At 44.8% G+C, this 141,053-nt stretch overlaps 10 protein-coding genes, 2 long non-coding RNA genes and 1 pseudogene across 18 annotated transcripts; 4 read left to right on the forward strand and 9 right to left on the reverse strand.

Moving 5' to 3' along the window:
• Positions 1-13,128: 13,128 nt before the first annotated feature.
• Positions 13,129-17,855, forward strand: LOC133912101 (phosphatidylinositol 4-phosphate 5-kinase 2-like). The gene is made up of 8 exons (XM_062354681.1): positions 13,129-13,936; positions 14,020-14,187; positions 14,288-14,453; positions 14,788-14,898; positions 15,009-15,202; positions 15,288-15,418; positions 15,536-15,638; positions 16,325-17,855. Exons 1-8 carry the CDS (start codon positions 13,506-13,508, stop codon positions 16,629-16,631), a joined length of 1,611 nt encoding a protein of 536 aa, XP_062210665.1. The 5' UTR covers positions 13,129-13,505; the 3' UTR covers positions 16,632-17,855.
• Positions 17,856-18,643: 788 nt separating this feature from the next.
• Positions 18,644-20,502, reverse strand: LOC133910493 (bZIP transcription factor 29-like; annotated as a pseudogene).
• Positions 20,503-32,160: 11,658 nt separating this feature from the next.
• Positions 32,161-37,668, forward strand: LOC133912103 (partner of Y14 and mago-like). 2 transcript variants are annotated; one of them, XM_062354685.1, is made up of 5 exons: positions 32,161-32,504; positions 32,618-32,734; positions 34,719-34,970; positions 35,459-35,517; positions 37,093-37,221. In XM_062354685.1, the coding sequence occupies exons 1-4, from the start codon at positions 32,325-32,327 to the stop codon at positions 35,489-35,491; spliced, it is 582 nt and encodes a 193-aa protein (XP_062210669.1). In that variant the 5' UTR covers positions 32,161-32,324; the 3' UTR covers positions 35,492-35,517; positions 37,093-37,221. The 2 variants fall into 2 exon arrangements, with proteins under 2 accessions (XP_062210669.1, XP_062210668.1); XM_062354684.1 differs by lacking the exon at positions 35,459-35,517 and having other exon boundaries at positions 32,163-32,504; positions 37,093-37,668.
• Positions 37,669-38,095: 427 nt separating this feature from the next.
• On the reverse strand, positions 38,096-43,117 carry LOC133912102 (mitogen-activated protein kinase kinase kinase 1-like). Of its 2 annotated transcripts, none has more exons than XM_062354682.1 (9): positions 41,891-43,117; positions 41,092-41,176; positions 40,722-40,784; positions 40,472-40,629; positions 40,126-40,201; positions 39,944-40,003; positions 39,208-39,315; positions 38,813-39,070; positions 38,096-38,533 (listed from the first exon to the last, which is right to left on the reverse strand). In XM_062354682.1, exons 1-8 carry the CDS (start codon positions 42,907-42,909, stop codon positions 38,849-38,851), a joined length of 1,791 nt encoding a protein of 596 aa, XP_062210666.1. In that variant the 5' UTR covers positions 42,910-43,117; the 3' UTR covers positions 38,096-38,533; positions 38,813-38,848. The 2 variants fall into 2 exon arrangements, with proteins under 2 accessions (XP_062210666.1, XP_062210667.1); XM_062354683.1 differs by having other exon boundaries at positions 40,472-40,625; positions 40,718-40,784.
• Positions 43,118-49,164: 6,047 nt separating this feature from the next.
• LOC133910494 (uncharacterized mitochondrial protein AtMg00810-like) lies at positions 49,165-49,874 on the reverse strand. Its single transcript, XM_062352874.1, has 2 exons — positions 49,495-49,874; positions 49,165-49,411 (listed from the first exon to the last, which is right to left on the reverse strand). Exons 1-2 carry the CDS (start codon positions 49,872-49,874, stop codon positions 49,165-49,167), a joined length of 627 nt encoding a protein of 208 aa, XP_062208858.1.
• A 7,572-nt stretch (positions 49,875-57,446) lies between these two features.
• On the reverse strand, positions 57,447-57,876 carry LOC133910972 (uncharacterized). The gene is made up of 2 exons (XR_009908568.1): positions 57,818-57,876; positions 57,447-57,662 (listed from the first exon to the last, which is right to left on the reverse strand). It is a non-coding gene; the product is annotated as an uncharacterized LOC133910972 (long non-coding RNA).
• Positions 57,877-58,295: 419 nt separating this feature from the next.
• LOC133910973 (uncharacterized) lies at positions 58,296-60,143 on the reverse strand. Its single transcript, XR_009908569.1, has 5 exons — positions 59,729-60,143; positions 59,301-59,533; positions 59,075-59,211; positions 58,626-58,724; positions 58,296-58,400 (listed from the first exon to the last, which is right to left on the reverse strand). It is a non-coding gene; the product is annotated as an uncharacterized LOC133910973 (long non-coding RNA).
• Positions 60,144-64,438: 4,295 nt separating this feature from the next.
• LOC133912104 (uncharacterized) lies at positions 64,439-85,621 on the reverse strand. Of its 3 annotated transcripts, XM_062354687.1 has the most exons (20): positions 85,219-85,621; positions 79,608-79,671; positions 79,342-79,440; positions 78,426-78,625; positions 77,665-77,832; positions 77,297-77,554; positions 77,080-77,195; positions 75,826-75,883; positions 75,469-75,654; positions 74,677-74,736; positions 73,843-73,925; positions 72,972-73,285; positions 72,765-72,856; positions 72,531-72,660; positions 70,545-71,716; positions 70,175-70,461; positions 69,154-69,321; positions 64,967-65,072; positions 64,695-64,881; positions 64,439-64,517 (listed from the first exon to the last, which is right to left on the reverse strand). In XM_062354687.1, exons 1-19 carry the CDS (start codon positions 85,528-85,530, stop codon positions 64,873-64,875), a joined length of 3,882 nt encoding a protein of 1,293 aa, XP_062210671.1. In that variant the 5' UTR covers positions 85,531-85,621; the 3' UTR covers positions 64,439-64,517; positions 64,695-64,872. The 3 variants fall into 3 exon arrangements, with proteins under 3 accessions (XP_062210671.1, XP_062210672.1, XP_062210670.1); XM_062354688.1 differs by having other exon boundaries at positions 64,695-65,072; positions 78,540-78,625; XM_062354686.1 differs by having other exon boundaries at positions 64,695-65,072.
• A 9,218-nt stretch (positions 85,622-94,839) lies between these two features.
• LOC133912106 (eukaryotic translation initiation factor NCBP-like) lies at positions 94,840-98,334 on the reverse strand. The gene is made up of 6 exons (XM_062354689.1): positions 98,095-98,334; positions 97,795-97,887; positions 97,608-97,712; positions 97,405-97,482; positions 95,232-95,351; positions 94,840-95,153 (listed from the first exon to the last, which is right to left on the reverse strand). Exons 1-6 carry the CDS (start codon positions 98,263-98,265, stop codon positions 95,022-95,024), a joined length of 699 nt encoding a protein of 232 aa, XP_062210673.1. The 5' UTR covers positions 98,266-98,334; the 3' UTR covers positions 94,840-95,021.
• Positions 98,335-100,669: 2,335 nt separating this feature from the next.
• Positions 100,670-103,878, forward strand: LOC133912107 (uncharacterized). 2 transcript variants are annotated; one of them, XR_009908759.1, is made up of 3 exons: positions 100,670-101,620; positions 101,756-101,903; positions 103,768-103,878. XR_009908759.1 is itself a non-coding variant. In XM_062354690.1 (2 exons), exons 1-2 carry the CDS (start codon positions 100,967-100,969, stop codon positions 101,840-101,842), a joined length of 741 nt encoding a protein of 246 aa, XP_062210674.1. In that variant the 5' UTR covers positions 100,671-100,966; the 3' UTR covers positions 101,843-102,079. The 2 variants fall into 2 exon arrangements, 1 of the variants encoding a protein (XP_062210674.1); XM_062354690.1 differs by lacking the exon at positions 103,768-103,878 and having other exon boundaries at positions 100,671-101,620; positions 101,756-102,079.
• Positions 103,879-107,714: 3,836 nt separating this feature from the next.
• On the reverse strand, positions 107,715-110,390 carry LOC133910974 (G-type lectin S-receptor-like serine/threonine-protein kinase At2g19130). Its single transcript, XM_062353211.1, has one exon. The coding sequence runs from the start codon at positions 110,338-110,340 to the stop codon at positions 107,971-107,973; it is 2,370 nt and encodes a 789-aa protein (XP_062209195.1). The 5' UTR covers positions 110,341-110,390; the 3' UTR covers positions 107,715-107,970.
• Positions 110,391-112,026: 1,636 nt separating this feature from the next.
• LOC133912108 (vacuolar protein sorting-associated protein 9A-like) lies at positions 112,027-118,051 on the forward strand. 2 transcript variants are annotated; one of them, XM_062354692.1, is made up of 5 exons: positions 112,027-112,350; positions 113,240-113,387; positions 114,919-115,089; positions 115,436-115,615; positions 116,787-118,051. In XM_062354692.1, exons 1-5 carry the CDS (start codon positions 112,238-112,240, stop codon positions 117,651-117,653), a joined length of 1,479 nt encoding a protein of 492 aa, XP_062210676.1. In that variant the 5' UTR covers positions 112,027-112,237; the 3' UTR covers positions 117,654-118,051. The 2 variants fall into 2 exon arrangements, with proteins under 2 accessions (XP_062210676.1, XP_062210677.1); XM_062354693.1 differs by lacking the exon at positions 112,027-112,350 and having other exon boundaries at positions 113,254-113,382.
• Positions 118,052-119,330: 1,279 nt separating this feature from the next.
• LOC133910975 (ethylene-responsive transcription factor ERF014-like) lies at positions 119,331-120,310 on the reverse strand. The gene has a single exon (XM_062353212.1). It carries the CDS (start codon positions 120,257-120,259, stop codon positions 119,549-119,551), a length of 711 nt encoding a protein of 236 aa, XP_062209196.1. The 5' UTR covers positions 120,260-120,310; the 3' UTR covers positions 119,331-119,548.
• Positions 120,311-141,053: the final 20,743 nt, after the last annotated feature.

The raw sequence follows: 141,053 nt of genomic DNA on the forward strand, positions 1-141,053 counted from the left end.
GGATCATCTAATGGTACTTGATGCCATGCAGGTTTGATTTAAAATCAACATGATGATTGTCACTTGGAAAACATCATTATGTTAAATGTTGTGTGAAATGTCGCTTAGAAAATGAAATCGAACCAAGTGTTGTGTGATGCTTATCATTTTTCCTTTATTAAGGTAGATCATATTAAGTGAACATACATGGAGCAAAAGATTTAGCTTATAATGGTTTGTGTGTTTACTTGTGCATATGAGCTAGAAATGTGTATGTTGGATCATTGAATTGAAGTGCATCTCTAGATCTCTATAATTGTTATTTCTACTACTGAATGTATCGTTTTTTCTGTTATGTACAGAGTTTAGTAAACCTTTATACTGCCTCAGTCTCTTGAGTCATTTCCTATGATGTAATATTCATTTTCTATTGAGATATGAATATTTTCTTTGTTGTTGACCAGTAACTCTGTGTTCATATTTTCCCCTTAGTTGGTTGCTGTTTATCACCCTAATGTCTGAAGCGAGTCTCACTACTCCGCAAATTGTGGTTGTATTACATAGAAAACAAAGATGTGTATTTTTCTTCTGTTACACATTTTATATTAGATTATTGTTTATAACCCTTTTGTCAAGTCTTATGACATGTTCCATTGCATTAGTTCTCCTGAATTCTTAATGTATTTTATCATGGTGGGTTTAATTGGGATATTTTGGCATCATAGAAACAGAACAAAAATGGTCATGGTTTGCATTTGTCACCGGTTTATCTGTTGATTGCTATGCTCCATCAAAGGTTGTTGATTTGCTTCACTTTCAATAGTACTTGATAATGCATATCTTATTAGATCATGATAAAATTTAGAATTGGTGTGACGTTACTTCATCTGTTTACTCTATGTTAAAACCTTATATGGTTTGTAGAATAGTCGTATACCAAAAGAAGATTCAATTAGCAAATTTTTAGTTTGGTATGCAAAGCAAAGGCCTTAAATGTGCTGGAAAAAAATGATTTCTAGTTCCAAATATTTTAGTATATGCACCATTTTGTAATCTATGATGAAGTTGCATTTCCATTTCCTCTGTTTTCAGCTTCAAAACTTCATAGTGGAGCTGTCCTTGTTGCAAACCTTCTTCCTTCAATCATTTGTCAACAAGACTGCATTGCTCAATTCATAATGCCAATAATTATGTAGGATTGATATCAGTCTGTACATCATGTGTATGTTGCATTTTGTCTATTCTCACTTTTGTGAATGATTTTATTGTTGGTGTTGCTATATTTAGTGGTTGTGTTGTTCTTTTTTTTGTTACTAATGGCTATTACAGTGAGACATCTCTTGCTTTGTAGTCGTGCATTTCAGAGATTTGTTGTGAAGACCATCAGGACTCTAAAGAATATTTTGTCTAAAGGCACCATTCACAGCCATTCATGATAAAAGAATGTAAATCCCTTAACTAAAATTTGTAAATGATGAGTATGTTGTGATGTGATACTGACTTCAATTTTATTGCACATTATATTTGATAATGGGTTTAAGTGGGATGAAGTATTTGATCTGCAAAGAAAGCAATTGATTAGTTCACTTACACATCTCATATCTAAAAAAGAAACATATGATTACCTTCTATCTCTACTCTGCTATTTTTTTTAATCTCTTGTAATTTTGAGTAATCACGTCAATATGTGTTCAACCGAATTTAACATTATGTTGTATATTTTAGTATTCATTGTACTTGGATTTGGCTTGTGTTGAAATTGTACTTGTGTTCTGCTTAATTACCTGCTTTCATTTACCTTTGAAAAGGTGGTGTTGTTCTGAAAGACTTAAAACTAAAGGTCGAAGCACTGAATTCTCTCCGCAATGCAGTAAGAGTGAAGGCTAATCATAATGTTAAAGGTACATTTCTTGATGTACCATACCCAATTGTGGTATTTTTAAGTCATATTATCTAACATTCTTTAAACATTTTTTTGCAATATTGTAGCATCTCTTTGGTCTGTTCATGCTAAACTACATAGAGTATTGGACATGAGATATACTATATGATAGTGTGACTCAAGTATTTTTAGATTGATCATAAAGGTTTTGTGGCATGTTTAAATAATTATATTATATTCAGCTGAAAGACTAATTTTTATTATAATTTTGTAGCGTGATATGACAAATTTCAGACAAAAAATAGCAACAATTTTGTTGAACTCGAAACTAAACACGAGGAAATAACGTTCAAATTTTGAACATGACGGCGAAGAAGAAAAAAGTTCATATGATGTTGTGATGGTAGATAGTCCTGCCAAGCGTGGCAATTTTTTGAAGAGAACATATCAACCGTTACTATATGTTCTTCCCATTGCCATCACGCCGACAAATGCATCTTAGTTAGTAGGCGAGATTTGCAAATTTATCGTGTCTTTAGACAATGCTAAGACTTTGGAGTATGTCTATCTAATTCTATATAATATATATTGTTTATATACATTGTTCTTATTTGTTATTGCACCTAATGCAATATATTGTTTATAGGAAAGAATGGATTCGGAGCACTAATTCTCAACCGATTAGCTTAAGCCTAAAAAAGGTCAAGGAAATAATAGATGTGCAAAAATATAAGACATATGATTGTTTCAACATGGACGTGAGGATGTATGTATGCGATGGGATCAACCTGTTAAAGGACACTCAATATCACTATATGAATCTTCATTTCTAGGTACAATATAATATATTTATGTAGTCATCATGTTTGCACAGAATTTTATGAGCTCTCTTATTATCACAATTGGTGTCTAACTTTGGATGAGAGTCATCGCATAGAAGGAAGCTTGATATTCTGTTGTTGGCAACAATGTTTGATACGTGGTCTGAGATGGAGTACGATATTTCACAATGCAAGTTAGTATGTTTTATTTTGTTGTTCGTTTGTGTCGTGGTTTAGTTTTTTCTAATGATAGTGACTATTGTTTGCAGATTCTATTGCCGATATGTCACCACAGGTATTTCATGCTATTTGCATATGATATGGTGGCTAGAAGTGTATCGGTATTGGGCCCACTGGCTATACTGGATTGGTTTAAAGGAAATGAATCCATAATGCACTACCAGTTGAAAACTCCCAAAATTTTCAATAAACTAAATCTAGCTCTGGAAGTAGCAAACCCAAAGTGGATTCACAACATATGCGATTGGTATCGTATAGTATCAATTTATGTTTCAAAGACAAAAGATTGATAAATTTCTTAGAACATCGATCCAATCAATTAGATTGTCCACGTAGATGTAACAATTTATTCTTCTGTAAGTTTGAGCTTTTTTTTGTTATTAACTTCATGCGGAACGGTCCACAACTATAACCACCGATTTGTATTGTGAGTGTTCTCAACGGCATTATGGTTTACATTAAGTAATTGGTTATCTGATTATGCACTTTTTTGACAATTACAATGATATATAATGCACTTACAGGATGTGCACGAACTAAGAAAGAAGTTCTCGATTGACCTACTAAAATACAATAAGAATAAATTTAAAGACAACATCCCTTAAGTTGTACGAGAATTTATTAAACGCATCAGATAGTGCATGGTTTGGAATGAGATATTATTTGTGCTATTATTTTTGTTTATTACTATTGTACTATTTATTTTTCTTTTTTACATATTTTTTTGCTCATGACTTCAATTATGTAAAATTAATAGGTGGTTATAAACTTCTACACTGTAGTTTGCTTAAATAATATAGTAGGTGAATGTAAACTTCTACATCATAGTTTACTTAAATAATATAATAGGTCCACAACGGCTCACAATGATTTGAAGTCACCGTGAGTTCAAATCGTCTGAAGTCAGGGGATCCCAATTCGGAGGATTGAGGTTGAGGCAAGAAGTATGGCCATCTCGTTGATAGGGATATCTGGAGAAGTAACGAATTAATTAGATGATCATGTTGAGAAAATCAACACTTTTATGTTTAATTTAATCTATAAATAAATCATGAACTCGAACAGATAAACTAGCAGGAGCATATATATGCATATTTTGGACATATATGTAACAACGTTGCACAAATATATTTATAATATACTATAAGGACAGCTGAAAACATATCATGAGAGACATTAGGAAATAACATATGCGATTGCCGTGAGTGTATCGATCTTCTACAGAGGGAGAAACAGTAGGTAGAGATTGACCTCCCTTTGCCTTCAATTGCAGTATTCATTTATTTGATGATGGTCTTCCTTATTTATATTACATGCTTTATTTCTATTGCGATGAGCGAGTAGTTTAATTAGGGATAGGGGCGCTTAGCCGTCATGTAGTGCACTATTGTAGATCGGAAGTAATATTAACATAGCCATTTTTTATGCAAATCCTTTTTATTTGTCTCTCACCCTTTTTAGGCTTGCTTGGCTGCAAATATGAGGATCAGGTATACATAGGGAGGCAACGACTGTTTGGATGACCAAGTTGTAGATTGGACTCCATGATAAGGACTATACTTGCCTGCAAAAAAAAAAGTTTCACAGGGGATCGATAATACAGCCATGACACACAAAGTGTTGTTTCATAATTCGTCCCGTAATAGATGTGACGGTATCGTGTGCACTCAAAGGTGATCATTCTTATCCAATGTCACACATAAGAGACCACTGGATATAAAGAGATTAGTGTTTTCCAACTAAATGACAACTATATTTAATTCTTACAGTTGATTTTTATTTTATTTATTCACTAACATGTAGATCAACTTCCAATCTACGCAACCAACTAGCTACATGGTTCCGACATGTCCTTGACCCTATTTAATCATTTTTGGCATTCTAGTTAACTTTAGCACCATTTACTTCTCACATTTAATAGTAGATTTATTATTTAGAGTTTTCTATTTACAAGTATTTAATTTCCTCTACATTACAAAAAACATTAAGTAATTGCAAGTTTAGATTACAATGCAAGGTTGGTAAACCAACCACCTCCCTAAAAGATTGATATTTAAACATAGGGTCACTCTAGGGATTTCGTACTGCAATTCTTCGAAATGACACTAGGAGAACAACCAACCCTCTCCCTGGGAGGTGGTTGGTAGACTACAATGCAAGGTTGGTAAACCAACCACCTCCCTATGTGATTGATATTTAAACTTAGGGTCACTCTAGAGATTTCATATTGCACATTCTTTGAAATGATATTAGGAGAACAACCGCGTATAACAAGGACACGTCACAAAGCAAGCAACACGTTTGCTGGCACTGTTGCCAGGGAGGCAAGCATCATCATACAAAGTTTGCATTTTTTTTCCCTAGTATTTTGTTTTATTTATTTTCTATATTTTATTTTCTACATTTTTTCTTTTTTGAGGGGGTCAATAATGAAAAACTAACAACATTGTTTGGTAGTTTAGATTTAGATCCCTTTAATCAAGTTTTTTTAAAAAGAAGAGATACAAGTTAGCTAAATTGGAAGATGTTAATCATAAGCTTAGCTCTTTAACTAGTCCACCAAATGCCACACAGAGGTTGCTGATAGCTCATCCGACGATCACCACACAGAAGATTAGTGCAACAAAATCAATTTGCGGTAGTCCCAATGAAGATTCTATACTTTATGTGCAATCTTTCTCTGAGTTATGTGAAATGATGAAGTAAGAAGGCGTAGATTCTAGTATTATTAAATTAAAGCTTTTCTCTTTTCCCTTCGTGGAAAAGCAAAAGAATGATTAAATAATTTACCCATTGGTAGCATCACATCTTAGGCAATTTGCACATCTAAGTATTTTTTTATCAAAGTATTACCCTCTAGATAAGATCTCTTATTTACATAATCAAACTGTTTCTTTTAAACAAAGCGATGGTGAAAGTCTTAGCGCTGCTTGGGAGGAATTTAATGAAACTCTCAGTAATTGTCCCAATCATGAGTTAAATTGGATTATTCTTCATACTTCTTACAATGCTATTAACTGAGATTTTAGGACACACCTAAATGTTGCAGCCAGAGGAACATTAATGAACAAGACAATCAATGACACGTAACTACTACTTAAAGACATTTTAGAAATTTACTTTCAATGGCACAATGAGAGGGCGTCAAGATTAAAGAAAGTGAATATGATGGAGGGATTTAATCTTGAAGATAAGATTGACAAGCTTTTTGATTTAATGCAATTTAACAACAACCACACTCAAGTGAATTCGATCAGTGAGATCATCGATGCTAACTTCATACGAGGTAACGCTTCTTACAATCCAAATTAGCGTAACCATCCAAATTTACCGTATGGTAATTCTAATAACAATTGACATGTGGTTAGGCCGCAAGGTAATATGTATCCTCAAAATAATAAAAATTCCATAGTCCATGCTAAAACAATTCGTAGCTTCTCAAACGGAACAAAATGAATTCTTTATCGATAATGTTAAGGAGTATGATATGGCTATCTCCAACATGTCTAGCAAGATAAACAATTTATTTGTTAATATCATTAATTTTGAGAACATGATTAAAGCCATAGAAAGCCATGTCATGAAGATCGCGAAAGGATAAACAAGAATCCTTAGCCATTTTACAGGTAAACTAGAGTCAAACCCGGTAGAACAAGTTAAGATGTTGAGGGTTCCAAGCAACAGTAAGCCCATTGAGGTAGAGGATATTAAAAAACAATATGCTGAAGTTTTGGACAAATCGGTTAATGAATTAGTTCAAATTATGCAAACAAGTCTCCCCCATATTGAAGGTTCCTCTAACTCTTTATCAAAACCTTGATCTTGGTCTTTTGCAACCATCATAATTACATGTAGAATTTGCTAATGCTTCCTACTCTAGAGTAGTAGGAATTAAAGAATATGTTGTTTTCATGATAAAGGAATCTCCCATCCTGTTGATTTTATTGTACTTGATATACCGAGGATGCTAGCATTCCCATTATTCTCGGAATACATTTTCTTAGAATTGTACGTTGTTTAATCAATATGCAAGAAGGGAACATTAAGTTCAACTTACCAGGAAGAGCATTTGTTTTACATTTCCCAAGAAAGAAGAAGGTCAAGGAAGAAACAGTTGAACTAAGAATGAGAGATTTTGGAGGGACCGTTGTCACGATCTCTCATTTTCTAGGTATCGATTGACGGATTACCTAAGTCAAGCTAATGACTTAAACCAAAAGCGCTTATTGGGAGCCAACCCAAGCAATAAAGGTTTATTTACTTTCCATTAATTTTATAGTTCAATAAATTTTTGAAGTGGTCAAACACTCAATTTATGATTTTAGAGATAAAGATTTAATGTTTAATTAGAAATGCATTTAGGAGAATTTTTGCTCAAATTTTTCCTATAGAATGTATACTATATTTTTGGACCACTAACATCTACAGAAAAAGATAAAGTCAAAAAAAAATTATCACAAACCGAGACCCTATAGTGAGTAGGGTCGACAACGATGCACCGTCTAAGAGTAGCTTGGAGCTACTACTGAGGAGGTTGCGATTGAGGTTGAGGCTGAAGAGGCTACCACTGGAAAATGAAGCCACCAAGCTTAACTAAAATTAATATTTTTGCAAAGTTAAAGGTAAATTAAAAAAGAACACATAACCTACTATGGAGCCATGACATGCCATCGGGGTCAGAGACTGACCCCGACACCCCTATGCTAAAACCCATGTACCCCTTTTGTGTTCATAGCTATGACCCCCCATGTAAAAATGAACATGACCCCAGCAGCTCGGCCCATCCACTAATGCACATGCTAGCAGACAACAAACTAAGGCCAAATCACAAAATCATAAGGCCATTTCGTTGAAGCTAGCAGCCCGTGAAGCCACAACTCGCCCTTTGATCAGTAGCCCAATTACAACATGAAATCTATTAAAGCAGTAGCTCACAAAATGTGATTACTCTGGTCTCTTGATTGCTCCATCCGCATGTTGCTCATTTTCCCCTTCATCGGTCTTGGCTTCTCACGTTCAACAATTAGCATCTAGGGAGTGACCGGCGAGGTCTCTGCTCTCAAGCGCCCAAGGTTATGTACCTAAGCCCTAATTCCGCACTGAAAATTCCATTCATTTATTATCACATTGAGTCATTGATTCATATTGATCTCCATCCACCCATTAGCCCGCTTGGTTCTTAAGTCTAAAATCTTAGGCTTTTGATTTTTTTTAGTTGCATGGTTAGGAGCTGAGGAGGATCCTTCCTCTATTCTTCTTACACCATGCTTGCATATATGGTATATACTCTTACTATAGACTCTAGCGTTTAATTTTGTTCAATAATTTTATAGTCCATCAAAGTATGATGGAACGATTATTGAAAAGAAAATTACCTCCAGCTGGTGATACTGAGGATCATGATGGTGGGACTTCAAGAAGAGATAGCGGTGCATCAAACACTAATCATACTACTCATCGTTCTTTGTAGGTCTCATGAAACGAGGTAAATTTGGATGAACTTCCTTATGATCCTGCGGATAGAAGAAGAATATCAAGCTACAAGATGAGATAAGATGAAAGTATTTGATTAGAGGTTCTTTTAGGCCACCACATGGTTTTAAGTATCCACAGAGATTCATAGCGGGTCATCCATGTCTGTTTCAACCTGAATGGTTCACTACATATGACTGGATAGAGTATAGCGAGAAGGTGGATAAGTGCTTTTGTTTATATTGCTACTTGTTTAGAGATTGTGATGGGAGCCAAGGTGGGAACGATGCATTTGCAATAGATGATTGGGATGGCTGGAACTAATCAGATAGGCTTCCAGATCATGTAGGCACTAGATGTGATATTTTTCATAACACGACAGTGAAAAGAAGTAACAATTTGGTGAAGCCTAACCAATCTATTGATGCTGCTCTCAATAAGCAAAGAAATGTCACTAAAGAAGAGTATCTTATTTGATTCAATACTTCAATTAATGCTACTCAATACTTGCTGAATCAAGGTTTAGCTTTTTGCGGTAATGAGGAATCAAAAGAGTAAAAAATAATGAAAATTTTCTATAGTTGATATAGCTTTTGGCAGAGCAAAATGGCAAAATAAAGAAGATTGTTCTAAGGAATGCACCTGGAAATAATCAAATGATGGCTTCAGAAATTCAAAAAGGATATTGCAAATTGTTTTGCTGAGGTAAGAAAGGTTGCTTTATAATTTTGTTTTACAAATGATGTTATCTCTCATAGTCTATTAAAATAATGAATTAATGATGTTTTTTAGATCATAGTGAAATCTATCATTGAAAAAATTGGTGGTGATGTGTTTTGTTTATTGGTAGACGAGTCAGCTGATATTTCTGGCAATGAGCAAATGGTAGTGGTTTTGTAGTATTTCAACAAGTTTAGTTTAATAAAAGAGACTTATTAGTGTTGTTCATGTGAAAGAGACATCAACTTCATGTCTCAAATCTAACATTGATATTCTATTTTGCTAAGCATGGATTGAAATTAAAATAAGTTAAAGGCAAATGTTATAATGGAGCCAGTTATATGAGAGTTGACTTTAATGGTTTGAGAGCTTTAATCTTGAGAGAAAATAGCTCAGCCTACTACATCCATTGTTTTGCTCATCAGCTGCAATTAGTCATTATTGAAGTAGCTTAAAAGAATGATTATGTTAGTGATTTCTTTGACATGGTATCCTTATTGCATACTGTGGCTGGAGCTTCTTGCAAACGGAAGAATATGATTTGAGAAAGTCAACATGAGAGAGTAAGAAAAGCCATAGGCATTGGATAATTGAGTAGTGGAACTGGATTAAATCAAGAGTAGTCCCTTCAAACAGTTGAAGACACTCGTTGGTGTTCTCATTATAAAACTCTTAAGAGCTTAAACGATTTGTTCCCTATTATTATTGAAGTGCTCCAATATGTTTAAAAAAAGGTCCAAATGATGCGAAGAGACGTCATACTTGTGGTATCATAGGCTATCTCAAGGGTTCCGACTTTGTGTTCCACTTGCACTTAATGTTGACATGTAAATTTTTTATCACTATTGTTACAAAGGAAATATCCAAGCAGAAATTTCAGCAAATTAGAGATGATATTTAGGATTCCCTATTGGAGACCATATACTCTTTTTTGTGAAGACATGGCATTCCAAAGTTAGATATGACACACGAGTATATTGATTGGCATAAACCAAGGCAAAAGACTAACTGCACTGACTATTAGCACCATATATATAATTGCTTGAACCCAGTTATTGACTTGCAGCTTACAGAGTTCAATGACAATTTTAATGAGGTAAATTCTAAACTGCTTACCCAGATCGCTGCTTTTAATCCCAAGAATTCTTTTGATCCTTTCAAATTTGAGAGTTTAATGGAGTTGGTTAAGTCATACCCTGATGATTTTAGTTTAACACATCTGAAGGATCTTGGCCAGGGTCATATTTACATTGATAATGTGGGAGCTAATGAAAGATTTGCCAATTTGAATGGTGGATAAAAAAAGCATCTTACTTTTCATTTGGTCTGTCAACTCCCTAATCTAGTACTTGTTCTTTCTATCGCTACAATATCGGTTGAGGGGTATTTTTCAGCAATAAAAATTATGAAACAATACTGTAAAATCATATCAACGATAAATTTATGAATGATTCTATCATATGCTTCATGGAGCAAAAATTTGTAGCTACAATTCCAAATGATGATGTGATAGTTCGCTTTTCAAGAGATGGAAGACCGTAACTGTAAAGTGCAACAATAAGATGTAACCACTATTGTAAAGTTTATTTTGTCACAAAATTTTATTATTAATTTTATCCCTATATTATGTATGGTCTTACATTTGTTAGAAGCTGTAAGTTAGTGCCATGAGTTAGTTGTGACCCAGCAATCATTTTTCCTGAATTCGTCCCAGCTTCTTGCACGTTTTTTGAGAAGTGTCTTAATGCATTGTTAAACCCTCAAAGTTGGCATAACAGTTGGATCTATATAAAATTGTACCATTCTTCCTTGATGAACCGTGATATATTGATCGCCCGTACATTTTCTTTGTACCAACAGTACAGCTCTTGCTCGTCCTGTTACCTGCCTTTAGGTGGGCTTGCCAGCTTCCAATATTAAAGGCTAAGGCTTCTTCACGGAGCTTAGTACGGGCTTCGGTCATATGGGTTGTCCTCAGCCCATGTAAGCTACCGACGCAATCACCAGTTCACCACCGCACCGCTGAGGCCGCGGATTGCCGTCGCTCTCTACGCTACGTTTTCTCCTTCGCTGGGCCATACGGAATTACGAGTCCATGGCGCGAAATCGACTGGGTAGGAAGGCCCATCCAGCCGCAAAACTCGCGTGAAAAACCGTAGAAGGGAAAAGTCTGTCTCACTCAACTATTGCTCAAGTACGTTGCTTCCTCTCCAATCATTTAAATTCGAGTAATTTATATTTTAACTATATTTAATGATAGTTTCGTTTTATATGGTGACAACTCCGGCTGCACTATTGGTAGTGTTTCGATGACGTGGCATAAAAATTTCAAAAAAAACATAAAAACCATAAAAACTTCTAAAAATACTAGAGACAATTCTAAGACCTTCTGCGATTTTTTTCAAAAATAATATCCTTTACATCATATTTCATGGAGAGGAATCTTAGAAAAAAAAGAAAAAATATGCAGCTCATTTATTAACTCACATCAAGAAAAATATTAATATGCAAACACATATTTTTTATGTAGGTGTACCTTAAAAGGATATATAAAATTAGTTTCACTTTATTTAAGTTCCATTATTTTCTACATGATTTTTATAAAGTTTACAAACATAAGTGAACATCTTTACTACTTAAAAATACTTAAAAATACGTAGTGATTCTCGCACCGAGACTGGATGTTATGTCCTCTCCCTAATCCCTCCTCTCCCCATGTGCCAGATAGGTGGGCCTCCCATATCCAAAAAACCCGCCGCTCTCCACTATCCCTAGTCCCCAAATCGCCTCCCCTCGGCCACCCATAGAGTCTAGTCTGATTGTCGCACCTTCTTCCTCCCGGACGCCATTGTCCTACGCCAGTCCCACCGGAGCTCCACTCCACCGCACTTGGTGCTCGTCTCCAGCTCCGTCATCGCTAGGGTTAGGGTTTTGGCAGCCACTCGTCGGAGGGCTTGACCTCACGAGGTTCTTCTCCACTCCGGGTAAGACGCTATCCTCTCCATGATTCGATTCATTTTGCCTGATTTGTCACTTGGTCTTAGATCAAGCATGTAGATTCATAGCTTTGGAGAAAACACACAAATACTATATTGTTGGCCATTGAATATTGTTGTTATAATATAGGCATGGTAGATTGTTTTCAGAATATTCTTGTTCATTACCCATGTTTATTAACTAATGCTCTTAAGTTGATTCATAGTTGTTTATGAAAATTTTACGTCTAAATTTTTAACTATCACCACTATTAAGACGATGACAACATATATTATAGCGTGAAGATATTCAGCTCCCGTTGTAACGTACGGCCACGTAACTAGTGTTAAGACAAAGCATTGTAATTAACTTTGTCATGTCTACAATTATTTTTCCTACACAAATCATCACTTAATTAAACTAATAAAAGTGGTTTCACTAATTTTAGGGGTGCGATAGATTAGTTATGAATTGATCTAGTTGCAACACATTTACTTAATCTTGCACGTTACAATAACTATTTCATAATTTTATGTATTTTTAGAAGATAGATGATCATATAAGAAGACTAAAAAAGTTGATTTAATGATTTTTCGATTAGCAAATAATTAACTATGCATTTAACTAGGTTTAACAAATAATTTTCTCATAGAAAATATATGATTTTTTTCGTGAGTATAAATACTTTTATCATGTAGATCATGTTACAAGAAAACCAACAAAATTTGTTTCACTTGATTTAAAACTCAAAAGAATTAGTTATTTATTTTTTTAAAAACCAACATGTTTACTTTATGTTTATGAGCTTTGTAAAAATTATGAAGAAATTAATAAAACTCTAAATGAAGTGAAGCTAATTTTATAGATGCTCTTTAAGTACACCTATACATAATTTTATATGTATTTGCATGTTAATATTTTTCTTAGCATGGGTTAATAAATGAGATATAAGTTTTTTAAAGTATATTTTTCTTTTTTTTAAAGCTTCCTCTCATTAAATATGATGCGTCGGTTGGAGCTCCTCCTCGGCCACCCACCCGCCGTGGCCGTGCGACCAAGACGACGCCCCAGCCGCGTGCGCCGCTCCCTGCCCCGCCGAGCGGGAGCGCCTTTTAATTTCCGGCTCCGCAGCCGCCAGTATATTGTACTCCTCCCCGTCCCGCCCGCTTGACATCGCGTCCCGTGCCAAAGCCGACGCGCACAAAAGCAACCCAAAGCGAAAGCAAAGCGGCCACCACCTCCCTCCCTCCTCCACCCCACCCGTCACGCCGAAGCCGAGCAGCCATTATTCCTGCTCTCGTCTCGTCAAATCCCCTTCCCTAAAATGAGAAACCTAGTACTACCATAGAAGCCCACGCACCCACCCGTGCTCGAGCGGCACCGGACCACCGAGTGAGGCAGTGAGCCGTGAGCCCATGCCACCGCGCGCCGCGGCCGCCGCCGCCGCCTCGCAGCAGAACGACTGCTGCATCCACGGCATCGGCCCCCGCTGGCGCGGCGTCGGCGATCTCCCCGGCGGGGCGCCCTGCAGCTACCTGCCGCAGCGGAAGCGGCTGTCCGTGGACGGCAAGTGCACGGCGCCGCGGATATGCATCTGGGAGTGCGACGGCGAGGCCGGTGACATCACCTGCGACATCGTCGCCGCACCAATCCGCCGTAGCTGCAGCGCGAGGACAATGCCATGGGCAGCGCCTCAACCGGCCCCGCCGTTCCGGACGATGACGCCGCCGCCACCGCGGCCGAGGCCGCAGAGGGTGGCGGAGGAGATGGGCAAGAGACCCGGGGAGACCATTCTCAAGGGCCACCGGAGCTACAGCCTCATGCTTAATCTGCAGCTTGGCATAAGGTAGCAATGCTCTCGCCGCAGTTACGTTACCTAGTCCTTGGAATAATCCGTGTCTCAGTGTTGGTCTGGTCTTCGTGCCGTAGCTATTCGGTGGGGAAGTCGTCGGCGCTGCCGTTCAGGAAGCTCTCGTCGTCGGACTTCGACCCGCGGGAGAAGGTGTGGACGCGGTTCCCGCCAGAGGGGTCCAAGCTCACGCCGCCGCATCACTCCGTAGATTTCCGGTGGAAGGACTACTGCCCTGCCGTATTCAGGTGCTATATTGCTCTGGTGGTCATGAATTTGGTCATTTGGAGAAGAACTGCGATTGTTTTGTGCGCGTGGATACATTGCCTGACTGCTGAGTGATGCCAGGCACCTGAGGAAGCTGTTCGGGGTGGATCCTGCGGACTACATGCTCGCCATCTGCGGGAACGACACTCTCCGGGAGCTGGCATCCCCGGGCAAGAGCGGGAGCTGCTTCTTCGTTACGCAGGATGATCGGTTCATGATTAAAACCGTGAAGAAGGCCGAAGTGAAGGTCAGTCGTTAGAGATAATGCCTTTGATTTGCTAGACTAAATTCCCTTCATTCATGGAGGCACTTAGTTGTTAGTTCCATTATTCTTCTACTACTTTGGGCATCTTTAACTCTGTGCTTTAATTCCCGAAACAATTTCTGAAAAAACAGCTCTAATAGCAGAAAAGACCTTTCGCGATACCTTTTTTTTTTTGGCGATACCTGCTCTTTTTGTTTTCTGCTTTGGAACTTAGATTTGTTGCCCATCTTTAAATTTAGCTTGTTTATGAGGAAGGGTATACACTAATTTTAGTTGGTGACATAAACATCGGCTTACTCAGTATCTTGGTTAGCAGGTTCTAATTAGGATGCTGCGGAGTTACTATGAACATGTTTATCGATACAAGTCTACTTTATTGACAAGGTTTTATGGCACACATTGCATTAAGCAAGCTGGCTGCCCTAAGGTAAGCAATAGTCTCGTGAAAGATACATAGCTCCTTTAATTCTTTTCTTTGCCATTACATTTCTATACTAATGATCTCGGCAATGACAAGACGACAACCTTGACAAATAGGTCCGGTTCATTATAATGGGCAATTTTTGCTGCTCAGAGTATAAGATCCATAGGCGTTTTGATTTGAAAGGTTCCTCACATGGTCGGACTATCGACAAAGCGGAACAGAAGATTGATGAAACCACAACTCTAAAGGACCTTGATCTTGATTATGCATTCCGATTGCAGAGATTTTGGTACGAGGAGCTTATGAAGTGAGTTGCCCATTAGATTAACTTAAGTTCACTGGCTGCAATATCATGACAACTATGAGATTGATCCCAAGTTCGTATCGCACAGGCAAATACAGATGGACTGCACATTTTTAGAGACACAAGGAATTATGGACTACAGCTTGTTACTAGGAGTTCACTTTCGTAATGATTTCTCAATGCCTAAGATAGGCCTATCCCAGTATATTGGTTTGTCAAGTAAGTAGCATGGATCTCTGTTAGTTTCAACTAATCTGAATTATGGTATGTATGTATTTTGCTCATAAGTTGATAGTCCACCAATTTTTGTCTAACCTTGACGATGTGCCTGATCAGAATCCACTGGTAAAAGAAAATCATTTGAAGGTGGAGGCGATGTTTGTGAGCTTTGCTTTATGGAATCTGGATGCAAGGATAGAGATTTGATTATTGACTCTCGGTAACTTATTACTTTCGTGTTCTCTTTCAATTTCTTTGCAAAGTAATGTAGACTGTTTAGGAATAACGAAAATAACCCTTTATGAACTTGGTCGTAATAAAGCGTGAAACCCAGTGATTGATCAATCTCAGTATTATGAGTATAGAAAATGATAGGTCACCAGAGAAAAAATGTGTTGTATTATTGCCCATATCAGGTGCGGTAGTCCTTCAGAACTTGTCAACTATTCTTTAATATTTCATCCTGGTGAATTTTGGGTGTAGGTGTGTAGGTAGCCACTAGTTGCTTCTATGAGCACATCAGTGAAACTATTTTGATAATTTGGGTAGCATAAATGGAATCGTTGTTTCTCTAACTTGACAGGTAGTTCATACTCCTACTTTAGTTCTAGCTTATGTAATTTAATGTTCAGTTAGGAATCGTTGTTCTCTAACGCTAGTCTCCACTATGGCAAAGTGCTGACTTTTATGTTGTATATTTTCAGTAATGCAATTTAATGTTCTCATCATGATCCTACTTTGTTGCTTCCTTTGTAGCCAACAAACGAGGAGCATCATTTGGTCATGTTTGTTTGTTTAAGTCAAATGTCTATAAAGGAACTATTAAGATACCTTTAGCTATTGCATCTCGTGATCTTGTCGAGTCTTTTCCGTTGGGCTAATCCAACCTCTGCCTGGTCATATCAGGAAACCATTGGTCCAGTTAGGAATGCACATGCCCGCACATGCTGAGCGAAGGTCAAAGAAAATACTAGACAAGTTTCTCCTAAATGAAAGACACTTGTTCATAACCACGCCAAGTGGAGGATCGCGGGATGTCTACCTCTTCTTCGGAATAATTGACATTCTTCAGGACTATGACATAACTAAGAAGCTTGAGCATGCTTACAAGTCCTTCCAAGTCAACCCTGGCTGCATTTCCGCTGTAGACCCAAAGCTATACTCAAGAAGGTTCCAGGACTTCATTCGCAGAGTATTCATCAAAGAACAGTAAGAAAATTGCATAGGGTTAACTGGTGACTGTTCCACACTTCCACTGACTTTTTACATGATGAGATCCATTGGTGAAGTCTTGGGTATGATCGTACCACCGATCCCGAGCGTGCCCTGAAACAGTGGAAATGATGGGCGGTTTACCATATGCACAGTTTTCTGAATAATTGGCGCCATGGAGCTCAGCCGACACGCATGCTAATGTTGAAAGGACGTGAGCTAAACTATAGAGCACCGCCTTTTGGAAGACTTGTAAGATGTAAGTGCCGACTCCATGATTGCGGAGCACATCCCAAACGTCCCTGTTATTTATTCTTTTTGCACTAGCATCTACCAAGAATCTCAAGTGTTTTTGTTTCTTGGGATGCCTGATAAATATGATCTTGGCCGAACGGGGATCAGACATTGTACATGCACATACTGTCGTGTAGTAAAAACACTAGATGGGTTTAGGAACTGGTGCATCTTCTCAAAGTTCAAAAACCAACTGAAATGCAGCTTGCCTTCAGTAAATATGTGCAGCTTGTTTCTTTGCTTGCGGATGAAAACTCTCTTGCCGGACTGTTCGGATGAATTATTGATTGAAGCAACGCCATGTTCATGGTTCAGAGAAAAGAAGCTGTCTTGTAAGCAGTGTTGCCTTCTTTGCAAGCATTTGCAGCTCATCTTTTGCTCGCGCCTACTCTGACCAGAGTGGTGACTGGGGACTGGAGAGAGGTAGTGCCACTTGCGCTACTCCCACTGGCTTTGCGAACTGGAGAAAGATAAAGTGCAAAAGCGGAAGGGAGGGGACATGCATCAAAAGGAGAGAAAGAGAGTGCAGGGAGATGCTGAGACAGATCTGGCCTGCTTCTGTGACTTAAGTCTGTCTAGTGATGAATTTTTCTTCCGTCCTCTCGGCGTTGCATGGCGTTTCCCCGACTTTGCTTTGTCCCACGCCAAGGCCTACTCCATTTCTTCTCCCTCCTGTGCTCAATCTTTTGTCATGCTCTGCTTTGCTTGGATCTACTATAACCGGGCCAGCCTTCAGCATGACTGGGGGAGCAGACCAGGTGATCAGAACTTCTTGAGGTCAGGATGATGCATGCCACTCACGCATGACGCGTCCTATTCTATGTATGGCCAGGCCGTGCTACTAAAGTGGTACTAGTAATACACTCTAGGCAAATAAGTGATTGTTATTTCGCAATTGTAAATGTGTGTTGGTATATACTATACATGTGTTATATTGTCTCTGTCTTCAGTTTTATTGTACCTGTGTTGTGTTTTTTTTTTTTTGTGTGTGTTTTATCAGGCATATCATGTGAAAATGCTTCAGAAGTTGGGAATTTGACCAAATTAAGGTCTTGTTTGTTACAGTTTTTGCTGGTAGATTCTAGAGGATTTTGCAGAAGTTGTGTCAAACAAAAGAATTCTGCAGTAGAGTATCAGTAAGCGGATTCTAAGAATGAATTGTATAATTTGGAGAAGCATAATCTATTTTTCACGTAATTCTTCAGAAAATGGATTGTATATAAGCACAAACCATGCCAAATAGGATCTAAGTTTTGTGGGCCTAATGGTTGGTGGACCAGTGTCAAGAGAGTGCTGGGAGTGGTTATGGTGCGGTCACTAGTCAAAAAGTGTTTAACATGCATATCAAAGGCTCAATCTCTCTTTTACACTTTATTATTTGATTTCCCACGTGTTACAACGTGAGCTAAAAATTTGCACACGATAACATTGTTAACTTCTCTAATAGCTCACCTGGTACGATATGGCACCATAAATAAACAACATAATTCTCATTGGCAAAGTTGAACATATGCAAATTGTAGTCCTGACTGCTCGCCCATCCTTGTCCTTAATCCTTCTACCCAAGCTTCCCTACCGCTGTCACTGTGCAACCAACACTACAAAGAATGATTGTACACTATCTTTTTTAGATGAAAACATTATTTCTTCAACAAAATATCGAAACCCATCTCCACAACTCCCTCCAAAGTCCTAATAAGCTATTTTCCAAACTTAGTATCATTTGATCAGCCAAATAGACAACCACTGCAACAGATTCAAACGCAGAACACAGCTTTTAAATTCTTACGGATAAGATGAAAATGTGAGTTCAAAATTTCAGATATTTGCAAAACACATATTAACAAAACACCACCCATTTAGATCCTTGTATAAACATGGTGAAAAATGATGATACAATATAGAGGTAACTGATTCACAACCCACGTCATCCGAAATTACTCGAATTATCTTGGTCGAAGAATGTATCATGTGCTACTACTAGAGCTGGGACTTGGGCCGGGTTGGGCCAGCCTGACCCGGCCCCCTTTGGACCTCGGGCCATTCGGGCCGTGCTAGGATGGCCCGAGGTGTTGTTCGTGCCGGGTCGGGCTGGCTCGAGTCACCTCCAGCTAGGCCCAGGTCCGGCCCAAAGGCACGACAGGCCTCATCGGGCCGTGTTGGCACGGGCCCGGTACCGTTTTGAACACATAAGATTTCTTGGTCGCTGTTGAGCCCATGTCTATTTGCCAGCTGTTGGATGGTATAACCACTGGGCTCGAGGATAGTGGAGTGGAGTATTGTATCTTTGACTAATATAAATGTTGTTGTACCTGTAAACCATCACGAATTTATCAACTGGTTCTTTCAATGTCACCGTTTTGACAAGGGTTGGACCATGTCCACACACATGTGAGCTTGAACATTGAGGTGACAGGGATTGGACCACCATGTTTGCACACATACGATCACCATCTCTGCACACATATGATCACCATCGTGCATCGGGCTATTTTTGTGCCGGGCCGGCTCAAGCACATCCCATATTTTGTGCTGGGCCGGGCCGCCCATCGTGCCTCATATCAAGTCCTGGTCCAGCCTGTGAATCGTGTCGGGCCGGCCCGACCCATCTATACTCGTGCCGGGTTGTGCTTGGGCTAGACCGGGTCGTGCCGTGCTTGGGCCAGCCCAAAAAACACGACCCAAAGTCCCAGCTCTAGCTACCACCCATTCGGGTTCAGATGATCATGAAAAATATTGGCACAAAATCAATATATTATTATGCCATAAAATCTCCATTAGCTCCACAGAACAAACCTGCAACATTGTCAATTGTGCTGAGAGCGTAGTAGACTCCGTTTGCAATACATGTACCTTATGGTCAAGCTCTTGAATGTACCTCATCTTGCACTCCTTTGACCCCGCTGCAAACTGTCGATTTGCTAGAATCCTGAAAAATTCCACAAGATACAATGCTCGATTCTGGAAAATGGATGAATGTCCCAAACATACAAAAAAAATGCACACCTCTTGACTCTCTAGGGTCCATCAAATCTATCTCCGCAAGACGCTCGTTTGCCATGATCTTCTTCTTGTTAGCCTCAATGAACTCTCCATTTGCAAGCTCCATATCAAACAGTGCCACAACACCTCCTTCCAGGGACTTGCCCCCGTCCTTCCTCTCTACTGGCATGGACTGGCTCTCTGTCGTGTTCCCAGCGCGCGTGCCGCTCGCACGACTGTTTTAGTCATCATGGCGCTCCTCAGAGGAGTTGAGCGGGTCCAGCCCATCCAGGTCCATGTAGGCGTTGATGAGATCGTACAAGGCCACATCGTCGTTGTCCAATCTGCAGCCCTCCATCGCCGTGGCCGCCTCGTGCTTCATCAATGGCGACGGTAAACTAAGCTGCACGAAGCCGAAGGGGATGTCGCTCTGACCGCTGGTGTCTCGCCCTCATCAGTGGCAGCCCGAACGGTGGTGGGTCGGAGTTCAACGACGACAGGGAAGGTAGTATAGCGGGTGCCACACCCAGATTGGCGTACGGAGGCGGCGGGATCGAGTCGAGCGAGAAGAAGAGTGGCTGGGATAGTGAGCGCATGGTGGCCCTCACCTCCGAGGCCCAACATCGCAGGGATCTAGCCGTAGAGGATGGGAAATGCACCTACAGGTGCGCCGGCGGCCGGAGAGACAGCGGTACACAGACACCTATTCGAATCGCCAACTTCAATTTTCTCGATTCAGATAGGAGTAGGGCTTCGCGCGGTAATACCTCACCGGTGTCGTCATTGGGCATGAGAGAGGAGATCGTCTTCACGAGCACGGAGGCCACGCCTGGATAGTGAGGCCCAAGAGGAATGTGGCAGTGCACAGATCGCTACGGCTAGAAGTTGACGCGCTTGACCAACGGAGAGTGAAAAAGGGTGGAGGGGTGGTTCACGGATGGGAGGAAGATCATGGGGATAGAGCGGGATCAGAGGGAGCAATGAGGAGCAGGATGGAAAGCGACCAGATGGAGGTGAGGAACGGGACAAGGGAGTGGGTGTTGGTGCAGGCCCCACCTTTTGGACAAGTGGGAGAGGAGCGGGACCGGGTAAGGGCAGGAGTCTTGGTGCGAAAATCGCTATATATTTTTTAAGTAGTAGAGATAAGTGTTTATTTTCTCTTTTTCAAACGCTCCCACTAGCTGACATAATTGAAACATGAGGGGTTAGGATGCAAGAATCTCCTTGGTTCATGCGAACGTTGAACTATTTCACGTGTAATTCTATGCATTTCAAACTAGTTCTTTGAAGTCAAAAGGAAAATGTTACAAACTACTAAAAGCACACATGAGCCAAATGGTTGACTCAACCTGGATATTCTAAGAGCGATGATGATTCTCACATGTTCAGTCTTTCAAGTGTTACTGCCTAATGCAGTCTATACGGTTGGGATGCAATAGAGTTCATATGTTTGATAGAGGTAGACATATGTCAATGCTGGGAAGAATGACTCCAAACATGTTTAGCGGGTATTCGACTCTAGATTTGCCTAAAAAGCGCATCCAAGTCGAGCCTAAAGATAATATGTTAAAATTGTTAAATTTTGTTTGTTCTAACAATTTAAGGACAATGTTGCATCAATTATATATAAATGTTTTGAGGCTAGTAGGCCAGCCGTTGAGCAAAGTAACATATTACAGGAAACGCTCCAAAATAGAAATAAATTATTAGTAGCTCACTTGCCTACTTTTCTTCGCCAGCAAAGATTGTGACTTCTAGAGGCTACAGTGTTGCAATTGGCTTAACAATGAACAAAAGGAAAAATTTCTAAGAGAGTTTGTAGCGAACATGGTTTTTTTAGTATGTGATTTTATCAATTAATGATAATGTGATTAATGTGAAATGTTTGTCAAGTATATGCTTTAGTATGTCTTATGGATGTAATATATGAAGAAGCCACCAAAGTTGAACTTAAGAAAATTTGAATTTGATGAGTTCAAAGAAAATTACACTTACCGGATGGTCCGATGCTTAAAAAAGATAATACACCGGATAGTAACAAGTATACACGTCAGAGTATTTTGACACAGAAGAAAAGGCTGAAGAACACATCAATAGTCCGGTGTTGATGTGAAATATACGCCAGAACATTTTTCAGAGGTGCATTTCCGTAGCAAGAGAGTTGTACACACAAGATGGTCTGACGATGGAGAGGAGTGTACATCGGAGGCTTCACCGGAGTATTTTTTTTATAAGATTTTCAATGAAGAGAGAAGTTTTACATACTGGATGGTCCAATAATCAGAAGATTATACACAAGGAACAAATGCGTAGTGAAATATGGCACAGTTGGCTCAAGTATACACATCGGGTAGTTCGGTGATGGATTTCAAGGTTACACCGGAACATCCGGTGTTCAAAATAGGTTTGAGTGCATGTCCAACAGCTAGTTTCTACTGTTGTATACACCGGATGGTCCGATGTTTGTATTGCTTTTAACGCCAGATTATCCGATGCTGTCAGTGAATCAGGAACCGGGGGTCCCCGAATCCCGAGGCCAGGCCAGCAATCTGCCACGTGGCGCTATCCCGCGGAGTCTCCTCCGCAAGGTAAAAAAGATTAAGTCCCGGGAGAGGGCGCTTGGGGCCACAGTCAGTGGTCCCCGAGTACCCAAGTTCCCCGATGATATGCGAAGTCTAAGTACCGGGAAGAAAGTGCTCGGGGAGGTATACGGTGGCTCCCGAGCACCCGAGTCCCCCGACGATCAAGAAAGCTAAGTACCGGGAGAAATGTGCCCGGGGCCGCGAGCGGTGGCCCCCTGGGCACCCAAGTATCCCGAGGACCCACTGAAGGAAGTTCCGAGAGAGACTGCTCGGGGGCTGCGTGCAGCAGCCCCCGAGCACTCGGTCCCCCGAGGATCCGTACAGGCGTGCCCGGGAGGGAGTGCTCGGGGAGGTGAACGATACCCACGAACACTCGGTTCCCCGAGGGTGGAGAAAGGGCATTCTCGGGAGAGAGTGCTCGGGGAGGTGAACAGTGACCCCCGAGCACTCGGTTCCCCGACGACTCAGAGAGCCCCTTGACAGTGGCCCCCGAGGGGCCCACTAATGAGGTGTCAGCCAGTCAAAGGCCCAAAGCCGCATTTAAAGAGTGCACGTGTCTTGTCACCCCCAACTGCTCCCGCCACGCTCGGTGTTAGTTCCTGCCACATTCTGGCAGAATGGTGTGGGGTCATTAAATGCATGAGTCACATCCCGTGCAATCTGGCCCGTCTCGGGATAACATCGTAAGGGCCGAGGCGTTCCGTCTACCGCGCTGCTGCGGCAGGAGAACAAGACAGGGCGGGCACGCCGGGCCGCTCTGCGGCTGCCCGGTGGGCCCTCTCCACGGCGCCCGTTGCCAGTGCATTTATGGTGACGGATGACCGGGCGTGGGACGCATTTTTCACCCCCGGTCACTTTGCCCAGAGGTGATGATGACACACTTTCCGTTTATGGTGTCTCGAAACTCATGCCCCCCCTCCCGTTCGGGGCACGCTACTGCCGGCAGGTATTTAAAGCCGCCGACAGCGCGAACAGAAGAGAGGTTTTCTCAAAAAGAAGTTTTTGGAGGCTTTGGAGAAGTTTTCGAAGTAGCGAAGAGAAGAGAAGATCGAGAGCACCCAAAGCCAGCAGATACGCGTAGACCGAATAACAAGGAGCCCCAGGCTCTAAGATAGATAAACATTCTTGTAACCAGCAACATCCTTGAGGGACATCCTCAAGGCATTTATAGTATCCGTACAGGAGTAGTGTGTTACGCCTCCGTGCGGCCCGAACTTGTCTAAACACCAGCGTATTTACTCAGTTCCGCACTAGATCATTCCACCCCCACCGGCCATCGCATTCATACCCATTTATTTCTCTGACGAACATATTCAGGATCATCTCCCCGGCCGAATCTCTAAAAAGGGGTCCCTCAGGATCCCTGCGACAGGAGTTAACCCTCCGACAGTTGGCGCGCCAGGTAGGGGTCAGCAAAGGCGCGACGACGTCGACTATTTGGAAGAGCGCCGGCGGCGTGCCGCCATCCGAGCAGCCCGCTACCAGCAAAACCTGCGGCGCTACCATCAGCGTCACATCCGGGCCCGATCTCTCGAGGTGGGGGATCTAGTTCTCCGACGCGTCCAATTGCGCGAAGGAAGGAATAAACTGTCCCCTATATGGGAAGGCCCCTTTACCGTGATCAGTGTCCCGCGAGAAGGCTCCTTCCGGTTGGCTGCAGAAGATAGGCAGCCGCTCCCCAACGCGTGGAACATCGAGCACCTGCGCAAGTTCTTCCCGTAGATGGCCATGTTTGCAGGCTCAGGTCAACCAGACCGGGGGCTCCCCCCCCCCCCCCGCCCAAGTTGACCGGGGGCTACCACTAACTAGGTAAGTCACCCAACCTTGTAAAAAAAATTGTCAATACAATACATATATCAATGAGCCGTTCCTATGTCAAAATTTCATTTTTCTGGATTCCATATGTTTAATCTGTCTGGTGAGATGCTCGATTGTGCGAGAAAAGTTCGCTCTCTAATTTTCCCCGTTGATAAAAGAATCCCGACCGGTATGCGTGCGGGCAGTTGCCGCTGACTTACGTCTGTCATGGTAGGCTGTGGTGTTCGGTGTCGTGGCAGGCTCCCGGGCATCACTGAGTCCTTGGGGTTCTCGGGTAATCCTATCGCTTGAGTTGCTCGAGTAGTCCGGAGCCTAGGCCCCAAGGGCGGGCTGTCGGTGCTCGGTCTGGTCTGGCATACCCGGGCGCCACCGAACCATAGGATCTCAGGGTTATGCCTCTGCCTGTCTCTGTCCGCCGGTCTGGGTATTCGAGAGGTCTCGGGTCGAAAATGAGAGCAGTCTATAATGAGTACCGCACTAACAGAGCGCACCAAGCAAAGAATTTCTCTATTTTTTTCAAGTCACAGATCGACAATCAAAAGCAAAAGCAGCTCGACCGCGAGGGCCTCAGTGCCCAGGTCGCTACTCGGCCCTAAGGGTCCTCGGGTGTTCCTATTGCTCAGGCATGAGTGGTCGAGATCGCCTGATCCTGGGCCCCCCTTGCGCCCCCCAGTGCTCGGGCGCCCCAGCCGTGGGAACCAAGTTCCCGGGCACCCCGAGCTCGGAGGGCATGCCTCTCCTGGATCGGTTGGCCGAAAAGCTGACAGCTGTCCGGTGAGTGGTTAAATTCACACGAATTTACATTCAGTAATATATTGTTCCCGAGTTGTCCTCGGGGGCCCTCGTACTCTAAGCTGTTCGGCGAGATGGTCTCCTCGCGCACAAAACCCTGCCACGTGTCTGCTTTTTCCTGGAACAACAGAACGGACAGTAGAAAGGTGTATCGTACGTACGACAATGTCTGACCGAAGTCTTTCATGGTGGTCGTGGTGTTCGGTCCGCTTAAAAGGCCCCGGGCACTACCGAGCCTCTGGGGTTCTCAGGTTATCTCACGGCTCGAGCTGCTCGAGCGATCGGGAGCCTAGACCCTGGGGGAGGGCTGTCGGTGCTCGGTCCGGTCCGTCCTAGCCCGGGCACCACCAAACAGTGGGGACTCTTGGTCGCATTCCTGCCCGCACGTGTCTCCAGTCTACTTGCTGAGTGGTCGCAGAGTGGGAAAGTGTTCACTGGTCATGGCGTGCTCCGTGCTGGATCGATCTATCTCCCGAGCAAGGAAGTTCGTGCCTTTGTCTTTTGACTTAGCCGTTGCGGACTCGCGAGGGCCCGGGAGCTGAACGCGCCGAGAAGGCCTCACTGCTCGGACGACGAGTGGTCGGGGCGACTTCGTTCTCGGGGAAGGAAAGGTCGGGCTCGGTCTGACCGAGTACTCCTCGGGGCATCAAGTGAAAAGAATAGAAACTTCATCAAGCACTCAGAAGAATACTGGAGTTGCGATCCCAAAGAAAAGCTTCTATTATATTCACAAAAAAGGACAGCTATTCTGAGGGATCACTCCCATATTTACATCAAGTCAAAGAAAAGGAAAAACTACAAAAGCCTACTCTAAGTCGAAGCCCTCGCCGCTGCTCCCCGGGTCCGGAGTAGGCGGCGCCTCTCACGTGAAGCAGGCCGCCACCTCGGCGGTGGCGCCCCGAACTGTCTCCCGGGTAGCCTCCTCCTCGGCTTCGACCACCCCTTCCCGAGCTGGTTCCAGCTGGAAGTTCGGGTCCCGGCTTCGGTAGCAGGCCAGGACATGCTCGGCCACCGCTTGGGCCAAGCCTCGTCCTTCCCGGGCGGCTAGCTCCTGGACGGTCTGGGGGAGTGCCTCGAGGCGCTGGCTGATTCTCTGGAAGCCAAGGGCGATGTGGCCGATGCCCGTCCCCTTAGCCTCCACGTGGACTCGCCCGAGCCCGGCGACCCTCACGGACCTTTGCGCTTGCCGAAGGATGTCTTCCATCATCAGCTTCACGTTGGCCCGTTCGGTCTTGACGGTCTCGAGCTCCTCCGTCACGCTCCGCAGCCGCTCCTCGAGGCCTTGACCCCTGGCCGCACCAGTCGCGGCGGCCCCGGACGCCTGGGCTTCAGCCTGCTTCACCCGCTCTGCAAGGGCAGAGAGGGCCTGTTCGCGGGCGGTCAGCTCTGACTCCCACTTGGCGGCCCGCTCCTCCCGAGCGGCTGAGGCCAGCATCGTCTCGGCAACCTCCGTCTCCCGGAGGATTAGCAGTTCCTCCCGGGCTTCCAGATCCGCCGTTGTGATGCCGACGTTGGTCTCTCTGATTGCGACGTCCTCCTCCCGGCGCTGGAGTTCGGCGCGGATCTGGTCAACCTCGCCTTTCAGGCGGGCCAAGTCGGCCTAGGAGGCCTCCGTCGTCCTCTCGCGGACCGCCTCCTCCCGCGCCTGCGCCTGCCTCTCCCTGGCGAGTGCCTCGGTAGCCTGCTGCTGCGATGCCTCGGCCAGGCAGGCGGCTTCTTCCCGCTCCCGCGCGGCCTCCGTGCGAATGCCCTCTAGGGCCTTCCGCTCCTCCTCCAGAGCGCGCCGCTCGCTCTCGTTGGTGGCGCACGCCGCGGCGACGTGGGCCTCAAAAAGGCGCCAGCCCGTGACAAGCCGCTCCCTCTCCATGGCAAGGGCGGCACGGTTCGCCTCAAGCTGCGTCATCTCTCCCGCCACGGCCGCCTCCAGCAGCCCGATCACCTCCCGGGCGCTTCCTAGCACGACTGGGAGGGGGTCGGCGGGACAGCTGGGCGACGGCTGGGCGCTGGGTCCCCTGCGAGCCTCCTCCGAGGGGCTCGGGGTCCCCGAAAACTGCCATGCAGGCACCGCCCATGACGAGGTAGTCAGCCCCACGCTCGACGCACTCGGAGCGGACTCAGCCGGCGCCGGTTGCTCGGGCACGGCCGCTGCCACCCGCTCGGGGCTGGGCGGCGCTTGTGGTTCCGTCTCGACCGACGCGCTCAGTGGCTCCGGCTCCACCGGCGCGCTTGGCTCAGGCACGCTCGGTTCGGGGGCTGGAGCCGGCCTCGGTGCCTCCGGCCGTCCTTGGTCTCCGACGGCGCCCATAGGCGGCCTGCAAAAGAAGAACGAGGTTAGTCTCCAAACTCGCTCTGGGCAAGGCATGCTTAGGAAAAAAGGGGGGAAAACTTACACAGATTTTGGTCTTCGGTATTGCCACCTCGATTCTGGGATCATGTACCCCGGGCCCGACGGCGTTGGCCCGGAGTCCTCCCTCCTCCTCTTCCGCGGGGGGCTCTGCGGGGCCGCCGTGCGGTCTCCAGGCTCTAGACCAGGCCCAAGCAGATCAAAGTCTGGTTCCAGAAGTGCAGATGCTGCCCCCGCCGATGGCCCCACGCTGGACGATTGGCCGTCCCGGCCTCCCTCCTCCTCGCCAGGCGATGGCGACGGCGGGGACGTCGGCATAGGAATGAAAGTCCGGAGGCGCTTCCCTCTGTCCCCCAGTGCTGTCGCCGCCCTGCTGACGGCGGCGCCTCCTCCTCCGGCCTGGCGGCTGCTGCCTGTAGCAGCCCCATCGCTGGCCTGTGGCTCGCCGCCTGCGGCGCCCGGGCAACTGGTCTGCGTCGAATCGCCTGTGGCCTCCTCGCCGGCCGCCTCATCCACCCCGGGAATCTGGATAGTCCCGGGGTTCCGGCGCCCCGGCCGGTCAACCAGTCCCTAGGCGTCGAACTCCGGCAGCTTCGCCTGCAGCGCCACCTGGTCAGGGTCGGCGTAGAGCGCTAGCTCCTTCCAGGGGAGCTCCGCCCGGCTCAGGTCATCCACCCCGATCACCACCCGAAGCAGGCCCCTCAACGCCGCCCTATCTAGGTCTCACTCCGCGCCGATCTAGGTCCGGGTGATGTCCTGGGAGCCGGTGTACACCTAGCAGGGTCGGGCCCGCTCCCGCAGTGGCACCAGGCGTCGGTGCAGGTAGTCCGCCACCACCATCACCGAAGTAAGCCCGCCCTGGCGCAGAAAGTCGATGCGCTCGAGGACCGGCGCCATCCGCGCGTCCGCCTGCAACGGCACCTCCCAGGTCGCCTTCTAGGGTTCCGCCGCCATCTCCGGCAGGGTCAAACGGTCGTGGGGGCTGACGTCGACGTAGAACCAGTCGCGCCGCCAGTCCTCGCACTTGCTCTGCAGCACCTGGGGAATGTACTGCTCCTCCAGGCCGTCCCGCAGCCGGAAGTGGCAGCAGCCGACGACGTCCGTGGTGGAGAGGCCCCTCTTCTTCCCGGCTGACCGCAGCACGAAGAAGTGCCGGAAGAGCGCCACCGACGGCGGCACCCCCACGAACATCTCGCAGAGGTGGGCAAAGACCGCCAGGATGACGACGGAGTTGGGGCTGAGGTGCACCAACTGGATCCCGAACGTATCAAGGATCTGGAGGAAGAACGTCGAGAATGGCGGCATCAGCCCGGCCGCCACGAAGGAAGTGAAGAGGACAATGCGCCCTGGACGGTCCGTCACCGGCGTCACCACCGAGGCCCCCCGCTGGCCCTCGGGCACCATCAGCTTCTGCACCTTGTCCGCCGCCTCCTCATTCACAAGGCGGGACTCTGGCAGCACGCTGTCGGGAGTCCTGTCGCGGCGTCTTCCTCCTGCTCTCGACATCTCGTCAGGGTGGGGGATGATTTGGATGGTGGGGGAAGAGGGGTGCTCTGATCACCTAAAGAAAGTCTAGGGCTCAGGAGCGCAAGTAAGGCAAAAGCTTGATCGAAAGATGGCGTAAAGAGGGGGGGTGGTTCGCTCCCCTCCTCCTTTTATACCCTAGGGAAATTCAAACGTCGCCTTCGCGGCGCACTCGACGGGACGGTTTTCTCGACCAGCACAACCGCCAGGCGAATCTCCCTCAGGCCGTGCGGGTGTCAGCAGTTGCTAGGCGTATTTTCCTCGATTTGCGCGGTTGCCACGCGCACCGCCTGCCTCGTTATCACGCGCCGCCCGTCCCGTTATCACACGCCTCGGGAGTCGGTTGGACGCGCGTACGTTCGGCTCCCCATTGGGCCGTACCATAGGCCCGGACCGGAAGGGCCACTATCTGAGAGCTCGCCGCGTGGCGTCCGTACTGGCTTCGGCCTCGTTGACGACGAAGGGCCCATCCGCAGTCTCTGGGCCATCGCCTGTCAATGGGCCCGGGGGCTGCTGTCGGTGAATCAGGAATCGGGGGTCCCCGAATCCCGAGGCCAGTCTAGCAATCCGCCACGTGGTGCTATCCCGCAGAGTCTCCTCCGCAAGGTAAAAAAAGATTAAGTCCCGGGAGAGGGCGCTTGGGGCCACAGTTAGTGGTCCCCGAGTACCCAAGTTTCCCGATGATCTGCGAAGTCTAAGTACCGGGAAGAAAGTGCTCGGGGAGGTATACGGTGGCCCCTGAGCACCTGAGTCCCCCGACGATCAGGAAATCTAAGTACCGGGAGAAATGTGCCCGGGGCCGCGAACGGTGGCACCCTGGGCACCCAAGTATCCCGATGATCCACTGAAGGAAGTTCCGGGAGAGAGTGCTCGGGGGCTGCGTGCAGCAGCCCCCGAGGATCCATACAGGCGTGCTCGGGAGGGAGTGCTCGGGGAGGTGAACGGTACCCCCGAGCACTCGATTCCCCGAGGGTGGAGAAAGGGCATTCTCGGGAGAGAGTGCTCGGGGAGGTGAACAGTGACCCCCGAGCACTCGGTTCCCCGACGACTCAGAGAGCCCCGTGACAGTGGCCCCCGAGGGGCCCACTAATGAGGTGTCAGCCAGTCAAAGGCCCAAAGCCACATTTAAAGAGCGCGCGTGGCCTGTCACCCCCAACTGCTCCCGCCACGCTTGGTATTAGTTCCTGCCACATTCTGGCAGAAGGGCGTGGGGTCATTAAATGCACGGGTCCTATCCCGTGCCATCCGGCTCGTCTCGGGATAACGTCGTAAGGGCCGAGGCGTTCCGTCTGCCGCGCTGCTGCGGCAGGAGAACAAGACAGGGCGGGCACGCTGGGCCGCTATGCGGCTGCCCGGTGGGTCCTCTCCACGGCGCCCGTTGCCAGTGCATTTATGGTGACGGATGACCGGGCGTGGGACGTATTTTCCACCCCCGGTCACTTTGCCCAGAGGTGATGATGACGCACTTTCCGTTTATGGTGTCTCGGAACTCGTGCCCCCCTCCCGTTCGGGGCACGCTACTACCGACGGGTATTTAAAGCCGCCGACAGCGCAGACAAAAGAGAGGTTTTTTCAAAAAGAAGTTTTTGGAGGCTTTGGAGAAGTTTTCGAAGTAGCAAAGAGAAGAGAAGATCGAGAGCACCCAAAGCCAGCAGATACGCGTAGACCGAATAACAAGGAGCCCCAGGCTCTAAGATAGATAAACATTCTTGTAACCAGCAACATCCTTGAGGGACATCCTCAAGGCATTTATAGTATCCATACAGGAGTAGGGTGTTACGTCTCCGTGCGGCCCGAACCTGTCTAAACACCAGCGCATTTACTCAGTTCCGCACTAGATCATTCCACCCCACCGACCATCACATTCATACCCATTTATTTTTCCGGCGAACATATTCAGGATCATCCCCCGGCCGAATCTCTAAAAAGGGGTCTCTTAGGATCCCTGCGACAGGAGTTAACCCTCCGACAGATGCTCTCCATCTTTTTAAGCCGTTGGAGCAACGGTTAGTTTGTGGGTTTGAAGCTATAAATACTTACACTCAGCCATTTAAGTGTGTTATAGTTCAGGAAAGCTCATAGACACTTGAGAAAACATCAAGTCACTATAGTGCTAAAAGTGATCATCCAATGCAATTAAGTATAAGATTAGGGAGTGATTAGTGTTAATAGGCTTAGAGAGAGTTGTTGCTAGCTATTGTTGCCTAGAGAGTGGATCAATGAGTGATCCTACATTGTAGCAAATGGTACGTCGGTACTTTAGAGTCTTGCTGACTCGTAGGCACCGTAAGTCTTGGTAGTTCGTACTTGTTGACCTTCCGACTTGGTGCGAAGCAACAACAAGACTCTTATAGGGACGCGAAGACCCTTTGTCTTGGTAGCTCAAGCTCCTAAATGAAGACAACAATAAATAACCGAAATAGAGGTTTATAGTGAGGTATTACCTTAGTGGCTTGGTGGTTCAACATACTCGTGGCCTAAGTGGCTTAAGTGTCGTGATCGGGTGCTGTCCGGGAGCTATAGTTTAGGTGACTGCTCCAGCATGGACTAGGGGTAACGTTTATAACATGGATACCACATGATAAAAATCCATTATGCCGAGTTTGCTCTCTCTCTGCTATTTTTACGTTTCTGAATTTATATACTTACAATCTACATTTGCATGTTTATCTTGCTATAGTAGTTTGATAGGATTAGCTATAGTAACCCAAGAGCTTGGTTTCCTGTGGCTAAATATGGGAGATGAAGATTTTGATATGGTGACTAGCGTCAAAAATTTTTCACGCAAACCTGCTTTGTAAAAGTTAAATGTTGGGAATCATCTTATTTGATAAAGTCTATTTAATTGTAATAATTGGCTAATTTTGCTCCACATTTACTGACGAACATGCTAGCATGAGCATTAAAATGTGCATTATAAACTTATGTTCTCATCCTACTATGTGTAAATCTAGTTTTTATTTATCATCAAACTAATAGTGCTACCCAATAATACTATCAAATATTTTCCCCCTTCCATCCATACCACCGCCATTTTAAATTTGTTTTATCCGTACCATCAATCACCATGTCGTTCCTTTTTTCTTCTTTTAAATTTAATTCAAGTTGGATCTGCAAGATATAGATAAATTCTCATAAAAGAATTAAGAATACAACAAAACCAATTCAACCACTCGCAGAAAAGGGGGAAAAAAAAAACTCAACTCCGATGGCCCAATCGACTCGATCCCTGGACTCGGGTCTTTGCGCTGACACCTCGACTCCCCTAAACCGCTAAACCCATCGTGTGCCCGCCGTCGCCGCCGCAGCCTTCCTCCTCTCCATCTCCCGCATCCGAATCCCGCACACCTCCCCAGTCATGGCCACCGCCAGCGACGGCGGCGGCGAGCAGCGGCGCCTCCTCTCCATCCCGAAGGAGGGCGAGCGCGTCATCGCGCCGACGCGCCGCCCCGACGGCACGCTCCGCAAGGCCATCCGCATCCGCGCCGGTTACGTGCCCCAGGAGGAGGTCGCCATCTACCAGTCCAAGGGTGCACTCGTGAGTCCTCGCCATCTCCTTTCCTCCCCGAGCTCCCTCGCGTCGTCTCTGTTCGATTTTGCTGTTCTTGTCGAGGTGGTTTGAGGTCGATGCTCGTCTTGTGCTCGGTGCAGATGAGGAAGTCAGGGCCTGACGTGCCGCCAGGGTACGACCCGGCACTCGCACAAGATGCCAAGCCCAAGACGAAGGCAGCCAAGCGGAACGAGCGGCGTAAAGAGAAACGGCAGCAGGTAGGGCTTCCTATCTGGTGCTCGTAGTCGCGAGATTTGGTTGAATTAGATTGTTCATTGGCATGATTCTTGTCTTTGCTTAGTGTCCAGGAGGGAACCGAATAATGGGGACTGAGCATGTGATTGAGAAAGGCATTGACCTTTCCTCGTGTATTAATTAGTCATACTCATTAGTTCGTATGTGCAAAAGATTGCCCTCAAACAATGCTATCATCGTTAAGATATCTAGTTGCCTGCAGCTAGTCTGAGTTGTATTTTAGGAAATGGATGAGCAGCAATAGAATTGGATCAATATCTACGGTAGTTGAACTGTGATACAGACATCATAAATCGCTATCCTCACGGAAAAGAGAAATCAAGACATTTTCTCAGATGGATTATCTAACTGCAATATATTTATTACTTTTCATTGCTTGGGTGTGACCATAGCCAGCATTTAATCCTCCATGTATGATTATGTAAGGTCATCATTGGTGCACTGACCTATTCGAATATCACTCAAATTATACCATGTCCCAAGTTGATGATGAGTGTTATATGCACGTCTTACGCTTGCTGCCAACAACCCTGATGTGCTTGTTATGGAACAAGTTTTAGAGCAACCTTATGGAACTTCTTGGTGTGCGCAATTTGGAATTGACATAACTCATAAGGCTATGCAAAAGTAGCAGAACACAGCAGCTATATCACACTACTTCACAGAAATCTCGCTGTCTGCCCTGCCTGTCATTATATCTGAGCTAAAACTTAGCCGATCGTTTCATCTCAATCATGCGGTAGCACCAATGCTGAATTAGAGATTCATGTGGCAATAGCTTGCATCATTGTTCCTGTGTGTTCACTTTACTGCGGCGCTCAAGCTTATGTTGCTTCAGGGCTCCAGGTATTAGAAGCCATGGGAGCAGCTCTAGTAATCTGATCCAGTCCAGTTATCGACTGTTAGTGTCGCAATACAGGCACCCACCTTGGCAACATTTGTTTTATTGCACTCCTCTAGTCCTGCTTCTTGCTTCCATCATGATCTATCTGTAATCTTGTGTACTGACTTGGGGTAAGAACATAGAGATCTGATGCAGATATGTATGAGTCATGTAGCCTCCCTGATGCCTTTGCTTACAAAATAAGGGTGTTGTGAGAAGTTAAACTGACCTGAACAAAGTGATTTATGGCAACACGGAATTGGTTGACTTGAGGCCCTAAGCCCCTAAGATTTTATGCTTCGTACAAGACATGGAGTTTATTCATCATATGATCATGTTCCTAAATTTATAATGTCCTGTAGTTTCTCCAATTAGATATCAGTGTGTGGTTCTATGAATGTCATATATAAGTTCTGTAGCTTTCTCAAAGTGAGGAAATATTCTCTGGTATAAATGCATCTCCAATATGTCTCAGCAGGGTCATCCCCTACTGTTCCCTCCTACGAGAAATGCATCACCAATAATATTTGATAGAAAAACAAAAGCATCGCTTCTTTGGAATCAGAGTCTTTTTGCTAGCATACATTGGGTTGAAGAAAACACCATATGTGGTTTTCTGGAATTGTCCCGACACATGCACCAGTAGTTCATTACCAAACATATTTAAGTTTGCTTCCTCATGGATTTTTTACTTAGAAATAACAACCCAAACATTAGTTGATTATTGAACATAGCAAGACGGCAACCCAATTGTCCTGATGAAAGCTAGTTTTTTGGTGCGTAATCCTTAAATGTGTTAATGTGAAATGGTTACATGGTTATTTAATGAGCCAACACAATGACTTAAGCTATTCATGCTCTGGCAGCTTTAAGAATGAAGAATAAAAAAAATCATAAGGTAACATGTTTAACTTCTCATAAATTATCTGGTCAACAATTGGGTTAGCATAACACCATATTTCAATTGTTTTGCGCTACTGTAATGATTTGATTTCTTTTATATTGAACACATCTGGTTTATTAGAATGGTTGTATGATGTAATGCTGTACATGTTTATTAACAGGCTAGCTCGACAAATGATAAAGGAAAGAGCTTGGATATAGAGGAGGCTGGTGCTGGAGAAACTGACAAGGTTCTTCCTTCCAAAACTGATAAGCAGAGGGATTCAGTGGACAGTGTTACGAAGCAGATAAGTGGCATTGCTATTTCTGAATCACCTGTTATAGCAACACCCTCCACAAATGCTACTGACAACTCACAACCAGAGTCATCTGCTCCAGACATAGACAAGAAAATTCGAGCACTGAAAAAGAAGGTTCTCCTCTCTCTTTCTCAATGTGCATGCACATTTTTTATGCAAAAAAAAAAAAGTATAGTTAGTCCATTTCCAAACAGATGTTTATACCACTTTCCTGGTTTATCTGGGGCCTGAGCTTGATAGATATTTCTCCAATACCCAGTTGGATTTAACCTTGTTTTTGGTAAACTTCGAGTATGTGTTTTTTTTTTTTCATTTTCAGTATTTTGAAATTTAATAGTGAAATAATGTGCCTTCTTGGAAGGCTAGTTTTACAATCAACCTGAATTGCTGATTACTTTGTTAACGCATTGAGAATTTGGCTCCTATTTGATGAAATTGATTTTGTCCTGACTTTTGGTTTATTCATGCTAATTGCCATGAATCTAATGTTAATATCTACTATTGATTGTTCTTTCTTTCTATTATTTTAGTGCATTTAAGGTTTTTTGTCTGTGAAAGAAATAGAGGATGGGATAATGCTCAGCTTGATTATTCTTGTGCAGTCGAATGGCTTTTATAGATGTACAGAGGGCTAATACTAGGAAGTAATTAGCTATACAAGGTAAGGTATCAATCTTCTCTAAACTAGGAAGGAGATTAATTGCTGCAGCTGTACATTCCATACATACAATCCTAAGCTAGGAAAGGGAGCTCGGCAGGGCTGCTGGGCCTGGTAGGATAGATATTCCAACACCCTCCCGCAGTGTCAACTTGGAGCCTCGCGGATGTTGAGACTGGAGCGAACGTCCTGGAACACCGCGGTAGGCAAACGCTTGGCGAAGATATCCGTGTACTGAAGGGTCGTCGGGACATGTAGAACGCAGACGTCACCGAGGGCCACTCGTTCGCGTACGAAGTGTAGGTCGATTTCCACATGTTTAGTCCGTTGATGCTGTACTGGGTTTGTGGAGAGATATACGACGTTGATGTTGTCTCAGACAGCTTGCGCAACATGGTGAGGACAAGAGTGTCCTCAGACACGTGAGGGCGTCAACGAAGGACTTTAGACACTGGGAGTAGGCAAGGATCGTCTGATCACCTTGAGCAAAGTTGCGGAACTCTGCTTCGAGGGAGAGGACGCGTGCTGTCTTGTTGTCGCGGAACAGTCCCTCCAGACTGGTCCAGACAGCATGCACGGAGGCGCCGAGTACGAGGATGATGGCGAGGATCTCTTCGGAGATGGACACGTAGAGGAGGGAGAGGATAGCGTAGTGTGTCGATTCCAAGTTGGTGATGGCGTCACTGGGTGACGTCTTGGAGTCCCCGCTTGGGTAAGGAGCCATCGAGATGGCTCTTGGTACCGAACTTGCCGACAAGAACTTGAAACAGTTCACGCCAGCGAGAGTAGTTCGGCGGGTGAAGCTCGAGCGAGAAGGGGATGTGTGTGCGCACGTTGATGGTGGAGAGGGCGGAAGCGGTGGGGGAGGCCATGGTGGTGTGCCGTGGATGGCCTGGCTGGCTGCTGTCCTGCAGATGCAGGGAGATGCGCAGAGGGGTGACAGGATCGTAGCTAGTTTGATGCCATGAAAGAAATAGAGGATGAGATAATGCTCAGCTTGATTATTCCTGTGCAGCCGAATGGCTTTTATAGATGTACTAGGAAGTAATTAGCTATACAAGGTAAGATATCAATCTTCTCTAAACTAGGAAGGAGATCAATTGCTGCAGCTGTACATTTCATACATACAATCCCAAGCTAGGAAAGGGAGCTCGGCAGGGCTGCTGGGCCTGGTAGGATAGATATCCCAACAGTCTGTACTTTAAATCTTTGGACCAGCTTAGTAGATTTGGCAGTGTTATTTTGATCTATTAGTACTTAGTCTAAATTCAATTGAATCTTTGATATTCATTTTTTTTCCCTCATGTGCCATTTTCACTTGTTTGGGAATCTTTATATCTTGTAGTCAATTGATTTTGTATATTCTGCCGTGATCTTTTTGGGGAAAAAACTTGCACTGTTTTATTTTTCAGAAAATGACTGATTGGTATTAATTAGTAATTTCTTTAATTTACAAAGTTGATATATGAGTCTGTCATGTGTCTAAGCATGCTGACAGTATCGCTTTAAATCTTAATATTTTAGTAACCAATCTGGATGAGGTTTGACTTGGATGAATTTGTCTCGATTTTTTTACAGATACGCTTAGCTGAAGCACAACTGCAAGGTGATCCCGAAAAATTGAAAGCTGAGACGCTGGAAAAGACGAAAAAGATTGAAGGGTGGCGTGAGGAGCTAAAGCTTTTGGAGGACACGAGGGCTCCTGCGGCTTCCTAGACAAAGTCTAGTTCGGCTCTGATGTAGAATAGAGCCACTGCTACCAAACAATCACCATGGTGTTGTGCTGATCCAAGGTCCGATCAATCACCATAGGCTTCTCCATTACCTGTGGGTTGCTGGAAAAGCAGTCAGTAGATGTGGGATCGCGCGGAACGACGGAAGATTTTTTTTTTCACCACACATTTGTGTCTCATGTTCGCCAGCAAGTTTCAAGATTTATATCGGAAGATCCATTTGTCACAGAGACCACACTGTGAGATAGCTCAGCCGATTATTGTGACAGTGTGGCTGTAACTTTGGTGTATTATGTCAATTCTGGGGATTTCTTGACACTAGATCAGAATTTAGTCCCCTACACACCTAGAATCCATCTCTCTGCGTTACCACCATTATTCGCAGATCCAGTATTCCAGTAATTCATAACTTTTCAGGCCTTGTCATTCCTTGGTTGCAACTGAACTGACAGAAGACTGCCGGACAGTGTCCATGTCTCTTCGTGTGTTCCATCTTCGGCTTTCGCAGGTACCGTCACCATTTATCACGAAATGACCCTTCTCCGGAGGATGAACCAAAGATTCCCTCTTTCGTTTTTTTTCCTTTTCTTTCTTTTGGATAATTACTCACTATTTGTATCGTTGCTAAGGGGCAGAGCTTCACGACAAATGCTGAAGAATCGTGTAGCGGTGAAACAGAGTTTTTCAGGGTTGAATCGTAAACGCTCCAGGTTTTGGCTTTGTACGCACTCATAGGCAGACAGGCAGCCGAGTCAACAAACAACGCGTGAGAAACGAATCCTCTTGCGCTACACCCGACACCGTTACGGTCTCGCAAGCCAAATGGAGAACGGCAGCCAAGCGAAGAATTTTCTTGGGAGTTCCGTGCATTGAAAAGGGAAAGAAAACATCGCCGTACGTCCCGTACAAAATAAAAGTAAACAAGACATGCAATTCCAAGCTAACTACTGTTGACAGTTCCAAAGCCTGAACCTTTTTCTATCTCCATTTTTTTTCTCGAAGCATCTCATGGACCATCACCACATGGAGATGCAGACACATTTACATCGGCTCTGACTCTACAACTCATGCGCTCAAATGCGCATTCGCTGTTCTCTCTCCGGGCAAAAGAATATTAGCCGGCGGCTCAACCACGAGGACATCTTCCCTTCCTTCAAACGCATGTCAAAGAATCAACTAATGAACACAGGAGGTTGACGAGAATGCTGTGGAGCGTTGACAATACTAGCTCCAGGCAAAGAACCCTCCTTTTCAGCCAGCTCCGCATGATTAGCGAGGACTAACATCTGCAGGTCGGATAAGCACAGAAGTCAAAAGTCAGATTAAACACGCGCTTATGGAAGAAACAAGCGGCGCCCTAGTGAGCCACAGCTGAGGAGCTGACGGCATCAAGCCATTCAACATGATATGTGAAATTTCAGTGAGAAAAGATGGCTGTTTTCCAGGGTAGTGCACAAGGTATGAGAAACTGCTGAAAGCAAGATGGTGCTCAATTTCTCACGAGCCAAAAATCCTTTTGCAACTGTAGCATGAACATGAAACAAAAATGTAGAAGGTTAGCTTACCATTCTGCCAATATGCTATAAATGATCCTCAGTCTATCAATTGGCGCCACACATAGATGAATTTGGGCGAGATGTCCTCATAGACCGTATGGACCGCATTGACCTGTTCACGAATGGATGCTCCAACAGTTTGGATGCACAAGGTCTGTCTTCTGGATTGGGTTTTACACACTGGCTTATGAAATCACGAGCGTCCCTTGAAAGAAAACTTGGAATTGCTGGTGGTTCCCCCTTACCAATCCTGTATAAAGCTTGTGTCTGCAGAACAAGTTGCAAGAACGGGTGTAAATACACATTTAGAATTGAGCAATTGTATGTACATGGGCACATTCATATAATTTTAAACAAACACAACAATTCACATTTTCAGAAGCTAGTATTAAATTCTTTCTCACCCATTCCAGATCATGATAGGGAAGTTGACATGTCAACATCTCTAGGACGGTGCAACCAAGACTCCATATGTCAGCTGGAGGTCCATATGTCTTCTTTGGATTGACAACCTGAAAATTTAGATTTTAGTGTGTCCATCTAGAATGATCTTACAGGAGAGATTTGCAGATTTGACACTCTAAACATCTAGTGTCAGCCAATTTGACACCGGGCCCAGTTGCATAGACTCAGGTTAGCCCACATGTCAGCCTCAACGGGCAATTGACACTTCTTTAGAGTGTCAAATCAGCAATTTTCTCATCTTACAGGGTAGGGACAAACCATAATGTTGTTATTTCAATGACCTAATTTAACAAAGAATGTTTGCCAGCAAATAAAGTTCGCACAACAAGCCCAAATCAAGATCAACAAATCATCATTTAGCAACACTGAAATATTAACTCAGCCATTACTCTACCAAGGATCAACTTGATTAGACTGAACTAGATGTTTGATAGATCTGTAATGAGTACTGACAACCATGAAGTAGGGCATTACCGCAAGCAATATTCCAGTACTTTAGGACACGAGTGCAACAAGGCCTAATGCTATCTCTAATATTTCACCAATAGGCAATATCATGAGTCTACTACTTACAATTGATTATTCGAGTCTAGACAAATTATTTAAGGAAAACATAAGATGGACAATCAAATCCAAGCATATTCTAATCTCAAGTCATAGTGTATGGTTGTATACCTCAGGTGCCATCCAATAAGCAGTTCCTTTGCATGATTTAATCTCACTGAATTTGGTAATCTGTAAGAGAATTGATAAAACAATATTGTATCAGAGAAGTATGGTATGGGATAATTAAACTACTATTCATTATTCATAGATCGAACACAAAATTATGCAAATTTTGCAGATTGCAAGCAGACCTCCTTAGCCAGTCCAAAGTCTGCAAGTTTCACAGATCCATTGGCATGCACCAGTATATTTGCACATTTAATGTCTCTGCAGGATGAGATTTCGAGCTACAGTTCAGAACATACATATATATAACAGTATAAGATGCCATATATAATTCTGCAATACTTTTCCAATCAATGTGAAAAAAAATTCAGCTATTGGACATTGCTTAGTAGAGCATATTCATTCAAACTGATGGGCATATAATTGCCCACACCTATCCCTTATCTTTTTCAGTAATCTCATATGATACACCGATGCAGGATGGAGAAAATGGCACCATTATAGGCATATGAGCTAAAATAATCTTATTACCTATGAACAATGTTCCTTTCATGGAGGTAAGTCAACCCATTAAGAATTTGCCTTGTATATGCTGAGACATGGGTGTCTTGCAAGCGGTACTTCTGATACAAAGATGCAAGAGAACCTTGGGTCACTAGTTCAAGGAAGATGTAAAGTTTCGAGTCTTCCTGCAAGAGAGAGTGGATCCAAAATAAAACAATGAATTTCTATGCATACAACATATAGTATTTCAACGAAGTGATGAACTGAAGTTACTTGCTTTGTCTGTTCCATAATACTGTACTATATTCTCATGCTCAAACTGGCTCAGAAGTGCAATTTCCTGAAAAGATGAAAATAGAGGTCACATTTTGCAACACTTCTTTTTCTTTTGAGAAAATGAGGACATAGATGGCCAGCATAATCCTCTAAAGGCTAACAGCGCACAGGTCATGATATCAAATCTAAAAAAATCGACATAAATAACCTTCCAACCAGTGCTTAGCAGAAGTCAAACTCAACCATGAACCAGAATATCAAGGTGACACAAGTTGAGCTAGGTAACAATCAGCTTGCAATTCACAATAACTATGGCAAAACTATCTGTAACATATTATAACTCTCATATAAAAAAACCAATCAAAACTAACCTGCTCAAGCTGAAAAATACACTGCTTTGCGTTGCTCCCTTGGTCAAATAAGCTCACTTCTTTGACAGCAAAGAAGACACCCTCACTGTGAATATGACGCAAAAACATAAGAGACTTGTGATAGGAAAACAATAGAGCAGGCTAATAATGAAGGCAACCATTCCTATTGCACATCGGCATACAGAATAAAGAACAATTGTTTCATCCAGGACAACAAACTCTCACGTTTTGTTCTCAAAGGCTCAAAGCTGAATATCCAAGTTAATATGAGCTATCACTAAGAAACCCAGACAATTCAGAACACTTAAACGAGTAAATATTTATTACTTCAATCAAAGTTCTAAAAAACCAATCAGTTGAGTAAGCAAAGAATTATTTGGTGTTCACCAAGAACTCATGTAGCACAACATTTTGGCACAGCAAAATGACATATCCTCCTGTTCGATTGAGGATTTGGTTTGTGGAACCGGATGGGATTCTGATTTTAGTGGAGTTCCGATTAGCTACAACTGAGGATCATGTTGATTGAGTTGTAGAAGATGAAATCATGTAATAAATTCAATTACTAACTAAATACTAGGTTCTATCTTGCAGTGTCTGTTTCTTCTTAACATCTAAAAATGGAGCCAGTAAGCTCCAATCAGCTATAGAATCAGTTCTGCGAAACTCAGATTAATCAAAGCTTCTAGTTGTAGCCTATGCTAATATATGGACTGACATAGCATGTTAAATTGTTGATCCCAAGCAGAAACTAAGCAAACGGCACAGAAGAACTGAATTTTATCTTTAGAGAACTTACTCGCTGATGCCCTCGTAAACCGTCCCGAACGAGCCACTCCCCAGGAGCATCCCCCTGTTCCATGACCGGATCTTCCTCCTAAACCTCCCGTTGGGTGAGATACCGAACATGGACTCCGTGGTCGTGCTTGACGTCTCGTCATCATTGATCGTCGACAGCGAAGACGTGCCGGTGAATTCCTCGGACGTCTCCCCCAGCCTGAGGTCCTCCAACGTCAACACTACCGCCGCATCCTCGTCCTCCTCCACCGCATCCTGGCGTCCAAACCCACTGCCAAATCTGCTCACCAGGGCGTGCTCTTTCTCATCCGGCGCGAACGACCGCAGGATATCCCACGTGGATCCCGCCCCGAAGACAGCCGGCAGCGCCATCGAGGGCGGTGGTTTGAGCACCGGCGGCGGGCGCACGCCCTTGATTGCTCCCTCACCGGCTGCCCACTTCACGTCCTGATGGGTGGGCTCTTGCGGATCCAGTCGTGCAGGCCGCTCTGGAGCTTCGGTTGGGGCGTCCCTTACCGCCAGTAGCTCAGGGAAGGCGTCCCCAGGCCGGGCCGCCTCCACGGCACCCTCGCGGCGAAGCGGGGAGTCCCGCACACGGGGGTCGGGATTGGGGCGCGCGGAGGAGTCCCGCGAAGGGGAGCTGGAGGCGGAGGCGGAGGAGCGGACGGCCTTGTGCGCTTCCCAGTCGGCGAGCGGGATGGCGAAGTCGTCGGGGCCGGAGAGTCCGAGGCATTGGCAGAGGAGCTGAACGTCTCCGCCCCTGTCGCCGCTGCCGCCGATACGGAAGCTGGTGAGGAGGTCGAGGGAGCAGGCCGCGGACCCGGCGAGCGAGACGGGCCTGGAGGCCGGCGCGTAGGCCGTCGGGGACGGCGGGTAGCTGCAGAAGTTCGTGGCGTCGTAGGCGATGTTCTTGGAAGCGTTGCGGCGGTCGAGCCGGCGGAGGCAGCGCCTGGACGAGCCGGAGCTGCTGCTGCCCGACGGCGACGGCGAGGGGTCCTGCGCGGCGGGGGGCGGGCCCATCGGGGGCGGCCTCAGATCATGGGACGCAGGAGGAGGAGAGAACGCCGGAAGTGAGAGCCGCTTGGCGATGCGAGAGGAAACGGTAAGCGCGCGATTTTTTAGTTAGCTAGCCGCAGCCAAGGCGTCGGGCACGTCTCTGATGGTTGACTCAGGCGCGCGCGGGCGCCAGGGGGCTCCTTTCTGGAATTCTGGGACGGGATCCTCCCACGCAGTGTTTGGTTGGATGTATACCATCCCGTCCAGTACCGATCGGTCATGGGAGGCTATTCGTCTGCATGAATCGATGTATTCAGATTCGAAGAATATTTCTTCAATAGGCCGCATCCGATGGTTAGGCGAATTCGCTTGAACAAGCCGTACAGTCCGACTCGTCCCGTTCGAACAGTACAATCGCTCTACTGAAATTTCCAAAAAATCAAAATAGTGATCCTTTGTTACTAAAAATCGTAAAATTTTATGTATGTGTTTCATAATCTATATGTAATTAATTTTAATTATATTTATCAAAAAATTGTATAGAATTAAAACTAAAAATTATAAAAAAGTACTACTTTTATACTTCTAATAATTATTAGGCCATCAAATAAAATATCAAAATATGAAAAATTCACTAATATTCTTCTTATATGGTGAATTAATTTTAAAATTATTTTTAGCCATAGGTTATATGGTAAAAAAATGTATTCTTCTTTAATATTTTATTTATATGTACTTTATCTTGTTATATAGCCCATCTAACATTAACTCATTCAGATAACCAAATAAAATATTATACTAAGTTGTCATATTTTATACAAACAATTAATAAATTCTCGTATCATCGTATATATCTAACCAAACAAACTATTAGTACCACTCATTTAACATTATCCCGTCCGGCACCATCTCATCTAAGACCATATTATCCCATTTAGTTTTGTTCAATCAATCCAACGCTACCTTAATATAAGCCCAGTGATATAGGTTCGAGCTAGTATGTTAATAAGCGTAGTAGTCGTGCAATACATAACAGGATTCTCATCTCTGGCTGCGGGCGAACGCTGGTGGCTCAATAGCTGATGGATGGGCACTTGGCCAGATACGCAGGCGATGTGTTTAGGGCATCTCCAACCAATCCAAATCGTTAGCTATAAATACTACACGTCGGCATTTAAGGAGGCGAGTGCTAAAAGCTAGCTAATCTTTTTATCATAAACATTTATTACTTCAACTAAGATTCGATTAAATTTTTAAAACTTCATCGTTAATAACTTTAAAATATTTAGTTTGAAAACATAAAAATCTACGTGTAGATTTATCTTGATAAATACTTTTTTACTTTTATATTTTTGTTAAATATTATAATTATATTTTAATAAAAAATAATTATTAAAATTAAATGTTAAAGATCGTGAAAAATAAAAAATATCATGTATTTTTATCAGAAGAAAAACTAACTAAGTAGATAGCCTATAGAGGATTCCAATACGCATGCAATATTTTATAACCCTATTACATATAAATCTATATTAATTTGAAAGAGCGTGTTAGATGGTCCACTTAAAAAAATTGTATATTATGCAACACGTCGGCCGTGCTCAATAGAGTCTCTCTATTGCTGGAGAAGCACTTACAGCGTGGCAGGGAGGTGATGAGCTCAACAACCGATGGCTTGGCACGTGCGTGCGTGTTGTTCTGGCTAGATGCGTGGCTAATCATTCACTGCCGGCATGTCAGTGTAATCCGCATCCCATCTCCTATTATGTGTTTTTCGAGTCCTTTTTCCTGCAAACCTTCACGTATATGCTCTTGCAAACGTCTTACTCCCTCCGTATTTTTTTTATATAACGTCATATTTGTGAGAAGAATGAATTTTAATATATGACGTCGCAGTTACGAGAAAACGCCGTTCATCTTTGCTCCTTTGCAATGCTCCTGCTAAAGACCTGGTGCTCTCCCTCAATGATGGTGCTCTTCCCTGATGGCAACAGCTCTCCTCGAACGGTAGCACTCTCCCTTGACGGCGATAGCTCTCCGTGGGCAGGACCTCTCCTGCCACATCCTTTTCCGTGCCATCCTCGTCGATTCTGTGCCAAGAATCGCTCCCAGACCTTGCGATTTGGGGAGATTCAGTGATGATTTCAAATCTGCGATTTTTCTACTAATCAATTTGGGGACATCCAGTGCTTTGTATACTTTTGAAATTGATTTTTCTATGGTGGAGATGGCTCCTCCATGGGATGCGGCCGAGGCAGCGCCGATGAGGGCAGGCTTGGCCCAGAATGTGGAGCTACGGAGGAGCTTGAGGAGGCGCAGGAGGAGCACATGAAGGTACGCGGCGAGATGGAAGCCGAGGGGGTTCGTGGATGGAGGTGTGAGTCGTGCGGTGGTGGGGCACGGTGGGGTAGAGCGCAGGGCAGCAATGGGGCGCAACAAGATGGAGGCACGAGTCGCGCGAGACAAAATCTTCACAGAAATAGAGAGCAAAAGAGTTAATTCATACTTTTCTTAATTTTATCAAACTTGTCTAAAACATCATATAAAAATATATGAAGGGAGTATATTTCAGCACACGGGTAAGCCGCATGGTATGGAGGAGTACATGGTGTCACGACTCACGACACTCCGAAGCATTTGCGATGAATCAGTCGGTACTCACTACCAGATTGTGGAGCAACTTTGGACGAGCGAGCACGACCAGTGCACGCAACCTGCGGAGATTCACTGACCAGTGACTTGTACTGTACCGCAGGTAATTTTCATGCGGTTCGCTCGATAGGACTAGCTAGACGCGTGCCCTTTTGTGGCCGGTACGTTATCAAGGCAACGTAATCCAACGGTGCCGTAGCCACTCATCCCCCATGTAACAACAGGGACAGCCAGGCAAGTCGTTTTACTTTACCGCCATAGGACCGGCGAGACTTTGGGCTGGCGGGCGTGAGATTACCGTCTCGGCGTGTGAGCGAGCGAGTGCAGCAAAAATCGTTCGCTGCTACCGCCACACGAGTTGCCCTGCAGGAAAGCTACGTGTCGTGCTCCCGCGGCAATCAGTGATGTCACTGCTCTCGCATCGGTGCTTTGTTGTACTAAGTACGTGCTCACTCCATACATGTCGGTTAAAAAAATTTAGTCAAGCTTTAAAACTTTGACTAACAATAATTTAAAAAAAATAGTTTGGAAATCTTATAATCGTATGTGTGGATTTGTTTTTTTAAAACACTTCGCAATATCACAAATCTAATGTATTTTATAAATATATTTTAATAAAAATAATATTCAAAGTTATAGATTAAAGACTATATCGATGGATCGTACAGCCTTCCGTTGTTCATGTTTTGCTTGTACGAATATAGTACTGCCATGCTCTTTGACCACATATATACACAGGAAATTATACATGTTTTCTTTTTCCTGAACAATACATAGAGTCCTTTTGAGTTTTGACCTAGGGATGACCCTTGTTAAGCTTGCATACCAATCAACTGCAAAGTAGGACGGTTGGCGGCCGGTCGACCAGTGCAGCTCATTATTCGCGGCGTAAAGCGCGCACGATCGCAAGAATGCAAGTGATGAAATGAAACTTGGAAGTACCCTGGAAAGGAACGAAGTAGATATGGCGAAGACAAAGCAACTAAGCAAGGCGAGTGCATAGAATGATAGAAAGTTTGAGGACGTCTCTGAGATTTTGAGAGCATTTTCTCCTGTGAGTGCGTAGAAAGTAGAAATGGGCAGGTGTCCCACACTCCCACCGAAATGAGGCGGTCGGGAAAATATAACCTGGAAGCGAACAGAGCACGCACGAACGGAAATAGGAACGAGGGGGGTTCACACGTGCGGTATGTGGAAGAACAGAATTCAATGAAAATAAATTTTATAGCACTCGAGTCTACTAAAGACCCTCACTAATATAATAATACGTATCCACTCAATCAATCTTCTTTTCAAACTAATCGTTATATCACGAGATAAAAGATATGAATAGAATCTCACAAGTATCTTTTTAAATATGATATTATAGAATTTGTTTCTAGATCCAGGTCATCGGGAAAGTTCAAAAGGGACATGCATGGGCGCATGGCACCGTGGCATACCCGGGATTTAAGCAAAAGGGTACTAATTTTCACTCAGGGCCCACCGCTGCAACACACAAAAGAGCAGTCCAACAATGAACCATCGGTAAGGGCGAGGCGCCGGCGAATCGGCAGGGACGCATGGATTGATTTGTGTGGGAGGGAAGCAAGGAATGGGGCTTCTCAGTGCTCACCAGATCGTCGTCCTTCAATCTTTAGGGTTGAGGTAGAGGGGAGCCGGGACGTCGGGGTCGGGCGACAGTCATAGCCTTCATTGCAGGCAGTGCAAACTGGTGACCACGGACGGGGACGGACCCTGTCGAACTAGAGCCTAGAGTCTGGTCGCCTGGAGGAGCTGACTAGCCGAGCACTTAAGCAAGAGTTGCAGGGTGCCGCACGGCATGAACACGTTCTCAAGTCTGCATGTGCACTAGGCTTTGACCTTTTTTTTAACATTCTAAGTTTTAGTATTTTAAAATATAATAAAAAATTATTTTAAAATATCTAATTATTTAAAACAGTATAAAGTCAATAAATATACATTTGAATATATATATATATATACTTGTATGTATATATTTAAATATATTATTTTGACCAAGTATATCAAAATGAGTCAAATTTATTTATGAATTAATTCCTTTAGTAATTCAAATCATATGAATTTTGGTTTATTTGTATTTATGATTCTTTGGATGGAGATTTGAATGTGGATATCTCTCAAATTCAAATATATTTCTTAGATTCAAATCAACAGAAATCCAAATTAAATTCAATTATTTTGAATTCAAAACCTCTCCCAAAAAGTCAGGGCTTAGAATCCAAATTAAAATTCAAATAATCTTATTTGAATTAATACCAAACCAAAATTCCAAATCCAAATGCAAATATCTCTATCTGAATCAACCCTAAATCAAATCCAAAATCTTTTTTATTCTTCTCGGGCCGCCTTCCTTCTCTTTCTCTTCTGCGCAGCCCAATTCCGTGGCCCAGTCTCCCTCTCCCCTCCCCCGAACACGTGGGACGCAACCATTTTCCCTAGCCCATTTCTCCGTGTGTCAGCCCAGGTCACGAGCTCGCCCGGCCCAACGCACACGCGCGCCAGCGCTGCCCACCTCGCTGACGCTTCTCACTCACCGACACGCGGACCCCGCGCCCAGACCCTTCCTCCTCCTCCAGCTCGCGCTGTCCGAGTTCGCACCGCTGTCACCGATTTCTCCTCCCGCAACTAAAGCGGCGGATACTTCTATGCCCCTCTCCGATACTCTCTCCGCGCTTTCGCTCTCTCTCTCTTTCTCTCTCTCTGGTCTCACTGCCACCGCACGAGCAAGTCACCTGACACCACAATTTCGGCGTCCGCCATACGCGTTGGCCGGTGGCCGCACTGCCACCCACGTCGCGCAATTTCTAGTAGCCGCCGCCGTCCTGATCTCCGAGCCGCACGTCTCACCTCCGTCTCTCTCCCTCGCTATAGAGCTCCCAGCCCTCCATCTCTCCCCCCCTGCCCCTGTTGTTGCTGAATGAGGAAACTGAGGTCGAGCTGACGAGAAAGTGCGCGAGAGAGACAAGTGTTTATGCAGTGCTCAACGTTCTCTCTTCCTGTTCTTCTTCCTTTCTATATATCTTGTGTTTACAACTAACTCCAGCTAAGTTTGCGGCGTTAGACCGAGTATGCCGGCTGCGCCATCCCACAGCCACTCACTCCTCTTCCCTACAATGTCACCATGATTGCTTGAGCCGTGCCATCCCACAAAGCAATCCTGGCTGCCTACTTCTACGCAACAGAGAAACGAGGGCGAGGCCAAAGTCATGTACATGCGCACGCTACAAGCCTCTTAACAGAAAATATCAAAACAAGCTAGGAAATATCGCAACGGGATTATAGGCTAACGATTCACCCCCCCCCCTAATCATGTTGCTTTGGCTTTACTTCTTCGACTCCAAGCTTTTGCCTCATCTCGACGAACTTGACATGCTCGAGCCCTTTGGTTAGAATGTCAGCTAACTGAAGATCAGTGCCGACGTGATCCACATCCAACTTCTCTGACTCAATGCACTCACGAATAAAATGGTATCAGACGTCAATATGCTTACTCTGCGCATGATGCACTGGATTTTTGCAGAGCGCGATCGCCGATTTGTTGTCCACGCGAAGCCTGAACTTTGCCGGTTCTCCTCCTCTTATCTCGACGAGCAGGCGACTGAGCTAGAGTCCTTGGCAGGCAGCTACTGCAGCTGCAACATATTCCGCCTCGCACAAAGATAGCGCCACGATCTTCTGCTTCTGCAAGGCCCAGGTGATGACGCTTGAGCCGAGGAAGAACAACGTCCCCGTCGTGCTCTTGCGATCATCGACGTCGCCGGCATGATCACTGTCGCTGTAGCCGATCAACGCCGGTTCTGACAACCTCGCACGGTAGACGCACCCGTAGCCGGATTTCACTGGGGTTCCCCTACCGTCCAGAGAGAGTTGTCGCCAGGTCCTCGAAAGCACCCTGCTGTGAAACCAATGTATATAGCTAGTAGCTTTCATTACTTGCTTGATAACCCGCGCACGTAGGGCAGGATTTGCTTCACCAGCGCCCAATGCTGCACTCCCGGCGCCTCCATGTACCGGCTCACGATCCCCACTGCATATGCGATGTCCGGGCGTGAGTTCACCAAATACCGCAAGCTCCCGATGACGCTGCGGTAATGGGTGGCGTCGACCGCGTCGCCGCCGTTGTGCTTCCCGAGCTTGAGCCTTGTCTCCACCGGCGTGTGGCATGGATTGCAGCTCCCCATGCCTGCGGTCTCGAGAATTTTCTCGGCGTAGCTTCCCTGGCAGAGTGTGATCTTGCCAGGCTCCTGACGCACCTCGATCCCTAGGTAATAGCACAAAGGACCGAGATCGCTCATCTGGAACAGATCATGCATCTATACCTTGAAGACGTCGGTGTCCGCAATGTCGATGCCGGTGATCACCAGGTCGACGATGTAGATGCCGACAAGGAGAAACGAGTCCGCTCCCCTTCTCTTATACAGAGCGTGTTCGAGGGGGCATCTCTCAAAACAGAGCGACACCAAGGAGGCGTCCAACTTGGCGTTCCAGGCGCGGGGCGCTTGGCGGAGCCCGTACAGCGCCTTCCTTAACCTGAGCACCTTGTCCTCGCTACCGGCGTTGATGAAGCCCGTCGGCTGGTGTACGTAGACCTCCTCGGCGAGGTCCCCGTTGAGGAACGCGCTTTTGACGTCCATGTGATGGACTTGCCATCCGCAGTGCGCCGCCAGAGCAAGCAGTAGCCGCACCGTCTCCATGCGAGCCACCAGCGCAAAAACCTCTTCAAAGTCAATGCCCTGACGCTGCACATATCCTTTTGTGACCAAGCGAGCCTTGTGCTTCACCACATTGTCGGCGGGGTCCTTTTTCACTTTGAAGACCCACTTAAGTCCAGTAGCGCGGTGACCGGCAGGGAGCGCGACCATCTCCCATGTCTGGTTGTCGAGGATGGACTCCATCTCCTCCTCCACTGCTTTTCTCCACGATGGCTCCGACAGTGCCGCCTTGACGCTTACGGGCTCCTCGGCGGCGAGGAGACATAGCCCGCTGTACTCAATGGTGCACGGTGGCGCCGCTTCGGTCACCTCGTAGATGTCGCGGTACCTCTGCGGCACGCCTTCTAAGTCGGACGTCCCGCCGGTGGGCGGAGTCACGAAGACAATGCCATCACCCCCCGGCTCCTGCAGACCGGGCATCGGTGTGGCTGGTACAGTGTCATCAGGTGCTATCGCACTGGATGTCACAGCTCGCGTTCCTGCTGTGGCTACGTTGCTCGAGGGAGCGGTGGTCACCGCGTAGGCTGGCGTGATGGCATCAGTGGAGTACACCACCGTGAAAGAGTCGCTGCTCACTGTCATGTCACCGTCGGACTCCCAGTCCCACCGACGATCCTCCTCGAAGGCCACGTCTCTGGTGATATAGAGACGGCGTGTAGTGGGGTTGTAGATGCGGTAGGCCTTCGCTCCGTCCTCGTAGCCGATGAAGACCATCGCCGTGGACCTGTCGTCGAGCTTCTTCACACCGGGCCCGACGTTCTTCACGTGGGCGACACATCCAAACGTGCGCAGGTAGCTCACGTTGGGCTTCCGCTTGTGCCAAGCCTCGTACGGGGTGATGCTGCGCAGGCTGCGCGTCGGTGAGCGACTGAGGATGTGCACTGCCGCCTTGACCGCCTCTGCCCAGAACACGGCCGGCACGGCCATGCTTTTCAGCAGACTCTGGGCCATCTCCACGACGGTTTGGTTCCGCCATTCTACCACCCCATTTTGTTGCAGCGAATAAGGTGCGGTAGTGTGGCGGCAGGCCCCGTGCTTGTTGCAGAAGTCGGCGAACTCGACGGAGTTAAACTCGCCGCCGCGATCTGTCCTGAATGCCTTCATCTTCAGGCCGAGCTCATTCTCCGCGAGGGCTTTCACTTTCTTGAAGAATTTTAGTGCCTCGTCCTTTGACCTGACCACTTCCACCCACATGTATCGACTAGCGTCGTCAACGATGAGGAGGAAGTACTTGTTACCTCCCGGGGTCTCCAGACTGATTGGCCCGCAGAGATCGCCGTGCGTGAGCTCCAGCCGCCCCTCCGCACGATACGTCGTAGCGCGCGGGAACGGCGCTCGGTGCTGCTTCCCAAGAGCGCACCCCTCGCAGAACTACTCGATGCGGTCGATTGCTGGCATGCCGATGACCATGTCCTTGGCGACGAGATTGTGCAGGGCGCGGAAGTGTAGATGCCCATAGCGGGCGTGCCAGCGCCACGCCGCGTCCCCTGCCTGCGCTAGTAGGCAAACCGGCATCGTCAGGCCAAGGGAGACGGAGTAGAGGCGGTTTGGCATCCGTCTCACGTGCGCCAGCACGGTCCGCTGCCGATCGAAGAGGCACATTATGCCTTCCTTGACCACCGTCTTCACGCCAATTTCGTCCAGCTGCCCGATGCTAATGATGTTGCTCCGGAGCCGAGGTATGAAGTACACCTCGGTCAGCACCCTGTGCTCACCGTTCTTGCATACGAACAATACGGATCCCCGACCCTGTATGTCAATCGCCGAGCCATCGCCAAATTTTACCGTACCTGACACGTGCTCGTCGAGGGTTGTGAACATAGATCGCATCCCAGTCATGTGGTTGCTAGCACATGTATCAAGGTACCAGCGATCATCGACGGACGACACCGGGATGACGCGCTCCTCATTCAGGTATACGCGCTCTTCGCCAGCTCCTGCCGCGGCGACAGGAGGTGCTGCCATGGCAGCCATCGTTGCCATTGATGGTGCAGGCGTCGGGTCCAGCGTGGTGGTGACGTCGCCGGCCACCGCTAGCAGGAGAGCGAGCGCGTCCTCTTGTCCTTGCACGAGGTTGTCCTCCTCGCGCCGTTCACGATCGCGTCGCGGCTTGCGGCACTCTTTTGCCAATGGCCCGGGATGCCACAGTTGTGGCATTTGCCCTCTCGACGCAGCGGCTTGCCACGGTTGCCGCCGCCGCTTCCTCCACTTCCGGTCAGCTCGTTCTGGGGCCTCCACTTGCCCCGTCCGCGTGACTTGCCGCCTCCGCCGGATGAGCCCTCGCCACCCTCGCGGCGAGCTTGATACGCCTGCCACTCCTCTTTAGTAAGGAGCAAGCGAGCGCCGCATGCGCCCTCGCCTCCTTCGGCGAAGCGCTCCTCGACGGCGAGCAGCTGACCCGTGAGCTCCTCAATCGAGAGAGTGCTCAGGTCCACGAGCGTCTCGATGGAGATCACCACCTACGCGTACCGAGGCAGTACGAGGCGCAGGAATTTCTTGACGGCGCGCTCGTCGTCGATTTGGTCCCCGAGCACCTGCAGGTCAATGACGAGCCCCGAGAGACGTAGCGCGAAGTCCTCGACTGACTCACCATCTTTGAACGCCAGGTTCTCAAATTCGTGACGCAGCTTCTGCGCCCTAGCCTCCCGCACGCGCTCCACACCCATGCACATCGTACGCATGACGTTCCACGCGTCCCGAGCGTTGTCCTTCGTGGCGATGACGCGCATCATCTCCGGTGGCACTGACCGGAGGATTACTGCCAGCGTGCTCCTGTCCTCTCGCTCGGTGACGGCACCATGCTTGACAGGCTCCCAGATGCCCTGCGCTTGCATGCTCACGCACATCAGGATCGCCCACTCGGTGTAATTCGTCCGAGTGAGCATCGGGTAGGAGGCAGAGCCCGTGGGCTCCTTCACCACCTGCAGCTCCCTGCCTCGCCTTGTCCAGCTCCGCCCACAGCTTATAGGACATGTGTGCGGAGGAGTGCGTGAGCCGCCAGATCGAGATGCAACCGGTGACTTACCGAACTGCGACTTCTCTCCATCATCAACCATGCCGCCAGAACTTGATCAAGGCTCTGATGCCACTTGTTGTTGCCGAATGAGGAAACTGAGGTCGAGCTGATGAGAAAGTGCGCGAGAGAGACAAGTGTTTCTGCAGTGCTCAACGTTCTCTCTTCATGTTCTTCTTCCTTCCTATATATTCTGTGTTTACAACTAACTCCGGCTAAGTTTGCGGCGTTGGACCGAGTATGCCGGCTGCGCCATCCCACAGCCACTCACTCCTCTTCCCTACAATGTCGCCATGATTGCTTGAGGCGTGCCATCCCACGAAGCAATCCTGGCTGCCTACTTCTACGCAACAGAGAAACGAGGGCGAGGCCAAAGTCGTGTACATGCGCACGCTGCAAGCCTCTTAACAGAAAATATCAAAACAAGCTAGGAAATATCGCAACGGGATTATAGGCTAACACCCTCCCCCCCCCCCTCACCATAGCCGTTGCGAGCCGTCGTCCAAGTTGAGCCGCCGCTTCGCTCTGCTCGCCACCGCTGCCGAGCCGTCACCAGGAGCGCGAAGGGACCGCGGAGGAGCATATGGAATCGGGAGAAGCACGGGGCGCGAAACAAGCTCGCCACGCTACCCGCCTCGCCGCCACTTGCATCCCTCACCACCGATCACCATTCGCTGCCCTGAGCTCGATGAGCCTCCCCGTTCCTCACTCCCTACTTCTATGTAGCGGCTAGGGTAGGTAGAGCCCGCCTTCACGCGGCAGCCCTCGGCCAGTGGCCAAGCACACCGTGCCGGTGAGCTTCTCGCCGCCGACATACATCCTCCATCTGCATGAGCTGGCCTTCATGCCAAGGATCCCCAGGCTGTTAGGCCTCTTTTGCTGTGCAGGTGGGACACACGTAGTACAGGGGAGATGCTGCCGTTTTCTGTGCACCGTCGCTCTTCTCCAGTGTCGTTCTGGGCCCGTTCTAAGGCTCGGGCGACGTCGAGGTGCCCCTAGGCGAGTTCCCCAACAGCAAGCCCTAGACGCGCTTAGGCTCACCCTCCCCCTCTCCGGTGAATCATCCGGCGAAGCTTAGCCGTGAATCCCCACCGTCGGCGCACACTTTGCTCCGCTCTACCCAGCTAACAGCGCGTGCTCCTCCCGGGCGCCTGGTTGCGTCGCACCGCCTAGCTAGCCAGGCCAGCACCCGGCTTAGCTGTGGCGGGCAGGCCTCCCTGCGCGACCCAGTGGCCAAGGACACTTTCTCCTTAGGCCGGCCTACCTAACTCAGCCCACTAACCAGTCGAGCCCGATTGGCCAACCTAATGCATTCGGCCCAAGTGTTGTGCAGCCCGGTCCACCCTAGCACTGTACGTTGGGCCCACATCACTATTTAGTGGGCCCACCTATGAATAGTACTATTTCATAATTTTTATTTAATTTTAAGGTAAACTTTTCGGGTGTCGTAATTTCTCTGTTCTGACTCTGACTTTTGCAATTCTTTCATGTAAATTCAAGATATATGATTCTATCATAGTGTGATATTCATTATGGCTCATTTGGTATTTTATTTGGTGTTATTTGATTCTTTTCTAGTATAGGTTGTTATTAATTGTAATCGTGTTTATATAACCAGGAGGATTTCGCGGAGACAGGAGGATTTTGACTTCAACCAAGAGTTAGAAGAAGACTTTAAAGAAGGCAAGTTCTATCTCTTTTATCATGTTGAGCCCACGTTTTTAATAATTTAATTGATCATCTTATAACATGACTTATTATCGCATATGCTATGTATTGCGCTATTTTAACTGTTTTTAGTAGTTAAATCTTACAAACAATTAACATGTCTTAAATGTCATTATTCAGAATGCATATTACACTAAGATCTATCTATCGTTATCTATATTAATGTTGGGCGACGTCTTGATATCAAGCATGCTTAGGATAAAATATATCTATTTGGAGATGTCGCTATGGAATACATCTCTTCCGAGATATCGTTTAATTGTTTAATCAATTCAACTCATATGCTATAAATCTTTGGTGATGTGGAATCCTTGATATGGTGTGAGATATGACATGTGATGTGTAAAATGAGTAAAAACTGTTTTAGCGAGCGCAAGTAGGGTAATCCTCCGGTAGAGGATACTTATAGGGGCTTGAGTTATCTTTATGGTATCCATTGCCAGTTGAAGATGTCTGTCCTGACTGTATAAGTACCAAATCATTGTGTCGTCATACTAAGTCATCCAATGCAACCAGACGTTCTGTACGGGTAGGACTTGAATTTTCTCTCCCGACCGAGCTAGGCATCCTATTAGAAGGGTCAGGTGCTCACCTAGGATCTAAGTGATTATCTGGCGTGTTACTTGGGTGTTGCAGACCAAGCATATTACAAAAGCTTATGAGTATGACATTGGGTACAAGGTCTCAGGTACTTGGTATGTCTTGTAGTAGAGTTTAGCAAGGAAAGATGATTGAAATGTCTTAGTATGATTCGCTTGTTTGCTTGTAACGGTTGGAGACTGAGCATATCGCGCGAGTAGAGTGTACAACCTCTGTATAGTATAAATCTATTTGAATAGTCATATCCACAATCATGGACATGCAAAGAAATGACCTCACTTAGTTAGACTTGGGGAGTGAGTATGTCTTGATGAGTGGGTGTGTGGACTAGATGTTCATGTGATAAGGTTGTTGATTCGATCCGTCAGAAGTTGTGTGGTAACAGAGGTACATCAGACATAATAATAGGGACTGTGGAGTGAGGTAGAGCTCATCCGAGGACAAAAACCCTCTAGATATATCTTGGTATCTTGTTTAGACTGTTTTTAAAGTTAACAGTAGATAATCAATTGAATATTTACATGAAACTGATTTACGCTTAAAAATAAACCATAAAGCCTTGTCCTTGAGATATTCTTTATGTATCTATCAAATATCTTTAAGTAGTATATGATTTGCTGAGTATATTCCGTACTCATTCTTGCTACCATTCAAATGAGGAAGCAGATACCAACTTCGCGGAAGCCGAAGGCGCAGATGAGTAGTAGATTAGTGATCGTGTTCACACCCTAGCTATATGTGGCTTTGGGTAGTTGTTCCACTGTGCTTTTGATGACCGGTATGTCAGGTTTGTAATGTACCGTGTGGTTCGAAGAAGATCTTTTGTACTATGTAACCTTAATATTTTTATGTACGATGTATGACTGTGATGCCATAATTATTATATTATGTGTATCAGCTACTTAATTTAGAGACTGATACAAAAGACATAAGAGATCCTAAGAATATGGTCTTATAAGGTGCTAATTGGGTTTAAGGGAGTGGTATCCCTAAGTGCTTTGGACCGAACCCGTATTAGAGGCCCTAGCATGGGCCGTTAGTCCGACCTTGCATGGTACAACCAAGGTAGCATGTCCAATCAGTTATTCTGTTTGGCAGAATGTTAACTTTGAGATCTATACAAAATTTGAAGTTTGTATAATAAAATAAAATAATTTAAATAACCATTTCAGCCTAAAATAAGAATAAAATATCTAAACTAAATGCATTTAATCTTCTCACATCTCTAATTAAAAAATAGAATTAATAATTATCATTAAAAAAATTGAAGTTAGAGCTCTATCAAATATGGCGTGAGAAGGGTGATATTCTGCCAGCTGGACGCATGGTGCTTCCTTGCACCATGATCTCCTGCAAGGCCTGAACAAGGAGCAGCACTACCGGATTTCGGTACTTTGCCGTGTGCCTAGGGCACACGGCGAAGGCTTAAAAACACTCGGCAAAGTGTTTGCCGAGTGTAACACTCGGCAAATAGCTGTCGGCGTACACAGTGCCGGCAAACAGCTGTTTGCCGAGTGTTTTCTATCGCGCACTCGGCAAACTCTTTGCCGAGAGTTGAATCCGATACTCGGCAAAAAAAAGCGACTAAACGGCAGCAGGGCCGTAACGGCCGGTTTGCCGAGTGTCTAAGTAATACACTCGGCAAACCCTTACTCTTTGCCGAGTGTTTACACTCGGCAAAGAGTTATATATATATATATATATATATATATATATATATATATATATATATATATATATATATATATATATATATATATATATTTCGTTTCCAAAAATCGCTACAATTCAAAACAATATATATATATATCACTGCATTTCATACCATCACATAATAAATTCGAAATTCACTAGACAAGGCAGATACATCACATCCAGATTCAACTTTGACAAATACAACTTCACATTCATGTTTACATAGCACATTCATGTTTACATAGCTTACATAGGACATGATGGGTATCACATTTGAGCACTAGAAAAGGATCATATACAGTACATTCTAGACATTAACAACTGCTACAAGGAGATCTTCCATACATGTAAACCTGAAAAGAAAGGAAACCCAACTGAGTAAAAATTACTTCAAGCAACGAAACATGTGTAAAATAGCATAAGGAAAATGCAGTAAACTACAGATTGACAAGGAGACATAATTTCCTATTGTTCAGTGCCCAAGTTTTGAAAAAAGAACTTGGATTACCTTTGCCAGAAATGTTTGGGCTTTTTTGTGATGCCCTTTCTACATGATTGCAACCAACTTTTCTGATTGTGTAAAAACAAAGGAACAGACAACAGAATGAAAAGTCAGGTTACCACAAGCTTATAGTTAATTAACATCAGAAAACTTATTGCAATGCAATCTGATTGTGTAGAAACAAAGGAACAGCCAACAGCATATATATGTTTGGGAATGGAGAAAAATGGAAGTCAACAACCATAATTACATTGACACCATGCATCTGCAGAAATTGATATTGCATCTAGAAGAAACAGAACCATAATTACAGGATTTAACAGAATTATGTAATCAATCAGAATCAGATTAAGCAAGATTATCAGTATTTGAACTGCATGGTATTATCCTAATTTCCTTTGATGCCACATATTGCAGTCATCAGCTTGCAATATTTAATGAACTTAGTCAAGACAATAGGATTCGGAAAGAATAGTACTTGTCGCAATGGTCAGTTGCTCCCTTCCAGCCATGGTTGCATCGGCGGCCAACTCCTCAAATTCTCTATCCATTTCAGCGATTCCTTGAGGCAGACGGGGACTCATGTTCCCTACAAAACAGACAAGGAATCAAATGTGGAGCCTATGCCTAAAGACATAACCGGATAAAAAAACACACAAACACAGAGATGAAGATCGATCCATGAGCACCTGCAGCCAGTGGCGGACCTAGGGCTTTCAGACAGCCTGGGCGGACTTTTAGAGCAATATTTTATTAATAAAAATATGCTCTAATTAATAAAGTAACATTCAAATATTAAAATTTCGATTTTCACCTTGTGGTATATTTGTGCTTCCTTGAGTTATCTGATTTTCACTGCTTCCGCTAGCGCCACCATTGTTTCTCATAGATTGAACAAGGAATCTCCTCATGTCTGAAAAATTTATAAATCACATTCTGTCACCCATTTAGCATTCACCTAGCTAGAGTATTAATTCTGAAGAATTTGGTGCCGATTGCAGTACATCCTGGCATTTTGCATGGTGAAGGTGATGATTTCACTATTTTTGCAGCATTTTCTTTTACACTTTTCCTGGCTGAGAAAAAGCAGTACCCCTTCCACTAAATTTCAACAATGGCTGACATCTCCTACTTCTACTGAATGAAGATGCCCTTTGGGGTAAATTAAATATTGTCTAACATATTTGCCAAGGTTTTTTGCAATAGTTACCACTTTGAATTGCAATATCTTACAAGTTAGAGCTTTCATGGAGAATGACTTACAGCTCTGAGGTTCCTGCAGGCTGGTGCTCTTTCTCCAACGAAACTAACTTAGCTAAGGATGAAGCTTCTGGATGCCCACAATAGAGTAAGGGTCATCACCAACAACTCATCGTCACGCACATCGCCTGCAAAAAACACTGAGACATCACAAGCTCAGAACAGGCTCTTAGTCTGTGATGTTCTTGAAGAAGGTACGAGCAAATTGGCCATTGATTTACTGACTTACCCCTTTTCCTGGCCAAGTCAATCACACATCCTTCTTGTTCTGCAAACAGTTTCAGGTCTCAACGGACAGTTTCAGAATTTAAGATACCTCTGTCAATGCCATTCAGTCATTGCATCAATTCCGCAAATAGGCAAATAGCTGAGACCTGAGACTCTGAGAGCATGATACAAATAATCTAAGAGTTGCAATTCTTCTATCTTCGTCAGTTATACTAGAGCTTGCAATATATTTTCCTGCAACAAAAGGTGGGATTGAGAGTTGAGACTTTGAGTAACTCTAAATCTCTACTTATACTATGAACATGATATAAAATTAGGGGCTTAGGGCCGAGTTCGGAGTTCATATGATGAGCTATTGAGCTTTGATTTATCTGCTTGTTGATAACTTGATATCTTAGGGACTCTTGGGGGCTGGGGTCACGGCCTCACCTCACGCCTCATGAGCTCACGGAGTCACGGACGGTCACGGCCTCACGGGCAGGCGTTTACTGGAGAAGTGGAGAAGCGAAGCGCGGCGGCCACTCAGCGGATGGGGCTCTTGCCTCGGTGCCTCCTGGATCCAGAACCAGGCGACGGCGAGTCGGCCCCTCGCCTCCTCGGTAGACAGCGGCGGCGGAGATGCAGAGCTGAGACCTGAGAGCACGGGGCGTGAGGTGAGGCAGGGGTGCGACATTGCGGGCTGCCGGATGCAGCGACACCATCCGCTGGACCGCCGCGCTCGGCCGCAGCTCCGCCCGCTCGCCACCTCGCTCGACGGCCGCACCCCTGCTGGAGCACCGCCTCCGTCCTTCGGGGCTCTGCGCCGCGCCGACTAAGGAGCGGCACCCCGCCGCCGCTGTCTGCACCACCTGGTCGGAAGAGAAAGAAAGGCGCGTCCGAGATTGGAAGGGGAACGAATGAATAATGCGCAGCCGGAAAAAAAAAGGCGCGGCCGACGAAAAAAAGGCGCGGTCACGGGAAAAAAATTATTTCATTGTTTGCCGAGTGTTAAAACACGGACACTCGGTAAAAAACTGATTTTTTTAAGAATGTTTTTTTTTTCAAAAGTGTTGTTTAGTTTTTCTTTACTTCTATGTTTTTTCTTTCTTTATTTTATTTGTTTTATGTTTTTTTCTTTTCATCTATTTATTTTTTTGACACCACGGTAAGCTACATGTTGGTGGTCGAGTGTTGCCACCCAGGTGTTTCAAATTTCTTTCCATCTCTTGAGTAAGGTCTAAAAATAGACGCAACAACATGAATATAATTTTTCTACCCATTTTTTTTCCATTACTACATGCACTTGCAGTACAAATTTGACTTATATCCATTAAAAGCCTAGAAATGCACTTAATGAATTAAAAATTGCAAACGGATCCAGAAAAATACCAAATTTTAACATGAAATATGCTATATTATATGTTGAGTGTAGAAAAAGTTTCAAGGTCAAACGATGATTCAATCGTCACTTCGACTTCAAACTTGATCCGTTCCGTTTTGAAACCACGATCCTTTCTCGGAGATGCTTCGGTTTCTAAGCATCGTACGTGACAACTTTTGCAAAACATTCTCAAATTTTTACCATAGCCTCTACGTATCATATCATGACACCATGGCAAGTCTTATATTTTTCAGATTTTGTTTGCTTTTTTTACAATTAAAAAACCAATAAGCTACATGTTGGTGGTCAAGTGTTGCCACCCAGATGTTTCAAATTTCTTTTCATTTCTTGGGTAAGGCCTAAAAATAGACTCAACAACATAAATATGATTTTTCTATCCATTTTTTTTCCATTATTTCATGTACTTGCAATACAAATTTGACTTATATTCATTAAAAACCTAGAAATGCACTTAATGACATAAAAATTGCAAACGGATCCAGAAAAATACCAATTTTTAACATGGAAAGATAGGGGGAAAGAAAAGAAAAGAGAACAAAAGAAAACAAAAAGAAAATAAAAGAGAAAAATATTTTCGTGTCCTAAAAAAATAAAATAAGAAATGTTTGCCGAGTGTCCGTTAGACGACACTCGGCAAAGGAGGGACGTGCCATCAAATTACGACCGGAGGGACACATGGCGTGATGTTTGCCGAGTGCCCGACTTTGCCGAGTGTATTTTGTTGAATTTGCCAAGTGCTATTCTTTGCCGAGTGTATATTCTTTAAATTGCTGAGTGCCTAATTATTTGCCGAGTACTTTCGTGCGGCACTAGGCGTGGGGGGTCGTTTGCCGAGTGCACGATAAAATGCACTCGGCAAAGAATAAAACACTCGGCAAACCTTCAGATTTCGGTAGTGCAGGCGGTGGTAGTTCTACTGTTCCAGGAGGAGCAGCGACCCACCAAAGTTCTTCCAAAAGGCAGCTTTCAGGAGACAACCACGTAAGTATCCCCGCTGTAAGAAAGTGGGTTCCAGCTCATTTATTCGAGGTGAACGCTGACTGGTACGCGGCTCCAGCGATTCCGTGTGTGCAAGATCTATTAAAAAAATATTTAGCTTCGAGATCTGTACAAGATTTTTTTATAATAAAATAAAATAATTTAAATAACTATTTTCAGCCTATAATAATAATAAGATGTCTAAACTAAATGCATTCAATCGGCTCACATCTCTAATTAAAAAAACTAGAATTAATGATGATGATCACAAAAGATTCTTGAAGTTGGAGCTGTATCAAATACTCCTGACGTGAGTAGAGATAGCAACGAGTCTACCCCACCGAATTTTGCTGGAACGAACTTGAACCCGAAACCCGACTTGCTAAACCTGATCCGAACCTGAAATCAAAATCGGGCACAAAACTATCCTCGCCCCTGGCCCTGTCGAGAACCCAAAACCCGACAGAACAACCCGAAACCCGATAGTGGGAGAGCGGCACAGGTGAGCAAGGTGCAGCATGACGGGCGATCAGGGCAAGGCAGGCGCGGGTGCTGGGTGAACGGGGTTTCGGGTGACACCTACAGGTGAAAAAACAGATCCGAGCTCAAACCTGATCCGAGTTGAGACCCCAACCCGACCTGATAGCTTCGCAGAGCTATTTTTTCATCCGAACCTGCTCCTATAAAATCTAAAACCTGCAGAGACTCGACCCGACGTGAGAAATTGCTATCCCTATGCGTGAGAAAAGTGACGTTATACCAGGTGGACGCATGGTGCTTCCTTGCACCATGATCTCCTGCAAGGCCTGAACAAGGAGCAGCGGTGGTAGTTCTACTGTTCCAGGACGAGCAGCGACCCACCAAAGTTCTTCCAAAAGGCAGCTTTCAGGAGACCACGTAAGTATCCCCGCTGTAAGAAAGTGGGTTCCAGCTCATTTATTCGGAGGTGAAAGCTAGAGCGGTACGCGGCTTCAGCGATTCCGTGTGTGCAGTTCTTTCTTGTGTCCCTGCGCCACGTAACCGACCGGCAGAACGACCTGAGGAAGCTGCGCCTCGTGCTTGCCTTGGACTACAGTCCACGAGCTGGGTCCTCGGCCTCGTCGCGATCGGGAGACTCTTCGCTTCAGGGTCTTCCAACGCATGAAACCCAAGGAGCCGCCCCTCAATCCTCCAAAAAATCTTATGTGCCAATAGGCAGAAAAAGAAGAGTGAGCAAAATGAATAAAACCATAGCCTATGTGAAAGAAAAGTAAAGTGTGAGTGCGATAAAGCTTTTACCAATAGTTTGAACCTTATGTTACTCTTTGACTCTCTTTAATACATTTGTTTGTATAAGGAATCCAGAAAATGGATGAGGAAGTTTTTAGTTCATTTATAGCAAACTAAAAGGCAGGGTCAACCATCTGGGACCCTACGCATACTAAGAAGCCCATGAGTTATTTATGCCTGATATATCTGCGTTGTGTTTTTCCAGAGCTGGATCTGCCTACCTCTTAAAAAACATTGAAATTTGACGGTGTTCCGCATGTTTTACAATGATTAACATACTCGGAAATGTGATTTGACGAAAAGGAAACATATCTGGGACAGGGACTGAAGAAAGTCGTTTTGAAGATCATTTAGATGCATTGTTTTTTTGTTTAAAAAAACACATAATAACTAGATGATTCATAATATGCTACTCACCAGGATTTTACTTACCGTTTTGTAAACGGTAACCGAAAATATGCGGTTATCGCGATAATCGCTCGAAATTCGGTTGAAATTTGTATAAAATTTATTTGCTAAAATTTGAAATTAGGAAAAAAAAAAACTAGATTCTACATTCGGTAGCCGGTCGAATCGGACCGATTATCGAGCGATTTTCTTGATTTATCGAGCGATTTTTTCAAATTTTTTTATTATCGGTAACCGTTCAATTTTGTCAGTAACCGCTCAGTTTTCTCGATTTATCCAGCGGTTTTCTCGATTTTCAATGAAATTAAAAAAAAACTCAAAAATTGGCTCAATCTTGTAAAATCAATAACTAATTCATCTGAGTTTCAAATCAAGTGAAACAATTTTTGTTGGTTTTCTTATAATATGATCTACATGCTGAAAGTACTTATACTCATAAAAAAAGTTAAAAATTTTCTATGAGAAAATGGATTTACTAAACCAAGTTAAATACATAGTTTACTCTTTGCTAATCCAAAAATCATAAAACTAATTCTGTTAGTCTTCTTACATGATCATATGTCTTTTAAGAATACATGTACTCATGAATTATTTATTGTAACATGCAAAATTGTGTAAATATATTGTGACTATAATTCATAACGGACCGATCACACCTCCAAAATTAGTGAAATCACTTTTATTAGTTTATATATAATATGCTTTATGTAGGAAAAATAATATTAGACATGAAAAAATAATTACAGTACTGTTTATTAACATATTCACTTTATGCTTGTGAACTTTGTAAAAATTATGGAGAAATTAATAAAACTCTAAATAAAGTGAAATCAATTTTAAAAATCCTACGCAAGAAAAATATATTTGCATGTTAAACTTTTACTTAACATGAATTAATAACTGAGCCGCACGTTTTAACTTTTTTATTTTTTTAAAATTCCTCCTCATAAAATATGATGCAAACAACAATATTTTTGAAAAAAAAAATCACAAAAGATCTTAAAATCATCTCTAGTTTTTTAAGATTTTTTTGAATTTTTTAATTCAAATTCGGTTACCGTTTTGATTTTTAAAACCAGATTAAAACGGTAAGCTCAATAACTGCGAATTTTGACCAGTTAGCGTCGATAAATTGAACCCCAAACATGTAGGCATGGGCCGTGTACATTCGTCAGCTGGAACCTGCTGAGGCGGACCCAGCCCAAAATTATAGGTAGGGCGGAGTCGCCTGCTCCGCCATGAATCAACACCGCTGAGGGTGAAAAACACGGTGCAGAGAGATCAACATAGAGGTCTCGCCGTCGGAAAGGTAGGGCGGCCGCCCTACCTCGCCCTATTGGTCAGTCCGACTATGGGAACCTGGAAGGTCCCACGGTATAAATTAGGACGACAACATCGCCAACAAGCATTTACATTACACGAAGCAATAGTGGAAATGATCGCCTAGCTACACCCATTCTAGTCCGAACCGCACCATTGGGCTCCCCCAGCATGTATTGCGAATATGAAAATTGGGTTATTTTGCCAACCCATTGTCCTACTTCCTCTGATAATGTTAGGGGAAAAATGCTGCCGATCATCATCTGCGCCAGTTTATTAACTTATGGATTGCATGGCGCTTGCTCTATTACCTTCTGGCGTCTGTCACCGAAGCAGCCACTTTCTGCTAATAATAAAACATCCTCAGGAGACAATGAAAGTGCTCCAGAACTCAGGTAATGTCTTGACTGACTAGACCTGGACAAGATTAACAGCACAAAAGCACTAGTGAGCCACTGATAAGGGGTCTCAGTGTAACAATATAGTTTCACAGGTTCCTAGATTAAGTCCTGACAACATTTTCAGCAGATGATGTTGTGTTGCGCGCACCGCCAACAGCTAACTAGAGGGGTAACGGAACACATTATTCATGAACTGGAAACACAGATGTGAGGCAGTAGTGGTGCCATGGATTTGCACCAAAAAACATATTCCCGAATTCGAATCAAAACAAACAGAAAATGGAAATGCAGTGCTAATATTACAAACACATCTTGGGAAGTGGAAGCTATGGACAGGTTAATGATAATAAACTCATACCAAACTAATTAAGTCGTTTCTTTCCTTATAATCCAGGTTCTAAGAGCTGTTCAAGAACTGCAGTAGGTTGCAGTGGCACTATTTACATCTCAACCATTCAATTGTTGTACAACACACCAATTGCACACTACTATTTGATAGGGAGAAGATTGTTGGTTCACTCCAGATATCCAGTTTAGATTTGACGCCATACGAAATGACTGAAACAAAAATTGAATGAAAAGAACTGGCGCAAATATGTTATTGCATAAACAAAGCAAGATACAGTCACATGACTGCTACTTGGAGTAACTTCCTTTTTTCTTTTGTGGCTTGTTTGGATAGGTCATTGGTAGACCCTTTGGATTGGCAGAGAAAGTAGCTCATTTTCCTCATCAATCTGAAGAGATTGGCTTCAATCCCTACCAATCCAAACAAGTCCTTAAAGGGAGGGAGGTTCTAATATGAAATCCGAATATCAGGATTCGTGGGTATTTTAGCAGAGTACGACAGCTGACTTTCAACGATAAGAAAAGATCCCCAACAAAATAATATTTTTCCTGAAATTTGAAAACTTTTCCCCCAAAAAAATTCAAAGTTTAAATAGAATTTGTTTTGTGTGATGAAAAATGTATTTATAAAATATTAGAATAGGTTAAGGAATTTTAGGTTAGATAAATCCTTGTTCCATTTTCTCAATATTATCCAAAATCCCTATATCAATTTCTTTCATTTTATATCTTGTCATCATTTCTCCAAAGCTCTGAAGTTCCTTATCTTTATTTCTTTCTAATTCCTTCCCATACCAAAGATGGCCCAAGTTGTCCTGTCCCTTCTTCCATCTCCAGATCGAGAGGCGGACAAGTACAACGCTATTCACCTTCCCGACTCCATGACTGCTCATTGGAGCTCCCAAAACTGATGAATCCATTGAGCACATATGTCGTTTAATTGCCAAAATTAAATATGTTGTTGTCCTCATTCAATCCCCTCATCAATTTCCTCTTTATTTCCCTCAATTCAAGGTTATAACTGACGCTTTAATTGTCTCTAATGGCCATTACTCCGGCTGCCAGTTACTCCTCGTCGCCCAGCCCCATCTTCCCGTGTAGTTTCGGAGTTCAACAATGCCTCAAATGCAAATCTTGACAATACCAAAGTTATAGGTTTCATCGAGAGCTTCGATTTGCATCTATGGAAGCCCCATTTGGATAATGGATCTAAAAGTTATTGCCCCCGAGATCAGTGCTGCGAAGATAAGGCTGAATTCAAACAGTTTATCTTGTGACGCATTTTTGAAAATCAAGATGGCATTTTCAGAAGTTCCAATGAATACCAAAGTTGTAGATCTTTTCGTGCACTACAAGATAGAGCCCAAAAACGTCCAATTTGGAGTTCTAACGGTGAAGTTATCGTCCTTGAACCTGTGCTGTCAGTTTCATCTTCCTGCACTCGTTCGTTTCGTCTTCCACCATCACCGTCCTTTCACCTCCCCTTATGGCTGTCCCTCTCCCTCCCTACACTATAAAAGGCACCCTCTAGGTAGCTGCAAGCAACACACCTCCTCCCCTACACCGAAAGGCTACCAAAATGCCGCCCCAACACCATCTACCCTAAGTCCGGCGGAGCGCCACCCATGCTCGTTCACTGGTGACCCTCGCGTCGCGTCCTCACTTCCAAAGCATCGAAGCAAGGTAAGACACTACCCATTAGCCTCGTCTCCGCTCCCCGTCCTCCGACGAAGCACCATGCCGAGCCTCTTCGCCAACAACCGCCTAGCTCCGTCGCGCCGGCTCCTCGCTGCACCTGCGACCCGACCGCGCCCGCCTTCGGCTTCACCAAGGCGATGCGCTGCCGAGGCGTCTGCTCCTCGCCGCCCCCAAGTCCTCTGTCATCAACACCGCCGAGGATCCTCTCCACAACCGTGCCCCGCTGGACTACGTTAGTATGCCGTCGCCATCGGTGTCGTCTCGTCTCCGTGAATCCTTCTTCCCCGATCATCGCAGTAAGACGACTACGTTCTGAAGCAGTACGAGGATCTCCAGGAGCAACAGTTCGAGATAACTGAGCAACATCATGAAGGCAAGTGTCCTTGAACATTTTACACCTACTTTTATAAAGTTTTGTTTTACAAATTGCATGCTCGTCAAACATGATATCACATGAATATGGTTTACTAGTTTTCCCTCATTTTCCTTGTAGCCGTAGAATGGTGATCATGGTTTGGGTAGAAAATGCTTAGTGTCGCTTACTCATGGGTAGAATAGGCAAATGATGTTTTGTTTAATAATACATGATGATAACCTTGGTAAAGATGCTTAGACTCATGGAAGTTAGGGTCTGGGCAAGTGTGGCATGATGGATGGCCTGCGGATGTGTTCCAGGCAGATTGTGGGCTTTTTCGGATATTGGTTATCTCCCTGTGTTAGTTGATGACGGTCTTACCCAGACCATATTAAGGACCGGTTCGTGGAGCGACCACCTATGAAAACAGTACAACCACAAGCTTGGTATGGGACGGACCTAGCCGAGTAATTCGCTATCAGTAATTCGCTATCCTCTCAGCATTGTGAAGATCATTTGGTGGTACGAGAATGGAAGGGTGTACTTCCTGCAACCGTAAGGCGCGAGAGGGGGCTTCTGGGATGGAGGGTGTATTCCACTTATGTACGGCGGTGAAACCTCAGCGGATCGACACGTGCTGAGAGAGGCGTTGGAAAGCTTTCCAGTGGATTACTAGAGCACACCTTGGAAGTGTGTAAGAGTCATCTGTCGACCAACGGGTACTCGGCAAAATAGGAAGACACGTCTTGTGGGTAAAGTGTATAAGGGTAAAGTGTATAACCTCTGCAGAGTGAAAACTGAATATTCAGTCGTGCTCACGATTATGAGCGGCATGGACCCCTCACATGATTAGTCGGGTGGTTTCTGATAGTGCTCACGGTTATGAACTGCATGGACCCCTCACATGATTAGTCGGGTGGTTTCTGATGGTTTGGATGATCTTTGGTTGGTTCGGGTGGATCAAAGTGGTGGGAACTATGATTCAACCTTAGGTTTTTGGATAGAGGTGGGTGGAACCTCAAATGAGGAGCAAGGTGGTTGGAACCTTGGCTCAAGTTTTAAAAGATCTTTCACATAGTAAATATGTTGTTTTTATAACTGTTTTACTACTAAAATGACATTTATGCAAACAAACCCCTGAGTTAAGCCATTCTTGGTATTAGCCTCATGTCATACTTTCCCACACTTGCGGAGTACGATATGCACTCACACTTGCTATTTTCAATAATAAATGCTACTCAGTTGGAGAAACTACAAGGAGATCAAGCGTTCCAGGTCGCGTTGCCCCTAGTCGATTGCCTGTGATGTGCCTAGAAAATCCATAAAAGTCATCTTCTGTTCTTCCACTGTTGTCTTGTAAACTCTGGTATTTATTTCAATAAAGTTATTTTGTTCGATATAGAACTGTATATCACTTATATGTCACCACATGTATGATGAAACTGATCCTAATATACATGTGGAATACACCTGATTATTCTTTTGAGAAACCAGACGTGACACCTTTAGTGGTACAAATACACCAAGAAAATTCTTTAGAGCATGGTACATAAAACGGAAATGCTAATGACTAGAATTATCTAAGTTTTAGAATGTCTTGTTTAAGAGACTAAGTAATTTTTTATTTTGATTGGAATTTAATTATGAAATACCATTCTTACAGACAGAATTTACAGAACCGAAAGACAGGGATTACCTTCTTTGCTTGTTTATGGCTTTATTTTCAGAAAGTCGCAAGTTTTCTAATCGGGAGATCTGACTGATTGAAGCCAAATAATCAATCAAAGCAGGGCCTCTCAGTGACTGAGATAGTTTTGAAGGAACAACTGGAAACAGGGTTTCACACAGATGAACATGCCACTCCCTGCACAAAGCATTGGCAATCACTAATCAAGGACATAGTCATGTACTCATGTGACGACTACCATTCTACCAACACAACAAACCAATAGTGAGTCTAGTGGGTCCTGCAAAATTTATGGGGTCTCAGAAGAAACTAATCAGCTGCATGCTAAGTGCTTCAAAATGAATCTTCCAGTGGTATCAAGCAAATAACTTTAACTAGTCCTGGAAAAGGTTAACCAGAAAATATTTCCCTGACAAATTTATTGAGTAGAAGTACAATTTACACTGCATCCAATCTTTAAAGAAATCCTTTACCATGGCAAAGTTTCATACCACTGACAAGTGCCCATTTATGTTATCGAATGGTGTAGTGAAAAATTTACAGACATTGTGTCATTGCAATGGGAATTATCATAGAGGGGCTTATAATTATGTTAACAAAAGTGTGTCTATCAGACCATCACTAATATGTTGACTTGTATTTGCAAACTATATCAATTAGTGCATCACACGCAGCCATGTAGGGTTCAACAAAAAATTGAAACAACCTTAAAATGCTTAGTGATTAGCTTTCCAAGATATGCCAGCTACCCAAATATCACTTACATTCCAAGCTATTCATAACTGATCATCATCAACAGCAACTCGTAAAATGATTAAAAATCGCCAGCATTTTTGTCAATGTACATGGCGCTGTATTGACGCAAATGTAACTGCAGCGATTTATTATTCTGACCACTAAAATAAGCTGCTATCTTTAATTTCGTATCCACAAGACAAAAATTAGATCATGAGTGAATATATAGAGCTTTATGCCATGATAGCAGCATATACAAGCAACTAATTTACTGCAAGGAAATTGCATTGCTTACTTTATTTTAGAAATACTAGTAGTTAGATTTTTCATATTGGAAGTGCTCGCAGATCCATCATTGTTCCTGAGTCCTGAACTCATAATTTTACCAAGAGATATGGCACTTGTACTGGCAAACAACAACTCTTGTCGCAAATCAAGAAAACAATCATCTATATCTTGGGACTTCCTTGAGAAAATGCAAAGAGCATGCTGGGTATAAACGGATCCAATTTCAATCTGATTTCTGTACCAGGAGAAGTCATCTGGCTCAGCACAAGGAGTTGAAGCTGGATCCAACGTGTCCTGCACAAATTTGTAAATGTTTGCATCAATGCCATGTTACAGAGGCATGAATCTTTAAGCAAACAAAAGATTAGATGCCTCACATTAGTAAGAGGGTAACAACGGGAGAGAATAAGATCTGATTCTGATATTAAATCAGATACTTCAGAAGCAAGTTTCAAAGCTCCAGAAGCTGCTCTGTTGTGGTTAGTCTCACGGGGAAGTTCCAGACCGCAACCTCGTAGCCTGTTCCAAGTATCTTGTACTTGTTCAACCTTGCAGGAGTCATTAGCTTTTTTGGCAGAAAGCATCCAGATGCTTTCAGCACGACTGCACTCATCCATCAATTGATACCCAGCAGTCGAACAACTTGCTTGTTCGTTTCTACCAAATGATTCCACATAAACCTCACTCGTCTCGCCAACTACATCTTCCATGTCTTTCTGTCGTTCAGTCATTAGATTCTTCAAATTGTTATTGTCTTCTAGTACCATTCTGGACGTAATGTAACTACCACCATTGTAAAAGGCAGACAAATCATTGGACATTGCCTTCGACAAAAACTCGTCACTGCTTATGGATGCAGATGTGCCCCCAACAATGAAGGATGACTCAGGCACACATGACACATCCTGTGACATAAATGTATCACAAACTTGTGAAATGGACCCAGCCATGTTGCTTTCAAGTGGGTATTGGAAAGAATCAGCGATTCCAAAGGCCTCCCTTGATTCACTAGGAAAAGGACATTGATTGGAAATCCCTTGCCCATGTATATGAGGCACTTCTGAAGATTGTGGGAAGAAACCTCCTTCTGTAACACTAAATTTGGTGTCTTTGCCAGCATCTACATCAGCCGGATCATCATCGGACTCAGATAGTAGCAACATACCATGCCTATTTTTCTTTCTTTGTTGATCAGGTGGAAGAGGGATATCTGCAGCATCATGGAAATCATCAAGATCATTCTTACAAGGTGAAATATTACATTCAGCCGAGAGGCCACGCTTCAACTTGGATTTCTTAGTCTTTCTTGTTTTAGCTGCACTTCTTCCCTTAATCAAAGGCACTGTTACTTGTAATTGGAGGCCTTCAGGCTCTGATACTTCCATCTGTTTTTTCTTTTCTTCAGCTGAAAGGATTGTTTTGTCTATCTCCATGCATACTGTTTCTGATAATTTACAAGGGAACTCCCAAGGCAACAATTTTGGTACAGTAGAATGTACTGCATCCAAATCAAGAGTGAAAGGACCAGACAAGCATCCATTTGACCACTCTGAAAGTAGAAAACAAATTAGAACAGCAAAAGGTGGCATGCCCACCACTGATAGAGTTAACAAAAGCATCAAAATGCAAAAATCTTTCAAGCTAAACTACCAATTAGTTAGGCATCATGTGGGAGAAGAAAAAAAAAACTAGAAAGGCTCTTCTGGCAGCATAGGTGCATGCAATTGTCAGTGCTAACAGATGGCTCAAACAAATGTAGTTCCTTTACTTGGAAGAATGGAAAAGGAAATATAATTAGTGCAACAAATAGATGAAGCCTGTCTAAAAATGAAGTTGATTTTGAGCCAAGAACAAGCCATAGTAAATTAAGAGCCTCTTTGGCCTAGCATAGACTTATAACCTGACAAAAAAATGTGTACATAGTATGTGAACTGAAAAGGCCAAAATATCTATCATATAAGCCCTAAAGATGTAACGGGGCTATTGGTGCCCTGTGACAAACTCATTGAGCTCATAATCCCCGTAAACCACCCTTAGTGACTTCAAGTGATACATGTAAGGTAGGTTAAGGTTAAACCTGAAACTAATGCAGCTATTGGACACTAGCTTAGGCTTATAGAAGGGTCACTTCATCATAGTTTAACAGGGGTCGGAAACCAATTACACAAGCAAACACATTGAATCTATCATACATAATATCCTAACCATGCATGCACTCAGTTACTTCAGTAAATAAGGGGAAAAGAATGGCATACGAAGTTTTATTGCATCACTATGAGGTTAAAAAAATTTGCAAACAGCGGGCCAGCACAGGCACAACTATAAAAATATCGTTAAAAGGTTTCCCTGGCAAAGCATCTAACCTGTGCATCGCCGCTTGCCTTGGTACCAAAACTGCAAAAGCATCATTATTCTTCTAATATCACCTAAACAAATATCAATTATATGCTTCAATTGAGGAATAGTGACGTCCACTCCCTCAGACTTACAGATCTGCCCGAAATTACAATACCAGTCAATTTTCAACAAATCTGGCAAGCTACATAACTTTTTTTTTTTTTTGCAGTTTCAGCCCGTAAAATAAAGTTAAAGTTTACCATGTCAACATGTGAAAGCAGCTCTCCGGAAGATGGGTATTTGAAATCCAAAATAAGCGGATCCAAGAGATGAGGCAAAGATGGATCCTTCCCTTCAGGAATTTAGGATAGTGCAACAAAATAACAAGAGTTTCAGTATATTACATCAAATAAAATTATTAAGGTCTTCAGAGATCTGCAAAAATCTAAAGAATGTGAAATGCTCACTGTTGCTAGTCAGTATGATTGGCCATTTTGTAGTCTCTGACATCTTAAGTATGGTCGAAATAAACCCGCGATCCTCATCGAAGACAGTATCCACATCCTCAAACAGGATGAGTGTCTTGTTAATGACTTGTTTAGGAGCTTCATCACCCACCTTGGAACTTGAGTAGTATCCTACAGGTGATTTTTGTTGATCACAGTCAAATACTATTCTTGTAGCACAGGACAGCGAATGTTGGTATTCAGTGCTATCAGGAGTCCCTGAAGCTGGACCCGAGGAGTCATCCTTTGGTGGATTGATGACCTCCTCTCGTGACCTGTATGGGAGATAAAAAGGTCAACTTAAAGTTATGTTTCCTTCAACCAGGCAAGCTTGTGAAGTGTTAAACAAGAATGCATAGGTTGTTGGCATTCAAGCTATAATTCAGTACTCGTCTACTTGCCAAAAAGTAACTTCACAGAATTGTAACCAAAGTACTATGCTACTTGCATTTCCATTGCTATTTCCATGCATCGTTTCAACAGAAATTTTGCCTTGCCTACAGCATGAGATCAATCAACCCTCAAGGGCAAATCTAATGTATTTTTTTCAAAGGCACAATTTCAGATTAAATACCTCTTACCACCTTCTTGGTAGATCCACAATTAACTCAAATAAATTTATAACCCAAGCATATGATCTGGTATTCTGATACCAGTGAATGTGATAATGTAAATCAATACCAACTGTAATTGTCCTCATAAAAACAAGAGATTACATGTAACATGGCCACAGTTACTTGTTAACAATCAACTAAAAAAGATGCAGCTGCAGCATAAACAGAACAGAAGGACAAACCAAAAAAGTGAGAAAACATAAAGGAACTGTACGAACCATTTTTCAAGGCCATGTGATTTAGTCGCTTCCTCAAATTTCTGCCTTACATATGCCCCATTTCTCATGTCGGATGTATTTACCTAGAATAATGCCAAGCTTTAATCAGATAATCAAGTACATGTGATATGCATTTGTCAGAAAGAAATGCTGGTGAAAAGGTGTAAACTGGATTGTGAAACTAGCTAAATTCTATGCATCTATATCGCCCTGGTTCTCTCTCATTTGATAATGTGTCAAAAGAACAGTGCATCCATGAATTTAGGTATGCATAGTGACAAATATATCAAAATAGAGCAAGGCAGATACCACCTTATAACAAAAAATTGGGAAAATGATTTCTACTGAATCTGCTGGCATATCAAAATGGATTAGCAAGACAGACGCTTGTTGTAATATTTATCATAGACATTCAACCCAAGCAATCTAGATAGGTGCCACCTGATAGCAAGCAACAGGGAATAGGTCTCAGCTCAAATCTGCGGGCACCAGCAAAGCCTACTTAAAATGACAAATTTGACAAAAACCGGTAATTTCATTCAACAATATATCTAGCTATTACCATGTTGAAAATCAACATAGTTCGAAACTTTAGCTACCTGAAACATGAATATTAATACCACCAGCACATGCATCGTCTGACGATATTGGTACTTTTGCAAGGTACTGTTAGGAATAGCAACTTGTATTCAATAGTAGTCATTGGGGGTGATATAGAGAGAGTATATGAGAGAGTACATGATAAGGACTCTAGTAACCTAACCTATACGTAATGGATAAGGACTCTATATTCCTAACAGGTACAGCATAACATAATTTCAGGAAAAAAAATACCTCGATTACATTGAAGCCTTGTTCTCTTGCACATGCAAAAACGGCAGCTGATTTTCCACACTGGAATTAAGAACAAATATATCATAGTAGCAAAGAAATGCATAAGATTATACTTTAGTTGTATGTCTATATCTAGGTACAAAATAGCAAATTTGTTCTTTATTCCAATCTATTTGTTGCAAGAGAATTTATTGCTGACAGTAAATCAGCAACATTTCAGGTAGTTACGAAAATTAAAAGGTAGAACATAGCAGAGACATCATTAGATTGCATCAAGTAACCTAATGTTACTGCACCTCTATGCAATTAATGCAAACAATACATAATCCTAGGCCAAAAATGGATTATGCCGAAACACAGCCTAGTGCTTTCAAATATATAAAAGCAATTTCTGAACAAATTCCTGGCAGTGTAAACTTCATGTTCAGAGTTCACGTAACAGCCCTATCATACAGTAAATCTTCTGTTCAAGCAAACTTACAATATTAATACCACTTTTACTTTATTTTAGATTTTAAAAGAAACAAAACTTGAGGTATTTCCTGGGTTATAAAATGAGAAGCTCTATCATATCACAGAAACAATTTACAGAAAGAGGGCCACTGGTCTGTAATCCTTTTACTTTTGGGTCGGGGTGGGTGTCCTTTAGGATGATGTTCACTCCAGGCAACATGTTCAACTAAAAAACAAAGCATACTAGCAGCGGAAAGTGCTTAAGAGACAAGTAGCTAAAAGACAGTTTAAATGAAGAATGAAATGCAAATGGCAAGTACTCCTGAGCGTGGCACTCACCCCAACAGGTCCAGTGATTAGAAGCACATTTTCACAATCAGAAGCATCATCTGAATAATCTGCATCTTCATCTTGATACGAGCTATCGTTAATGTCCCCATTAGCAGCTCCAATCTTGTGGCCTCTTTCATCCCAACCTTTGAGCCATTCAGCAAGAAATTTTACATGTTCACTATTTCCACATACCTGTTTAACCAAGACCACAAAAACCTTAATATAAGCTTATCAGAAGTGTTGCTTAGTGGTTTCTGAAATGAGGCATGTTAGATGAAAAGGCTGATTAAATAGAAGCATGCTTCCTATATTCTAAGATACGATGCATAAAGGGCAGTACGCGAAACAAATTGTCATGTTCACCTGGGCTGCAGTTTCAGGCCGGTATTTGTCAATCCATAGGTAATAAACAGGCTGACAGCTGCACTAGAAAATATTATGTTATGTGTAGTTGAAGTTTTAAAGATAAAAACAGTAACAAACTAACTATTTTGTCCAGTCTATCTGAATAAAAAATTGGTCGGCCTGAAGTTTCTGATGAATAGTTTAGTCGATTTGGACATGGAATCAAGAATGATGAGGACTTAGGGTCAGAATAAAGTGTGATGAAAGAACTTCCCTGTAGATTGAGCTACATGCAATTTAAAATTTGCTACAAAAATAAAACAAAGTTGCAACTCCACTTGACTGCAGAAAATTGAAAGCAAAATTTACAGACCAAAAAATGTCCATGCATAGTTTTAGGCCTCTCATGGATATGCAAACCCTTAATGGCTGTACCTTGACTCTCTTTAGTCTTCGTATTTTTTATCAGAACCCATATAAGAAGGTTCACGATGAATACAGCAAAACATAAATGACATTATGCTTCACAGCAATGCGAAGTTGTGAAACACCAAAAACTGATATTAAGTATACAAAATCTAGACAAGTAGCATCCATGCAGGAGTTGATGGAAACGAGACATGCCTAATGCAGAATTTTATGGGAAATTCATGCCTAAAATGTTGACTAACAACAATATACAACATTAAGAAGAATCAATAAATATAAATTCCTATTGATCAGAAGAAGGTAAATTAAATCAGAATTTCCATCCATCATCAACAATGAGATCGGCAGTCTTCTCTTGCAATATATCACTTCAGGAAAATAAATAATTCAGCCGCCATTATTGCTTATGTTATTGTGGGTTTTTGGTTTAAAAAGCAGCCAGATGACTAGCAAATATGCAAGTAAAAAATATGAAGATATATATACAAGAAACACTAGAAATTGGAGATGCGAAATTGAGAAATTTCTATTACAAAGTGCACTGACAAAATAGTGTGACACAAAGTACATAGATGACCAAAAAAAGATGCACTGACATCTTAATGGCTGACACCATTTGAGCAGGCATTAACACAAAATAGGCGATGCATTAATAGCATGAGCTGTTTGGCAATTGGCATAGTCATTCTGACTAAGATTGGTTTAACAAACTTGTTTGGCAATTCATGGTCTAACAAGCTTCCAAGCATTAGTGAAGTTTCAAGTTTGACATGAAAATATAACTGAGCCAGCTAAAAGAAAACTGCAATGCATCTAGGAGAAAGTATGCGTACAGTTGATTACCCGTTCTGAGGAACTTCTGGCCATCCATGCAGTATCCTTTCCGACTGTTTGTTATAAAAAAGAGAAGCTTGGCAGCTAGAATCGGACGCCAACAAGCTCCGATTGTCGGTATTGATCTGGACATTTCAAATTAGTGCATGGTTAGAACAATATGGTAAAACAAAGCAAAATTCTTTTAATTCTTTATAAAAAGACTAGTTGAACAGGAAACTTCTACCATATCCAAAGAAGGACGGTTGCTTTCACTTGGCTCGTCAGGAAAACTAGGTAAACCTGTTCTTGAAGTTGTACACTCAGCAATATTCGGCTCTGCCAACTGGTTCGAATACAAGCCCTTGTAACTAGATTCTATTTCCAGTGGTTTAACCAAGCCCTCGAAGAATGAAGCAGAGTTTTCAAGAAGATTGGCAGTACTAGTATAAAGAAAAGATCCATCAATGATTATCCAATTACTCCAGTGAATCGGCATGCTGGCCTACAAAACAGTATTGCACCTCACTTGCACTGTATAAACCTCCTTAAAATAGACCACAAACTATGAGATGCTTTCTGAAACAAGATATGCAGAACATATGCTTCGCACACCTCCAATTGGTACACAACATGAATAGGATAGAATGGTGGATCCCTTCCCAAATCACAGAGTCCCTGCACATCTTCAATACTGAGAACATCTTGGCCAGCACATTTGTTCATTTTCCGAGAAGCAAAGAAGGGGTGCATTTTCTTTCCAGATGATAACTTTAGATTTTCCTGGCAATGAAATCAAATTATATGTTTTCAGAACAACATATGCAACGATACTGTAAACATGAAATGAACTAAAAACAAGTGCAATTACAACAAGTGCTTTCATCCTTAAACAACTATGAGTTGTAACCAGAACACATATATGGTGATAGAAATAAACTAAGATAACGAGCTGATACTAAACATTTAAGAAAGAATGGGAAGAACATGAAATAAGGGGATATTGCATAGCCATACTGTGAGCATGATAGGACTAAGCACATCAGAAAATCTGTCTTCACATACAATAGAAGCTACTTTACATTGACCACAGGTTCATCTGCAACCTGCCAGATCGGAGCTTGACAGTTTAGTTACCAGCTAAGTCAGTCTGAGAGCTTGTACTTTTTTCCGACAGTTTTTCTTACTCATATCTGATTCTTGGGCTGATGCGATAAACATATGTAACCATATACTTCGTTAATTGGGGGAATAGTAGGAAGCAGGCACACTACCAATTAGTTTATGGAAATAGTCAGAATACTTCTTTTAAACTACCAAGGGCATACAATGCAAAAGGAAAGCAAACCATATAACCTGAAGAAGAAAAAACATACCTCTGCAGACATCATCGCCTCTGATCTTAGGTCAACTACCAATGGTGACTTATCTTGACTACCTAGTACATCACCATCATCATTAGCATGCCCTGCTTCAGAAGGCGTACTCACCAAATCATCGTCAATCAATACTGGTGCTGTTTCAGGTAAGACAGCTTCCGTCTCGCTGATATGTAGTTGCTGACAGCTTCCAGGACCTTCATAACCAAAAGATCCAATTACATTTCTACCAAAGTAGGCTATAACAAATAAAGGCATGAAATCACAAATACATAAATGGTATTCAATCAAACTGTAATGTATAAGAAGAATATAAGTGCAAAAAATGAGCAAACATGTTATACAGAATCATTTATGAACATTATAATATACATCTAAGCCAACAGTTACAATATGTGTTGTGGAGAGCACTAAAACCTTCAATAACATTTCTGCAGGTGAGCGTAGTTTTGTGATAAAATATCACGCTAAATCTGCAGTTCTCTGATAAAGTCCCTTTAATCTGTAGTTTTGCAATAATTTTGTCAATCTATCTGTAGTTTTGTGAAATTTACTCGAAAAAATACTACACAATTAAATATATAAAACCTGTAACTCTTTGAAATTCAATATATCCGTACAGCACTATTATTCAAAACTTACTGTTCAAATTTTGCAGATTGTGTAAACCCGATATTTGGATGTGTTGTTTGATAGTTGCTTCTTGGAAGCTTGGTATTATTTGCTTCCATAGTGTGAGCCAACAGGATATGATATTTTACAGTTAGCCTCAACCATACCAAATAATCATGAGAAGGCACCAAATGATGAAAGTTCGAGTAATTTCCTCATATTAAAATGTAGGAGTGCTGGATAAGAGGGTTTTAACTAACTATCAGTACCCTCTAAAGAAAAGAGAGGAGGGAACACTAACCGTCAGTAAACTGCAGTTCCTTGCAGTGCTTTCTATTAGACATCTTCAGTGCTGCATCTTGCTTTCTACCTTTCCGTTGCTTTTTCTGAGGGCTCTTGTCTAAAATTCAATGGGACAAATATTCAGATGTGAAATTTCTGGCACGGTATGACTGTGTTGCTTCTCATACATAAAGTAGCAAATATTAGCAAAATACAATGACTGGGATGTTGAAACATTTTTATAGATGACAATTATTCTGCAGATCAATAACAGGGCCGACGTACCAACCAAAATGACTTCATCCTTGCTAGCTGGATCCAAACCAGTTGTCTCTTTGTTCGAAGAGGGCTACAAAAAGTTTGTAAGAACTCAGTATTTTATACAAGACACACAAGAAAAGAGTACGCAGAATAACAAGCAGGTCCGGTTCATCAAATGAAAGGATCCATATTTTCTTGAAGGTTAAAAACATAAGACGAACATGAAAAAGGTAAACAGTTATCAGTGTATGCAGGAGGAGCATCTAACTGTCTGCCTGTTGGCAACTAAGATGAAAAATACTTTATTCTCTTTGCTGCATTTGTCTGGAGGCTTTTCTCATTGCCAAAAATGGTTTATCAGCTTCATATAATTTTTGATAGAATGGAAACTTGAGTTGAAGCCTAGCAATGGAGATGGACCATAGTCACTAGAAACCTTGGTCGACCGGGTCAAGGTTCGGTGTCGAGGGACGCGGGTCGTGGTTGTCTAAAATTGTGGGTCGAAGGGGGTAGTGTTCTTTGGACGCTAATTCTTGACGTGGAACGTGCCCCAATTAATCCAAGTCAATGACCCGGGTCGAAGTATGATATGTAACACACAAGTAGATGTAGAAGATTCAGCATAAAGGTTTATTTTAAGAGAAAGATCCATGATAAAGTTAGAAAATATGACATGGGCTGTTGTCTATCTGCAGGCCCATCCAGCACACCTAACGTGCTACCCTAATACCCTAACCCTCCTCTAGTCCCAGCTAACGCACACAGCCCCAAACTCTTTCCTCCTCGCTTTCTCTCTGCTCCCAGCAATCAGCACCGCCAGCCACAGATTAATCACCGCCGGCAAAATTGGTTGTCACCGTCTAGCAAAATCAGTTGCCCAAGTCCTCCTCTTCTCTAAATTAGTCTCGGTTTCGCTGGAGATCTTCATATTTACTTTGGCTGCAACTGCCACCTGGGTACTGTCTGCCACCGGTGGTCCTCTTCGACGCTAGCTGCCTCTTGCATCTTAGCACCAGCGGCCTTCTCCATCTTCTCCTCTCGCTTCCCCGTCCCTCGATACATCTCGTTTCATGCAGCAACGGGGCGGCGACCCAGGCAGCGACAGGACAACGACCCTCTTCGATTTCGACCTGTGAATAGGAACGATGTTCCAGGATGGTGGAACGCAGCATCGACCACGACTCCTATGACTATGAGATGAACAAACAAAATGTACTGATGCAAAGACATCACAATTGAAAACATCTTTTCTGAACTGTTGTGTTGGAGATTACATGTGTAAGACCTAGCCCATTTGGAGTTGGCACATGTGGTCCAAGGGATGTGATGTGGTGACGGGATGATGCCCCTTGGCCCAAACATATCACCTATGGGTTAACCCTTTCACATGAAACAAGGACGAAAGCGTAAGCAAGGTGCTATAAATGTGTAGCCCATTTGTGGGAGCTGAGCGTTGCGCGATTTTGGAGCCATGATGTTACAACATGGATAGGGAAAGGGTGGCATACCTTGGGAAAACACTAAGCAGAGGCGTATTAACACATCGACTTTTTTCAACTAGCTCATTTAACTAACTTATGTGAAGTATATTTGAAAAATATTCCTTTCTTTACCAAGGTAACACCATGAACCTTTAATGATTTGTGTCAATGGCTCCGCACCTTTGCACACTAGAATTTGACTCCAGACCCCCAAAAAAATGGGCCATTGGTTATGGTATCTCATTAATTTAGGAAAACAAAGCGTTGGAGGTTCTAGAAAGTAGAAAAGAGGAAATACTTATGTATAGTGATGGGAATATACATTTAGGATAATAATGCTCTAAATGTAAAAGGCACAAAGTGTCAAAGCCTAAGATTGCATCCAGGCCTTCAAGTATGACAGCTGACTAATTTTATGCTCATAGATTAGAGAGCTAGAGGCACTAGATACAAAAAGGGGGAAAGCTCAATCACATAGTAGATGTATCTTCTGTGTTGAACATTTCTCCAGTCTACCATTGAAGCAGGGATAGTGTTTGCCTTTTCTGATACTGAGTAACTTCAACCCAACATGTTACAAATAGTTTTCTAAACTGCTACTAAACAAATGAGAAATATTTTTTCCATCGGGTGTTCTTTATATATTTCTATTTGACAAAGTAACAGGCCCCGTGCGGCGACATGGGGGAACACCCGTCTAGGGATTCACCCACCGCCACTAGCGGGCGGTCGACACACCACCGAAGCCCCCTCCCACGCCTCCCACCCAGGGTTTACAAAACCGTTTGGGGCACGAAAATAGACCCGGCGGTAATCGAAAAATCGCGGTTATCACGATAACCGCTCAAAATTCGGCGAGAATTCGCTCAAAATTCACTTGGTCAAATTTGAAATTCTGTGAGAATTCGGACTGAATCGACCGAACGATAACCGCTCGGTTTGCATCGGTTACCGAGCAGTTTCGCCGATTTATCGAGCGCATTTTCCGCATTGTCGGTAACCGCTCGGTTTTAGCGATTTATCGAGCGATTTTCTCGAAATTCAGTGAAGTTCAACAAAAAAAATCAAAAAAGGCTCAACCTTGTAAAATCAATAACTAATTCATCTGAGCTTCAAATCAAGTGAAACATTTTTTGTTGGTTTTCTTGTAACATAATCTACATGATAAAATTATTTATACTCATAAAAAAGCTGAATGTTTTATGTGAGAAAATGTATTTGCTAAACCAAGTTAAATGCATAGTTTACTCTTTGCTAATCCAAAAATCATGAAACCAATTTTGTTAGTCTTCTTACATGATCCTATGTCTTCTAAAAATACATGAACTCATGAATTAGCTATTGTAACATGCAAGATTGTGTAAATGTGTTGCGACTAAATTAATTCATAATTAACTCATCACATCTCCAAAATTAGTGAAACCATTTTTATTAGTTTACTTATACTATGTTTATGTAGGAAAAATAATGGTAGACATGAAAAGGTTAATTATAGTGTTGTTTCTTAACATATTCACTTTATGCTTGTGAACTTTGTAAAAATCATGGAGAAATTAATAAAACTCTAAATGAAGTGAAACCAATTTTAAAGATCATCTTAAGATACGCTCTACACAAGAAAAATATGTGTTTGTATGTTAAACTTTTCCTTAACATGAGTTAATAAATGAGTTGCACGGTTCAGCTTTTTTCTTTTTTTTTCAAACTTCCTCCCTATAGAATATGATGCAAACGACATTATTTTTGAAAAAAAAAACACAAAAGGTCTTAGAATTGTCTCTAGTTTTTAGGATCTTTTTTATTTTTTAATTTTTTTGATTTTTTTTAATTCAAATTCGAAAATTGTTCGCATTCTAAAACCGAAGCGGAGCGATAAGGTTGGTAACCGCGATTTTAGAGCGGCAACTTTCGCGTTTTGAAACCCTACTCCCACCTTCCTCTTCCTGCAACCCTCTGCTCCCGCTTCTTCTCCAGTCGACGCCCATCCCGCATCAACGCCTGTGCAATCTCCTCCACCGGTGCCCACGTGACCTCCTCTGTTGGCGGATCTCCGCTAGTCGCAGGCCATCGCCCACCTCGTGCTGACGCCGCCGGCACCCAAGCAACATTCTCCACTGGCGCCCAAGCGATCTCCTCTGCCGACGAACAAGATCTCGCCTTTGTTCGCCTCCCTCTCCACCGCCCCCGGGATTAGTAGTTGCCCTCCCCCATTGGCAATCGGCTCACCACCGGTCGTCACCCTCCCCACCGCCACCGGGATCAGCAACTGCTCTCCCCCATCGGTCGTCGCCCCATCACCGGTCACCACCCTCTCCACTGCTGGGATCAACAACAACCCCCCCCCCCCAATCGGTCGTCGCCCTCACCCTCGGTCTCGCCGTCGCCCATGCAGGATCCGTCCTCCTTCACCGGAGCGCGATCAGCAGTGAGGGCGGGCGGGGAAGCGAGGTGGTCACCTCGAGGAATGGGGATGTGAGAGGGGCCATCTCGCTCATGTTCTGCGTCGCCACTCTCTCACTCCCGGTCAGCCATCCCTCATTGGTCGCCGCCACAACAGGCGGTGTCTCTGCCAACACCAAACCGACGTCAAGGTGCACGGCTGGTGTCAGCTGATTTGATTGGCCAACGCTTCAATTGTTTCTCCGTCAACCACATTGCGGCAAACTACAAGAATGTGTCACGTTGCTTCCGTTGTAAGGGTGAAGGCCACAAAGCTCTCCGCTGCAAGCGCTCTCGAGTCCACATGGAGGAGGTTCCTGCGCCTTTGGCCTCCTCAGTGCCGCCGGTGAGCTCCTTGCCGACGATGCTGTCGTGTGCGTTGGAGCCTTGTGTTGTCCTCCCCTCCGTGGAGGAATGGTCGAAGGTCAACGCCCTGATTGGGACCCCATGAGAGTTGAGACATCCTTGTCGCTAAACAAGTGAATTTCCACCTACTTGAATCAACCATCCCGACTCTTGTGTCGTCCATGGTTGATGATCACATGGCAGATGGGTGGGATCTGATGATTCTTGAAGCTTATGTGCCACCGATTCCACCTCCATCCACACTTGGGGTTGCCGCACTTCAAGTCTCCCCATCGGGTAGGCCACCGGTTGTATCTCCTGGCCCTCTAACTCGCTACAAGCCGTCCCCCCTGAGGGTCACTAGGCTTCGTCGGAATGACCGTTTGGTTGTCAAGCGTCGTGGTGGCAAGGCCACTTCCGATAGGATTCCGGATCCTATCTCGGATGGTGTGCGGTCGGTTTCGGTTTCGGTATCTTAGGATCGGTCCTGCCTTTGTTGGCTCCCATCTAGGTGTTGTGTTGGTCGTGTAAGGCGTTTTGAGTTTCTTGCCTAGGAGTTCTTTTGGCCGTGTAAGGTCGTGTAATTTAGTCTTTCGCTTTTTGATCGTGTAAGGTCGTGTACGGTCGTTGTACTTGGCGATTTTGGCCTTTCTTCTCTCTTAATGCAATGATGATCTCCTGCGTATTCAAGGAAAAAAAACAAAGTAACAGGCATAGTTCAAGAAAGTATAAAGACATAAGTACCTATTCGTTGTGATGGGAATATACATTTAGGATCATACTGCTCCAAATGTAAAAGGCACTCGGTGTTCAAGTCTAAAACTACATCCAGTTCTTCGAGCATGGCAGTTGCCCAATTTTAAGCTCAGGGGCACAAAGTTGTTTGTCTTTCCTGATAACGAGCAACTTCAACCAACATGATACAAGAATTGCAAAATACTAAACGTATGAGAGAGGTTCTATGTCATCTACATAAGTTTCCTTAATTTATTTCTATTTGACAAAGTAACAGGTGTAGTTCAATTTAAGTTGCGAATAGCCGAGGTTGGCAAGTTTGAATGCTTTCCAGGTATGATACTAGTTAACTGATGGGTTCCAGACTTACAGCCTCATCTCAGGTGAACTATCATCAGTAACACATAAAAAAAGGAATAAAATACGTGTATAAAACTACTGATTCGTCACGATTCCCCCCCCCCCCCCCCACACAGAATCAGCAAAAGGAATAGCAGAAGAACCTAATCTATCAGCATGCCACTGAGCATGAAGGTATTCCCCGCGCGAACTACCCACAACTCAACGCAAAGGACGAATAAAAGTAGTGTAAACCACCGAGAAGAGACCAAACGCGACCTGAATTCGTAATGTACCTTCTTGCCAACCTCCGATTTCCGCGGCCTTCCCCTCTTCTTCCCTTTCTCCGGCTCCTCCCTATGATCCTTCTCCCCTGCCTCCTCGGCAGCAGGCACCGGAGGAACAGCCTCCGCTTCTTTTTCTCCTACTGCTCCGCCGCCACCACCTCCACCGCCGCGGCCGGCCGGTTTGACCAGCCCCCACGACAGCTTCGACTGCACGCACCGCCTCAGCCGTTTCGCGTCCGCCGACGAGGGCGACGCCTTCGCCGGGGACGGCGACGGCGATGGCGATGGCGTCGGCGCCTCGGGATCGGCGGATCCGCCCATTGGGACGGGAAATCGGAGCTAGGGTTTGGGTTCGGGGAGCTGGGAGTGGTAGTGGTACAGCGGGAGAGCGGGGCCTGTGGATTAGTTTTACGTTTCTTTCCCGCGCGGGAATTTTCTATAACCTAATTCGCGACACAAATCTTGCAAATTAGCCACTTCAAGTCATACATAAAGTTTCAGCCATCGGATCTTTAGTTGGACGAAATCTGACTGTTAGATCTCTCCTAGCGATGTTTATACCTGCGAAATCTCGCAAATTAACCACTCCACGTCATCCACAAAGTTTCAAACCATCAGATCTCCACGCGAACGAAATCTAGCCGTTAGATCTCCTCCAGGGACGCTCCTCCAGGGACGCTTGTACCTAAGTCCTTTATGAAGCGTCGATTTGCAACACAGTCCTCTTGCCATTTTTCTTCCTCTTGTTTCTCCTTCTCTCCCTCAATCGTTTGGCCTCGCATGGCTCATCCGCTCGGCTCCGCCTTCCCACGCCGCCATGCTCCCTCCTTCGCCTCCACCTCCCTTAGCGCACGACAGCCACTGCTACCTCCACCAAGGCGCCCCTCTCTCCAACGCGACCTGTAGCCGCTGCTCCGCTCTGCCCAGACGACGTAGCTCGTCCGCTAGTGATGTCGACGGTGGCTCCCGTACACGCATCCATCCACAACGGCATTATTGAGAGCGTCCCAAGAGGGCAACAATGAGCTAGAGAGCGGCGACAAGGGCATGTCTGACCTTGTCTCTATAACCTAATTCGCGACAAAAATCTTGCAAATTAGCGGCTCCACGTCATCCATAAAGCTTCAGCCATCGGATCTCCATGCAGACGAAATCTGGCCGTTAGATCTCCCCTAGGATCTCCCCTAGGGACGTTTGTACCCATGAAATATTGCAAATTAGCCACTCCACGTCATCCACAAAGTTTCAGCCATCGGATCTCCACACGGACGAAATCTGGCCATCAGATCTCCCCTGGGGACGTTTGTACCTAGGTCCTTTACAAAGTGTATATTTGCAACCCGATCTGTCGGAGGATTAACTCCTGTCGCAGGGATCCCGAGAGACCCCTTTTTAGAGATTCGGCCGAGGGGATGATCCTGAATAAGTTCGTCGGAGAAATAAATGGGAATGAATGCAACGACCGGTGGTGGGGGTGTGGACCTAGTGCAAGAAAAATAAATGCACCAGAATTTAGATAGGTTCGGACCGCACGGGGGCGTAATACCCTACTTCTGTATGGATGCAATAACTATCCTGAGGAAGTTCCTCAAGAATGTTGCTGGTTACAAGGATGTTGGCCTAACTAAGAGCTTGAGGCTCCTTGTTCTTCGGCTGGAACTGTGCTCAACCTTTCTCACAGTGTCTACTCTCGCCTGTCTTCTTCGTTCTTAGTGCTGTGTTTGGTCTTGTTCAAGAGAGTTCTTGTCCAGTCCTTTTTTCCGTGTCCCCCTTGCTTCTGTGTTGCCGGCTATTTTAAGTACCCGCCGGCCGAGACATGCCCCGAACGGGAAGGAGGGGGCACAAGTTCCAAGACGTCATGACTGGAAAGACGTCATCATTTCTTCTGGATGAAGTGACCGGGGGTGGAAAATACGTCACACGCCCGGTCACATGTCACCATAAATGCCTTGGCAACGGGCGCCGTGAAGAGGGCCCACCGGGCAACCGCAGAGCAACCCGGCGTGTTCACCCTGTCTTGTTCCCCTGCCACAGCAGTGCGGCAGACGAAAAGCCTTGATCCTCACGACGTTATCCCGAGATAAGCCGGATGGCACGGGACGGGACCTGTGCAATTAATGACCCCACGCCTCTCTGCCAAAATATGGCAGGAACTGACGCTGCGGCGGGAGCAGTTGAAGGTGTCAGGCCACGCACGCTCATTAAACGCGGCCTCGGACCTCTGACTGGTGACACCTCATCGGTGGGCCCCTCGAGGGCCTTTCTGGGTCGTCGGGGCACCGAGTGCTCAGGGGGTATTGTTCACATCCCCGAGCACTCTCTTCCGAGAATGCCTATCCTTGTCTTCGGGGTGCCGGGTGCTCGGGGGTACTGTTCACCTCCCCGAGCACTTTCTCCCGAGCACTCCTGCACGAACCTTGGAGAACCGAGTGCTCGGGGGCTGCCACGTGCAGCCCCGAGCACTCTCTCCCGAGCACTCTTACACGAACCCTCGGGGAACCGAGTGCTCGGGGGCTGCAGCACGCAGCCCCGAGCACTCTCTCCCGGAACTTAGCTCTCCTGAACGTCAGGGGACTAGGGTGCTCGGGGGTGACCGCACACCACCCAGAGCACTTTCTTCCCGGCACTTAGATTCCGTGGATCATCGGGGAACTAGGGGACTCGGGGGCCGCCGACTGTGGCCCCGAGCACCTTCTCCCGGGACTTGAACTTTTCTCATCTTACAAGAAAGACCTCGCAGGATGGCGCCATGTGGCGGGTGGCTGGCCTGGCCTCGGGATTCGGGGACCCCTGTTTCCTGATACACCGACACGGTCCCCCCACCGTTTTTCTTCCCCTTCTTTCTCCTCCTCTCCCTCAATCGTTCTACCTCGCATTGCTTGCCCGCTCAGCTCCGCCTTCCCACGCCACCCGACTCCCTCGTTCGCCTCCATCTCCCCTAACGCATGACAACCACTGCCACCTTGACCGTAGCGTCCCCCTCTCCAGCGCGGCTTGTAGTTGCTGCTTCGCTCTGCCCAGACGTGGCAACCCATCCGTCGATGACGACAGTGGTGACGACCGTGCACGCATCCATCCACGATGGCATAATCGAGAGCCTCCCAAGAGGGCAGCAACGAGCTGGAGAGCGATGGCAAGGGGCATAGCTTCCCTCATTGCCACTACCCACCCCTCCCCGTTCAAAATCATCGTCGATCCCCATCTCCTCACCTTTTTCCAGCGCGTCGCCCAACCGTCGCTATCGTCCCTAACCTACCTCCCATCCACACTATCGCGTCTTCCTCGGCTGCCGCCACCACTTCCTCCCCCCCCCCCACCTCCCCACTCCTCTTCACATTGCCTCCTCCTCCTTCCACCGTCAATGCCGACACATCTAGGTCTAGGGGCATTGGTGAGGGGGAGCAGTGGTCAAGGTCTAACATTTCACCAGCTAGCTATGGCAAACCACTAAAAGACTTAGGCGTGAAACCTGCATACACAATGGATATTTGATTATCATTATCGCCTCCGTGCATGAACACCATGAAAGCGCCGCTGGAAGAAGGAAAGTTCATCCAGAGACGACAAAGGAGTCTGAAAGCACTTGGTGTCGACTAGAGGGGGGTGAATAGTAGTTTTTGAAAATTAAAACTCTGCACCGGATTAGACAGTGTCCAAAGACTCCGGCTCAATCCGGATACTCCAGGTTCCAGAGTATCCGAGTTCACCCGGATTATCCGGACTATACATGAACTTAAAATCAAAGTAAATTTAAGTAAGTCTAATATAGTCTACGAGTTACCACAGTCTATATAAGATGTATATGCTCCTTTCAACAATAACCTGCACTCAAATACTCGCAAGCAACAATATTGAGGCAAATCCTCAAATAACAATTTGAACGAGTAAAGTGCAAAAAAGTAAATGGAGACACGATTTGCTCCCGAAGTTCGGCCACCTCAAAAAGAAATGCCTACATCTCCGTTGAGGAGCTCACAAAGAGCCGGATCTTTTTCAATCCTATCATCAACCAAGCGACCACAAAGATCGAGCTAGGGTTCTTACTCAATTTACGAATAATGCAAACTTTCTGTGGTACTCTACAATGATTAGGTGCTCTACGGGTGACCTCTTGCCGTCTAGAAGCACGGAGCTTCAAGAGTAAAGAACACAAATCGTAACTTGGCAAGAACTCAAAATGCTCAAAGGTTTGCTTGTTGCTCTCTTGCTCTAAATCTCATTCTCCAAACCCTAACTCTCAAATCTTGCAAAGATCAAGCACTAGAGGGGTTTGTGAAGGCTATTGAATGCTCTTGAGGGTGTTAGTTCATAGGTAGCTCATCATCATTGAATGGAGGGGGTGAAGAGGTATTTATACTCTTTAAAAAAACTAGTCGTTACTGTGTTTTTCATACAGACTCGGAGTATCCAAGTTCACCTAGAGACTCCGAGTAGCACAGAAACACACATACCTAACATGTCAGAACTTGCCGTCACACTTGAGAAAAACCGGCCAAAACACTAGTTTGGAGGATGCCCGGAAAGCCCGAAAGCATAAGGACCCGGAGACTCCGGACCAACTCGGAGACTTCGGCTTTAGCACCCTCGGCTGATAGAGACTCTTTCTCGGAGTCTCGCTCAGAGACTCCAGGACACTAACAACATCTAGAGTATCCGGGTTAACCCGGAGACTCCGAGCTCAGACTTTGAAGCGAGATAGAGACTCTCTCACTGAGTCTCACTTAGAGACTCTGTTACACTTACACAATCAAAGACATTCTCTCGGAGCTTCACTCGGAGACTCTGGAGCACTTAACAGATTCCAGAGTTTCCGGACTAACCCAGAGACTCCAGCCTCACACAACTCTACCCTTTTCCCCAGTGTTCATGAGTGATTGTGTCTCTCAAAATTTAATTTTAACAAGATACTTTGAGCACTGAGGTACTAGCAAGGCTGAAAAATGCATCCCTTATTATAGTACGACATTCATAAACTCAAATTCAAAATTAAAATAAATTGAACCCTATGAGTTTCTTCATGCCGCTTCTCTTTTCTTTTTAAGGGACGTCGACTTCTTTTAACATTTTTTAATGGAACTAAAACATGTTTATAAAATCGATAAACTCATTAGTCCCTTAATCATTTGTCATCAATTAACTAAAACCTATAAGAAGTCTAGATGCACTTTCAGAGTCAAAATTTGTTGACATTTTAATTATTTTCTAAACAATATATAGTTTACTTGCTTTCCGTAATTTTACAGTTAAGACATAAGTTTGTCCGTGTGATTTTAGTCTACAGTGGTCCATGTTGTGTGTACAGTTTTCAGTACGAATGAAATAATAATCTCATTGCTTTTTACAGCAGGATATGAGAATGTTGTTGCCTCTTGAAAGACAGTGAAGTTCGACCAATTTCCACAATGATTTGTGAGGTCAATAAATTTGCAATCGCTGCAATAGTTTGGGAAATGTAGGTTGAAGCTGATGTAGAACACGAGAAGTTTGTTGAAACCATTGACCGGCAGGTGAGCGGTTGTAAATGACTAATCATTTTCCAAAGAGAAGCAAAAACTGCTTTCATACAGCTATGATTGTGGCAATTTCCATTTTAGATAAAATGAGTATAAACATTACTGCAACATTATCAATTCTCACTTGCAGACATTTTTCTTTTCAGTTCCTTGCTCCTTATCATGCTACATTGATATATGAACCCAACTATGATTTATCTTGGTCATAATGTTTCAGGATCATTGATATGTCACCTTGATTGCGGTGGCAACAGTACAACCAAAATCAATGCGTTTAGCTTCAGAGAACAGAGGTATTCAAAGTTTATAGTCGCGGTAAAACTTTTCATATCTCACTCAAGTGCTCAAGTCAAATAATAATATACTAGATTTGAAATAAGCAAGGATTGGTGGGCCTGCATTATCAACTATTAGCCTGATACAGTGCTCCTTAAATTAATAGCTAATGTTCTAACTCCGTGTAACAGTACCTTAGCCTGAGAGTGGCTACCATTGCATATACTATAATTCAACACTTGACTTTGTAACTTTATTATCCATCCTTGTAGGCACTAATATTTTTTGCTTAGTAGATACTAGGTTTTATCCAATCGAATGTTATTATTATATATAGTTTTCTCAATAATGATTGGAAATTATTAATTAATGTTGTGATCTAATTACGCTTCCGTATGATGCAAAGTTCTAAAGTTTAAGAAGTTGTTATACCACTAGGTACTGACTATTTTACCATTTCGTTGCTATCATTAGAATCAATTTTAGTGTCACTGGCCTCACTGTGCAGCTGAGTTGAGTTGCTATGTAAAGAGCAAACAGAGGAGATTGCCCATTCATTGTTCATTGCTCGGACTTTGTCTAGATTCAGTAGAATTTTGGCTTGAACTTTTTCTACATGCTTCAGCAGGCGAAGAATAACTTCATTTGTGCCTTTTCAATGAAAATCATCTTAGGGCATATGTGGAACCAGCGAAATGGGGAAATCTTCGGGAACTAAACCCCAAGTTTTGACAGCTCAAAGCAAGGATTCAGAAATGACTTTAAGTCGATTACTACACATTTGCTCCCGTCGTTTGTAAATAACTCCCTGTTTATTTAATAACATATATCTTTCTGTGGGTAACTCCCACACAGTTCTTGGTCAAAAATTATAATGAATTTGCGATTGATTCTTGAATCAGGCATGGCACAGTAAATTAATTGTTTGGTAACTCAAGGGAGTTTGCCTTCGTGTTTGTGTATCTTGCATATGCTATATTGAGTGGGTAGCCGAAGTGCCAAGTGTACATCTGTGTCTCATTTTCAGTAGAGAAAGCTTTGTTTGATACTCTGTAGAAGACTTGTTGCATCCTTGTAAGTCATGGATGTTATCATTTGCTCCTCCCTACTATATTGCAAGGGTGGGTCCCTTGTGCAAGGGTGGGTATGATCTATGTTTCTCATGCGAAGGGTAAGTAAAACTTCCTTGCAAGCAAAATAATTTCGTTCTTTTGCTGTGCAAATTAATTATGAGCATTTCAATAAAAGCTCATACTCTTGTATCGTTCAAATTTTAGGTGGAAATATTCTTTTTGGATGCGACAATGCATAAATAATTATTGGCCCACTAAGACAATTTTGCAATCTGGACTCCATTATACTAAGGTATTTATTCTCAAGCATTGTTAAAAACTCGTATGAAACATTGCTACATGTTTTTATCAGTCCTAGATTTAAACCAGGTAGTCATGTATACATAACAGAATCATTAACTTTTGAGCAAACATAACATGGAAAATTCTTTCATTTTGAAATCATGCAAAATAGCTCAGCGTGTCATCAGGTATCTAGCTTATGCTTCATCGTTTTTCCCTAATTTAAATAAGGATCATGAGTCGAACAATAATGATTAAAGCTTTACATTGTAGACAATTTTTTTACATATTAGATACATGTCACAAGATATTCATAGAATATGTGATAAAATCTGAAATGGTAAGATAGAAAATGTGCTAAAACCTGATGTTCAAATATAACTCTCTTTATTCCTTTCTTTTTTCATCGTTCACATCATTGAGCTTCAATAAAGTATGGTAGCTGGTTGAAATAAATAAGCAAATAACCAATATTACTTTAATATACTGAATAGCAGTGCAGCCGGTGATTGCAAGAATGGCGACATCCATGACAGTGATGTCCTGTGGATATTGCCCCTAGGAGTAGTTCTAAGCTTAGAAACACATGTATAAGTGCTAGCAAAGGCGCTGAAATTGACAGAGATGGACTGGAGTCAAAATAGTGGTTGGTTCAGACAGATTTGAGTTTTTATGCATTATGAATTTACATCTTGTGATATCTCAGTTTGTCCTAGAGAATTTAATAGAGTAGCAGATTGTTTAGCTATTTATGGTGCATCTATAGTTTCCTCTAGCTCGTATGAACAGATGAGCCACTTACCAGATTTTGTATCTGAAATTGTATTTGACTATTTGCCTCGATCCGTGATTTAATGGAATCATGTGTTCCTAAAAAAAAGCTTACTAAATTACATCAAAACCAATTGAGAAGTTTATCACCTTTGGTTTACGAAGTTGCAATGGTGAGCTAAAGAAGAAACTGGACACATCCACGTGTAGGCAAAGATGAAGGCATCCTTTCACATGACACAAGAAGGAGGCTCAACCCGCGTACGACGGTGGCGGCAGAGGTCGTACTTGAGCAAATAAGAGGGAAATTTGTTGCATCAATTCCAAATTGGCCTCTGCACGAGCCTGTAGTGACCGAAGAAGTGAACATGGGTCTTCTATCACAGTTGCAATTTATATATCATATAATTTAATGGTTCCTCGATAAGATTTGAACAGCATGATAGAACCCCTGGAGGCCTACGATAAATATCAACAGATAAGAGAAGCACCGCAACGCCGCGCGTTGTTTCTAGTGCAAAGGCTGAAAGGCGGGTGGATATCGTGGAGGTACGCGAGGCCGCGACCGGGACTAGGCGTGTGAGAGAGGTCCGAGAGAGAGACTCATCAGCGTAGGTGGCGAAACAGGTCGAGGTGTTTAGATGGAGTTGGGCTAGTTTATGGGCCATTAGGGGTTCGTTTGGTTCGGTAGAGAGGACCAGCCGGGAGATCACGATCCAATTTTTTGATGTTTGGTTGCTGCATGATGTGGACGGGATGATTAGCATTGAAACATATTCTCTCAGATTTTTAGATGAATTGATCCAACCGACATTGTCAGATCGAGCCATCCAGGTTGACCTAGTCCGTACGTTCATCCGTATACATCTTCGTGATTTTTTTAACTCTAGATTTTATTTCAAAGTATAAAAGTGGTTCAAAAATTCTAAACTTTTTATAAGTAAACTAAGGTTGCTAAGAGCTTATTTTAATTGGTTTGATTAAAAAGCATAAGCCAATATTAATTAATTTTTTTTAAAAAACTTACTTTTGTGACTTATTCTATCCACTCTAATTGCAACAACCAAAAAAAAATTAACTAACTCATTCTATCACTCTCATTCCACTAAGAAAAAAAAAACCTAGTTTATCATATCATCCAAACCAAACAAAAAATTAAATCATCCCATCCAGAAAAAATATAGATAAATATATCACATCTAACTTCGTCCTCCAACCAAATACACCTAATGGATTGGGCTGCAGTATATGGGATCGAAGCATTTCGGACCATCTGAATCTTTTGTGAGTCTGAACCCCAAGAATAATGGTCCACATCTGAACATTGGTAAATTCGAATTCCTACGAGATGGAATAGTGACATTATCCGATCATGTGGGGAAGCTTCTTACCTTCATGCATGAACTAAATCCTGAAACCTTGAACTGAGACTGAACTTAAGAATCAAATTCAAACGGAATCCTCAAAAAAATTCCTACATCAACCCACGTCTTTCAGAGAGGCCTACTCTGCTCTTCCAAACAGGCATGTTCTGGAGGTAGATCCTACCTCAAACCCCATTTTTTGTCAGTCCGCATCTCTCATGCTTCAACCGCTACTCCGCACCAATCAATTCAAATATCATCTTGGCTACTACCATGCATGCTATATTTCCCGGACAGAACCTAAAATGCAAAGCCTAAAGAATCACTTCAACGCAATAGCGAAACCTAATCGACCACAAAAGGATGGTAGAAAATATAAGTATGATCCGGCATTAGTCTAGTACATTGCATTACAGATAGTCTGCATGCTTAGTACATAACGAGTCTATTTCCTTAAGAACTGAGGTTGAACAGTCAGAACTGGAAATTCACTGTGAAATAGTTCGGAAGCAGGAAAGAGCTCACGGTGGAGCTTATCCTCTCAGCCAGGTGTTCCTGTAGGATGAGTTGTCTCGCCGCGAAGCATCATGTGGTTTGTACTCCATCAGATAGCTGTGTGGCAGCTTGAGATGCCTCTTAATCGAATCTCTCAAAGTCATCACACCCTGCAAGGCACAAGAACATGACTCAGTAACAAGAGCATCATATCAAAGAAGCATCAAGCGCTGTCACAATTCACAAACCTGATGGTCTGATGCGTTCCGATTCCAGACACTTAGAATGTCTTCATTGAAACGAACACTGAGCACCACACCACAAACATCATTGCTATAATCAAGTTGGTCGCCGACTAGCACCAGCACCTGGAGATTATAAATGCATAGGCAACTAGAATTAAAATTCAAGAAATCATCCAAGTGCACTGCCAGTTTAATCCAGAAAACATATTTGAACAGTCAGGAATCATGCTTGAGGCATAGGAAAGAAGAATCCATAACAAGACTGTAAGTGATTGAATGGAATCACATAACCCTCCCTTTGAAACAGCACATTAGTTCTGGTAACTTTTACATAGCAATGGCTGACAGCACGCAATTATGCATTAATGCAACCTTGAAAGAACCTTTTAGCCAACATAAATCATTCCCGTGATCAATTCTGGAGGCGAAAGAAAACTAAATTTGAACAAAACATGTAAAAATGTACAGATGAAAGCAGGAAATAGCCAATTGAAGATAAATGGCTTATTGGACAAATGTTCTCTTATTTTATATTTTTAATGAACCTAACAAACAGTTTTGAGTGTGCACAATGGTTCTAAAAAAATCTTCTTGATGGGATCGAACCCATCTAATATATATCTAAATGGATGAATAGACCACATCTAAATAGCATGAAAAGCAAGCATGGTATCCTGGAAGTGGAATAAGGATCCCTGAATGGCAGCCCAAACAACACAACAAAGGCATGTCCACGGGTGAGTGACATAACCGTTGTGCGAACAAACAGCATGGCACCTTTGCTAGTAACTAAAAAAATCAGTGCTCAAAGCATCAAATAAATGCGCATGCTGGAAGACAATATTGATGTCAGATGTAGCCTGAAGGTAGCATATGAGGTAAAAGTAAAAACTTGAAAAGTAAATTTATTATAACAATGCTTCAACAAACACATTATGCACAGCCGAACCATTGAATCAACAAAGAGATTTCGTTTAGGGACGAAACTAAGTAGTAAACACTGCCCATGAAAGTAATCGACTCAATCAAATTTAGGGCAAGGACTTTTTACTATTTCAAACCACAATTGTACTCCAAATCAAATTTATATTGCTTGCAAGCAAGCCCACCCATAAAACGTATAGGTAAGCAGGCAACTGTAACTGCAGGAAATTTTGGAAGTCTGCCGATTCATTTCTGAATTGGTATGAATCGGTTTTATGCTGAAACACTTGCTTCATTGCATGAAAACAAATCATAATAATGGTAATTACAAAAATATAAAAATACTACTATCAGGCTTGCATCAGTAATAATATACCAGAAACATTACACGCTGTTTAGGCCTGCTCAATTTGAGGACTGTTCATCATGAGATGAACCAGTCATCCCATGATTTTTTTGGCATGACCCTGACCCACATTTCCAATTGGCATTGTGGTCACAGGGAATGGTATAGGCCAACCCATTCCATTGCGCAAACCAAAGAGTATGATAAGTAGGTTCAGAGTTTCGCCAAATGATCTTGATTGGCTTATGGGATGGAATGGGTGGTCCGTTGCCATGGCATTTCATATGGCCATAGTGCCAATTGAAGATTGGTCATGCCATAAAATGTTGGACTCGGATCTTGCGAGAGGTGGGTTGATAAAACACACACTGGAAACATGAATTTTTCTCGCTGCCAACATGTTTATTCAAACACTCAAAAACCTATAACTGCTAACCTGCTTCTAACAAATTACATCAGATGAAGCACATTCGGTGCTTCCATCCGACGAAGCACATTCGGTGCTTTTCTTGTTGTCAGCAGCTTCTGAAGTTTATTCCAACATCTAAAAGCCTACAGCTTCTGATGACCTCTAAAAGGATGAAACTCATCCGAGCTTACATCCGGTGCATACTGCACATCTTACCAGGGGAGTCACCACATATTTATAGGCTAGCAACCGGACTGCTGCAGACACAGTATGACGGCTTGCTACAGTACGGATGTACTGTTCCTACAGTACCAGATATACTTCTGCTACAGCATCCATTGGATGGTACCATGATCGACAAACCCGTAATAAATGAGATCTTTGTTCACATCAAACAGGCCTATGTGACATTGTATAGTCCTCCTTCATGAGGCTCGGGAAATGGACGCTTTATTATCACCTGAAAACACAAATACAAACAGTACAGGTTTACTTACCAAATCCTCCCAGAAACGACCAGAAACAGCCTTCTTGAACCGTATTATCCACTTGCCACCATTCTGATTTGCAGGATCCTGTCCATTCAAAAACCATTAACCACTAGAAACATCAACAGACCATTAACCACTAGAAACATGGACAGACATAACAATACACTAAACACAGCCACGAAAAACACCACGACAATTCTAAGGAATACCTCCCAAAGGGGCCGGATGCCCTCCTTGAAGAGATGAAGGTCAGCAGGGCTCGGCAAGGAGGACGGGCGCGCGAGGTGGCAGTAGCAAATCCAGAACGACTCGACCTGAAGGCATCCAAAAGGCACCGGCAATCAGCTGCACTGGAATAATGAATCCCCCACAACAGACCATCGGGCTGAGATATACAGTGCTGAAATCGACGATCTTCTTGATGTTGTCCTCGTACGACTGCGACCTCGCCCCAGGCGTCCGGCGCGTGTACCAGAGCACGAGCTTGCGCTGCGGACGCACGGCAAAGAGCAAAGGAATACAAGTCACATCCACTTCCACGATCTCAACTACCAATCCAATCTACCATGCGCTGGGAATTGCACTGAAATCAAAATACCCCTTTTTCGAATAGGGAGTCGGGGATGGAACTTATGAACGCAAAAGAGATGGTTTTAGCTGAGGGGCGCGCTAGATCTAGCGGGGGCGGGGTCTTACCCTGAGGGGGTGGAGTCCGGCCTCGAGCTCGCGGTTGCGGCGCTCGGTCTCATCGGCATCTGCCTCGTCCTCCTCAGTGGCGGCGGCGGCGGCGGGTGCGTCGTCCTTCCGCGCGTGCGGTAGCTGCTGCTCCTCCTGCTCGGCCTCCTTTTTCTCCGCCGTCGGCTCCATGGCGCGCCCTTATGCGGCGATTTGGTCGGCTGGGTGTAGCTGGTGTTGGTCAGAACTCAGAACAGAATGAAGGCCCCTTTTTATAAGCTGCGGCTTTAGAGTTTCGCGAAAAAAAAAACTCTGCACGAGGAAATATCTGTGTGTTGAATTTTGATTATTTATTTTTATAATAAATTTTTAGTTTCTTAACATATTAAAAACGAGCTCTCAGTCTATTTTTTTAACTCAGTTTATTTCAATCACAACTAATTTCTTAATCGATTAAAAACCAAAAAAACCAACTTTTGATACCAGAGAAAAACATATTAAAAAAAGCCGAAGCAGTGGAGAGAAAGAGAGACACATAACGAGAAAGGAGTTAAGTGGGACTTTGGCCTTTTGTGCCTTTTGTGATGAACCGTGTGTCACAACGGGCGCTTGCGCTTTTGCCTCCGATTTTTTTATTTTTATATCTTTTAAATAAAAAATTATGAAATGTGTGTTTATTTTAAGTTATTGAAAAATTATTAAAATAGACTATAGTAGTCTTGACTCTAGATGTACCATTTTTTAAAATGGAAGTCTATTTTTATAAAAATCCCTTGCCTCCCTTGATATTTCACGGTGATACGAGCCCTTCTTTTTTTTAAGGCACAAAGGCCTTTTCGTGGCCATTTAACAGGTCTCGAACAAGTAATAAAAAGAGTATTATAATGTCAGTCAATAAATTCCGGAAGAATATGTTTTTTATGGAGGAGATATTGCGCCGATGGGGAATTGTGCATCTAATTTGTGTTCTCTCGTTAGAGAAGTTTCTAACATAAGGTTCGTGCAAGCATGTTTTTCCTGAAGAAACATGAGCTCTGCTCCTACACAACTTAGAGATCTGACTCAAATGAATTGAAATTTCAACGTATAGATTCAACTTTCACTTCTATATGTTCAGCTTTGGACTCGCAGGCACGAGAAAATTAATTCGAATAGCAAATTTGAACTCGAAACATCAACGTAGAGACATGCTTGTTGAGCTTTGAAGTTAAAGAAATTGAAGCATTGAAGAAAATGAATTCAACTAAAAACTCAACCATACAAGAATCTAATGACTTAGATTTTTAGAGTTTAAGTGTGTTCCATCTTTTTTATGGCGATGATGCCACTTTCCAGGCATCGTGTGGCTAGGATTTTCAAGGAGACTACACGTGAGGCTACATAGACGAGAACATGGAATGACACTGATGAGTGACAAGGCAAGGTGAAGAGAAAGGGAGGTAGCGGCGATGACCGATAGGGGTAATGACAAATAAGATGGAGAAGTAAGGAGAAGTGTGTTGTTAGTTGTGAGATAAAAGAGTGGAAGAAAATGTTGATAGATTTGTAGAGGTTTGTCTGATATATGGATATGTTGTCCAATAAAAGAACTTTGATGATTTTGTTTGTTATCCAAAGTTTTGAACCAATGTGACGATTGCAATTAACAACCATGCAAATTAACTCGATGTAGAATTATAATATCTTTTCAACGTGCGAACATCGTTTTCTTTTGTGAACATGAGGTAATACAAGATGTCCTTCCCTAACAAACTCAAGCCTTTTTTTTTTGCAAAAAATGATATGGCTATTGTGTTTCAATGTGTCATTTTGGGATCAATTGACCTCATTAATGAGCGCACTAGTAAGCAATGTGTCGAGACTTGCAAGATAAACTTAAGGCTATTGTATTGCGTATTGCAGTTGCAGCACATCAATCACTAATCCCTTCGACTACAGGACGAAGTCAAGTACGGCACATGCATGCGAAAATCTATTTTTGCACGAAAAAGCTGGCGCTTTAAGGATGTGTTTGCTTTAAGGGATAGGGTGAGTTGGGAGGGGACGATTCTTATTTTTTTGATGTTTGATTTAGAGACAGTAGGGATATGGTTAGTCCTCATAAATAATATTTTTTTAATATGTTGAATGAAACTATCCTCTAAATTGGTGGAATGTAACCATCCACCTTTACTAATCATACTCATTAGTAAAATGATTAGTGATATTAGTATGTTTATATTACTTATTAGTATATATTACTATAAGATTAGAACTTGTAAGGGTTAATATGTTAATTAGTGATAATTAATGAGCTAATTAGAGTATAATTAGAGTTAATTAGCATATTTTATTGTTAATTAGTAATGACTATGGCAAGTGTAACATTAATATATGTTAGTGCAGGTTGATTAGTATATATTAATAATTATTATTTAAAATTAAAAGATACAATTAGTTAAATTATTATCCTTATTCGTTCTCGTTCCTTCAATTAAAAAAAAAACTTATTTTATCCATCTAACCAAACAAAAAAGAGTATCGTCTCATTAAAAACAGAGACCATCCTATCCTATCCTATTCTATCTCTCAATCAAACACATCTTAAGCGTTTTTAGGGCCAGTTCGAAAACCATATAGTAGCCTTCTTAGATCATTTCTTAAGGGTAAATCAGTTTCATTTCGTGCTGAAATTCCAAGGCAGACGTACGCACGCAGTCTCCCACTACGCCCACCGCCCCACTATTTCCCCCACTTCTGGCAAGCTCTGGCACTCAAGCCCCGTGCCTCGCCAAACTTTCCCCTCTTCCTCCTCGCAGTTCCACCACCTGATCTCGCAAATGCCCCAGTAAGCTCCAGAAATCCAAAACCATCGGTCCCCTCACCCACCCATCCACCCCAGGGCGGCGGCACCATGACGACCCGATCCAACGGCGACCACCACGGCAACGGCCACCACAACGGCAACGGCCACCACAACGAGGGGTCCTGGTACCCACAGCGCCGCCCGCACTACGGGTACGGCGGCGGGTCCGCCTCCTTCCGCGGCTGCTGCTGCTGCCTCTTCCTGCTGCTCACCTTCCTGGCGCTCCTCGCCCTGGCGGTCGCGCTCGTCGTCGTGCTCGTGGTGAAGCCCCGCAAGCCGCAGTTCGACCTCAACCAGGTGTCCGTGCAGTACCTCCTCGTCTCCTCGCCGACGTCCCCCGCGGCGTCCCCGGCCGGCGTGCCCCCCGTGGCCCCCGGCGCCGCCTATCTCTCGCTTAACATCACGCTGCTCTTCACCGCCGTGAACCCCAACAAGGTGGGCATTCGGTACGGCGCCACGGCGTTCGACGTCATGTACCACGGGGTGCCGCTCGGGGTGGCGGCGGTGCCCGGGTTCGAGCAGCCCGCACACAGCACCCGGCTGCTCCAGACCCGCGTCATCGTCGACCGCTTCAACGTGCTCCAGGCCGACGCCCAGGACCTCGTCCGCGACGCCGCGATCTACGACCGCGTCGACCTCCGTATCACCGGCGACGTCGGCGCCAAGATCCTCGTGCTCGGCTTCTCCTCTCCCAAGGTCCAGGTGCGTACTCGCCACGGCACCCAACCGCACCCAAAACCAACAACTCTTGTTCGCTTCCGCGCAAGCGTTTGATGCGCGAGTTTTGAGCCTCGTAAGCGGCGAGAGTGATGTGATGTGATGTGTGAGCGACTGCAGGTGTCGGTGGATTGCGCGATCGCCATCAGTCCAAGGAGCCAGTCGCTCAAATACAAGCAGTGCGGCGTGGATGGGCTAAGCGTGTAGGCACCAACCAAGCCACCGCCGCCGCAGCAGCAGCGGAAGCAGAAGCTGTAATCCAGTGGAGGTAAATGAAGTGGATGGCAGGATGGGATCTGCACGTCGATTCTAACCTCTCTAATCTCGGGTCTTGATTCCTTCCTGTACGTGGGGGGTAAATTTTGAGCTCTCACTCTAGAGGATGCTGCTGATTTTGTGAATTACCACTGCTTGCAATTAGTATTCATAAATCACCATTGCTTAGGAGCTAGGGAAGTGGATGAAAAAAGGTGGGAGCAAGCAAGCGACCGAGCGGAATCTGATCTCTTTTCTGCTGCGCTCCTCCTTGTGTGTATGCCTCTGCAGAGGATCCGTGTCCAACGCCATGGCCTTGTCTGGTTACTCTGGTCTCTGGGCATGGGAAGGGGAGAGGTGGGAGGAGTTAGGCTGTGGCCATCGTTGCGTTGCGCGGGTGGTTGGTTTCTCACTTCCATGGTAGTTGTGAGGTCAAAACCGTCAAAGTTTTTACTGCATGCTACTCTGATAATAGGGGCGAAATGGGACGGGAACCTGTAGGGGTGGAAAACGGATAGCGGTAATCCGTACTATCCGATTACGAAAACGTGAATGATTGAGAAAAAAATCCGTATCCGACTATGAAACGGATACTAATATGAATATATCTAGATTTATTTGCAGGACATGGATGCGGATATGGCATCTGAAATATTGTCGAATTCAGATGTGAAAATAGATATTATCCATATCCGTATACAATTTAAAAACCCGTATGGAATATACTTAGTAGACCTATTCTATTCCACTACATCGCCGCTTGACACTTCATTAGTTATATATACCACTAATGGAAGTAGGAATAAATTGTAGTTCATTTTAATGGGCAGTAGCGATTTTTTTACACTTTAGATATATATAATGTCAAATGTCAATATATTATGATTTGTGAATAGGAATGAAAACGGATCGGATAGTTTCCGGTCCATCTAACGGAATTAGAAGCTGCTATTCTTTGGAATCAAAATCAAATATTTTCAGCTTACAATCATCATCGGATAATTTTTGTAATCCACATAGTAGTTTCCGATGGAATCGGATATCCGGAGTGACCGAGTTTGGATATTATCTGAATGATCCATATTGGATACATATGATATAGGCCATGCAAAATAAGAAAAAAGGACAAAAGAAGCCTATGAATCGAATCGTCTCGCGGGCTGGTCTATTTTGAGATAAGAATCCATATAACACTGTGGATTTATTTATTTATATATTTATTTATTTTAAATTTTTTGCATAACGTGTGAAGTTGTGATGAAATAAGTTGTGCTGTTTATTATCTAAGTGTCCACATGATGGATTATATTACTTCAATTATTGCGTAATAACTTAGTATGAATATGTTCTTTATTTTTTAATGGTCTTAGGTACAATTTAAGTGGTCTTTTATGTTGTAGTAAATATTCGTTGTCTGTGTTCTTTTTTGATTCATATTGTTTTGTATTCGTTTTTTATATTATTCGTGATTATATTCGTATCCGAATTATCTGTATTTGTATTCGCTTTTGGCAAAAAAATGTGATTTCAAATACAGTGGAGCCTGGTTCCGATCGATCCCAAGCCGTTTTCATCCCTACTCGTGAGTCCAACAAACAACTAATATATGTGATTCTCTATGTTTAATAGTTGTCATGCTCATATTATATAAATTCATTCTTTGGAAATTATTGTTAAAAGTGTAGGATATTCACATACAACTTAATGGAGTAGATATTCGGATTCGGATTCGAATGATTTGATTCGTATTCACATTCAAAGATATTCGGATTTGTATTTGTATCTATATTAAAATATGAATAAAAATGTGAAAAATGTAATATACTATTCAATTCGTATTGGATTCGATTCCACCCAAGCGTGGATGGTGGAATTAGGCATTGTAAATGCGGACTCCGGAGCGTGGAAGAACCTTTGAACGTCGAGCGCTAGGCGTGACCCGTGTCGTCTACTCGTCTCCAAATGCAGGGTGGATATGCTGCATACTTGTGCAAAACGGATTGCCAAAATCGAATATGGGCATCTAAGAGTTTACTGGATTCAGTTATGGTTTATCATAGGTTTAACATTTCTTCGTCCTGTAAAGTCTTCACGCCTTGAAATCTCCTAAGTGAGCCGGATCGAGGACTTAATACTGCCCTTTTTTTTCTCTCTTTCCACATCTTACTAGTTGCTGTGGTCTTATCAGGAATAACCGGACTTGCGACTGCGTTTTGCCATCTAGTAGCCATATTGAAGTTCACTTTGCTTGACTAAGGCCACTCCTAATATTAGTTTTTGAGATATTAATTAAATATCTATTCAAATAAAAAGATAATGTGGTAAGTAAGTTAAAAGATAAAAGAGAATGAGCTTGTTTTTTTTATAGAAGAAACTAACTTTTGAGCAATTTTATATGATTGTGAGATAATAAATTATTTTAAAAGATCTTAGGAAATTAGCAATGCACATACATACATTAGAAACTTATTTTTTAACATTAATTTCTTACTTTTTTTTTCCTCCCCTCTTAGATATCACTTAAAAAATAAAACATTAGAATTAGCCTAAACCCACTCGATAGGCCTAAACTAACTCTTGGCCTATTTGGTTTCCGCAGTAGCTTGCCCTGCCAAAGCGTAGGCTCGTCAAATTTGGCCCACCTTGGTTGGTAGTCGGAACTTTGAACGAGGGAAAAGGAGTTAAGAGTTTTTTTTTCGATTAAAAATTTAAATAAATAGATTCCTCATAGAAATAATTATAAAATTAGACGCCTTACCATCCTCTGAGAAGGCGGTAAGCAGTCCCGAAGTCTCTTACAGCACTCTGAGTGGGCGGCAGCCATAGCATGTGAACAGTAAACCTCAATGAACAGTACTCATCTTCTCTATTCAAAATAGTGATATTCTGTTGCTCCAAAAATCCTAAAACTTTTTGTACGTGTTACATAATACATGTGCAACCCATTTTAATTGAATTCACCCAAAAATCCTATGTAAAATTTAAACTAAAATTCTCCAAAAAAGACTACTTTTATAACCTCTAGCAATTGTTAGCGCCTCAAATAAATTTCTAAAAATCTGTTAAAATTCACTAATATTCTTCTTATGTGATGTGATAATTTCTAAAATTATTTTTAGCTCTAGGTTTATATATGTTTGAATTCAAATTAAGTTAAAAGAAGAATATCACATGAAATTATAAAAATACATATAAATGGTGCATCGCAAAGGAATCCACTTTTTTACCATATAATCAGGGTAAAAATAATTTTAGAAATTATCACATCACATAAGAAGAATATTAGTGAATTTTAACAGGTTTTTAGAAATTTATTTGCGGCGCTAACAATTGCTAGAAGTTATAAAAGTAGCCTTTTTTGGAGAATTTTAGTTTAAATTCTACACAGGTTTTTTGGGTGAATTCAATTAAAATAGGTTGCACATGTATTATGTAACACGTACAGTAAGTTTTAGAATTTTTGAAGCAACAAAACATCACTATTTTGAATAAAGAAGGTAGCAGTAAAATTAAACTTTGAAATACTGTTCATTGATGTTTACTGTTCCCGTACTGTAGCTATCCGCCCCCACTGAGAGGGCGGCAGGGCCCTTACCATTACTCAGAGAGCGGTAGACATCTAGTTTTATAATTATTTCTACGAGAAATCTATTTATTTAAATTTTTAATCGAAAAAATATAAAAATAAAAAAAGCTCGGAGTTAAGAGTCAGCAGGGCACCAACAGGCTTACAGGCACCAGTACTCTACTGGGGATGGCGCGAGTCACGTGGTGCACAGGAATATTTTCGCTTTCAGTTGCATGGGGGCGGACTAGTAGAGGCTTGGCGAGGGCGAGCCTCGTTCAAATTCTTATTTCTTATTTTTTTTATAAGATTTAAGTGAAGTTAGATATTTTCCAATAAATTTGTAAAAGTCTAGTCACTATTACATCCATTCTGAAATAATAAGCCTATTTCTTTTAATTTCGGTATTCAAAGTTAGATTTTAAGTAAATTTTTTTTTACAAAATATATCATTTAATGTTACAAAACCTATGGTGAAATTATTTTGAATTGTAAATTTAGTAGTATAATTTTTATAGACTAGATATTTTTATAATTTAATTTAATGTTAGTTAATGGACTTAAATTTTGACTTTAAAAAAAAATACATATACTATTTGTAAATAGAGGGAGTAGTATACCTCACTCAAATTTTGGGTTGGGAGCTTGCCTTCGCCTGCACAAGAGATGAAAGGATTTGAGGTTGAGGGCCGACAATGGCTTGACCATACATGGCCGGCCATTTTGCAGGTCGAGCGTGGCTCGAGTCGCGCACTCACGTGAGCCTGGCTTCAAGAGGTGTGCGATTGGTGACTGAGCAGAAGATGATTCAAGGTTTGTTTGGCAGAGTTTTCAAGGTTTGTTTGGCAGAGTTTTCAGAGCAGCTTTCCGGCTGGAATCAGTGGGAGCTCTGTCAAATAGCAGCTTTCAGCTTTCAGCTTCCTGAGTGGAATCCGTGGGAGTAATTCTCTGAAATGAATTAAAAGTTGAGGAGTTGAAAAAAACAGTTTCCCTTAATTCACTTCCCACAGAGAATCACTTTCTTCGCATATTTTATTTTAGAGAATCACTAAAGAATTATTTTCAGCCACAAAATCACATTCTCCAAAGAATTACTCCTCGTAAAAAATTTAAATCAGAAAGAACTCTAATAAATAAACCCTCAGAATAATCACTACTACTCTTCGGGAAAAAAAAAACTTGAATGGAGGGGCAGGCGGGTAGCTGCATCTTTTTCCTCACGCGAGTGTGTATGAATGTATCCGCGTCGGCCCTCGGATCGAATGCACTGTTTCTAACAAAGTTTAGTAGTAATGTACAACTCATAAGGGTCATGACCGCGTTAACTTTAAGAAGCCATGCTTTTCTGTTATGTCTCTGTTCTTCCAGCTGCAGGCAAGTCTGCTGCCTGCCGCACTGCCCATTTCGTCTCTTTCCTCTTCTTTCCAACAACGTATTGCAGTTTGCAAGGCGAAAACACGGTGTAAAGATGGTCCCGTCGTCGTTTCATGTTTAGTAGTATTGTTCCTCTCGCACTGTATCATGTATGTTCGTTTTAACTTTGGCAATGACAGGGAGATAGTAAATAGGACATAGGAGTAAAACTCTTGTACCCTGTCAGGTAGATCGGAACGACGTCGTTGTCTTGTTTGCTAGCAGAAACGGAGAAGCATCAACAAAGCTTGCAATGCAGCGGCGCTCGGTAACAATAACAAGATCAACAATCTTACTATTATTAATTGTTGGCTCCGTGTTAATCCTCAAATCAAACGCACTAGAAGAAGAAGAAACAAATCCTACAAATTCTTACAAAAAGCAAAATATCCTCATCATTGACAAATGACAACAATAGCTATTGAATCTAAGATGTTTCAAAATTACCCACATTTGTCATTATAAAAAAGTTAACCCAAAGTACCCCTAATATGTGCTTTTAAATTACTCACCTATGTTGTTATAAAAAATTAACCTAAAATACACCAATATATGCTTTTAACTTACCCACATATGCCATTATATAAAAAAAACTAAAATATTTGCTTCTAAATTACCCAAATATTTCATTATAACAAAATTAACCTGAAATGTCATTGTCTGGCAACTTCCATACCTAAACATTAATTCATGAGTCTCTCAATTATGTCGTGGGGTTTGGAGACATACTAGAAAAAAAAAGAAATATTATACTATGGATGGCAAACACACGTTTTAACGAAAATGGTGAACATGAGGAAAAATAAGAAAATAATTTTTGCGCAAAACTTTGATTCAGTAAAGAAATATAGTAAGAAAATGTGGTTAATATACCGACACCATTCACCTTTAAATCCTAAACTATATCATTTCACGAATTTCAATTATCTATTTAGTTTCTTAAAATATTTCTAGTAGTGCCGACTCGTGGATTGATGGACTAGTCAAACTAATCAATTTACAACAATCTTTTTACTACACAGTTCTTTTCCTACATATAAAAGAGGACACACTCGCACACAGTCCAAGTGTAAAGTATGATCCCTCCCGTCCGCTTCATAAATCAGAATGTACACGAATCCTCCCCAAGGAACTGCTCAAGGTACCTCGGCACTGGCGCGGGGCCCGCGCGGAGCGAGCCCTCCAAGACCTGCACCACCTGCCCCATGGTGGGCCTGAGCGGCTCGGCCTGCTGTATGCACCAGCACGCGACGTTGCACGCGCGGCTGAGCTCCTCCACATCCGCGTCCCCCGCCAACCGCTCGTCCAGCAGCTCAAGGAACCGCCCCTCGCCGACCTTGGTCGCGGCCCAGAGCGGGAAGTAGCCCATGCCTCGGCCGGTGTCACGGTTCCTCCGGCCGGAGATGAGCTCCAGGAGCATCATCCCGTAGCTGTACACGTCGGCCTTGGCCGTGATGGGCAGGCCCAGGATCCACTCCGGCGCCAGGTACCCGATCGTGCCGCGCGCGGTGGTCAGCGCCTGGCTGAAGTCCCGCCCGATGAGCTTCGCCATGCCGAAGTCCGCCACCTTGGGGCAGAAGTCCGCGTCGAGTAGTATGTTCTCTGGCTTCACGTCGCAGTGCACGATGCGCTCCTGGCACTTCTCGTGGAGGTAGGCCAGCCCCCTCGCGACACCGGCCATGATCCGGAACCTGGTGCTCCAGTCCAGCATCCTGATGCTGTGACCCGACAGCAGTGAAGCTAGAGACCCATTGGGCATGTAGTCGTAGACCAAGAGCCTCTCGTGCTTTGTGGCGCAGAATCCTTGAAGGCGAACGAGATTGACGTGCTGGATCGTCCCTAGCGTCCTGACCTCGGTGCGGAACTGCTTCTCCCCCTGCGCCGATCCCTCGAGCCGCTTCACGGCTACCACTGTGTGGTCGGGGAGCGTCCCTTTGTACACCGAGCCGAAGCTCCCCATCCCCAGCTTCTGGGAGTAGTTCTTCGTGCACTGTGCTAGGTAACCATAACTGAACACGAGGAGAGAGCCGTCATGGTGCACCGTTTTCTCATGACGTCGAGCCCAGGCAAGAACGAAGAGCAGGCAGAGTATGGCGAGAACAACAGCTGAAGACGCACCCACGATGACACCGAGATCATTTGTTGACGTACCTTGGTTTGCAGCAGCAAGGTCCGCGGCGGCGACTCTGAGGAACAGGGTTGAAGCCCCGGCGTTGCCGTCGGAGAGCTGCTGAACATTCCTTAGATCATCGCCCCACACCAAGCAGCCATCTTTGTACGCATAAGCTGTGCAAGAGCAATTGCGCAAGCACGCTGCTGCACAACCTCCGGAGCTGCCTGCATCAGCCACTGAGAAATTGCCGCTCGGCATCTGGACATTTTGCACCGGCAGGAACCCATCAGTTGTTGATGCGTTGCTGCTACACTGCAAGCTCGTCTTCCTCTTGCAGCCGCTGCTCCAGAGCTGACCGACCCAATCCCCCGGCGACGCGGGCTCGAACCCCGGCAAGCACCGGCAGTACCCCGAGCTGGCCACGTCGCAGAGGCCGAAAGGCCCGCACAGGGAGTACACGTCGCACTGCGACGTGGGGGTTGCCCAGTGCAGCAGCCACTGCCCGGACTCGTCGGACCAGTCGAACATGGTGATCTGGCCGTGAGGGCTCATCACCATCCTCGATAGGGTCGACGGCTTAGTGACCTGGAACGACCACTTCACTTCCTCCTCGTTGTCCACATAGATAAACTTGTAGTTCCCCGACATGACCATCTCCGGGATGGAGTTGAAGTACCGCCCGTTCCAAGCGCCGACATAGTGGTAGATGACCGTGCCGTTCCACAGGAAGGCGAACCGGCCCGAGCCATGCGGGTCGACCTGGTCCATGTACAGACCCGTAGATGGGTCGGTGGCGCTCCTCCACGACCGGAGCGCCTGGTACGCGCCGGTGCTCTTGTTCAGCTCGACCCAGCCGCCCGGCACGAGCGTGTCGGTCGGGTGGTCGAAGCTCTGCCAAATGATTGCCGACGTGTTGCTTCCCTGCCGGCCGCACAGAACCTGCAGGTTCCCGGTGTCGAGGAGCACCGCCGCGACTGTGCCGTCGTCGCACGAACCCGTCGAATTGGACGACCAGATTGGCTCCTTGGACCGGTTTCCGGCTACGAGGAGGACCAGGCTGCCGTCCTGGGCTACGGTTAGCTCCACGGACGACGGGTCGGAGACTGGGACGTCTCTGTTCATCGCCCAGATGGCGGTTTGCACCGGGATTTGCTTGTACCATATGCCGACGTAGTACTTGGCGCTGCCCGGCGGAGAGAAGAAGCCCAGCTCAAACTGGCCTCCCGCCGAGACCAGCGTCCGGTTCCCGGTGAGAGACCCTCCCGCGGCGAGCGTGTCGTTCGCCGCGGCAGAGCCGCTCGGGCACAGGGACAAGCACGGGAGCAAGAGGAGCAGAGCAACGTGGCGCGAAGCACACATGCCCAGATCGATTGGAAAGGACAGGGCAGTACAGTACTGATGACGACGTTACGTCTGACGAGCCTGAACGACGCCATTCGGCCTGTACTTATACGGGCACACGGGGCAGCTGAAGAAGCCCATTACTGGAACGTGGCTCATGGACATGGTCAAGTAATCAGTGCTGTCTTTGTGGATTTGTTATGTCCGCTATAAGGTCGGAGATCGGCATTGCACGGGCAGGGAGGGAGCACGCTGGGAATGACCGAGGACTAGTCGCGGCGCGTGCACGGACCAGCTACTAAACCGAGACCCGATACTGTTTTGGAGCTCCGCCTGCCTCTGCATAATCCGTTTCGTCGAAGACGGAAAGCTAAGCTTGGTCAGGCAAGTACAGCCAGGAATGCGTGTCTTCATCTGAGCTTTTGTCGTGTCTGTCTTCTCTCGTAGAGTTGAGTCGCAAACCTAGTCAGAGATGCTACAAGTAGAAGTTTTATGTACTGCGGACTTCTTCTTTTGAACTAACAACACAGTGGACTTCTTAGGTTGGACTATGGCACACCTTCGTCGAGCGTGCAGATTTTCACACGCAGGCCGGGGGTTGGTTGTAAACCACGATTCCATCGAGAACTCAGCTCAACCTGTTTGACGCTAACTCTTGTCAAATTAGGATTCGTTTGGTCTGTGGGTGTAGTTTGGCTCATTTTTGGTAGCTATGTTTAAGTAAAGGTCTGTTTGATTTATATCTAAATTTATCATATTTATGGTTAGTCATGTTATATATATATAGGTAATTGTTTGGTTAACTGTCACAATTATAATAAGTTATATTTTATTAGTCTTAGACTACACGTCATACTTTTTTTTTTCCTTTGTCACATTTGTATCTAAGAATTTGTTAGCTACACTTTTTTAATAAACTATATTAGACTAATCTTAGATGTAAAAAACTTTAACACAAACCAAATATACCGGTTGTTTGGTTCAATGTTGTATCTTTGGCGCCCCAAACTTTTTGTTCATTGGGCCCAGTTGTCAGAGACTTGATTTCTTGCCTCTTTGTTTTGTTTCTAAAAATTGGAATTTGAATTTGATTTGTGCGATTTGGGATGAAAGTCTGATAATTTTTATATGATAATATGAACCTTGTCTACAACTAACACTTACCCTAAATATTTTAGCTAGGTATGGACACACAATGTTTGATCCAATACCTTTTACCACTTTTTCAATGACACTACCAGGGTGAACCATGCTAATTGCGTGGTTAACTTGTTGTAATATTTTATCACCATAACATTTAATTAAAAATTAGTCTATTTATTATTTATTATATTTTATTTTGACTCTTTATTTATATATTTTGCTTCTTAAATCGTATAAAAATCGAAATGCTAATTTTTTATAATTTTAAATTCTAAATTTAGCTATTTATTAATCGTATTTGATATGATTTTTTTAACCTAGACTGTTAAATGCTTATAACAATAAATAATTTTAGATTTTTTTAATTATTACTGTGGTAATTTTGCGATCTTGAGAGGAAGCATGACGCTCCGCTTTTAACATTAAATAATAATATTTGTGATCTTAAAAATAAATATAGTGTCTCTTTTAACACTCAATTAATAATATAATAGATTGCGTTTTCTTCATCTGGAACAAGAACTTCTATGTGAAAAAACAAAAAAGAAAGTTAAAAAACAGGGCCTTCATCAACCGGTCCAACGGCCACCGTTGCTCAGCCGGACCCGCCGTGACCCACCCCCCTCGGCGAGCCTGACTCCGACAGCATAGAAAATCGCCTCGTCGCCGTTCCATCCACGGCGACCCTTGACTTCCCCCTCTCAGCCCTCCACAGAACCAAGCCAATTCTGTGATCCGAGCTGCCGGTTCCGCGCCTCCCGATCCGGCAACGATGGAAGGCGGCGGCGACGCCTTCGGGTCTTCGACGGCGCCGCTGGCCTGGCACGACTTCCTCGAGCGCATGCGCCAGCCCTCCGCCGCCGAGTTCGTCAAGTCCATCAAGGGGTCAGCTCTCCCACCCGCCTCCGCTTCCCCTGAATCCCGTCGGTTTAACCGGGCCTATGTTAGATTCAGTTCGTGGTTTTGAGATCTGCAGTAAGGCTTATTCGGGTGATCTTCAGCAGCGCGCGTAGGCTGAATTAGTGCGAGGTGGGAAATTTCGCGAGCTTAGTGGGAATTCGAGGCGCTTTGAGTACATATCGGAGGGGAGTCCTTTGCTGTGCTCCTGGGAATGTCAGTTCATTGTGTTCGCAATCTAGTAGGGGCAGTCGGTTCGTTTGGAGAGGTTAACCTATGGTTGATATTTGGCTTTTCATCCATCTCTAACCATCGTTTGTATAGGTTGGAGCTGGGGTAAAATGGCATTCCGTTTTGTGCCGCCTCAGGGAGCCAGGTGTACTGTACTTGGATTGGATGGACGCCCTGCGATATGATACCGAGATGTTAGGCACTGTGACAAAGTCATGCATGAGGGTTTATCATCTGTTGAGGATACTTGCTTGATTATGTGTATGCTTCAGCTTAGGTAGATAGCCGCTAAATTTGAGCAGAATATATAGGAGCACATACATTGGGCTCAGTTTACAGAGTTTAATGTGCTCTCCTAATTGATGATCTCAAGATAATCCATAGCGCCTTCTGATACAAAAACAAGATTGAATCTTGAGCTGTGGCGTATTGAGCATGTGTTACTAATGACGCTATAACCCCAGAGTTGTGAATAAATGTTACCTGAACTACTGGGTATATTTGATTATTAAATAAAGCCGTATGCAGTGGAGATGATTCCTTTTTCTTACTACATTCAATACGTATGCCCAATCAATACTTGAGATTCATGTTGGTCTATTTACTAAATGCTCGACATTAATTTATCTATGTTTCATGTATACAGATTTATTGTGACATTCTCAAACAGAGCTCCTGATCCAGAGAAAGATAGTGCAGCTGTTCAAGAGTTCCTAGAAAACATGGAAGGTGCTTTCAGAGTCCACACGCCTTGGGCTGGCAGTTCAGAGGAAGAACTAGAGAGTGCCGGTGAGGTAATTTCCTTATTCTGTGGTACTACCACTGCATTTGTAGTATAAGGAGATTGGATTCAATGTATTTTGATCTTACAGAATGTGACCCAGAAAAGAAGATGTGAAGATAAGCTAACCCATGTTCATTGCATAGTAACCATACCAAGCAGCCTGAGAGTCAAATATGAGCACTGGACCTGGCAAAAAGCACCCAGCTAAAGAGATAGCATTCAACCGACTATTTCAACTATCGAAGCAAAATAACTCTCACACAGCAGGGCAAGAAGCAAATATGTTTTGAAAGAGTCCAGTGCTGTACATAAGAACAATGCCATCATATGAGCTATTTGAAACACACCAATCTTCAGTGTTCATGGGTTGTCTCCATTTGTCATCAGCTGAGTCTGCGCAGGCTGTCTTGTTTCACAGCTTCAGTAGCGTCTTGCATAGCAGCATAAGTTGCTGGGATGATGTTGAGAAGCCGCAGCTTGGTTCTTGTCCACACCAGCGTTGATGTCTCCCTTTATCTTCGGTTCGAAAAGAAAAAATGTCTTCCTTTCTCTCTTAGGAGTAGAGACTCGCACCTCCTGGTAAATATTGCCTTACCCGGGCAAAATACTTCTGAAAAGAATTTGGAATACAAGGGGCATTAAAAAACAGGGCTATCATGGTCCAAAGTCTAAACTGCCCTAGCAACTCAACACCAGGAGAACAGATTCCAAATAGTTTCAGGTTCTATAGAGAAGTAGCACAGAGAACTAACCTACCATTTCCTTTTGAGCAAGGTAACCTTAGTTGGACTGCATTGTTACTAAAAACTATTCAACCATAGAAAATGTCTTGATTTTCTTGGGAAGTTTTGCTTTCCATGAAATCTTGTTGCTAATTCCCTGCAAAGATCTACTGAACTATTTATAAACAGACTTCACCAGGAATTGTCCGTTAGATTCCCTCATCTACTAGGGACTATCATTTTGTTCAGATAACACAATACTGAATGCAAAAACCTGTAGTGTCTTGTTTATATACAAGATCTTAACTTTTAAATGTTCCCAAACAATACCAACACCAGGCATGTTTATGTTGGACTTGGTTGCACTGCTTTCTCATGTTAGTTCTCTTAATTAATTTCTGTATATCTAGGCATATACATGACAAAGTAGTTTCTCTGTGTAGGCCTTGGATTTTAAATCTGATTACTCTATGATCATTACTAATTTAGTAATTATTTTCTTCTGAATAGAAATTGTATTTGATGTTGAAAGTCAAAACTTCACTTGAACCATTAAAGTTTACAGTTATCATACTGCCCTAGAATTCTTTAACCAAGACTAGCAATGCTACATGCTACTGCCAAGTATGCTGGTCATGTTGGCGTTCTACTCATATAGGCAGCTGACACTATATGCGGTGATGTTTTTTGCATCTTCACTGAATTATTTCTTTATTACTAATTATTGCTAGAACTTTGCCGAGTAATAGTTATCATTTTATTCTGTTTGTTCTTTGCAGCGTGTAACAATATTTGGCTTTGTCTGTTCTGTGCTTCTAGGGACTTGAGAAGTATGTTATGACAAAGCTATTTAATCGGGTATTTGCTTCGGTCCCGGAAGATGTGAAGAGCGACGAAGAACTTTTCGAGAAGATGTCTTTGCTGCAACAGTTTATAAGGCCTGAAAACTTGGATATTAAGGCAGAGTATCAGAATGAAACATCGTGGCTGGTATGGGAGTTAACTTCCCTCATTATTGGGATTTTGTATGCCTATAAAATACTATTTGAATGCCACTCCATCCACTTATTACACAGCCATTGCGCATTTCTGCAATTCAATTCCCTGCCACTGCCAGCCACCCTCTTCCAGGAGTAGTGGATGCCACTTTTGGTTTTGAAATAAACGTGAACTTGCATGATTCATAGTCAGCAGATCTGCCAATCTTCTTATTAGAGCCAACAAATGTATACTGCTGCCTACTGGTCAAGCCATTTGTTTAGATAAACCCTGTGACAGCTGTCCATTCTTCATATAGGTGTAATTCACTAATACCTGTTATCTTTTTTTTATACAGCTTGCGCAGAAGGAGCTGCAGAAGATAAATATGTATAAGGCTCCAAGGGATAAGCTTGCTTGCATCCTGAACTGCTGTAAAGTCATCAATAACTTACTTCTGAATGCTTCTATTGTATCCAACGAAAACCCGCCCGGAGCTGATGAATTCCTTCCAGTCCTCATCTATGTCACCATAAAGGTATGGTTTACAGCTTTTACACGTATGGATTCATGGTTGTTGATATTTTGTCAGAAAGGCTGTCTTGATCAAGGAAGCATTGTGTTATTTTCAGTGCTGTACTGACATGCACTGACAAAATGTCAGCAAGCCATTGACAATATGGTATAATTGGCTTGACTTTGAAATTTGTCTGATGGTATCTAATGTGTTGGACGTGTCTCACGTGAGGTGCCCCTTAGTGTGTCAGTGCACTGTGCAGCCTAGCTTTGCTCCTCATTTCCTTTTTCTTCTGATTGTACAGCTGCACCTATCTACCTCGATACCTCCTTAGTATTTGTAAACCTAGTACTCCCTCCAGTCATAAATACTTGTCGCTTTGATCAAGATTCGGTCAAACTTTTAAAACTTTGACCGTCAATAGCTTCTAGAATATTTAGTTTGGAAATATAAAAATCATATGTGTAGATTTGTTTTGAAAAATCTTTCATACTTTTATATTTTTATTAGATATTATAACTATATTCTAATAGAAAACAATGATCAAAGTTGCACATTGAAGACCGTGAAAAGTTAAAAGCGACAACTATTTATGACCGGAGGGAGTAAGTTCTAGTGTTACGATGTAGTTGTTTGTTGAATGTGAGAGCAATAACTTCTAGTTAGGAACTTAGGATCCACTTGATCTTTGCTTACAAGGATGATTATACTTCCAATAGCAAACAAACTATGTATTTGTATGGATCTTGAAAAGATTTACTTTCAAGAAAGGGGCCATTAGTTTTATGTTGGAGTAACATTGTAGCAATATGGTAATTGAAAACATCATGTCAAAATTGATCCATGAGGACTTTGGGTTGGAGCATCTTGTATAGGTGCCAGTATACTTTTCACTTTTCAGCCAAGCATGCTTAACAAACAAGTGACCTATAATAGCTTGTTACATCTGTGCCCTTCTGCAAAAGATACACTCGGCACTAGAGAATTTACTGTGGTTATCTTAAAACAGTAATTGACAAATATGCCCATGCGGCCTTAGTTTGTAGCTGTAGAAATTTTGATTTCTTATCTGGACTGTAATGTTAGGATCCTTTTGATGTGGGCTTCAAAAAGTTTCTGTGAATCATTTTATGTAATTTATATTATAGTCAGGATAATCATATTAAATAAGTACCTGTTGTTCTTTGTGCAGGCTAATCCTCCACAGCTGCACTCAAATCTGTTATACATACAGAGACATAGACGACAAACACGATTGGTGTCAGAGGCTCAATATTTTTTTACAAACATACTGTCTGCTGAGTCTTTCATTTGGAACATTGATGGAGAATCATTATCCATGAATGAACTAGATTTCCAAAGGAAGATGGATTTGGCGAGGGAGCGCCTGTTGGGATTATCAGCTGACCCTGAAAACCAGGATAATCAAGCCAATGTCGATGTCTGGGAGCATAGATCAGAAAATCTTAAAGCTAACAGGTATTCTGATGTCAGCTTATCTTTGAAGGATCAGGTCCAAGGCCCAGGACCACAGGCCATGAGAAGGGACAGCGATGTGACTGTGAGTGGTAAACCAGTTGAGAGGGTGCAATGTATTTCTGATTTAGAGAAGAAAGGAGCTACTGAGCTCCTCAATGATGATGACTTGAACAAAAAATTCCAGGAGTATCCGTTCCTATTTGCCCGTGCTGGTGATCTGACTGTTGCTGATGTAGAAAACCTTTTGAATTCTTACAAGCAACTAGTACTCAGGTATGTAGCACTTTCACAAGGTATGGGTCTCAGCCCCGAAACCACTGTTGCTCAGACCATGCAATTGGCATCTGATCTTGTTGTATCTGAGGAGCCTGAGAATGTGCCTAGTGTGGTAAACAACAATGAGAACAGTGAAGGAATCAGCAAAACTTCTGATGACGTTACCAGTGAAAACCTTCATTCAGAAGTAGTTGACACAGTAGGATCTGAAGAAATATCCCAACAAACTGCAGTTGATCCCAGTGATGATCTGAAGAGTCAAACAGAAAAAGATGAAACATCAAATCAGCCTGAGCGTGCATGACTTGTCGGTCAAGCCTAGTTGAACTGGCGATACATGGGGGAAATATCTGAAGCTCGGTCCTCTACCCAGGGATGACAATGATCACAAAGCTGAGTGCATATTTCCCCTCAGCGGATGCACTGGAGCGCTTCAAGTGACAAATGTGCATGCTGGAAACTTGTTTGCAGAGATTCAGCATTGAGGAGGATCAATTCATTCTGCTGAAGCTAGTCCCAGATCCAAATGTTTTTTCATTGCTCCTTAGTTCTTGACTCAGTTGTAAGTTTGATTTTGTCGTGAACACACCTTTTTTTTTGTAAACTTATACATTTGTAACTAGAATTTCCATAAGTGAAGTTTGTTCTTGCCAAATTCAAATTTAGAGGAAATGGCTTGAAAGTCCCTGAGCTTATGAGGCATCCACCTGTGGATTCTTGATCGCGCTCGCGCATCCATTCCAACTGTATCAGCTGGGGCTAACATTCATTAATTCCTCCAGAGAAAATTATTGTCATCCTCTTAATGAAATACTCTCTTCCGTTTAAAAATAGTATGAGTATTTTTTGAAAAAGTTTTACTTTGTGTACGTTAATTAATATTTAATCAAATTATAAGAATATCTAGTGTAGCTGGCTGCTAGCATTTCAGTTCAACATGTTCTGAGTGTCCTGGTGTTACTTTGTGGAAATAGTATGAGTATTTTTTGAAAAAGTTTTACTTTGTGTACGTTAATTAATATTTAATCAAATTATAAGAATATCTAGTGTAGCTGGCTGCTAGCATTTCAGTTGAACATGTTCTGAGTGTCCTGGTGTTACTTTGTGGAGGTTGATTACACTGAACAACCTGTCCAGTAGACTTCGGTCAAAGGATTTCGTCGTCTCAATCATAGGAGATGTGCCATGAGAACGATCGAGATCTGCGAAAGGTTTGTAATAACAATATTTTTCCTCTTCCGTTGAGCTGTGCAGAACATGCATGCTTCTGTCTGTACCCCCTATTTTCGCTGAGTCAATGCAATCACCATTCGACCCAAAGCTCTAGCACGGACACGTGTACTTCCGGTTTGTTTGAACACTTGCCGACACGAACAATCCGATGTTTATTTATTTTAAACAAGGACTTTCCCAACTATCAGTAATTGGCTAACATGGAATGTGCTAGGCTGCTAGGGATGAAGTACTCCACCTTGTTCTATTTTCTTTTGAGAAACAGCTAGGGCATCTCTCTCGCCCTGAGTCATCATCGATCGGAGGTTGCGGACTGCACGAATTCCGATGGAACCGGCCTACTCTCAGCAAATGGCACCGAAGTTTTTCCGATGAACAAACCAGCCTAAGTCCTACCCCTCTATTTACGTTGTAGCTCGGTGTGCCAAGGAAGAAGATGTGATGGGTGAAAAGTGACATCGAGTGAACAGATTGGGCTTTGGGAGTCCTTAACCATCCATGCACGAAAGCACTTAACCGAAACGGGAAAGAAAGGAAGACGACGGACGGGTGCGCTTGAATCTAGCTTGGTAGAGAAGCAGCGTTTGTATTCACCTTTACAACACCAAACGTATGATAGATTACATCAAAAGTACAGCTAGCGTGCAAACTGCTTAAACATGAAGCCTCCTCTGCCAGCGCCAGGAGACACAAAGCGCGTCCTTCAGAGCGCTTCCCGATTAAATTAAGTAATGAGCAAAATAAAACAAAATGGGGAAATCCAACAAGTATCCAATGCTCTAGTTCTCTCAGCAATCCTTACACTTACAGTTCAGTACAAGCAATCAAATCTGTCTTGTGATCTTATCAAAGAAAACGAAAGAATCTTTGGAAAAATGCATGCATGCACATAGCTTGCAGTGGTGATGATGGAGGAGAAGGAAATTATGGAACTGTGCATGCACATTGCATAGTGCTTTTGATCTCCTAGCAGAAGCTCCACAGCCTCATCATTTCGCCGTCGTCCTCGGGCTCCAGCTCCCACGTCGAGGAGAACGGCGCGGCGCCCGCGGCCATCAGATCCATGCACTTGGGCGAGGCGAACGCGTCCACCAGCTCCGTCCACAGGTCCTCCACCTCCGCTGGCGAGCCGGTGCTGGCCGCGACAGATGACGACGTCGTCGCGTGCTCCAGCTGGCCGTGATCAGCGCTGCCCGCCGTCGACAGCGAGGCCGACGTCGGCGTCGGCGTGGCGTCGGCGCTGGAAGAGCACCTGTCGTCCACGCTGGCGATGATGCCGGCGTCGAACGCCGCGGCGGCCGCTGCCGCAGCGCGCTGGATGGATCTCGGGGACATGCCGCCAGTCAGAGAGTCCGAGTGGCGAGTATCAACTTGGCGAGGTGAGGAGGGGGGCGACGAGGAGGCGGAGGGGAAGTTGAGGACGGCGTCGGAGCCCTTGAGGCAGAGCAGCGCGGCGTCGTAGGCGCGCGCGGCGGCCTCAGGCGTGGCGTAGGAGCCGAGCCAGATCCGGCGCTTCTGGTTGGGCGCCCTGATCTCCGACACCCACGACCCCCAGCTCCGCATCCGCACCCCCTTGTACTGCCTCACTGCCGCCTTACTTCCGCCTACGCCGATGACGCTCTCGGGCCTGGCCTTGGTCGCGGCGGCAATGCCATTGCTATCGGGGTTCTTGACCATTACTAGGCGCTGAGATCTTTCTCAGTACGTGCGCCTTCGATGGGGAGGGAGAGGGGTGAAGCGTAAGAAAGTGGTGTAATATTTATAGCGGCGTGGACATTCTAGCGTGGAAGTCTATGTGCAGTGTACATGGTACACGCGCAAGCAAGGGTCACCCTGGAGAAAGGGTTGGGACTTGCGAATTTGGAAGACGCGCGAGCTTAGGTGTCATGCCACCACTCGCCAGCCTTCAATAAAGTGTACTTTCTTCGTTGCTCTACTTTTATGATCCCGTTAGATCGTTCATATTAGTGATGTGCGTGGAGCTATCTCTGGATTCACTATAGTTAATTTAATTAATTAACTTATTTAGTTAGTTGATTAAATTAAATTAAAGTAAATTTATACATACTCATGGATCGTTTCACATCATCCTTAGACCATCTTCAACAGCTACCTCAAATTTTCATCCTCAAAATACTATTACAGTATCCCCTATCACTATTACAGCATCCACTATCTCTAACACTATAGCAGTACTGTATCATTGAATACAGACTCTGTTGGAGACGAATTTCTAGTGCTACAGTACCCCGCAAAGTACTGTAGCACTAGAATTCTCAAATTTGCAGATCCTGTTGGAGAGGGCCTTAGTTCACATATTTGCTGGGACAAATATGTGGTACTAATACCACATAAGTGAAAATAGAAAGAAACGTGGTCATTTTAGATATCTATGCAGTTGTCAAACTTAACTTTGTCCATTATTTCTATTATAACAAAATTATAAAATATAGTGAAATCATGATCTTATGACAAAATATTCATATCTTTTTCCAAATTTCCAAACTCAAAAATAATAGATAGGAACATAAACTGAAACATTTTAGAGCTACAAAGCAAACATAGTTATTAAATCGTTAGCACCATATAAAAACATTCGCCCTAGAGTAGCTATTGATGTGAACAACAGAAACTCTGTTATAGCTATTTTCATACTCTACAGATAGAGGAATATTGAAAGGACAATGATATCGTTTAGAGGGGGTAAATATATATTTTTACAAAAGTTCGTCCCCTTTTGCCGTTAGTCCAAACTTGCAGCAAAAAATAAACTAATTATTTTTTTACAAGTGAAAATCCTAAATATGCCAGGCTCAACTAGTGCACAATCACACTACATAGGTGTGAAGGTTACAAACCTAGGGTGACAAAGATTATTCAAATCTAGTAAAAAATCATGAAAATACTGTTCATCAGAAGTTTTGGAATTATTGTTCACCGAGAGTTCCGTGTTCAATCTGGAAGTTCTGAGTTCAGTCAGAGAAAGAGCTTGAAACTAAAATTAAAGTACGCTTAATAAGTTCTAGCTCAAACCAAATGAAATCGTGTGTCACAAATGATGGTTCCAAGTAGATCCATGAAAAACCTATAAATAATTTCATACAAATAAGTAGATCGAGCAAATATACATAAATAAAAGGCAATAACTTAAGAACAAAGAAACAAGAGAGGAGATACAAGATTTATTTTTTGAAGTTTGGACACCTTCACTAGAGTTTCTTACGTCTCTGTTGAGGGGCTCGGTCACACTTGAGTCAGGTCTCTGTCACCTCCCAAAGCTGTAATTATGTAATTAAGTCCAATCATGCTTCATAAGCATTAGGTTTAATTTTAAGTAATTTTGTATTGGAGCATTAGATCACTTAGTTTTTAGTCAATTGGATGAGAGAGAAAAATTCGGGAGAGAAAATAATGAATTCACATTTGAAACAAGCTTCTTTTTCAAGCATGTGGGGCTCACATGAGTAACCAACCACCCCATCTCCTCTTGGGACAGCAACCCTCACTAACTCCCTCTCTCTCCCTCACTCTCGCAGCTCTCGCTCCCTCCCATCGTGCAGACTAAGCAGCCCCCTCCCTCTCAAGCCCTCTCTCTTTCTCCCTCGATTCCTCCCTCTAGAAGCTAAATCGAGGTACAAATATTGTATTCATATGATCACTAGCTCATAAGCTTCTCATCCATCCAATTAATTTACGTTTTCTCGGAAGATTTGAGCTGATCTTGATGTTCTTGGTGTTTTTGCTTGAAGCACGAGAAATCGCGATTGAACTCCTCTTCTCAGGAAATTTCTTCATTTCCTTCATCATCCGGTGGTCACCAACCTCCACAAGCACCATGGGTAAGTCTCTTAGGTTTTCCTCAGTAAGAATGTGAATTGGTGGTCAATTTTGAGTTTGGAGCTAAGTTTGCGAAGTTCTACAGTTCTTGAGCTTTGGAGAAAAAGAGAGGATTTGGATGGGATTTGCTAGGAATCGTGTTGCTAGGTTGGTGAGTGAGTTCTAGATTTTATGAACTATCTGAAATATGTTTCCCTTTGGTTTAGAGAGGCTCGCAAATCAAATCGGCTGAGTTTCCCCCCTCGAAGCAACCTCTATGGACAACCTGGATAGTCTGAATAGCCCAGTGAAAACCCCAATGATTTGTGCTAAAAAATTATAAGAAACCATTCAAATAGTATTGTAATTAATCATTAAGTCGATCATTTACTTAATCACGACTTCAACGATTAATCAGAATACTATTTTGATAGTTCCGACACATATTTTGTGCCCAAGGTTAGAACACATCCATTTCCAATATTTAACATCATAACACATCTTAATAAAGAGTAAGTAATTAACATTAAATTATAAGTTCTTAAGCATTTACCAATTTATTATAATTTGCCACAAAAGAGAGTTAGGAGGAGATAAAAACCGACTCAACTCCTAACCAACAAAAGAAACTATGCAGCGGAAGACTAAAGACTTTATAACAAAAGAAGGATAGAGCCAGATACCCTTAGACTCCATCACAAAAGCACGACCTCCAAGTAGTTGCCTACTCATGCCCACCAACATCCTCGGTAGGCATGAAGTTGTCAAAGACTAACTCCCTCTCGCTGGTAGTACCTGAAATAGTAGCGTGAGTATGAAGGTACTCGCAAAACTTAATCCACAACAAACACTTATAAATAGCCTGACTCTAAGGATTATGCATTTAGATATTAGCAAGAAAATACCACATGGTTAAGTAAATTTCATATGCGAAAGCAAATTTGACATATACACATGTGAGCATCTATACATGACCAAGGTAACATACTAGCCCATAAACATCAACTGAATATATTGTAAAAGAAACCACGGGAATAATATCTGTAAAGCACCATCTTAACCCATCAACCACTTCAATCCACATTCGTAACTCTACGACTGCTAAAAATGGATGGAAGCATGCTCCTTTACCTACACGACTTGAGGACCATACGACTTGCATGACCACACAAGTCCATACAAGGGGGTACTCATGTTAACCTTTTCTAATAAATCCCGACTGTTTGATCATACGCCTATAGGTGTGGGTGTCATCTAGAACTACTCCTAGAGCAAAATAGATACCCAACCGATCTCATGCCCGACACCATAGACCCGCAGGACAAAAAGTCATAGCTACAAAGGTAATCAGCTTATTGTACCCACGAAAAATGCTAAAACCAACTATAACAATGATCGGTGCTTAAACGATACAAGCGGTCTATGATGTCCGAGTCCCTCTCCCGACCTACCCAGGGGAACTCCACATCCAGATAGGATAAACACTCATAACACCGCTCACATCTCGTCTCATCTTCACCACTCATCCAACCAACACCACCAACCCATTATTATGATCATTGTGCAAGTAATTAAAGCTTATGCTCGCGAACGATGAATTATTTCACCGCTCAACTTCTACCGAGGACTTAAGCACTTGCTAAGCATCACGAATGACATCTTAAGTTAGATAACACCATATTAAACCCAGGCTACAGGGATACGGATCAACAAGTATTCAAAATAGGAGAATTAGTACATAAACATATGTTCTACCCATCATAAACCCGATATCGACTCGAACTCATGTATAACATATATAAGCGTAATTTATCACATATGACACACATTATCCAAATTAATGTGAGAAGTATGCTTAGATGCTTGCCTTGTTGCTTAGGTGACCGTCTAATGCTACCCGCGCGACACTAATAGAAATCAGGGAGATTGACATCGTCTTCAACCGCGGCTAGGTCACGTGCTGGTTCTTCGTTCACTAAATAAGAACGCGTGCAATTATGATCATGAATGAAGTGCAACAAAGTATGCCTCAATATGCATATGATTAAATACCATAAATCATACTTTATAATATAATAAAACATTTTTTCTAGATGACACTAATCATAACATGAATTGTCGAAGTGGTTTCATAATATAAGAAAACATCTTTATAATATAAGTGGTTTCATAACTATGATCTAATCAAGCCAAAAAGTATTTAATTAATTATCAAAAGTATTTTCTTTAGTTTCAACATTTTTAACATGTAGTTCATACTCATACGAAGCTAACGCAACTGGTTTTATGATTTTTGGAGTTTGTATGAACAAATTATGAAATTTACAAGTTATCAACACAAAAGAAAAAGACTGATGAATAGTAACTCCGGGTTTTTTTTATCCGGACTTTCCGGATTTCTGCAGAAAGCAGTTCTTCGCGGAAAAAACTGCCGATTTGATTTGTGAGTCTCTCTCAACCAAAGAGGAACATGTTTGAGAGAGTTTATAGAGTCTAGAACTCATTCAACAAACTAGCAACTCGATTCCTAACTCAAATCTCACTCGAATCCTCTAAATTGCTCCGAAGTTCAAGAATTCAAGAACTTCACAACCTGAGCTCAAAATTTAAAATCCAACCATCCAAACTGTGGGTTCTTACCATGGATGTCTAGAGAACTTACCCAAGGGTCCTTGCTGAGGTTGGTGTTCACCGGATGACGAAGGAAATGGAGGAAACTGTTTGAGGAAAAGGAAGAACACCGATGCTCCTCATTCTTCAACCAAGAACACCAAAAGATATCAAAATCGGCTCGAATCATTCGAGAAAACAAAAATGAATTGGATGGATGGAAAGCTCATGAGCTAGAGAATACGTGAGTACCACATGCCTACCTCGATTTCTTCTCTTAAGGTGGGATTTTGGGGGAGAAAGAGAGAGTACTTGAAAGAGGGAGAGGGGCTGCTGCTGCTGCCTTGGCCGGTTAGAGAGGGAGGAGCATGAGTGAGGGAAAGTAGTTTGTTTTAATTGTGAATTCTATTATTTTCTCTCCAGATTTTTCTTTCTCTCATCCATTTGACTCAACACGAAGTGCTCCAGCATTCAAAATAAAATTACACAAAATTAAGCATAATACTTAAGAAGTATGATTATGCTTAATTATGTGATTACGGATTTGAGGCGTGACAAAAATCGTTAGGGTTTAGGGTGCAAGTTGAGTCTAGAACCCTTTGTATAGTGTATATGTATATTTATGTAGGATATATTTAACATGCGAGTCGAATCGGCTGAGGAAGATCATTGAGAAGTGCAAGTGTGCCTAACCCAGATAGTCTGGGTTAAACCCGTAGAGTCTGGATAATTCATGATGCTTTTAACCGAGCACCCTCGCTCGGAGTCTCACCTGGATAATCCGCCCAACCCAGAGAGTCTGGGTTAAATCCAGAGGGTCTGGGTTGATTCGATTTATATTTAGTAGAGAACCCTCGCTCGGAGCCTCATCCGGACATTTCAGCCTAACCTGGAGATTCCAGACTCAGCCCGAACCTTTCGAGTTAGTTCAAAAATGGTTAACCGAGAACTCCCATCCGGAGCACAACTCATAGGTTCCAGAACCTAGAGGTTCCGAGTTCAACCCGGAGTCTCCGGCCTCCTGTTAGCTTTCCAAAGTTGTATAGATCACAAAGTTTGCTAATATTTCGTATGTCTTGCACTTTTAACTTGTTGTTATGCATATTGTATCATACATTATTGGACCTCATTCATGCTTATCATTGCATACGTTCTTCTTTAGTGAATGAGGATTCAGAGCATGACGCGGGTGTGGTTGAAGGTGACACCGAGCTACGTGGGTTCTTTTAATTCTATGTGTATAGCATCAGACAGCCGCTTGAGCAGCAAGGTAAGCATCTAAACATATTTCTCCTATTAATTTGGATCATATGTGTATCCGCACCGAGCGATGTTTAATTCAAATGGTTGGGGCTTATTAGGAAAGTTTGGCACGAGTACCTCTTGGGTGGACCTATGTGGTCACTTAAGCCATATTATCCTCGAGTCTTGTGAGTAAAGTTATATCTCCTGCAGGATGTAAAAATATTTTAGAATGCCACGCTCTCAGTTATGAGCATACTTTTGTTCATTTGCAGCAGTCGTAGAGTTACGAATTTGTTTTAAGGTGGTTGTTGGGTTGAGATGGTTCTTTACAGATATTGTTACTATGGTTTCTTTTACATAGAGCAAACTCTCCAATATACATTGCATGTTGATATGATATGGAATTATAACAATTGAAGTTCATACCAATTTGTCGGAGGGTTAACTCTTGTCGTAGGGATTCTGGGGGACCCTTTTTTAGAGATTCGGCCGGGGGATGATCCTGAATATGTTCGCTGGAGAAATAAATGGGTATGAACGTGATGACCGGTGGGGTGGAATGATCTAATGCGGAACGGAGTAAATGCGCTGGTGTTTAGACAGGTTCAGGCCGCACGGAGGCGTAACACCCTACTCCTGTATGGATACTATAAATGTCTTGAGAATGTCCCTTCATGGATGTTGCTGGTTACAAGAATGTCTATCTATCTTAGAGTCTGGGGCTCCTTGTTCTTCGGTCTGCGTGTAGCTGCTGGCTTTGGGTGCTCTCGATCTTCTCTTCGCTACCTCGAAAACTTCTTCAAAAAAAAACCTCTTTTTCCCGAGAGCTCTCTTTTGTCTGTACTGCCGGCGGCTTTAAATACCCGCCGGCAGTAGCGTACCCCGAACGAGAGGGGGGGCACGAGTTCCGAGACACCATAAATAGAAAGGGCGTCATCATAGCCTCTGTGCGAAGTGATCGGGGGTGAAAAATGCGTCCCACGCCCGATCATCCGTCACCATAAATGCACTGGCAACGGACGCCGTGGAGAGGGCCCACCGGGCAGCCGCGGACACTTACTAATCACACTCACCATATCATTACTTTACTCAGATTTATCAATTGGTGAGGTGAATGGCAAAGTGACATCCTCTTGGACAACAGAGAAAATCATTTGGTGATGTTCATGATGTGAAGATGAAGTAGAACACTTCTCAAATGACGTCTCTGGAAGAAGAACCTCCTCATCACATTTGAGCTTGTCGTATCTTTCTTTAAGAGTTGTCCAAATGATATGAGCGTACTCAAGTGGTATGATCATATCAAATATATCTTCGCTCAAAGCATTAAATAAAACATTAGTAGCTTGATCATTGAGATGTTTACATTTCTCTTCCTCATCAAATTATATGAGTTTATCACTAGGAGGAGAAATGCTCACATCTACAACTTGCTCTATTTGAGGGCCCATAGCCCTAAAGATAGTAAGCATGCGAGTACTCCACTTAAAATAATTGAAGTCATCTAATAGGAGTGATTCTATGTGAACTAATCCGCTAGTCGATATCTTTACTCTCTATGCAGTAAAGCCCTAAAAAAGAGGCTTGGCTATGATACCAATTGAAAGAACAATTATGTCGTCTAGAGGGGGTGAATAGATATTTTTATAAAAATTTGTCCCCTTTTACGGTTGGCCTAAACTTGCAGTGGAAATAAACTAACGGATTTTTTGCAAGTGAAAATCCTAAATATGTTATGCTCAACTAGTGCACAATCACGCTAAATAGGTGTGAAGGTTACAAACACAGGGTGACAAAGATTATTCAAATATAGCAAAAAAAAACATTGTTCACTTGAAGTTCCGGGTTCAATCCAAAAGTTTCGAGTTCAGACAGAGAAAGAGCTCGAAACTGAAATTAAAGTATGCCTAATGAGTTCTAGCTCAAATTAAATGAAGTCGTGTGTTCCAAATGATGATTCCAAATAGATTCAAGGAGAACCTACAAATAAGTAGATCAAGCAAATACTCACAAATAAAAAACAATAACTTAAGAATAAAGAAACAAGGGAGGAGACACAAGATTTGTTTCCCAAAGTTCGGACACCTCCACTAAAGGTTCCTACATCTCCGTTAAGGGGCTCAATTACACTTGAGCTGGGTCTCTCTCAACCCTTTTTCTCTCCAAGTTTGGTCACACTTTCGAGCTTGACTTTCACTCTTAATTTCTTCTCTTGTGAAGGCGAAATCGAAGCTTTCACAAACTTCCCGCGGCACACCACAACCTTGGGTTTTTGCCGACGACGCCTAGGCACCTAGGGGATTGAATCCCCAAGAGTAACAAACGCTTCACAAACTTCTTGCCGATGAACTCGAGTGCTCAAGAATAGAGTTTAGCTCACTTGCACTCAATATTCCAATCTCTTAACCCAACTCACTTTTCTTCTCAAATCTCATACTAAATCAGAGTGAGAAGCACTTCTTTTAGTCCTAAAGATGTTCTCTTTCGTGCCCTCACAGTAGCCCCTTGAAAAGGGTTGAGAGGGTACTTATACGTAACACCCCAAAACTAGTTGTTATACCCAAAAGTCAGTACAACTCGAAACTTCCAAATTCACCCGGATTTTGAGTTACACGAGCTAAACCTAACAGCGGACTCCAACCCAGAACTTTCAGGTTAACCCAGAACTTTCGGGTAAACTAAAAAGGCCCAAACCGAGAACCTCAACTTGGAATTAACCTGGGACTTCTAGACAACCCAGAACTTTCGAGTTAACCCGGAACTTCCGAGTTCAGCACAACAGACATTCTTAAAAAAGCGATAACTTTGATCCCAATGTCCGATTTCGACAATTTTGGACTAAACAGAAAGCTTATTCAGAGGGCTACACATTCCTACTAAATTCATGATCTCAAAAACATCGGATAAAAATTTGGAATATTCCGAAACCTAATTCAAACACTTTCACACTTTCCGCATGAGACTCCTAAAGCAAACGCTCACTTTGAGTTGGTTAGAAACTCTTGAACACTGAGACATGACAAATAGCTCTACGTTGTATCCAATCAAAGATAAAACTCATTTATACCACTTTGAGCCTTTAAATACCTTCAAGTACTGTTTATTTTCTTCAAACTTAGAGGGTAGCTAACTTTTATATCTTCTTCACTTCATCTCTTTTTTTTCTTCATGTGATTGATGTGAATCACTCGTAGATTCCCATGACCTCACATGATATTGGTGCAAAGCCTTCACTCGTTCTTCACCATTATCATGGTCCTTCGGTACCAAGCTATTTGTTTGTCCTTCACTACCGGATGGTCCATTGCAGCCGAGTCTTACTTGCCCTTCACCGTCTTGCCATAGAAAATAACTTTATATTCGACATCTTCAATGAATTCAGTTTATCAAATATGGAGTTCAATATTTGTTCTTCACTCTTGGCATTAGATTTCAGTTCAACTTATGTCTTGTTATGTATCCTAACCCTAAACTCACTCTCAAATACAAAGCACATGGGTTGATCTATAAAATGTAATTGACAACTTTATATCTTAAATTATTTGATCTCCACAATTAACTTAGCCTTCATATTTATTATCATTCTTCATAAGAAACCTAACTCCACTCATTTTCAAGCACATAGCACACGAGTTAGATCATAAAACTCTATTGAAAATGACATAACTTTAGTTATTTGATCTCCACAAGTAACTTAGCATTCATTCTTCAAGGTTTTTCTTCTTCTTATGAGCATAACTAAGGTCTCAATGCTTCAATGCAATTCTTCGAACTCATAGCATTTCTCAACTAATTAATGCTTCATTATTTATGTATCTCCTATGTAACCTAATAATAATTCTCAACATAATTGTTAGTTCATAGGTATTGTAATTGACTTACCCGAGCATCTTTTAGAGCCTATTCATCTTGATGCATATCTCTTCTTTATGCATCACCTATGGAACAACATACTAACAATTTTCATCATCATTGTTAGTCCATAGGTATTATCATTAATTACCAAAATTACACATAAGAGTTAAATGCATTTTCAAATACATAAAGCTGATCATAATTGTCGGAGGATGAACTCCTGTCGCAGGGATCCCGAGAGACCCCTTTTTAGAGATTCGGCCGGGGGGATGATCCTGGATAAGCTTGTTGGGAAATAAGCGGGAACGGAAACAAATGCAATGGCTGGTGGGAGATGATCGCCCTGACGGGAGAAAAATGGGTGCACTGGGGTTTAGACAGGTTCGGGCCGCACGGAGGCGTAACACCCTACTCCTGTGTGAGTGTTATATCTGCCCTTCAAGGGAATTCTTCAAGGATGTATCTGATTACAAGAGAGAGAGAGACCTACTGAGAGCTTGAGGCTCTCGTGTTCTAGCTTGGCTTGAGCGGGTTTGAGCGTCTGCGTCCTCTTCTTCACCCACCGCCCTTTACGTGCTCTTCATTCTTTCCTTTTATAGGCGCGCCGACCTCGACATATCCTGAATGGGAAAGAGGGGATGCGAATGCCAAGGTGCCACGGAGAAAGGCGTCATCATTTCGTCTTGGCGAAGTGACAGGGGCGGTGGAGAAATGCGGCGCGCATCCGACCACCCGCCACTGTGGAAGCCTCCGGGCGCCATAAAGGGGGCCCACCGGGCAGCCTCAGAGGTGCCCGGTGCGCCCACCCTGTCTTGTCTTTCTACTAGGGCAGGGTGGCTGGCGGAGCGCGTCGATTCTGGCAACGTTATCCCGAAGCACCCGGGTGAAACGGGACGGGACCCGTGCATTTAATGGACCAACGCCCCCCTGCCAGTGCATGGCAGGGTCTGACACTGGGGCGTGGGCAGCTGAGAATGTCAGGATGTCAGGCCGCGCGTGCCTATTAAATGCGGCATTGGGCCTTTGATCGGATGACACCCTGACGACGGGACCCTTCGGGTCGTCGAGTGATCTTGCGCGAACCTTCGGGGAACCGAGTCCTCGGGGGCTGCCACGTGCAGCCTCGAGCACTCTCTCCCGAGTACTTTGGGAGGATCTTCGGGGAACCGAGTCCTCGGGGGCTGCCACGTGCAGCCTCGAGCACTCTCTCCCGAGCACTTCGGTGGGACCTTCGGGGCACCGAGTCCTCGGGGGCTGCCACGTGCAGCCCCGAGCACTCTCTCCCGAGTACTTCGGTGGGACCTTCGGGGCACCGAGTCCTCGGGGGCTGCCACGTGCAGCCCCGAGCACTCTCTCCCGAGTACTTCGGTGGGACCTTCGGGGCACCGAGTCCTCGGGGGCTGCCACGTGCAGCCCCGAGCACTCTCTCCCGAGTACTTCGGTGGGACCTTCGGGGCACCGAGTCCTCGGGGGCTGCCACGTGCAGCCCCGAGCACTCTCTCCCGAGCATTTGGTGGGACCTTTGGGGAACCGAGTCCTCGGGGGCTGCCACGTGCAGCCCCGAGCACTCTCTCCCGAGTACTTCGGTGGGACCTTCGGGGCACCGAGTCCTCGGGGGCTGCCACGTGCAGCCCCGAGCACTCTCTCCCGAGTACTTCAGTGGGACCTTCGGGGCACCGAGTCCTTGGGGGCTGCCACGTGCAGCCCCGAGCACTCTCTCCCGAGCACTTCCTTCCCGGTATTTGGGCTCTGCGGATCATCGGGGAACTAGGGTGCTCGGGAACCAGAAGCGGCGGCCCCGAGCACCTTCTCCCGGTACTTAGCTTCTTCTTACCTTGCAGGGTGGTGACATGTGGCGGATGGCCGGCCTGGTCTCGGAACTTAGGGACCCCTGGTTCTGAATACACCGACAGTAGCCCCCGGGCCCGTTGGTAGCCGACGGGACGGAGACTGCGAATGGGCCCTTCGTCGCGACCGAGGCCCAGGCTGGCGCGGACGCCATGTGGCAAGCTTTCGAGAGGTGGCCCTTGCGGACCTAGACCTCAAGTATGCCACAACGGGAAAATGAGTGGACGCGTGTCCACACAACTTCCGAAGGGTATGATGACCATACGGGCTGCACGCGCGGTCGCTGCGCAGATCGAGGAAAATACGCCTGGCAACCGCTGATATCGCGCGATCGGCGGGAGATTCGCCTGGCGGTGGCGTCGATCGAGGCGACGCTTCGCCGAGCGAACCGTTTGGGCGGCAGTTTTTGGACTTTGAGATATAAAAGGGGGAATGGATCGGTCCGTTCCCCTCTTTACGCTCTCTCGCACTTGTGCTCTTGCCTTCTTTGTGCTCCGAAGCCCTCAGGAAACTCCCAGGCGACCGGAGCGTTCTCCCTTCTCTCTCTCTTCACCACCAAAAACACCCTCCATCCTGTCGAGATGACGAGGGTTGGAGGAGGACGCCGGGACAAGACTTCGGACAGCATCTTGCCGGAGTCTCGTCTGAGGAACGAGGAGGCGGTGGACAAGATTAGGAAGCTGCTGGTACCGGAGGGTCAGGAAGGTGCTGTGGTGGTGAGGCCGGTGATTCTGACGCCAGCGACAACCGTCCCAGGGCGGACCGTCCTCTTCACTTCCTTTGTGGCGGCAGGGTTGGTGCCGCCGTTCTCCGCCTTCTTCCTGCAAGTGCTGGAGACGTACGGCATTCAAATGGTGCACCTAAGCCCCAATTCTGTCGTGGCATTGGCGGTCTTCGCGCATCTCTGCGAAATGTTCGTGGGGGTGATGCCGTCGGCGACGCTGCTTCGCCATTTCTTCGTCCTTCGGCCGGTGGGGAAGAAGAGGGGGTACTCCACGGCGGACGTCGTGGGGTGCTGCAACCTTCGGCTCCGGGAAGGCCTGGGGGACCATTACATTCCCCAGGTGCTGCGCAACAAGTGGGAGGAATGGCGACGGGACTGGTTCTTCGTCGACATCGATCCCCACGAGCGCCTCGAATTGCCAGAGAAGGCGGCGGAACCTCGGCGATCGACGTGGGAGGCGCCGCCGCCAGAAGACGCGAGGCTGAAGCCGGTGCTGGAGCGCATCTTGGAGCTGCGCGAGTCCGGGCTGACCTCCGTCATCGTGGTGGCGGATTTTCTGCGCCGTCGGTTGGCGCCTCTGCGAGAACGGGCCCGGCCGAGCTGGTTTTACACCGGGCCGGAGGACATCATCAGGACCCAGATTGGCGCGAGCTGGGATCTGGGGCCGGCGGAACTGCGGGGGATGACAAGGGTAATCACCGGAACGGAGGACATGGGCCGGGCGGAACTCCCGTGGCCGGAGATGGCACTCTGTGCCAACCCCAACCGGGTGGCCATCATGAGGCAGCTGCCGGAGTTCGACGCCCAGGGGCCCGTGGACCGGCCAAGAAGCCGGAGTCCTGAGGCCTCCGAACTCCCCGGGCTGGAGGAACTACTTGGCGAGGAGGTCGCTGGCAGTTCGGCGCAGGCTGGCGAAGGGGTCGCCGCAGGCGGCAGCCACCGTGCCAGAGAGGAGGGCGCCACTGAAGTCGTAGAGGAGGTGGCACCGGGAGACCGGGGAAAGCGTCCCAGGGCCCTAATTCTAGTACCGAACTCTCCGCCGTCGCCGACGGCGGCGGCGGCGTTCCCGGTGCTGGCGCCGCGACTGGTGCGGATGGGGGCTGCGCCGGCTCCAGAGACCCGCGCGGCTGATCCGGAGCCCCGCGCGGCGGCACCCGAGGCCCACGCAGCGGCCACGCCGAACCCCCAGCGGAAGAGGCGGCGGGAGGAGTTTGGACCGACGGCACCGGACCCGGACATTAGGCTCCCAGCGGCCAAGTGGCAGTATCGGTGAGCCTCCTTTCTTGCTTTTTCCTGAGCATTTCTGGCTCGAACTAAGCTTTTGACATTTTTCATATGTCTCCCGTAGGCCGACCGCGGGTGCCACTGCGCCGGGGAAAGCGCGGGCGCCAAGGCCAGAGCCGAGCCCGCCGGCCGCGCCGATAGAGGCCGGCACAGGAACGGCGGAGGCGCCAATTGACGTGGCGACCACTGGGAGAGAGGCGGCGGCGGCGGCCGAGAGGAGGACGCCGGCGGAACCTACCCCGGGCGCAGAGAGCCCGGGGCGGATAACGGTGGACAGGGCGGCCGATGCGGGAATGCGGCCGCCGCCCGAGTCTTCGGCGCCGGCGGAGCCTACCCCGGGCAGGCAGAGCCCGGGGCGGATGGCGGTGCAAGACTCTGCGGAGAGCTCGGCCCCCCTGGAGGCACTCTGCGGAGAAGCCTGGGCCCCACCAGTGCCCGGCCAGCCCGCCGATCCTTTCCTGGCCGCCATTGAAGGCGTCCAAGTAGCGGTTGGGCGGCTGGGCGCAGCGGTGAACGCCAAGGAGGGGGAGCTCGAGGCCGAGCGCGCCCGCCTGGCATCGGAGAAGGCGCGGCTGGCGGGCGCGCAGGAGGAGGCCCGCGCGGCGGCCGAGCGGGAGCAGAAGCTCCTAGAAGACATCCGCGCGGAAGCCGCGCGGGAACGAGAAACTTTGAAGACCGCGCGGGCAGAAGCCGCGCGGGAACGAGAAGACGCCGCCCGCTTGGCTGAGGCGTCGAGGCAGCAAGCTGCCGAGGCCCTTGCCAGGATGGGGCAGGCGCAGGAGAGGGAGGTGGCAGTCGCAGCCCGGGAGCAGGCGGCGGAGGAGCGGCAAGCCGAGCTGGCCCGCTGGGAGGGCGCGGCCGAGAAGACGGGCATCGACCTCCAGCGCAGGGAAGACGACCTTCGGAAGACCAGGGAAGAGATTCGCCGTTGGGAGGAGGACGTTTCCTTGCAGGAGGTAAACAACGAGCTATTAGCATCGGAGCTCGATGTTCGGGAGGATTCGGTGACTCAGCAGGAGGACGTGCTGGCCCGGCGGGAGGGCGAGATGAGGCGCCGAGAAGACGAGTTGAGTCGTCGAGAAGGCGAGGCTGCTGCTGCGGCGGCCGCCGCGGCTACCAGGGCGGAGGAGAATGCGAAGCACGAGGCGGAACTGGCCGCCCGTGAACGCGCCTTGTCCGAGATGGTGGCCAAGACGAAGCAGGCTGCCGCCCCCACCGCAGCTGGCGGTTCTTCTGGTTCGGTCGGGAACCAGGGACTCGAGGCACAGCTGCGGGCCGCCAAGGAGAAGCTCGAGACCGCCTTTGTCTCGCGGGTCAACCTCGAGCATATGCTGGAAGACATACTCCGGCGGATGCGGCGGGCCGTAGAGAAGGGTGGCCTCGGACGGCTCGTTGAAGGCGAAAAGGGCGACGGCCCCGCACGACAAGTGTTGGGGCTGCAGCAGGTCTGCGAGCGCCTCGAGGCCCTGCCTTGGGCGGTCCAGGAACTCGCCGCCCGGGAGGGACGTGGCTTGGCGCATGCAGTGGCCGAGCACGTCCTGGCCTGCTACCGAAGCAGGGACCCTAACTTCCCGCTGGAGCCGGCGCGGGAGGGAGTGGTCGAGGCTGAGGGAGAGGCCGCCCGGGCAGCGGTCCGGAGTACCGCCGCTGAGGTGGCGGCCGGCTTCAGGCGAGAGGTGCCGCCGCCGCCAGCGCCCGGGGACGACTCGGAGGATTCAGCCGATGCCTCTGCCGCCGACTAGGCCTTTTGTGCCCTCTTTTCTTTTGTTGTAGATGTAGGAGTGAACCCTTAGAAAATGCCTTGTAAATATCCTGTGAATATTAAATGGCAGTTTTTCCTTGGGCTCGCAACTCCAGTTTCTCTAAGTGTTTGATGCTTCTTCTGATGTTTTACTTTGAAGTCCCGGGGAGTACTCAGTCGGGCCGTTCCCGACCTTCCCGTCCCCGAGGATGAAGTTGTCTTGATCGCTGTTGCTGGCACAGTCGGCCTTCAAGCTCTCACGAATCCGCATTGCCTAAGTTAAGAACAAAGACACAGACTTCCTTGCCCGGGAGATGGATCGATCCTGCTCGGAACACGCCGTGCCTAATGAACACTTTTTCACTTTGCGACCACTTAGTTAGTAGAAGGGAGACGCGTGCGGGCGAGAATGTGACCAAGAGTCCTCGCGGTCCGGTGGTGCCCGGGCTTGAAACGGGCCGGACCGAGCACTAACAGCCTGCCCCCGAGACCTGAGCTCCGGACTACTCGAGTAGCTCGAGCGATAGGATTACCCAGGGTACCCGAGGACTCGGTAGTGCTCGGGGTCCTTAAAAGCGGACCGAACACCACGACCACCACGAAGGGCTTCGGTCAGACATTATCGCAAGCGCGCTACTCTTTTCTGCAAACCGCTCTGTCGTTCTGGGATAAAGTAGACACGCGGCAAGGTTTTTGCGTGCGAGGAAACCACCTCACCGAACAGATTAAGGCGCGAGAGCCCCCGAGAATGACTCAAGAACATAAATTTACTAAAAGCAGACTTGTCTGAATATAACCACTCACCGGACAGCTGTCGGCCCTCTGGCCCACCGATCCAGGAGGGATGTGCTTCCGAGCTCGGGTGCCCGGGAACTTAATTCTTTCAACGGGGCGCCCGAGCGCCCGGAAGGCGTACGAGGCTCCTAGGGTCGGGTGATCTCGACCACCCATGCCTAAGTGGTAGGACCACCCGAGGACCCTTGGGGCCGACCAGAAATCGGGGCATTGAAGCCCTCGCGGCCGAGCTGCTCGTGATCGCCAGCCTGTGACTTAAGAGAAAAAATAGGATTTCTTTGTCTGGTGCGCTCTGTCAGTGCGGTACTTGCTATAGACTGCTCTCGTTTTCGACCCGAGACCTCTCGAATACCCGAACCGGCGGACAAGAGCGGGCAAAGGCGTAACCCAGAGGTCCTACGGTTCGGTGGCGCCCGGGTATGATAGACCAGACCGAGCACCGACAGCCCGCTCCGGGGGCCTGAGCTCCGACCTACTCGAGCAGCTCGAGTGATGGGATTACCCAGAGCACCCCGAAACTCGGTTAGTGCCCGGGAGCCTGCCACGACACCGAATACCACAGCCTACCATGTCGGACGTAAGTCAGCGGCGACTGCTCACATGTATACCGATTGGGATTCTTTTATCAACGGGAAAAAATGAGAGAGCGAACTTTTTCTCGCACCACCGAGCACCTCACCAGACAGATTAAACATAGGGAATCCAGAAAAATAATTTTGACATAGCGATTGCTTATTGAAATACTGAATGTGCAATATTTACAAGGTTGGGCGACAGCGACTTACCCCACGGGGCGAAGCCTTCAGATTGCTCGGGCGAGGAGAAGCCCCCGGCCTTGCTGACCTGAGCCGCGAGCACGACCATCTACGGGTAGAAGCGTCGGAGATGCTCGATGTTCCACGGATTCGGGAGTGGCTGTCCTTCCTCCGTCGCCAACCTGAAAGAACCTCGAGAGACCGGGCCCGGACATGGCGCAGATGATAATGCCGCAGACTCTGCTGGTACCGAGCCGCCCGGACAGCGGCACGCCGCCGACGCTCTTCCAGGTAATCCACGTCGTCGCGTCTTTGCCGCTCCTGCTCACCCTCAGAGTATGCATGTACTCGAGGGGAGCCCAGAGTGAGCTCGGAGGGGAGGACTGCTTCGGCGCCATAGACGAGGAAGAAAGGAGTCTCCCCGGTGGCGCGGCTTGGCGTAGTCCGATTGGCCCACAGCACGGCTGGGCCCAGCGCCTTGATTCCCTGAAGCGGGAAAAACCGCGCACGTGGATAGCGGCTGCTGATGGAACGCAGCAGCGACTGGGCTCCTTCTGACGTTGGGCAGCGCTCCGTCACTGGAAGTGGAGCCGGAACGCTGGAGACGGTGTCCACCGGCCATCTTTTCCTGCGGAAAAAAGTGAAACAAACAATCCAGGGATACTCCCCCCTACCTGGCGCGCCAGCTGTCGGAGGATGAACTCCTGTCGCAGGGATCCCGAGAGACCCCTTTTTAGAGATTCGGCCGGGGGGATGATCCTGGATAAGCTTGTTGGGAAATAAGCGGGAACGGAAACAAATGCAATGGCTGGTGGGAGATGATCGCCCTGACGGGAGAAAAATGGGTGCACTGGGGTTTAGACAAGTTCGGGCCGCACGGAGGCGTAACACCCTACTCCTGTGTGAGTGTTATATCTGCCCTTCAAGGGAATTCTTCAAGGATGTATCTGATTACAAGAGAGAGAGAGACCTACTGAGAGCTTGAGGCTCTCGTGTTCTAGCTTGGCTTGAGCGGGTTTGAGCGTCTGCGTCCTCTTCTTCACCCACCGCCCTTTACGTGCTCTTCATTCTTTCCTTTTATAGGCGCGCCGACCTCGACATATCCTGAATGGGAAAGAGGGGATGCGAATGCCAAGGTGCCACGGAGAAAGGCGTCATCATTTCGTCTTGGCGAAGTGACAGGGGCGGTGGAGAAATGCGGCGCGCATCCGACCACCCGCCACTGTGGAAGCCTCCGGGCACCATAAAGGGGGCCCACCGGGTAGCCTCAGAGGTGCCCGGTGCGCCCACCCTGTCTTGTCTTTCTACTAGGGCAGGGTGGCTGGCGGAGCGCGTCGATTCTGGCAACGTTATCCCGAGGCACCCGGGTGAAACGGGACGGGACCCGTGCATTTAATGGACCCACGCCCCCCTGCCAGTGCATGGCAGGGTCTGACACTGGGGCGTGGGCAGCTGAGAATGTCAGGATGTCAGGCCGCGCGTGCCTATTAAATGCGGCATTAGGCCTTTGACCGGATGACACCCTGACGACGGGACCCTTCGGGTCGTCGAGTGATCTTGCGCGAACCTTCGGGGAACCGAGTCCTCAGGGGCTGCCACGTGCAGCCTCGAGCACTCTCTCCCGAGTACTTTGGGAGGATCTTCGGGGAACCGAGTCCTCGGGGGCTGCCACGTGCAGCCCCGAGCACTCTCTCCTGAGCACTTCGGTGGGACCTTCGGGGCACCGAGTCCTCGGGGGCTGCCACGTGCAGCCCCGAGCACTCTCTCCCGAGTACTTCGGTGGGACCTTCGGGGCACCGAGTCCTCGGGGGCTGCCACGTGCAGCCCCGAGCACTCTCTCCCGAGTACTTCGGTGGGACCTTCGGGGCACCGAGTCCTCGGGGGCTGCCACGTGCAGCCCCGAGCACTCTCTCCCGAGCATTTGGTGGGACCTTTGGGGAACCGAGTCCTCGGGGGCTGCCACGTGCAGCCCCGAGCACTCTCTCCCGAGTACTTCGGTGGGACCTTCGGGGAACCGAGTCCTCGGGGGCTGCCACGTGCAGCCCCGAGCACTCTCTCCCGAGTACTTCGGTGGGACCTTCGGGGCACCGAGTCCTCGGGGGCTGCCACGTGCAGCCCCGAGCACTCTCTCCCGAGTACTTCGGTGGGACCTTCGGGGCACCGAGTCCTCGGGGGCTGCCACGTGCAGCCCCGAGCACTCTCTCCCGAGCACTTCCTTCCCGGTATTTGGGCTCTGCGGATCATCGGGGAACTAGGGTACTCAGGAACCAGAGGCGGCGGCCCCGAGCACCTTCTCCCGGTACTTAGCTTCTTCTTACCTTGCAGGGTGGTGACATGTGGCGGATGGCCGGCCTGGTCTCGGAACTTAGGGACCCCTGGTTCTGAATACACCGACAATAATAAAATAATAAATTGAAAGATTTTGTTGAAATTGTACGTTTGGAATTTCTCAAAAAGCTAATTATAGTTTCTTCTCTCCATCAGAACAATATCAAAGTTTAAATAACTCCAATGCATACACGTATGTCAAAAATATGGCACCTCATGTAATATTCTAGGCCATTAGTATTTCTAGTTTTGGCATATGTGGCATAAGTATTTCGGTGTGATGAATTTAGTACCATCTTAATAGTTTAGATAGGATAGGACCAACTTATAAGCCTTCACACTCCAAATATAATATATCCGGGTTAACATTTTTACACTAAGCGAGGATACAAAGTGTAAGAGATGTGATATATGTATGCCCCACAGATGGGCTGGGTTGTAAGCAAATTTTAGAGATAGGGTATTACAGGTTGTATTCAAAACCAACTCTTGGTGCACGAGTATATGCGTGTCGGCCCATGGAGTAGACATGGGATTGTCGTGGCATCGAGAGGAGATACTGGGTATTTTTCCACCATGTACGCGGTAAGCTACTGAGGGCGTCAACCCTGAAGGGGGAGAATGTAATACCCTGATCTATTAGTGTTTCTGATTTCAGTATGGGGCTATTAGTGTTTCTAATTTCAGTACGTGTGGCTCAAGTATTTCAGTATGGTGGGTTTAATACCATATTGGTAGTTTAAATAGTATAGGGCTAATTTATAAGCCTTCACACTTCAAATATAACAATTTCGATTTAACCCTTTTATACGAAGTGGGAACGAAAATATAATAAAAGTACTATACGTTTGTAGGTCCGCTTGACATATGAGTTAGGCTGCAAGTGAATTTTAGAAATAAGATGTTATACATTATTATCTTTTCTGCAATAGTAGCGGCAAATGTTAGTTTATCTATGCCGACCTTGCCCTTGGCTGGGCTTACTCGAGAAGTTATCCAGGCGCGGCGTGGGAGAATGAATGAAGTTTCAGGAATAATGTTTGGCATGAGAAAGAAAACAAATGGAAATCGTCACATGCATGCACTGCCAAAGTTGCCTGATGCTGTCGGAAACCAATAATAACAAAGCTATATTTAAAAATTATAAATGTCCGTGTCTTTTATGAGTGTTTTCAAGATCTGCAGTAGGATAACAACAGTCGTTAGGTGGGTTTTGTAATTAGTCTGGGAACTACACGTACTCTCGAGCTATTTTGATCAATCTAGCTCATAATTTACGGTCACGGTAAGGCCAGCTCTAGCAGCGTTTGCAACACTATACTTGTTACTGTGTTGTTTTTTTGCTTTAACAGATACCGTATCACTGCTAAAGGATATGGTCGGGAGGGAGCGTGTTTTAAATTTGCAAACTACTGTAGTAATCCTCAATATTGTTTATAGAGTATGACTGTGGGACTGAAAAGAAGAAGA

This window comes from Phragmites australis, chromosome 3, assembly GCF_958298935.1.
Source record: "Phragmites australis chromosome 3, lpPhrAust1.1, whole genome shotgun sequence".
In the NCBI taxonomy this organism is placed as follows: domain Eukaryota; kingdom Viridiplantae; phylum Streptophyta; class Magnoliopsida; order Poales; family Poaceae; genus Phragmites; species Phragmites australis.

Excerpts from the sequence above, each read along its gene's own strand:
- LOC133912101 (XM_062354681.1), top strand. The coding sequence starts at position 13,506 with ATGCCACCGCGCGCCGCGGCCGCCGCCGCCGCCTCGCAGCAGAACGAC. Across the intron at positions 14,899-15,008 it reads AGCAAGCTGGCTGCCCTAAG|GTCCGGTTCATTATAATGGG; the intron begins GTAAGCAATAGT and ends CTTGACAAATAG. Across the intron at positions 15,639-16,324 it reads GATTTGATTATTGACTCTCG|GAAACCATTGGTCCAGTTAG; the intron begins GTAACTTATTAC and ends TGGTCATATCAG.
- LOC133912103 (XM_062354684.1), top strand. The coding sequence starts at position 32,325 with ATGGCCACCGCCAGCGACGGCGGCGGCGAGCAGCGGCGCCTCCTCTCC. Across the intron at positions 32,505-32,617 it reads ACCAGTCCAAGGGTGCACTC|ATGAGGAAGTCAGGGCCTGA; the intron begins GTGAGTCCTCGC and ends TGCTCGGTGCAG. Across the intron at positions 34,971-37,092 it reads TTCGAGCACTGAAAAAGAAG|ATACGCTTAGCTGAAGCACA; the intron begins GTTCTCCTCTCT and ends ATTTTTTTACAG.
- LOC133912102 (XM_062354682.1), bottom strand. The coding sequence starts at position 42,909 with ATGGGCCCGCCCCCCGCCGCGCAGGACCCCTCGCCGTCGCCGTCGGGC. Across the intron at positions 40,630-40,721 it reads AGTATTATGGAACAGACAAA|GAAGACTCGAAACTTTACAT; the intron begins GCAAGTAACTTC and ends TCTCTCTTGCAG. Across the intron at positions 39,071-39,207 it reads CCTATCATGATCTGGAATGG|ACACAAGCTTTATACAGGAT; the intron begins GTGAGAAAGAAT and ends CTTGTTCTGCAG.
- LOC133910494 (XM_062352874.1), bottom strand. The coding sequence starts at position 49,874 with ATGCATGATCTGTTCCAGATGAGCGATCTCGGTCCTTTGTGCTATTAC. Across the intron at positions 49,412-49,494 it reads GTGCGCGGGTTATCAAGCAA|GGGAACCCCAGTGAAATCCG; the intron begins GTAATGAAAGCT and ends TCTGGACGGTAG.
- LOC133912104 (XM_062354686.1), bottom strand. The coding sequence starts at position 85,530 with ATGGGCGGATCCGCCGATCCCGAGGCGCCGACGCCATCGCCATCGCCG. Across the intron at positions 72,661-72,764 it reads TGCTTTCACATGTTGACATG|ATCTGTAAGTCTGAGGGAGT; the intron begins GTAAACTTTAAC and ends AATTTCGGGCAG. Across the intron at positions 69,322-70,174 it reads ACTAGTATTTCTAAAATAAA|GGAGTGGCATGTTCATCTGT; the intron begins GTAAGCAATGCA and ends TGCTTTGTGCAG.
- LOC133912106 (XM_062354689.1), bottom strand. The coding sequence starts at position 98,265 with ATGGAGCCGACGGCGGAGAAAAAGGAGGCCGAGCAGGAGGAGCAGCAG. Across the intron at positions 97,713-97,794 it reads AGATCGTCGATTTCAGCACT|GTCGAGTCGTTCTGGATTTG; the intron begins GTATATCTCAGC and ends GGATGCCTTCAG. Across the intron at positions 95,352-97,404 it reads GTCGTTTCTGGGAGGATTTG|GTGCTGGTGCTAGTCGGCGA; the intron begins GTAAGTAAACCT and ends TATAATCTCCAG.
- LOC133912107 (XM_062354690.1), top strand. The coding sequence starts at position 100,967 with ATGACGACCCGATCCAACGGCGACCACCACGGCAACGGCCACCACAAC. Across the intron at positions 101,621-101,755 it reads TCTCCTCTCCCAAGGTCCAG|GTGTCGGTGGATTGCGCGAT; the intron begins GTGCGTACTCGC and ends GAGCGACTGCAG.
- LOC133910974 (XM_062353211.1), bottom strand. The coding sequence starts at position 110,340 with ATGTGTGCTTCGCGCCACGTTGCTCTGCTCCTCTTGCTCCCGTGCTTG.
- LOC133912108 (XM_062354692.1), top strand. The coding sequence starts at position 112,238 with ATGGAAGGCGGCGGCGACGCCTTCGGGTCTTCGACGGCGCCGCTGGCC. Across the intron at positions 113,388-114,918 it reads AACTAGAGAGTGCCGGTGAG|GGACTTGAGAAGTATGTTAT; the intron begins GTAATTTCCTTA and ends CTGTGCTTCTAG. Across the intron at positions 115,090-115,435 it reads AGAATGAAACATCGTGGCTG|CTTGCGCAGAAGGAGCTGCA; the intron begins GTATGGGAGTTA and ends TTTTTTATACAG.
- LOC133910975 (XM_062353212.1), bottom strand. The coding sequence starts at position 120,259 with ATGGTCAAGAACCCCGATAGCAATGGCATTGCCGCCGCGACCAAGGCC.